The sequence below is a fragment of the Meriones unguiculatus genome, chromosome 1, assembly GCF_030254825.1.
Source record: "Meriones unguiculatus strain TT.TT164.6M chromosome 1, Bangor_MerUng_6.1, whole genome shotgun sequence".
NCBI classification, from domain to species: domain Eukaryota; kingdom Metazoa; phylum Chordata; class Mammalia; order Rodentia; family Muridae; genus Meriones; species Meriones unguiculatus.
In genome coordinates, this window is record NC_083349.1 from 7,832,465 (window position 1) to 7,976,643 (window position 144,179).

At 47.1% G+C, this 144,179-nt stretch overlaps 2 protein-coding genes across 14 annotated transcripts; both read right to left on the reverse strand.

Annotated features, from left to right (window-relative positions):
• Positions 1–12,374: 12,374 nt before the first annotated feature.
• Positions 12,375–112,057, reverse strand: Fgfr2 (fibroblast growth factor receptor 2). 13 transcript variants are annotated; one of them, XM_021647862.2, is made up of 17 exons: positions 111,760–112,057; positions 92,294–92,560; positions 91,090–91,167; positions 78,535–78,704; positions 68,628–68,751; positions 50,738–50,928; positions 48,165–48,309; positions 45,994–46,190; positions 35,706–35,857; positions 32,532–32,653; positions 30,330–30,440; positions 28,225–28,415; positions 22,463–22,585; positions 21,313–21,383; positions 19,534–19,671; positions 17,596–17,701; positions 12,375–14,001 (listed from the first exon to the last, which is right to left on the reverse strand). In XM_021647862.2, the coding sequence occupies exons 1-17, from the start codon at positions 111,923–111,925 to the stop codon at positions 13,837–13,839; spliced, it is 2,517 nt and encodes an 838-aa protein (XP_021503537.1). In that variant the 5' UTR covers positions 111,926–112,057; the 3' UTR covers positions 12,375–13,836. The 13 variants fall into 13 exon arrangements, with proteins under 13 accessions (XP_021503537.1, XP_060236934.1, XP_021503535.1 ...); XM_060380951.1 differs by having other exon boundaries at positions 35,706–35,856; positions 45,987–46,190; XM_021647860.2 differs by lacking the exon at positions 48,165–48,309 and adding an exon at positions 49,483–49,630.
• Positions 111,930–116,632, reverse strand: LOC132650843 (POLG alternative reading frame-like). The gene is made up of 2 exons (XM_060376156.1): positions 115,903–116,632; positions 111,930–112,065 (listed from the first exon to the last, which is right to left on the reverse strand). Exons 1-2 carry the CDS (start codon positions 116,630–116,632, stop codon positions 112,016–112,018), a joined length of 780 nt encoding a protein of 259 aa, XP_060232139.1. The 3' UTR covers positions 111,930–112,015.
• Positions 116,633–144,179: the final 27,547 nt, after the last annotated feature.

The window sequence follows — 144,179 nt, forward strand, 5'->3', positions numbered from 1 at the left end:
GGCTAGTTACATTCTCTATGGGCCACCACTCCACACTCAGTGCTTCCTAGTTCTTTAAATCAGAAAGAGGATGGAGGACAAAGAGTCAGTTTTCAAAACTTTCCCCAGATAACTCCATGAAGCCCCAAGCCCCATTTTCTGATCATTCCATCTAGATCATTATAAATATATCCCTAGGCTCCATCAGAGAACAAATAAAACAAAGCCACAAATGCAACCCCCCCCCCATGGAGGACTGAAGCATGCACAGGTACTCTCCTCAGCTACCATTAATTAGCACACTTCAGAAACATTAGCTACTTTAGGATTCTGCCAAATCCCAAGGTCTTCTTCAGCTCAAACAGGAGTCCTCCTTTATGTAACCCTGTCCTCACAAGGAACAAAAGAGAAAATACCAATCCTAGCCATGAAATAAATATGGGGGATGGTGGCTTTAAAATTAGAGGTTGGAAGAAAGGCGTACTGTGAAATCCCAAACCCCAGGCCTGCTCTAGCGAGCCGCAAACCACATGGATTTGAACTTCAAGAGGAGATGATGTTTTGAAGGGCCTGGAAATAAAGAGTCCCAGATTCTGCTGGGGAAGGATGAATTCTCATCCAAAACGCATCTTTATGGCTGGGCTTTGGGGCCGGAAAGTGTTCCTCATGGAAACGTTGAGCAGTCTCTCCACATCCTACAGCAGCTCGGTCTCGGCTCTGAGAAAAAAAAATCAGACTTTCCCCTGCAACTAGGTCATCTGGATGGGCAGCAAGAGATTCCCTGGGAGTTTGTGTTTTCCAGGACTTTAAAGAAAGAATTCCAGCATGGACAGGAAGGTCTTTTTAAAAATGTATTTATTCTTTCACAATTTCACACATGTGAGATGCACTTTGCTCATACCTCCCTCCCTGCCAACCTCTCCACTTTACTTCCCCTCCCACACGGTCCTTTCTTCTCACAAGCCCCTCTCACTTTCATGTCTTCTGTTTTGCAGCCCACTGCAGTGAAGTAGGTAGGGCTGCTTGCTTGCCACCATGGGGTATTTACTTCAGTAAGGGTGGTTTACCAATGGCTATACTGCTGAAGAATATGACCCCCTCCTCTATCAATCATTAACTACCACTATAGCTCCTTGAGGATAAGCAGAGCCAGAAGCGCTTCTCCCTAATCCATGATGAGACATTGATAGACCCAGCCTTGGGCAGATAGCCACTGCTCCTGTGAACTCATGTGTGCCTTGCCCATGGACTGAGATTTCTCACTGACTTTTCTTCTACCTGAGGCACAGTGAACCACTTGTGAAAACAAAGAGGCGACCAGACAAAAATCCCTTGTTATCCAGAGGCATCATTTGCAAGGCCTGTATCGTCAAAGACCATGGACCCCTAAGCTCCACTCGGGAGTCAAAAGCTCAAGTGTCCACAAAAACCAAAAGACACTTCCAGGATTGACGCTGGATGGCTAGGTGGGCATTGGCCAGATGAGATTTTGTGCCCAGTCTGAAAGGAGCATCCTCTTACACACACCCAAGGGTCGTGGCTGTAAAGAAAAGCGAGCCCATGGCGCCAACATCGACATTTCTAAAAGACTCATTGAAATATGCACAATCTCTTGAAACCCTCTAAATTTTAACATCGAGAACAAGTTCCAAAATATCTTAGACACAACACGGGCCAAGCAAAGCACAGCACACTGGCGCCCTTCAAGATCTGGGCTCTGTTGCCTCCCAACGTTATCAGGACAGAATTTCAACACGTCAGTAGATGGCAAGTGAGTGCTTGCCGCATGCAGAATTAGGGTGCTGCCCGTGCTCAGCCCGAGTCCCTTCCGCAGCTCTTCCACCTACCAACACCTGTGTGGCTCAGACTCAGTTCCCCCCTCTGTGAGGAGAGGGGGTAAGGGCAAGGTGATCATGAATGACTGTCTACAGCCAGGATTCTATACCCACGGTCAGGAGAACCATTCACTGCGTAAGGTATTGAGAAGCCCTTTAGCTCATGGTGGTTCAAGAGTTAGGGTAGGCGGAGCCCTCGCTACAATGAGTACCACATTCTGGGTCTCAGGTGATGGCTCGTGAGGACTCTCCCTAAACTCGGGTTGAAAGTGCACCGAGAAGATGAAACCACGCCGTGTGAGATAGAGTGGCCTTGCCATGCTTGTGTAGGTATCAGACCTCCGCTGTAGCTCTCATCCTTATCTTTACAAGAGGCTTGGAAGGCAGGGACCTTATCAACAGCTTTGTCTCTGTTTGGAAGATGAGGAACTGGACGATCAGAAGGGGTACGACAGGCAGGCCAGAACCAGAGAAACAAGGAAAACAGGGAGAAATGCAAGCCACTTATTTACAACTGAATCATATCTGGCTATTTTCCCCTCCTACCTTTAGTTCTGTGCTCCAGACTTCCACCTAAAGATTGTCTTAGGTTGCTAAGAGGAAAGTGGAGAGGAAGACGTTAATCGGGGAATAAATAGAGGAGATAGTAGCTTCAAAAGGTCACTAGCAAAAGGCTAGAAGTAGATAGTGATAAACTGAGTCCGGTCTTTTAAAGAAAAGCCACACTTTCTAGGCAATAAGCTCCCAGCTTTTTTTTTTTTTTTTTTTTTTTTTTTGGAAGAATGGGGCCTACTGTCGAGAATCAATCATTTTCAGACCATCTATAACATTCATTCACTCACTCATTCATTCTGCATTCCAGTTAGTATAACAGACTCCACCTCATCCTGGACTCCGTTTTTGTTTGTTTGTTTAAGTTCTCACACCTCACTCCTCTTCTACAACACAGTTTAAACACAAATGAGTCATGTCTAAAAGGAATGAGGCGCTCTCTCTCTCTCTGATATTGTCATTCACACAACTGAAGGTTTCTCTCTCTCTCTTTCTCTCTCTGTGGGGGGGTAGGTGTGGGTATGTGTCTCTGTCTTTCTCTCTCTTTTTTTTTATTCCTCACTCTCTATATTCTTCCCTCCTTGCCTTTATGGCTAAGCACCAAAGAAAGACAATGTGATATGGTTATCTGTAAGCTGAAAAGAGAGCCCTTACCAGACCTCAGCAGACTCCTCCCTGAAACGGACTTCTAACCTACAGAACTGTGAGGAAATAAGGTTCTGTTACTTAAGCTTCCCAGTCTGAATTATTTTTATCTTGGCAGCCAGAGCTAGAATTACAAGAACAAACCTAGAAGATGAGGGAGAAAGAACAGGCTTTGCAAGGGTCAGGACGACCCAGGGGGTTCACTGCCTAACATCCTACTCCTCCTGTGGTCTCCTCCACCCTCAAAACCCACAAGAGATCCTATTCTCATTGTTTTCAAAATGCCTTCCATGGAAACAGACTCTGGCTACACATATACCAAGAATATACCAAGACCCTTGGCTCTGCCAAGTAGCAAAGCACTTTCCTGACAGGGCTACATTAAACACACACACCTAAGTTTCCCCTCACCTCTGACTCTGAGGTCACTTTAGTTTTGCAAGCCTCGTGTTATCTGTTTTCCACTGGGGATCAGCCTGGTCCGCCAGATGCTTCCACAAGGCAGTATAAGGGATGTAGTCAGTGTGGGAAGAATGCCTCATCTTCCTTCTTATCTGCAAGAATAAAGAAAGGGGTGGTCAGAACTTAGATATGGCCGACCACTTGGGAGAAGGACAGAGATCCAAAGTATTCAGGCTTCAGGCTAAGTTAGACTCCAACATGTGGAAGGCTTAGAGCGGGTAGTCAAGGGAGCCATCCCACCCCTGTCATTCAACCCCAACCTAAACTATGTGGATATATATATATATATATATATATATATGTATGTATGTATGTATAAACAGTGTGCTCTGCGTACAAAAGTGCTCTGAGTCAAAACCCCAAAACCCCAACTCCCCAAACCCCTTTTCACATAGACTTCAGTTAACTTATCCCTAGAGAAATTCTAGAGGGGCTAAAGAGATAGCTCAGTGGTTAAGAGCTACTCTTCCAGAGGATCCGGGTTCAATTCCCAGTACCCACATGGCAGCTCACAATTATCTGTAACTCCAGTTCCAGGGGATATGATACTCTCATACCAATGCACATAAAATAAAAATTAAATACATTTTAAAAAAAGGAAATTCTAGAATCATCCACGCCTCCTCCCCTTATCCTGTACCCCACCATCCTCTCTCCCTAGGTGCTCTGCCCTCAAAGACGATCTGAACTCTCCTGTTAAGATGCTCCTGGGTCATATAAAGGATCTTAAGGAACCAGCTGGACCTACGTGGTATGGCCACCATAAGAAGCCTGAATGTTCTTATTGTTCGGAGAAGCTGTTGAAGCCTGGTCTACACGAGTGTGTGTGCACACAGACAACCCTAACCGCCCCTTCTCAGGTGCTTCTCAGGGTCTCTCCCAGTCCACAGGTGCCCTGTAAATCAGGAAAGCCAACAATGCATGCCTTCACTGTGCTCTCTGCATCTTCACCTTCTCCCTCGAGCCCACCCAGTCTTTGAAAAGGGTCTAAGTTTCCTCCCCATGGGTCTGCACGGGGCTCAGCTTCCCCCGAGCAGCCGCGTACCCAGCTTCTTTTATGAGGGGTCACCCCTTCATCCCCTATCTCCTGCACTCAACTGAATTTACCCACTGTCAGGTCAGTAAAATAAGAGCTAAGGGCTTGATCGGCTTTCAGCCTCATTTGGAAAACAAGGGCTTGCTGAAACAGGATCTGGGCCTTTCGGTTATCAGTCTCCGTCACCTGTACACATTTACAGCATACGGAGGTTTTTCTGGGGATCTGTTTACATGGGGGAGTTGTGTGTGGATTTACGGGGCAAGCGGCTCTTGGGTCATTTCAAGTCTTCTGCCACTAGAGCTCGGCGGGTACTTTTAACTGGAGTTGTTGAGAAGGAAGAAAAATAATAAAGAAGAAAAGAAAGCCACTCCTGTCACGTGTCCAGGTGCACTGCAGTGAATCCAGTATAGGCCTATCCTGTGGGAGTTTTGCATTCTGAAGGCAAGGCAATGGAAGGCCTCTTAGCCATAGAAATCTGAATGCACACAGCAGCACCACAGTGATGGAATCCCCAACTGGGCCAGCAAGTCCGTGAGTCGGCTGAGCCTCTGTCCCTACTATTCCTGACCCATCAAGGACGATGGTGTTACAAGACAGGCTGTTCCCTCAATAGTGAGGCCTGGTTTCCTTCTTCCCAAACAGGCATCCTTCCCAGCTGAATGCCAGCCTCTCGCCCTCTCCCCTTCTAGTAGAACAGGGCTACTTAGCCTTTGGTTTGTGGATCTCTGGGGCAACCCTATTTGGAAGTACAAAGGCATGTTGCTACGTGGCACTCCAGGGGTGGAATGGTGTCAGGAGAGCTGGGTTAGACATATACATGGTCCATCTGCTCTCTCCAAAGCACCTTAAAAACATTTGCCTAAAAAAACACAGAAGGTGTGTTTGTCGGTGTTCGCCACACCCCTCAGCTCTCTCTTTTTAGACTTATTTTTATGTGTATGTGTGTGGCCTGCATATATATATATATATGTATATATATATATATATATGTATGTATACCATATGTACACTGGTCCCTATAGAGACCAGAAGAGGGTGTAGCATCCCCTGGAACTGGAGTTACAGATGGTTGCCAGCCAGCTGACGAGAGTGCTAGGAGCCAAAGCCGGGTTCTCGGCAAAAGCAGGAAGCGCTCTGAACCACCGAGCCATCTCTTCTGCCCCACCAGCTCTCTCTCTTTCAGTCAGATGGAATTCTTGAAGCATCATCCAGTTTCAACACGTTGGTACCGGTAAAGTCCTTGCCTACAAGCCACGTTCAAGAGCCCAGCATCACACTGACCCATCCTCTCTACAGCAGGGGCCTTAGAGGGGTGTTTTTTCACAAACAGCAATGGATGGGTGTTAAGCATTCTCATTTTCATCTCTGCTCAACCACTCCACACTCATTATCCACCAAAGCTGCCTTAGACACGGAAAACTTTAGTTATAAACAACGAAACCGGTGTTTTATATAATTTGTATGTATCACGAAATACATACTTTTCATCCATTTAAAAAGTGTTTCTTAGCTTTCAGGGAACACAAAAGCAGGCAGGAGGTCCAACTGGGTCCAAGGACCTTGTTTTCTCATGGTCTGATCCAAGCATGACCAAGTAAGCGCTTCTACCTCTCTCCCAGCCCTGTGATTTGCTGTCTTCTCGGCAGTGTTTTGGATTTACCTTTCCCTGGCTGCTCATGGGTTACAACAGAGACACTTGAGATGTCTTCTGCATTTTGGTTTGGCCTAAACCAAGAGGCCACCAGCTTCTGAGGAGAAGAGACCATGCCAGGAAAGAGGCTTCCGATCACCTTTTCTGCAGTGGTAAAGTGTGCAAAGAAACACCCAACCTCTCCCATCAGAAGAAGAAAGCACCACAGGAAGGGGCCACCCTGAGTCTGCGCAAGCCTCCATCTCAAATGTGTGCAAGCCTCTATCCCAGCTGCCTCTTTCCACTGAAAACTCAGCAGGAGGGGCGGGCATGCAGGGACAGTGCTTGTCTATTATGCAGGGACCTTGTTTTATGTAGCCCCCAGTACCGCATAACCCCATAAACCAGGCATAGAGGTATACACCTGAAACGCAAGCACTCAGGAGATAGAAGCAGGAAGATCAGAAGTTTAAAGTTACTCTTGGCTGTATAGGGGGTCAGGGCCGGCCTGGGCTATATGAGACCCTATATTTAAAAAGAGAAACAAAACAAAAGAATAACAAACAAACAAAGACCCAAGATACTCTACTGTTGACCAGGACCCAGGAGACGTTCCTGTAGAGAGGACAGCTTATGCTGGCTCTCCAAGCCCTGCCTAACACATGGGAGTCTATCCACACAGTTGTCAGTGTCTTACTTGAAGAGCGCCAGGCTGCTTGATTCTTTAATGCAGAATTCCCCTTGGCTATAGGTACCCATTTTGGTTTGCTCATCACACCACCATACCTGGATCTATAGTCTTGCCCTGGAGATGCTTCCCAGAACTACTGTTCCCATCTGGTCTGGCTTTTGGAGCATGGTATAAAATCCGTTAATCACGTTGGTCCCTTCCAGTCTCAAAATGGTAAGAGTTCTTTAAAAACTTGATGGAGTGCCCATTGCTTGGCTATGTCGTAGAGTTAGTGTTTGTTCAAAAAGGTGAACATAGCACATTGAGTGTTGTACAAATATCATGATTATTTGAGATTTTGATCATTATTTTCAATAATTTAAAACATGGTAAATATTTTTGTTTCTTTAAAGAGAAGAGCTAGCTCACAAGGTAGCTCACTGTGTAAAGCCCCCTGAGAGCTGAGTGTGACCCATGTAATCTATGTAAAGGTGGAAAGATAGAACTGTCTCTACAAAGTTGTCCCTCAACCTCCATAAGCATGTCATGACATGTGATGCCCATACACACAAGACACATAATAAACTGAATACATTTCTAAAATGAGTTATTCTAGGTAACCCTGGAGACACCCTAAGACCAAGTTCTCCACACAGAAGAGATTTATTTGCCTCAGAGGGACAGAGAGCAGGAATAAGGGACAAAGACACAAGATAGAAGGAGAGGAGAAGGGACCAAAGGAGAGGAAGAAAGTGGGCAAGAGAGAGAGATAAGAGGTATTTGTCTGCTGGGGTGGGGAGGGATGACAAAGGACTGTCTCTCCACAGAGAGGAGGCAGATGTGGCCTGTAGGCAAATGGCAGTTTATAAAGGCAAAAGAGGAAACCCCATGTTAGGATGAGGTGTTTCATTTTAATTGGACACGTTAATTAGGTGAGCCAAAGGAGGCTTTTGATTGCTGGACTTCAGTACTTGATAGTTGGACCTTGGTGGTCAGCCTCAGGAGAAATGACCAAATAAGGGAACTGACCTTGGTGGCTAGTTTTAGGAATGTAATCTAATGGTTTTTAGTAAGGCAGAATGAATCAGGAAAGAGGGCAAGGCCTGCCATATACATAAACACACACATATACATATGCTTATTTTATCTGTATATTTATCTCAACACATGCAGAGAAGGAGAGAGAGTGCTAATATTTGAGTGTCATGTAACAGGAACAGTTTGTTTCATCCCAGATAAAATTTCATTTAACCCAAATTTGATTGGACGTGGAGACCATTTATTAAACCATTTAGATATCAAAGAAAACATTTTTTTATTTGGCTTGGTGTTTTTATATTGTGTGTGTGTGTGTGTGTGTGTGTGTGTATGCATGTGCATACATGTGCCACACATCTGGAAGTCAAGGACAGCTTGAAGGAGTCAGCTCTCTCCTTTCACTGTGTGGGTGCTGGGGAATGAACTCAGGTTGCCAGACTGGGTGGCAAGCATCTTTACCCACTAAGGCATCATGCCAACCTTGGGTTTGTTTTTTGAGATAGGGTCTGTCTATGTGGGGTAGACTGACTTCAAACTTGAGATAGTCCTACCTCTTGAATGCTGGGATCGCTGCAGTACACCACCATTCTAAGCTTCTCCTTCATTCTTGGTGTAGCAACTGATGTTCTATACATCATGCTATAGACTTTGACTTGCAACAGATACAGGAAAAATTCACTTAAGTACCTTCAACAAAGGAATTACAAGAGGATCAAGAGCCTGAAAAGACTTGAAGGATGCAGAGTTCTTTGTGAAAAAGCAAAGTCACTTGTATGTATGTGTGTGTGTGTGTGTGTGTGTGTGTGTGTGTATATGACTACATTTTATCTGTGAACTAGTCCATGGCCTGAGGCTCCATTTTTGGGAATGATTGACACTGACTGTCTACATGTCCACTCTCTGTATTGTGACTCCCATGACTCCTAAGTCAGAACTACAAAGCAATCTTGAAGTGCCCATTCAAAACTTCCCCTAAAGCCCCAGGAAAATGGGAGCCAAAGGTACCCTTTTCAGAATGTCATGTATGTGGAAGGCTTCTCCTGTCCTTGCCCAGAACAGACTGCCTTGAAGGCTTCCTAGGATGAAATGTGAGAGAAGATAAACTCTGCTTTCATCTCTTAGAAACATCAACATAATAAATAACATCAAAATGCAGGCTGGAGGACTGTGTGTGCATGCATAAGTCACGGCACTTTTATCAGTCCCCACAGGCTGCTCAAGGTTGCCAGGCTGTGTTTGGAAGAACACTGGGGATCCGAGGTAGCGATCAGCCAGAAAATCTCTACCCATCATCCAGTTCAGGCTTCTTCCTTCATCTCTCAGACAAGAGGGGAAGGATGTAATTACTTGTCATCGCAGAGCTGTGCAACTTTTCCTAGGAAGACATAGCCAATGTCACCTTACCCGAGAGACAACACCAACAACAGACCAATGTAACTTTTCTACCCAAGTCTGGCTTGGTTAACCACAGTCTACTGGGCTTACTTTTATGAGCATGGGTGAAGGGTTACTTACAGGAATTTGGGTGACAGCCCCCCCCACGTCCCCGAAACAGCTCCATCACCGAAGTCAACCAGCATAATAACAACTTTGCCATATCTGCAGAGTATCCCCTTTGGTTAACCTTCTACATTCTCCAGGTGCAGCTGGGAGAGAAGTACAGGGAGGAGGGAGGATCCCGAAACTTAGGAGTGTCTCTGGGGCTGAGGGGTAAGCCACAGAGTGGCCTGATTAAGGTGGTAAGTAAGGGATGCTACATTCAGAAAACACTCAGCCTTCCCATTCCACGAGAAGCCACAAGAACCTCCCAGTTACTGAAGCTGCTTTGTAAGTGTCCAAGGCAGGCCAAATCATTTGGAAGGCAGTACCTTTTTCTGAAAAGCCCAGTAAGTATATGCCTTTGACCCATGATCGGAGTATCTAGCTTCTCTGCAATGAATTCCATAAAGCAAACATTTCATACCTCTGAGAATGTGATAATAAAACATATAGACAATAGCAAGTGTTAGCAAGGATGTGGAAAAACTGGGACATTGTTAGGGGGAACATAAAACAGAGCAGCTGCTTAGGAAATGTTCATGGAGTTATCCTGTGACCCTGCAATTTTACCCCTAGAGAAATAAACCCCCCCCCCAAAAAAAACCTATAGATGGATGATTAAAAAAAGCAGTGCTATTCATAAGGTCCATCAGTAGATGAACAAATAATGTAATATATCACACAACAGAATGTACTTTGGAAATAAAGATGGCACACTGATACATGCTGCGGTATGCATGAACCTTACACTAAAGGAATGAAAACAGACACAGAAGGTCACCTACCGTAGGACCCAATGTGTGTGTGTGAATCGTCTCATCAGAGAACAAAGGGGAACTGCTAGGAAGAGATCTGGAAAGTAGCCGCTAAGGGGTACTGGGTTTCTTTTTGGAAACTTGGAATTAAATTTGAAGACATTCAGGTATTATGGCAATGATGGTTGTATGGCATTATGAGTATACTTTACAAAAGCCACTAGTATGCCTAAAGAATACCCAGAAAGAGAGGGACCTTCTGCCAGAGCTCAGCCTCTACAGGTAACCCTCATGGTAAGACCTATGACGAATGTCCAGGTAGAACCTGGGACTTGCCCAGCACATCCAAGTGTATGAAGCATGCCAGTCAATCGCATCCCAGCTTGCCTGCGAGGTGTTTCTATGGCACCAGGCAGGGCCACAGTCTTCGTTGTTTAGGCTAGTTCCCATTGAGGTGACTCTAGGAAACCTGCGGTTTAGTTTCAAGTTTCTATCCGTACTAGCTAAGCCCCTGGAATGTTCTAGAAATATTCACTAGCCAGGACAAGCTGGCAGCCCAGACTGTCGTTCTCAGAATGGTGCTGAGTCCTTGATCCAAAGCGGCACACATCTGTATGATACTCTACTATGAACTCCTTTTCATTTCCTGAGTGTGAGGTTCAGGAGCATTCCCCAACATCAGATGGAGAGAAGTTCCCAGGGGAAGAAGAGGCCAATGGATGAAGAGACTCCTTGTGCCCAAGAAACCCACAGAAATCTCCCGATGGGGCTGTCTTTGAAGCCCAACTCTCTATCCTTCCCATCACCATCACAGGCCACAATTATCACAGGACTTTGAGGTAGACTTCTGAACATGTCCCTCTAATCTGGAAATAACAGGGTCCAGGACACACCCAAAATACCTGCCATCTTTTGGTTCTTGGAGATAAACCGATTTCCTGATTAACTGCCAACCATCTACTTCCCAAAGTTTTCCTGCAGTCTGGGGGAGTGGCCCTCAACTCCAGGATTCTCATCAAGCTCTAAGTGTATTTCTTTAGGTCAGATTATAAAAAGAGGAAGAAGAAATCTCCTATCTTTTTCATGAATTCCCTGTTTTCTTTCCCTCCATGAAAAATCTCTCAAAATAATTCTAAAACTAAAATGGCCAATAACTTCTTTAGGATTCCTGCTGACCCAGCAGCTCCGTAAACAGATGAGCATTTCCTCCACTGCAATCTATGCGGTTGAAGCCACAGTGTCCTATGAGATGTGCAAGCCTGATTTGCAGAAAAGAATGATTATTAGATGCTGGGCCTGGGTTTAAACACACCTATAACCGCAGCAGGCCCAGTCTGCCCCATCCCAAGGGATGGGCAGTAGATGAAAACAGTCAGCCAGCAGCATAACTAGCCTGTACCCAGGTGACTGTTTTCACACCCTTTCTTAATGCTCTGCTGGAGATGGAACCCAGTGCCTAACGCCTGTAAAGCAAACACCCTACCACTGAGCTACAGCCCAGCCCACATACTTTATTTATTTTTTTAACTCACATTCTTTTGGTGGGGTCATTACCTTGCTCTGCTAATAAGAAACAGAAACATACACCACCAGGACCAGATGCCAACCTCCTGGTGCCTAGTGAAACCCTTGCTTCAACCACGACCAAAGCCCAACAGGGACAGTGGGACAGCACTGTTTAGCGACCATCAGCTCTGCACAACTGCAGCTCCCTGTCTCAGTAAAGCTGCTCCTCCGAAGCCAATATAATGGCACCTCACAGGTCCTAGAGCCACAAATGTGGGCAAACAAAGCACTCAAGAATTTTAGCAGCAGAAAGCGAACTCTCTCTCTCTCCCCCACATATCGCAAGGGGGCCAGCCTGGAAGGAGGCAGGTCCCAGGAATCAGATAATCTGAGAATCTTGTCATTGACACCTCCCCATCTGTATGTCACCTTTAAGGCTTCCTCCATGCTGCTCCTCTGGAAAATATGAAGGACCCAAGAAGGAAGGACATCTCCCTCTGTTAAGATGTTGGACAGTAACCTAGCCAGGGTTGAACCAACTTTTGATTCCCCAACTTCTGATTCCCCACTGGTCAACCTGTCCCGGCTACTACTGTTCCCAGGCAACGCCTCTGGCGAGTCACCCCGATGCGTGTGGCCTTTCAGCTTTGCCTTTTGTGCATCCACACCACCAAGTACTGCACACACCTCCAAGCGCAGGAAACCATCGGGTGAGACACGAGTATTAAAAAAATAAGCTGCATGACATTTATTTTGTCTTGTTAACATTAATATCTGTAGAAACATTTTTTATTGTCAGTATAAAAATTAACACGTTTTATTAAATACTTTCTCCAATTTCAAAACACATAAAATCAGTGTAATCTGCAATCATGTCACATGGCGGTAGTGAAGTGAGTGGCTGTATCCAAAGCAGAACACAGTACTTGAATACAGAAATCAACAGTAAGCGTTATCTTGTCGGATGCAGCTGTTAGGCCAGATCTTTTGGCGAGGTCTTGTCAGAAGCCAGAACTAAACCCTTAAGGAGATGGAAGGAGCACTCAACCTCTCAACAGCCTAGTGCTACGAGAGGGCGGAGATTGCCCAAAGGGTTTTGATGATGCTGAAGAACCTGAAGCTGTTACTAAAACTCATGGAGGCAAATGTGATGGACGTGTTGCCTGGGCAGAAGGCCAGCTGCCAGACTGCACCCACCCTGCTATCATTGCAATGGAAGTCTGTCCCCAGAGGAGTGGATTAAGGCATCTCGGGATGAGGACGCTGGTACCATTCATCTTGGGAAGTCTGGTTAAATGTTATACTCAGGTGACAGAGCTTAACAGGTTTCTTGTAAGGTGGGTGTGAGGCGTCTAAACATAATCATCGGACAGCAGAGTTGAAACACAAATAAATCAAGACATCATTTCCCCCCAAAATTAGTCATATATTTCTCTTCTCAAAGGATCCAACAACCAGTTAAGTCCAAGCAATAGATTAACTAGTCCTCTGTGCTGCCTGCATAGGAACGCCACTTAAATTACAAAAAAAAAAAAACTATAGATGATTAATTGTTTCGTATATTACCAATTCGTTAATAAATTAATGTGACACCATTTTCCCTGAAAGCAAAAATATCTTCCCACCTCTGCTCGGTGAAAATTAAGAAATTCTAAGAACAGCATTTAGCAAATATCTATTTAAAAAAAGAGAGACCAATTTTCTAGGTGCATCAGGACATCCATTTAAAATCAATACAAAAAATAATTCCTTGTAAATATATAATATATATATTTATACATAATTTGAATATATTTACATACATCCAGCACCTATATACTGCATTTGTGCTCTGTAAGTGTGTGCTGACATATATTTTCTCCAATTATTACAAAATTAACAAGGAAGGCAGAACACGTGTCTGCCTTGAGTCCGACTGGGGCATGGCCAGTACACAGTGGGTCAGAGAGGGTGGCGTGGTAGCTTGCGGCTGTCCACTTCTCAGGAAACATTCTTCCTTTCCTGGGATGGTGCTTTGCCAACCGTATAAATCTTTACACATGTGTCAAATAGGCTTGCCATTATTTACTCCTCTGATCCGTATATACAAGTGGAGGCGTATCATGCACTCTGGAGGCACAGCCTCTCTGCTCAGTGTAAGTAGGTTCCTGGCGCTGTCCCGTTTGGGGACAGGAAGACACGTTCGCTCATGTTGTGACACTGCCGTTTATGTGTGGATACTGAGGCAGGCAGGGTTCATAAGGCATGGGGTCTGGAGAAAACACAGAATCGTCCCCTGAAGAACAAGAGCTCCTTGTGTCAGGGTAACTAGGAGAATACTGTTCGAGAGGCTGGGTGAGATCCAAGTATTCCTGCAAGAAGGGAAGAGAGACGTTTTATTTCATCTTGGGTCAGGATAACAAGGTGAATACGGTTCGAGAGGCTGAGTGAGGTCCAAGTATTCCTGCAAGAAGGGAAGAGAAGAATCTCATTTTAAACAGAAGCTCCGGAGACATCTCTACATCAGCTTTGGGAAGGGATGGGGAGCCCCCTGGAAGGTTTGCAGAGGCCCAGCTCACCCCGTTGCACCAAGACCTCCCTGAGACCCCAACTCCATTCACTCCAGGCTGCCCTGAACTTTTCTCTCACAACATAGCATCAATAAATCACCGGCAAGAACACAGTGAGCTGCCGGTACTAGGCAGTCGGCCCTGCCTGCTCTGCCCACAGGACCTCGGTGACCTACTGTAGCCCCTCCTCACTAGAGCTCGCGGTTGGTGTTTAAGGCCCAGTGAAGTAAAAAGACAACAAGACCCCTTTAACTAGCCAGGCCCATGAATATGTATTTCCTGAATCACATTCTGCAAGCTGTCCTTTCTTAGGACTATTTAAGCAGAAGGCTTCTTCATTTGTTGTGTAATTTAACAGATGTAATTCATTACTCTCAGAAGCTCTCAGAGTTAACAACGTAAGCAGGTTAAGAAAAGGCTTGGATACCCTCATGGATGTGAAATCCGTAATGGGCTGTTAAAGGAAAGTCTAGGGAAAGGGAGGTTTCAGACTTGAAAATGTGGAGTTCATAAAGTTTCTCCGCTCCCCAAAGCATCCACGGCGGCTCCTGAGGTCCCTTTGACTCATGCTCCTCCTCCGGCCCAGGGCAGGGTGAGAGCCCATGTATGTTTCTGTTTGGCCTGGGAACTAAGGCTGCTCTTTAACATTTGAACATGGGTAGTGGAAAAATCAAATTAAGAGTCCTCTCTTGTGGCAGCCAATGGCATGAGATGATATAAATTCATATGAAATTATATAAATTTCTCAATTTCAGAGTCCATAAAGTTTTAGTGGAACACAGACACTCATTTATTTACATAGAGATGTGGCTGCTTTCATGCTAGAATGGCGGTTTCGACAGAGACCATATGGCCCGAGGCTGAAAATGTTTACTCTCTGGCCCCTACAGAAAGTTCTGGCTGACCCTGGTCTGAAATGGAAAAAGATTTTTGTCTGTGTTTCTCAGTCTTTCTATATGTGTCTCTCTCTTTCTATGTGTGTCTCTTCCTTCCCTCCCTTCTTCCCTCCTTCCCTTCCTTCCTTCCTTCCTTCCTTCCTTCCTTCCTTCCCTCCCTCCCTCTTTCCCTTTCCTTCCTTCCTGTCAGGGTCTCAAGTATTCTAGGCTGGCCACCAATGCTGAGGATGACCTTGAACTTCTAATCTTCCTGCATCTACCTCCCTGAGTACTGGGATGACAGGTGCGCACAACAATGCTCAGTTTATGTAGTGCTGGGGTCTCAAACCCAGGGCTGTGTGAGCACGAGGCAGGCACTCTCATCAACTGAGTTACACCCCCAGCCCTGAAAAGCTTTCTAAACAGGGGCCTTTCTTGTCTCACTCTAACGGTACTGGCACAAGTGGGGTGGCTTTGCTTACATACCCAGAAACCAGCCACTCCTCTGTGACCTGTGGTTTGGCTGGGAGGGGGCAAAAAGCGCAGACCACAGCACAAACAGCCTCAGCGTTATCAGCAGAGAGCCCATGGAATGTTGGCGACCGTACGGTTTAAAAGACAAAAACCACTATAATTCATCACCAGGGCTGGCAAGAGAAAGAGTCGCCATCCAAGAAGGGGGATGTGTCGGCTCCAACAACATCAGCATTAACCACACAACCAGAAACAAACACGCCCACCACATCAAAAGAGGACTTTTTGCTTACAATGATAAAAATGAAATTTTGTCCTAAATGGAACCATTTTTCTTGAGCATGTGGTAATGATTTTAAGAAGGAAAGAAACTTCGATTTTTATATCCGTTAGACAAGATGGCATTCTGCTTTCTTATTTTAGGATATGCATATAAAGTTCAGTAGGAATGGGTCCCCTTTTAAGCATAAATATATCAATACGTAACATTGAGTATGGACCTGGGATCATTAAATGAAAACCTTCGTGCCCTTCCCAGTTTCTAAATGAAGCTGTAACTTTCAGATCTGATAGGAGGGGGGAGGAGAGAATGTCATTGGATTCCAAGCCTAGGGTTAAAGGGACTTAGGCTAGAAACAACAATTTTGGCAGGAGAAGAAAGTTGGCGTTTTTCCCCCCCTCCTCTCTTGAACTATTCCTTTCCTTTCAACTTCTGAAGGTCAGCTGTGTTCATTTAAATGCAAGCTCTCCCTTTATTCTGCACAAGCCACAGCCAAGAGCAGAAGATAAAGCTGCCATATTGAGCTTATACCTCTACATTCGACTGTTTTTCTTTTCAATCACTCTACTACTTTTTTTTTTTTTTTAATCAGAAATTGACTGTATTCTTTTTTCCTTTTAAGTATTTGGGAGATTTTTAAAACTTTTTGGTTGTGAAAAGGACCGCATCAACCTTTTCTCTGTGAGGGGGTGCTATCTGGCACACTCAGAGAGTATCTCAAAATCCCTGTACAATTTCTGTCATGGGCTTCCTTGGACTGTGTGGGTCTGCCAGCTTTCCTGCTCATAGAAGATTCCTTCTAAAATGCTAAAGGTCATTCAAGTTATGTCAGAGCCAGAAACGGCGCTGTATTTAGGAGCGTATTCAAAGAGTAACCGGAAATGATATCTTTGGTTGGCCTAAACTGTAGAGAGAATAAAGTATTTTACGTGTGCATTCGCATGTGTGCGGGTGTGCATGCATGCATGCAGAGGCAGTGTTTTATGAGGCAGGGGCTCTCACTGAGACTGGAAACTTGCCCGCTAGGTTAGGTTAGCTACCCTAAGTTCCTCGACCACCAGCCTCTGTCTCTGGGACTGCGAGAGAACAGCATCACACGGGGCTTTTGCTCAAACCCACACTTGGGTGGCAAGCACACTACTGACGACTGGGCACCCACCCCTGAGATAAATATTTTAACTATAGGCACCAACTGTCGTTTAAAAATCCTGTCACTCGTAATGGAACTGTGTAAGTCATACATGATATGTGCGACACACATGTCACAGAGAAAGATTCAAGCCACATGCCTTTCCAGACAGGCTCACACAGGGCAAGCGACATGAGGAAATGACACGTCACTGCCTTCCTTTAAGTTGGTCAGCCCCTGAGCCTGGGCAGCGCTCACACTGACCACCAGGACATAGAATCCGGGGCTCGTGTAACATGCCAGCGTCTTCTTCCCACACGCACCAAAATGCTACCACAAAACATTTCCACCTCTTCTTTCTACACATTCCTCCGGGGCCACAGCACCACCAATAGCCATGAGGGCAGCTCAGGAGGGCCTCAGCCTCCTGCCTTAGGAGTCAGAATTCTCAAAATTCAGTTGGGGGGGGGGGCAGGGAAGGCCACCCGACTGGAAAGGAACCCACGGTTTAACTCTGCCTGACCCTTGCACAAAAATGTTAAGCAGCACCACTGACTCCAACAGTGGAGCTTGCATTTAACGAACAGGGGACTCCTGAGCCAAGCAGGGTCGCCAGGCTTCTGGGAGGAAGCTTTTACCTCATTGGTAGTGAGAGTTAGAATCCGATCCAAGTCTTCGACCAACTGCTTGAACGTGGGTCTCTGCGAGGGTACGGCATGCCAACAGTCTCTCATCATCATATACCTGGGAAAAAGGATATCTCTGGTGAATTGACTTCATGAAGCGCTTTATGCACAGATGTGGTTGGTTTGGACAGGTAGCATGGGGACACTCCCTAAGTAGTGAAATACAACTACACAAACACTAACGAACATTACAGAAACGTCTCTGCAACCCAGAACGGCTTAGGAGGATGACTCTCTACCCAGAAAGGTACATGTATGTGTTTCCCTACTGTTCCTGTGACAGTGTGACCCACCACAACATTGCCACAGTTTCCAGCCATCTCTAGAGAACGAAAGGAAGGAGACACATTTACAGCCTGCCTCTCCGTTCCCTCCCTAATCATTCCTGCCTGAACTAAACTTTGAGCTTTGTTTTTAGAAGCCTGATGACAAACGTCCCTCAGTTTAGAGAAAGAAAATATTCAGAAACCACAACTTGAAGGTTTATGCAAGCTAATCTACCACTACAGAGCTCTGCATTAACTTCCTGATTAACTCGTGGGTAGTCCGAGCTTCCCGCCTTATCTTGATTATGAGTTTCGACAGACCCTCTGTTAGAAAAAGCAACAGGAACATGAGGCACACAATAAATTCCTTTATATAATACGCTATAAAAAGTGGCCATTCATCAGCCCTCCACTGTACACCAGAAAGTGCTCATGGGATTACTGCTCTAAAATCCCCATGAAGAAGCACACAATGGAAGGCAGTCTCCGGGACAATCACCTTCTTAGTTTGCCCCAGAGGAGAGCCAGCACCTCGCTGCACAAGGCACGCGTCATTAATACAACACAATTTCACTTACAATGTGAGAAAGGCATCCCTAGAAACCAGCTCACACTTTCATACTCAGAAATGGTACCCTAGTGATGGCACCAAGACAAACTTTGAGTTCCCTGCTTTAAAAACACACTAGCCCGTTCAGTCTGAGAAAGCACGGTTGATGTAATGACAGTTTTCTTTTCCTCTCTATTTGTGTGTGTGTATGTGTGTGTGCTCACGGGCATGCACACACACAGGCATGTGTACAGACTTGGAAGCTAGAGGTCAACCCTCAGAAACCATCCACCTTATTCTGAGATGGGGTCCCTCACTGAGACCTGACATTTTAGGCTGGTTTAGGCTAGGCTGGTTGGCCAGCAAGCTGCAAGGATGGCCCTGTCTCCACCTCTGCAGCCCGTGGGATTACAAGTGCACACATCTCTGAACCCGGCTTTTTAGCTGGGTGTTAGGAATGAACTCTGGTCCTCGTGCTTGCATGGTAAGCACTTTAACCACCTCCCTATCCCCATCACATCTGAAAAAAATCAGCTCATTATCATTTTATTTTATGGAGAAGAAGGGCCACATTCTGTGGCTCAGGCTGGCTTCAACCTGGTGGGAACCACCCTGCTCCAGCCTCGACAGTGCTGGGATTACAAGGTGTGGGTCACCCTGCCTCGTTGTCATGACAATTATCAATGACTAAAAGTGCTTTGGAAAGAGCCCATTTCTGCTTCCGCATCGCTGGTGCTGTGAACCACCTTGTTCGTTCTACCAGGGCATCCCTGCGGCATTCTGGCTTGGTACCTGCCCTATGAGTGTTCCCGTCACCATGAGGCTCCCTCTTCCCGTGGACTGCCCAGAGTTGAGCCCCACTCCATACACTTTGGCAGGATGTACATTCTTTTGGACAAGTCACAGTTGTCTGTGTAACTATCTCCATGCTGGGACTGAACCCAGGGACAGCTTCAACGATTCTTCTTAGAGAATGTTTAGAAAACAGGGCCCTGAGGGGCCCGGGACATGTCTGAAGACAGGACAGATGTGGTGAACCCTCTGTGCTGTCAGCAGGGTGGCCACAGCCCTTACAGCTCATTAGTGCAGTTGGCAGGCTTGTCCATCCTGTGTCCCTCCTTGAGCAGCTTAAAAAGTTCCTCCACGGGAATCCCTGGGTAGGGGGATCCCCCTAAAGTGAAGATCTCCCACATTAACACCCCGAAGGACCAGCTGCAGAGAAAAGAGAAAACACGGCATTAGCACTGCGCCCAGAGCGCAGAAACCTAAACATGTCAGTTAAAAAAATAAACACCCACTCACTTCTTACATCCATAGATAAATGAGCCCTCCCGCAATCCATCCGACCTGCCCTTCCCTGACCCCCAAGGAGCCTCCCTAAATGAGGATGACATTCGGATGGTCTGACGGAATTTTCCATCACTAGACAAAGAGCCATACCATCACTACTTAAGTTCTTTGTCTTTTATGTGGTGATAGTAACGTGGGGGCAGCTGTGGGAGGGGGGGGCTAGACGCCCGACTTCAGGCTTCTTCTGTCTAAATCACCTCCCTCTGCGGCTGACCCAAGAACCTGGATTTACAGATGACAGAATAAGATCCAAAGGCCAACTCTGTGAGAGGAGGCCTGCCCTGGTGGAGCAGCCGCAGGGCAAAGATTCTGTGACTTAGTGTGATGTGAAGGGAGCCAGCCCAGGGCTGGAATGAGCACGGAAGAATTTCATGCCCCAAGAGAAGAGGCTCATACAGCAGAAAGTGAGAAGACCTCACAGGTGCCGTCCATACTTGATTATCTCATAGGCTTGCGTCCTATGAGATAATCAAGCAGAGATGCGCAGCATGCTTGTGTCCTGCAGTGCCAGAAACTCATGCGTACTGACTCTGGGAGCACTGTCTCTGGCGTTCTACCAAGCAGGGGCCACACTATAGGCAAAACCAGTAGAGAGCCTCAGTGCACTCACACACAAATCTGTGACTCCTTTCCTTCTAGGAAGACTGACGGGAGCAAGCACACTGGTGCACAAACACCCACAACAAAAACCTTAAAAAAAACAAAACAAAACCAAACAAACAAAAAAAACCCCAGCCCATCCCAATGAAAAACAATACAACTTTGTCCTGTGGAACAATTATAGACCCACAGAAACTGGCAAAAAACAGCATCTTTTACCCAGTTTCTCCCAGGAACATCTTTCAGTTAAATTTCCTAATCTACAATATCAGTTGGAACCTGGCTCTAATAGCGGTTTACATGAATCACCAGAGGAATTCATGTAATTTCTACTGTATTTCTACAATATGATCAGAAGCTAAGACGAGACTTAAAATAACCACAGCAGGCAAATATGGCAGTCACCTGAACTGACCGCACCTCCTCTAGCCTCAGCTTCTAAGGACAAGCCTGGGCCAAAGAAAAATTACACACACCTAAATAGGAAGGGCTTCAGGGTATTTCCTGTTTTCTGATTTTTATAAGGACGGGCTCACACTACATATCTCTGGCTGGCCTTGGACTTGCTACCTATAGTCTAGGTTGGTCTTGAACTTGTGATCCTCCTGGGTGCTAGAGCATACGCATGTACTTCCAGGACCACCCACTTTACAAATAAGTCAGAGTGTGGTGACTGAGCATCCGCCATTTACGATGGGAGGAGGGTACTTCCACTGTGGCAGCAGGAGGCTGGCATCTCCACCTCTCAAAGGCAGGCAGACCAGTAACCAAACACTAGGTCCTAATCTACCATATACCCGTGTCATCTGAGATCCCTGACTCCCATGCCTTCTAGGAGCAGGCGGGGCCTGTAGCAGTTCTGAAACTCAACCCATGTAGGAACCAAGGACAGGAGCTACTTACACATCACTTTGATGAGTGTAAACTCTATCAAAAAGGGCTTCAGGAGCCATCCACTTGACTGGGAGTCGCCCCTGAAAGGAAACGTAAAAACCTGTAGGTCTTACAAGAACACTGCCATGGGCTCAAGAAGGCCATGCCCTGTATAATAGTACTGTCACATTTTTGTAGCCCACATAGGCCCACAACTTTCACTTAGCCCAAGGCAGGACCGAACTCTTAGCAGTTTTCCAGCCTCAGCTTTTGAGCTCCTACACCTGGCTTCCTTATCTTGTCAAAATTTAAAATAAAGGTCTCGGGCACCACACAGATTGGTTAGGCCTGTAGGAACTTCATGCAATGTGTGGAGAGAGACTGAGTCCTGGGAGTCTGTGCTTGTGCTGGCAGGTAGAGGAAATGACTGTGGTGACATGCATAAGGCCCCTTGCTTGCTTGTCTATAAAAAATACTAGGGCTCCCAATCAAGTGCCGGGACTTCCTGGCTGGTTCCAAGAACCAAGTCTGCAGAGTAGATTTAGGTTCCTGTTTCTTCCTCATTTCACTACTCCAGCCTGTCTTGAATTTGGACTCCAAACCTGAGCACTCAGCCAGCACCCAGTGGTAGGCAGCCCAGGCTCCCTCCTACACCACTGCCAGATATCTATCTTACCCTCTGAGTGAAAGAGATGGCTTTTATCAGTTTACCACTAGGGCAGAAATAAGCTCCAACTAACTGCATATACTGGCAAAGATCCACAGATTTAGTTCTTCGAATAAAGTATCAAAGTGTTATTTCTTTATAGCCTCATCATCATCTATGTCCCTAGCACGCAGGTACAGCCCGATGAGCCTCTGGGCAAAAATGAACCCAGCCAATTTCCAAGTTCTAGTCCTTGCTACAAACGCTGAGCCATCTAGCCACCCTCCCACCCCCCCAGTTATGAATGTTTTTAAGTGAGCCATACAAAGCCCTGGAGGCCATTGATGGGTGTTCTGCATAAAAGAGTGATCCATATCCACCACACCTACCTCAGATACAGTCTGAATCTGCTAACCGAGAATTAACCAAACCTATCAGAAGGTAATGTGGAGAGGAGACAGTCCCTGGTTCTCCCACTGATAAGCCTGCGTCATTCTGTAAGCTCTCCCACCCAGTGTTACACCACACACTCACGTTTGTGGTCTTTTTGTAATAGTCTATGTTGTTGATGTCCCTGGCCAGGCCAAAGTCTGCTATCTTCATCACGTTGTTTTCTGTTACCAACACATTTCTGGCTGCCAGATCTCGATGGATACACTGCAATCGAGGAAGAAGGGAGAGATATAATCCCAGTGTGTTTTGAGATCAAAAGAAAAATAGACTCTAAAAAATAAAAGCAAGACAGAAAATACACCCCAAGTCAAAAACTGGGCATAGCATACTGCAAGAGCCGTGCTGGGCTGTAAACTCGGCAAGCTTACGACAAAAGCCCCAAACATGACATAATAATCATTCATTCTAATTTAAATAAACAAACAAAGGCTCTAGTCATCTTAGCAAGTAAAGTTGATTGTATAACCCCATTCTCTTTTATCTGCATGTCTCCTGCAGCTCCACACAAACCGGACACTAAATACCGTTCTAAAATCTTTGAGCTCAACTCGTGCTCTCTCCCTTCCATTAAGCACGACTTTGAGATGACTAAGTTAAATTCCAACTGTCTTCTTCATCTCATGGTCACTTCTCTAACAGTGTGACCTCATGTCCTACAAATACTCGGCAAGGTGTAGCCCTGTCATTTCTGTCTTTCCTTTCCCTGCCTCGCCTCTAGGCTGTATGAGGACCTTCCTCACCATCAGACCCAACTGACCGCTTCTACATTTCCACTTTCTGCAGCGATGGACACTGTCGATGCCTGTTTCTAGAACTGGTCCCTTCACTGAAGCCTCCCTCAATCTTTTCTCTTGCTTCACTCTCTTGCAGTCTCTTGGGCTGACGCTCTTCTTCCCATGTCCCTAAAAAGCAAAGAAGCTGCTACAAGTGGTTTGTGTGTTTCTTTTATCCTATAGCATCAATTCTTAGATGCAGACAGCAGTTGCAAACCCCTACCTCCATCCTGACCTCTGCTGAGACTCAATGACTCATGATCAAGTCACGCTGGGACATTTCCGCAGGCAGCGATGCCCCCTTGACATCTCAAAGTCAACGTTTCTACTTCTTTGACTCCTATCCTGTTTGGTCTTTAGTGAGAAAGGTTTATATTCTACACTCATGTCCTGACCATTCCAGCTTAAGGTGGCTCCAGTGTCTATCCTCTGCTGCTCATCCCTTAGGCCAGGCTGTGGTCTCTGTCCTTCCCCTGCCTCTGTGGACTGCTACACTGACTGTCCAGAGGCTTTCTCGATTCCCCTTTTACACTTTATACATTGTGCTTCAGACACAGCCCAGCATGTCTTCTCCTGGCACACTGCCCAGCCTGTGTTCATCTAGCCACATTCTCAGTGCGGTGTATTACAACACCCAGCCAGAGCAGGGGCTACACTGTGTCTGCACACACCTCAGGACCTGGTCCGGCTGTGCTTGCTATGAGACATCTGATGAGAGGCTGCACTGTCCCAACAGTAACCGTGGTCTCAAGAAGGTCCAGCCATTATTGTGTACAAAGCTATGCTTTCCTTAGCTATCGAGTTTCAGGTGATTTCATTAGGTACACAGTAAATAGAAACTCATCAGCCATCTCTATTTTTGGAAGAGCATCACCCTCAAATGCCTTTATATAGGTTACGAACCAAGGTTAACCATCCCGTGAAGCAGAGCGACTTCATCGACTGGACGAGTGTCCTGGAAATGACCTGTTATAAGCACTCCATGAAATGACCAAATAAAAATGGAACAGTACTAACTGCTTCTGAAACATGAATGAGGAATTATTTTCACTCTGCCCTCACCCACGCCGAGGCATCCCCTGTGCTCACTTGCATGTGTGGGTGGGCCAGAATCAGAGATGAAGAAGCAGGCAAGCCACCCAAGTCTGCGTGTTCCCAGCCAGACGAGGAGTGGGAAATGTGAGCTCCCGGGGCTGCCTGCCGCTCAGCCTGTGTTGGAGTGCGTGGCCGGTTTGGAGGGCTCTTCCAAGCCCCGGGCCAACTTCTCCTGGTGGTGTGCTCCCACTGACACGTGCTCTCTGTGTTTGGCAAGCTGAGTGGTCAGAAGAATCTAGCTTCCCCTGCAGGGGCCTCCGACCACACATTGAGCCTCAACTGGAGCAGAAGACTACCGTAGGCCACTGCTACCATCCTGCTCACCCTGTCTTCCAGGGGGCTGGGAAACACCAAGAGCTGGACAGAAGACTTAGAACCAGACTGTATCTGACCAACGCGGGCTCCTGAAAGGTAGCCGGCAATCAGTAACCAGGGTTGAGCTTCAGCAGTGGCTTGCTGGTTGCCACCTTCCCTCAGCTGGCTCTCAGATATGTTCATTGCGAGCACTGCATCGCCTGTAGACATGACTCCCTGCCCCACTTCCCGGCTCCCAGTTCTTCCTCACGTCGGGAAGCTACGCCACCGTTCAGTTTCTCAAGTCAGTCATCAGTCGCTCTTTGACTTTGTAAACTCTGCTTCCCCTCACCTAATCAACCCACCACCATGACAGCTGAACACGCCCAAATTCCAACTACTAGCTCCTTTCAGTGTCTTGGGACCTGATGAAGTTTGACTCAAAGAGGAACTCAGTGTTCCCAACGCAACACACGAGGGCAAACCGTAAAGCACACACCTGACTCTAATACTGATCTTTGACAGCTTTGCACAGCCCCTAGGGCCCAGGGTACCTGCCTCGCACTGGAAGGCCCTGAAGGAGTAGAGTTTTATCACAGTGTTTCTGATTGTTTACATACTTTTTTATTATTATTATTCCACATCTACTGGTATTTTTCTTCCACTGTTACCACTCATTCCTGTTTTAGGAAAGCAAAGATGGCATATGTTCGGGCCACCCCACTGGACAGTCCGGCCCAGAGAACAGGCGCCTGGTAAACCTCTAGGACTGAAGAAAATGAGGAGGCAGTTCTCCTGCCACTTTTGCATCAGCACAAGCCCCAGTGCATACATTCCTCCTGTCTCCTACCCAGGAGGAATCCCAGCAGCAACCAAGCCCAGAGAAGGGTAACAGGCTGCCTCTGGCTGACTCCTGGCCCAGGTTACCACGTGAAATAGTTCAAGCATTTCAAGAGGAAGTAGTGCCATGGCTAGCCACATCTGCCAGATGTGATTATGACGCCCATTCACTTAGCCTAAGTCCAGCATACACACAGCAAGACCAAGTACGCATATGCACACATACATGCATGTACAAATATAAATATATATACACACATACACATGTGCACATGTATGTATACATGTGCACATACAAACAAAATGCACACATGTACATAACGCCCATGTGCGCAGACAGACACAACCTGTTTGTTTTTAGTGTCGACCACTTTAGAAGTGAGCTCTTTTACCTCACATCTTATTTCCTCAACATTTCATAATCCAAAAATCCAAAACATTTGCAGTGTTGAGGGGATGCCATGAGTGGAAAATTCCAGACCATAAAACTTTCTTTTATGCACAAATCATTAAAAATCCTATGTAAAGGTACCTTCCGGCTATGTGAATACAGTTCACAGAAAACAACTGCTTTTAACAGAATTGGGTGCTTCACTTAGATCACGTCTTGTTACACACAGGCAAATATTACAAAAATCTAACCTTTTTTTCCCCCCAGTCAGGGTTTCTCTGTGTAGCCTTGGCTGTCCTGGAATCACTTTGTAGACCAGGCTGGCCTCGAACTCACAGAGATCTGCATGCCTCACACCATGCCTAGCACCCTAAAACTCATTTTTTTTAAAAAAAAAAATATATTTTATTTAACTTTATTTTCTATGCATTAATGTGAAGGTGTCAGATCTCTTGGAATGGGCATTACAGACAGATGTGAGCTGCCATGTGGGTGTTGGGAATTGAACCCCGGTCCTTTGGAAGAGCAGACAGTGCTCTTAACCGCTGAGCCATCTCTCCAGCCCCCACCCTAAAACTCTTAACTCTGGTGTTTTTAGGAATTTGGGGTAAAAGATTTCCCAACTATGCATCCCAATCTTAACACAACACAATCATCGCCGTCCAAATTCCCATCTTAACACAATGTCATGATTACTCTGTCCCAATCCATAGTGTGACCATAGTAATATCATTTAAGATACAGTCCATGTTCAAGTATTAGCTGTTTACGGTAAAAGCTGACCATCACCTCCCACTCCAGAGAACCCGTCTAGGATTGACACGCTTCTGCGTCTGGTAGTTTTGTCTCTTTAGCCTCCTTAATCAGTGTGTTATCTGGCGCTGCCTCTCTGTCTGTGTCTCTCTCTATACCTATCTTTCATGTTCTGCAAGCTGGCTGCAAACTTGATACTTAGCTGAGGATGACCGTGAATTTCCATCTTCCTATCTTCACCTCCTTCAGGTGTGTACTACCACACTGGGCGATGGGACCCAGGGCTATATGCATGACAGGCAATAGCATTCTACTGACAGCCCTAGCTCTCCTGAGCACTTCTTAACTGACATGATACAGATATTTAAGGTGATATCTTGTCAAATGTCCCCCGTTCTAGTTTATCCTTTTCTTGTCTTTCTTTCTTTCTTTTTTTTGTTTTCATTTTCAAGACAGGCTTTCTCTGTGTAGCCTGGCTGGCCTCGCTCTTTGGACCAGCTGGCCTTGAACTCAGAGATTTGCCTTCCTCTGCTTCCCAAGTGCTGAGATTAAAGGTGTGTGCCACCACCACCACTGCCCAGCCAATGTCTGTCTATTTCTTGATGCCAAAGATTTTCTCAGGGCCAATCCCCTCCCAACCATGTATATATACACTGTACATGTATAAAATCAGAACTCAAAACTGCTCAAATTTGGCTTCTTAAAACCTCCACATCAGGAGGTTTTATAGTGGCAAAAAAAAAAAAAAAAAAAAAAAAAAAAAAAGCTTTATCAGCTGTAAACTCTCAAGAAAATTGAAAGAAAAAAAAAAGAAGCAATGCAAAACTCAGAGCACATGATAGCTCTAAGCCGCATTCCCAGGTGATAAAAAGCAGGGCTGAGAAAGGGCCAGAGGGCCTGCCACCTGTACCATCTGACACAGGTCACCTCGTTCACTCTTGACACTAGCAAAGCCCCCGGGGGAATCTAGATTCATGGCCCTTCCAGCAGCCCAGGCTCCCAGGTGACAGAGATACATCTCTCTGGGGACCCTCTGTCTTTGGCAACCTGTCAAGGACAGAATTGCAGCAAGCTCCACTCCAGGTCAGAGCTGACCCCATCTCTCCCTCTACGTGTGGGATTGAGGAAGGGTATCTTAGGTCCCCTGAAAACGCCGTGAAAGCTCTGGGCACCTGCCTAAGCATCTAGAATAACTGGAATGCTTCGAGTTCCATTGTAAGTGGCTTGCTTGGAATGCCAACCATTCACCTCAGGGGACCTGGCCAACTTCTGACCACAGAGTCACGGAAGGAGACAAAATAAACAGATATCCCAGACTCCCGATGTCAAAAATACTCCTGTGCTCAGTCTCCATTCTCAGATCATTTAATTCCACACCAAGCTCATCACTCTAAATTTAACACCCAAGTCTGTGCCCCAAGCTCACTGGAATGAAGCTGGGTCACCCCCAGGAGCATCCCACCTGCCCTGCCTCAGAACAGGGTCCACATTTCCCGCAGCTAAGCTTTCGAGGCTGCTCTGTCTGGCCTTTCAAGAGTCCATTAAACTGGAATATAAATAAGACCACAAATATTTTCCAGGTTGTACAAGACATGCAAGGACTTGATCAAGCAAACGAGCACATCTGAACTGCCCAGCTTCTTCAGAGACACTTAACTGGCTTTTGCAGCCAACCAAACAGAATGGGAAGGACTCACCTTTTGGGAAGCCAAGTACTCCATGCCTCTAGCCAGCTGATAGGTGCAGGACACCAAGTCCTTGAAGGTCATCTGCTCCTCAGGGACTCGGTTAATGTCGTAGGAATACTCCATGCCAGGCGGCCTCCGGGCTCGGAGGTATTCCCGGAGGTTGCCCTTCGATGCATACTCGACTATGACGTAGAGAGGCCCTGTGACAGGAGGAGAAGCTCCCTAAGGCAGCGAAGGCGGGACGACCCTGGGGCGGCCCAGCACAGGTTTTAGTCATTACAAGCCTGGGTGGGTTTGTGGTGCTGAGGATTAAACCCAGAACTTTGGACATGTACTCTATCGCTCGGTGACAGCCCAACCTTTTTTTTTTTTTTTAATTAGTTTTATCATGCAGAAAGGCCTGGATAAAAAGAGAACGCCTCCATTTCTAATCTTTCCAAAATGATGATCCACATGGTAACTTCCAAAGGTTTCAAGAAATAAAAGACAGAGTTGTAACAACTTTCCTTTTGGTGCCCTTCTTTCCCCACAGCAGTGGTTCTCAGCCTTCCTGCTGCTGTGACCCTTTAATACAGCTCCTCATATGGCGACCCCAACCACAAAACGATTTCACTGCTGCTCCACAGCTGTAATTTTGCCACTGTTATGAATCATAATGTAAATATCTGTGTTTAACGATGGTCTTAAGCAAACCCCTTTGGGAGTCGCGCAACTCACAGGTTGCGAAACGCTACCCTGTCTTCCTGGAAAAGCAACATCCATCAGAAGCCTAGCTTCCTTGAGCTACTCCATGTTTGTGGGGGTTGGGGGGCATATGTGTATGTGGGGGTACTCATACACGTGTGTGGGCATGTGCATACACAAATATTGTGAGAATAAGTAAATATTAAATTCGTAGGATGACAATAAAAGATGAGAATTGAGATAGCTTCAAATAGCCAGGATACGGTACGGATTCAAGGGCCGGAAAGAATGGTCCCCAGGCCACATCCTGGCAAATATCCTTTGGGGTCATCATATTTTATTGTCACTCAGCCAAGCCATGCCCATTCATTTCTGTATCGTATAGGCTGTTTTGCTGTTGTTTTTCCAATACAATGGCAGTGATGAGTATTTGTGGCACAAACCACAGGTCCACAAAAGCCTAAAATATCTACAGTTGCCCTTTGGAGAAGGAGGTTCCAGTCCCTGCACACCTAACAGTGAAGCTGCATGCACAGGCATTTTTCAAGTCTACTAATCACTGTCAAGTTGATTTCTAAAGTACCAGTAGGCACTCCTGGAGCAGCCAGGGAATCATTCCCCTGGGGGAGACTGCTCTTTCCTTCCTCTCTCCTCTCCGGGAAGCTATTCTTAAGAGCTCAGCCATCTGCTGCCTAGAGCAAGACAGGATTCCTCAGTCCCCATTTTGAGAGAAGAACTTCTCAACCATAGCATGCTGGTCTCTCTCTCTCTCTTTAAGAAATCTCTTAGCCCCTCACACAACAAAAACATCAGAAGAAATCCCTTTCCAAAGCAGCCTCTACTTCAAACTCTCCATGGCCCCCAGCGACAGCCATGGACCTGCTGTTCACCCATAGCTGGTAACATCTTCCTCGGGGTAGAGTAAAAATGACTTTAAAACTGCGTGTCTATGTGTGTGGATATGTTTGTATTTGTGTATGTGTGCTGGTGTGTGGCGCCCAGAAGACAGCCTTGTTTTTAAGACAGGTTCTCTCACTGACCAGGAACTCACTGCAAAGGTTAAGCTAGTGAGTGGGCCAGTGAGTCCCAGGAGCTACCTTTCTTCCTCTCCCCTGTGCTAGGATCACAAGAGCCTCATTTTAAATATGGATTCTAGAGGTCAAACTTGCAAAGCCACCCCTCTATTGACTGAGCTCTCTCCCTAGCTTCTACTTTTGTATGGTTTTGAGACAGTCTTACTATTACCCTAGGCCGGTGTCAAACTCCTCTCTCAGCCTCTTAAGGGATGGGATAGGTGTGTACTACATGCCTGATGGGAAAATATGGCCTGAGGGGAAAGATGCTCTAAAAGCAGAAACCCAACAGCCCAGCTGTTTCTAGATGAAGCCTGATGGCCAGCACTGGACAGAACACACCCTCCTCCTACTCACCATCCTGGGTGCAGGCCCCCAGCAGGTTGATGATGTTCTTATGTTTACCAATCATCTTCATCATCTCCATCTCTGACACCAGATCGGAAAGGTCTTTCTCTGTGGCATCATCTGTGAACATGGATTAGGTGAGTTATAAATAGTCTGTTCCCCCCCCCCCAACTCCCAGGCTGTCACTCTTGGCCATCAAACTCTTAGAATACCGTAAGTTGAATTTTAGAACCAGACACATGTTCCCATCTAATCAGCAAACAGGTAAAAGCTGAGGCAGGGAAGTGCCGTGCTCAGTATCAAAGAGGTCACTGGGGGCCATGTAGTCAATAGTTGAGACCAAATCTTGGCCCCCAACACCAAGGCCAAGTCTTTCAAAGAGAAGCTCTTGAGTGTGAACTAACCCCACCCTCTGATGTCTATAAGGTACCTTCTAGAGAACATACCCAGTTTCCTAATGCCCCCACATAACTTGGAGAATGATGGGGAGGAAACCACAGGAGAAACTTTGGAAGCCACTAGAAGATTTGTTTTTACAGAGCAAAAATTCCAAACATAGCCTTTAGCTCCTTCAAAGTTAGACCCTGGAAGTAGCCCCTAAGTGCATCTGTAAATGTGCATGCATTCAGAGACAGTCTGAGTGCGCAAAGAGCTCTCTCAGAGGCTCCAATTATCACCCTACAAGAGAAGTACAAGTCATGTCACACATGCCTGGCACATGCATGGCAGAAGCCCAATACACATGGGATCACAGGGAGCTCTTTAAGACCATTTCCAGTGTGTCCTCCTTTAGGTTAATTCTTCTGCTGTCACATTCATTCTTGTAGTGTTAGGATGAAAACCCAATGCCATGTGAAGGCCACTCAAGCATTCTGCCACTGAGCTAATTCACTACAGGAAAAAAAAAATCTGGCTTTAAAAATGAAATGGGGGCATGGACATCTAAAAATCTATCCTGATCTACACGGAGAAGAAGAGAGGGAGGTGGAAAAAAGAGGACTGTGGACGCATGGCTCAGCATGCTGCCTTCCCTAGACCTCGGCTATACTCTGGCGGTCACAGAGGATGTTGAAAAGGCTTTGGATGTCCTCTGACCACGATGAAAAGGACAGCAACCAGTCTTGCTTAAAGAGGAAGGCCAACCCCTAAATTTTCCTTTTTGCAACAGCCTCAGGGATCTCAAAACCAGAAGTCATATAGAAAGACACCTGATCCTTCCCACCCCATTGCTCCCAGTAGGTGCCAGGGGTACCTGGATACTTGCTATCTCCTCCCTGGTATCAAACTCCAAAGGAAGGACCATCCCAGGTTTCCCTGGGAGTCTCAGGTCAACAACTAAAAGGACAAAATGAATGACATTCCGGCCCTTTTCTGTTCACAGCAAGGAGGATCAGGAAGGCATCCCACCCAAAGAAAGAAAAGGCGCAGCTCCTTAGCATGTGCAACGTCCCACACCCAGGACAGACCTCTCTGCCTGCAAGCCAGAAAAACACTGAGCATAGAAGCTTCCTTTCGAGATTCCCACAACAGGATTTACAATGCGACCTTTCTCTTTAACTCTTCATATAAAACAATACTACGTAAGAGTAAGTGAATAGTCAGAAGGAATCTAAGCTCCTTGGACTTGGGCATCAAGCTGGGTTGGAGGGGCTGTGTACAAACATTCGGGGCCCCACCAAAAAACAAACAGACAGAAACCCCATCTACATCCTGGGGTTAGTGTTTACATGTCCCTGAGACTCTGTACCAGTCCCTCTTTTGTTTGTTCCTTTTTGACTAAGTGACTCTTTAAACCCACATTTTGACAGAATGTGGCCTTCTCCTTCCAGGGCCTCCTTCCTCCCACTCCAGCACCTACCTCTTCTTATTTGCATGCTTGGGTCCCAAATTTACCATATCAATTCCCACCTAAACGCTAAACTTTCTAAGGCCATGAATGCGCAGGAAAGGAGAACCAGGACTTCTTTTGCTAAGTCAGAGAGCAGTGCGGCCCAGCAAGCTTCTACATGCTCATAAACTGGCTTTTCTTTTTAAGTACACATAGCTCAAGGTAAATCCTCCTTCTCAGATGCTCATTTATCCTGAAAACCCCTCAACCTCCAGGTCAAGTATGTGCTCTCTGACCCCACGTCATCGCACAGTTCACATATCACAAAAGGAACACTCCTGATAAGACCTCTACCTCCCCTCCCCGCCCATCCGTCCACTCACCTTTCAGCATCTTCACTGCCACGGTGACCGCCTCCTTGGGTTTGTCTTTATCGATTCCCACTGCTTCAGCCATGACTACTTGCCCGAAGCAACCTTCCCCCAGGGGCTTGCCCAGCGTCAGCCTAAATGTGCAAATAGGGGATTAGCACACAGAGTCTGGCTAAGGGGCACAGGGAGGGAAATTCCAGAACTAAACATAAAAATCTTCCAGAGGCGTGCATATGGAACCAATGAGACTTCGATGCACACTCGGGGTATTTTCTTAGTGACTTTTTTTCCAGAACGTCAATTACTGTTGGAACAGCTATTAAATTTCACATTTGTGCTCTCGATTTATTTTCTTTTTCTTTATGGAAGGTGTCCTTGCTAGCGAGGTGGTCAGGCTTCCGGCATGCCAACCGTGAGGAGCTTTTGGTCTTGAGCCAATTAAATATTTGTAATTTAAAATGTCGAAGAGAAAAAAAAAAAGAACATGAAAGGCTGTTCTTATTTTCTGTCCCTGCAAAGTGGCAGCTTTCAGATCACTATTACTCAATACCAGTAGATTTTACAGTCACACTGTTAGCCAGGTTACAAGGTAGGACTCTAGCACATTTCAAAGCATCTGTAGTTTCTCACTGAAAGAAACAGGCAGATTTTTTTTTAATGTAAGTTTAGAAATCCTTATCACTACCCAAAATAAACAAGAGAGAAAACAGTACAAATTACATTTTTAAGCATAAAAGTTTTATGCGTGTCAGACACATAGCCTGACATTGTTTTAGATGTTCTGGAAGCCAAAAGAATAGGGATGTCTTTGGAATACTTATGACTGTGTGTTTTATTTTTATCTACGTATTTTTTAGATTTATTTTGAACCAGGTGTATGTGCGCTTCTGGGGAAGGGGCATGTTCACATGAATGCAGGTGCCCATGAGCTCAGATATATCCAGACCTGGAGTTACGGGAGGTTGGGAGTCCCCCCCACCATGGGTGCTGGGAACCGAACTCTGGTCCTTTACAGGAGCAGTTCCTGCTCTTAACACAGAGCTATCTCTCCAGCCTGAGTGTGCTTTCTTTCTTTAAAAAGCACAAGTATTGAGATGTCCTCAGTACACAGCGTTTACAGAAAGTACACGATGTTTTTAAAAATTCGCAAAAGAAAGGAAATCGCGGGCAGCACACGCTATGCTGAGGGCATCTCCGTTTCAGTCAAGAGCTAAAATCAAACTGAACATCTTGGCAGAAAATAAACATTTGCATTGGAATATGGCTAATTTATGTCCTGTTGCCCTGCTACTACAAGCATAACAAGCCTCTCTTTGTCTAACTTCTGCCTCCAATCTAATAAACCGCTTCTAAATAGCCTTCATTCATTGGAAATCTGCTCCACCTACATTTGTGCTACACTCCACTTGGAAATGCATGGTGCTCAGATTTTCCACACTTGGGTACCCCCGGGTGGGAGCCGCTGGGCAACACAGACTCACACTGTTGACTGTGGTGTCACAGGTGGCCAAAAGTACAGACGCAACCTGAAAGCTGCAAGTTTTTAACATATGAGCACAACTCCCCAATTCAGTCTTGTATATACAGAGGAATGTGCACACGAACCCAGCTATTTATATAATTACACACAGCTAGGAGGCTGGCAAGGGTCAAGAGAAACATCCCTTCCTTTCTCAAAATTCTATAGGTAAAGAAACCATTCTTACTTGGAAGGGGGCAGGGAGGAGATGAGGGGGGGAGGGGGGGATTGGGAGGGAAAGAGAGACGGGGCTACGGCTGGGATACAAGTGAATGACCTGTGATTAAAATTTTAAAAATTTAATAAAAAAAGAAACTGTTCTTTGTGTTTTCTCTGGTACCTCACCAGAAAAATGTCCGATGAACATTCCCTGAATGAAAGAAGGAGTGAATGGGTGCTCTTTTCACTGTAATGCACAAATATATTATTTCCACGGACATAAACTGGAGGCTATGTATGCAGACAGTTACTTGGCCCTGGAATCAGTATATTTATAGCATGTGCAAAGATCTCTAAACTGGGTACCAAAGTGCCTGGAGTTGTGCGGACACAAATATCAAAGGGAGGCCCAAGCTTTTGTCCCGTTTCAATTAGAGCTGGCTATATCTCATCTTGGGAAAACTTATCTTTATGATTCTGAATCTATGTGTACATTCACACATGAACACGCACCATGTCCTGTGGTAAACACATCACTAACATAATCTTGGGAAGACACTGAAAAAAATCAAGAGAGGTGAGCTCGTTTTTAAGCAAGCTGAGCGCTGATTCCTGTGTATTTTATACAGAGAGAGCCAATATTCCCATTTTCTGTTACTCTCAAGTTGTTTAGACTCTAATCCTATAAGGAGAAAGCTGCCAGCCTTCCAGGAACTTCACATCCCAGAGCTAAGGTTGGTCTTCTAACTAGAGGGCAGAGGCTGACAGCCCAGAATCTGTGCTGCCAACTCTGTTACACACACCATCTTGTGGAAGTTTGCAGTTCAAAGGTCCTTGATTACTAAGACACAAGTGAAAATCAGAGACTCCCACAACCAAGAATTGTGCTCAGCCTCAGGAGGTGCAGACGACAACCTCATTTCATAAAAGGGAAGAAATTCCGAGAACTGAGTGAATCTCTCAGGTCTGCCCAGCAAACGGCTGGCAGAACTGGGATTCAAATCCAGCCTAGGCATAGGCCAAATTACTCGGAGCTATTCAGACTGGGATGAAAAACAAAGCAGTTCCCAGCAAGGTCCTGTCCAAGCCTGTGTGGCAACCTTGTGCCTCAAGATCTCTCTATCAACCTGTAAGCCAAGAGACCAAAGAAATCAGGTGTCGGATACAGATTTGAAACCCTGCAGCCCAGTATCATACAAATAACCGTTAGAAACAAAGCAAAATTAAAACTGAAAAAATAACAAAAACAAATTAGCCCTGCTTTAAAGGCTGTATAACTCCACTTTTACTCCATCTGGCTGGGTTTGAACTGTCTGGAAACTTAAACAATGATAGCCAAATACCATCTTTACAGCTCTGCTTTGAAGGAGCTATTTTAAAAAAACACTCCTGTTGACAATGTCAGAGTAAAATCTTCGCAGCTAAAGGCCATGAAAAGAAAATGTCAATCCAATATTCCCATTTCTATGTAAGTGTTCACTGGGACCATGCACAGAAACAGGACTCACTTATCTCTGGGGAACTCCCACTTCGGATCCTCTGGCAACTCGTACTCAGAGACCCCTGCCAGCATTGGGGTGTCTGCTGTTGAGGACAGACGTGTCGTTATCCTCACCAGTGGGGTGTTGGAGTTCATGGAGGAGCTGGACTCGGCCGAAACCTGGATACAAAATGCAAAGAAGCAGATGTAATCCTGGCTCTACTTGAGAAAGGGCGGCAATGCTCTGTGACCCAGCCAGAACGTAGGTTCTTACAAAGAATGAAAAAGGAACCAGGTAAAAGCTAAAATAAAATAAAAAAGACCGAAATGAAAGGTCCCAAGATCAGGTTTCCAAATAAAAATGTTTACAGATATTTAATCATGGTATTTATTCTTTTCATCTTCAATTTAAAAAAAAAATTAGGGATTTTTTTTTGTTTGTTTGCTTAATGTACATTGGTACTTTGCCTGTATGTATGTCTGTGTGAGGGTGTCAGATCTCCTGGAACTGGAGTTACTATGGACAGTTGTGAGCTGCCATGTGGGTGCTGGGAACTGAACCGGGGTCCTGTAGAAGAGTGCTCTTAACTGTTGAGCCATCTCTCCAGCTCCCTGACCTAATTTTCTAAGACAGCCATAGAATATGCAGACAGACCCCACTGGCTTCCTTACAGTCCTTTTGCCTTCCCTTGCTCTAGATAACCAGGATCCTCTTGGTTATGCCCAGCCCACGGATGAATGTTGTGCTCCTGAGACTGCCTAGTGTAAAGGCTGGGCTCAGTTACGGAGTGCTGGCCAAGCATGTGCTGGAGCCCGGATACAATTTCCAGAACCATAAAGTAAAAACAAGCCCAAAATCAAAGCAGCAGGTAGAGATTCACAAACATTTAGCAGGCAAAGCTCTTCTACACTGCCTTTGCCTTCGAAATGTAAGGAGGGGGGGCATCTCAAGGAAAGAGCTGTTGGGTAGGTATGTGTGGTGGTTTGAAGAGGAATGGTCCTCATAGACTCCTGTTTGAATGTTTCGCTCATAGGGAGTGATGCTATTAGGAGGTGTGGCCTTGTTGGAGGAAGTGTGTGTCACTGTGGAGGTGGGCTTTGAGGTCTCCTATGTTCAAGCTACGCCCAGGGTGGACCCTTTTGCTGCCTGTGGATCAAGATGTAGAACTCTTAGCTCCCTCTCCAGCACCTTGTCTGCCTGCACGCTGCCATGCTTCCCACCATGATGATAATGGACTAAACCTCTGAACTGTAATCCAGCCCCAGTGAAATGATTTTCCTTATAAGAGTTGCTTTGGTCATGGTGTCTCTCCACTGCAATAAAGCCCCAATTAAGACACACGGGAAGGGCATTCTGGTAACTCAAAGGTCTTTCAATCAAGGAAACCCAAGTCCTGGGCATCGGGAGGGCATCCTCCATGTCTCCCCAGTCCTTCTGAAACTTGATGATGCCCAGACCATTTAGTGAAGATGAGCTGCTCTTGTCACTTTAGCTTCAGAAAGCAGGGCAGCGATCACATGAGACCAAGGGCTGAGGGAAAGACTCCACTCAGTGCCACACAAGAGGGATCCTCTCTCACCTGGCAGCACAGAGGGCTTCACCAAGTCATTTTCTCATTTACCTTGATCTGTATCAGCCTCAGTCAGACCCATGTTTATTTCTTAAACACAGTCTCTTCTTGGCTGATTCTGAGAAAGAAAATTCACGCAGAGCCCACATGAAGTCTGGGCCTGGGTATGACTACACAATCTTGGTCTGATTGTGGGCTGCTGGATACTGCTTTTACTCTAGACCACAATTGAGGCTTTGGTCCAAGACACACGGAGTGTGAGGTTAGACTGGAACCACCCAGGAGGCACACCGAGGCACCCTGGCTTCTGTCTCCTGCATGGGTGACAATCCCCAGCTGAGCATACAAACACCTTCTCGATTGAGCTGGCAAAGACGACTCCAAAGGAGCTTTCACAGGTGGATCCTAGACTATCATCAGAACAACCCAAGGACCTGTCTGGGCCTGTCCCATTGGCAAGCTCTTCTGCTCTTTGTAAGCCCAACTACCCTTAATAGAAATGAGAAAAGGTATTTGCAGTATTAAAATCAGTGATTTTTCAAGGCTATCCTTTTCTACAAAGTGAGTTCAATTCCAGAGACCCTATCTTAAAAAACTAAAAAATAAAAAATAAAAACCACACAAAGAAATATGAAAATCAAGAAGTAAATTCTGATATGAAATCTTATTATCATTTAAAATTCACACAAGGACATTTCTGAACCTTCTGAGCTATCTTTTGGGAAGGAGAAAAGTGATTTCTTTTGAATGAAAAGAAAAAAAAATCTGTGTGTGTGTGTTTGTATACATACCAGTGTAGAGGTCAGAGGATAATTTCTGAGAGTCAGTTCTCTCTTTCTACCATGTTGGTCCTAGGTATTGAACTCAGATCATCAGGCTTAGCAGCAAGTGCCTTTGCCCATTGAGCCACCTCACTAATCCCGGGAGAAGCTATATTTAAATTTTACTGTGTAGACAGGGCATTTACTTATTGTGGCACAACAAAAACTGATTTTTTTTTTTAAAGAAGGAACCAAAGGACTGATAATTTTGTAATAGAGAACCACCCACCCAAGGGTCCCAGTCTCAAAGGCAAATGCAGAGCAGGGAAAAAAAAAAAAAAAAGCGAGCAGGGAAAGATGAGGTAGGAAACATGTGAGTTCCTCTAGAATCCATTGCCCTTGCTCCCCACTAAGGCCACCAAGTGGGAGCCCCGCCCAGAGCATAACATAGGAATAACTCTCAAGCCCCTCCCACAGTCCAGCCTGGCTGTGCTGAGCTGGCCTCACATGGGAGTTTCCTGACAACAGCAAGATGTCCACTCTCCACTGGCCACAAAAATATCATGAGCTTCATTCACAGAGAAGAGACTCAGAAGTTTCTGGAGTGGGGTTGGCCCACAGTGGAACCACCTACCTGACTCAGTCTGAATCAGGGTCATAAGTTAGCTTACAAAAGGTGTGTATTTTTTTAAATTTTTTAATTTTTCTAATTTTTAAAGACCTTTCTGGAAGTCCTTCCACACAAACAGTTAAGCAATTCTCGCCAGAGAATCACAAGCAAGAAGTTATACCAAACTAGTAGAAGTCAGTCCAGTAATGAGACAACAGAGGCCCCAGAGAGCAAAAAGGCAGCAGAGACTGTGTGCAGCCAGGACACTCTTTACTGGGCCATCAGCTTGGCACTGCATCACTGGACCCTAAAGATCCAGAACTACACTGTCAGGACCCACAGTGAGAAGGAGTCACTAATTGGGAAGTCTCAGGAGATGACGGTATGGAATGATGTTAATGCCCAGAAGCTAGTGGCTTGCACCTGGAAATCAGTACTCAGCCCTCGGAGGCTTACAGGATGGGGTTCCACCACAGGCATTTCTGGCAGGATATCTAAGGATTTAGTAGTGGTCACCTTTGGGGAGAGAGATCAAGAATGGGGAGCAAGGTAGGAAACAGGTCTTATTCCAGAACTTTCTACACCATTCAAATTTTATTACCCTAGTCTGAGGTTTCTTTTTTGTTTTAGAAGAAGTTCTTCAACCAAAATATCATTTGTAACAAAACAAACAAGAACTAAGAAAGGAAGGCATAGGCTTGAAATACAGACTTCAGTCGGAAAATTGCAAGACCCTTGTTTTACGTTCAGTAATGTTCCCACATCTTTCAATGTGTTCACCCAGTAAGCGTCCAGAGCCAAGCTGCCCTGAGGCTGGTGTGATAAATCCTGGTCGATGGCACGGTGTTCTCAAGTTCAGGTTCCTGGGTCTAGGGCCCAGTTATCATCCACGCTACCTGTGAGTCTTGGGAGGTCTCAGGCCCAGCTCACAGAGTTAGCAGGAGGATAGAATGAAAGACTACAAGTTAAGTGCTTGCTGCTGAGCCGGGACAGCCCGTAGCTCATCGGAACGCTTTGCCGTGTGGGTTTGTTCTGATGTTAGATGGAATATTCCTTAACTGCATGTCTGATCTGCAAGATGGGACCCTCAGCTGACAGCCAGGATGCACTAGGGTGCCAGTAAACAAGAATTATTATTATTATTATTATTATTATTATTTTTTAATGTAGGCATGGAGGAAAAGAAGGAAAGCTATAGGGTAGCAAAGCCCTGCTGGTGAATATGACTTCAGGGCTACCTCAAATCAGACTAGATTTACCATCTAGTCTGACATTGATTGCTCTGTAGAGAAGCTCTGAGCCAAAGGAAAGGCATGCCACAGCCCCATGGCACAAGTTTACCATACACATACACACCCTCCAACAGAGCATCTCCTCAAGGTTTTAATGTGGACATTTCAAATTGGAAAACAGAAAGAAAGAAAAAAAACCCTAAAATAATACTGAAGGAAAAAACCTTAACAGTCTTTGCTATAGCCATTACTATCAAAATATAAAACTGTCTACTTGTAGGAATTTTGTTCAACATAAAGTGCAGACTCAGATTCAATGTACAAATCTGGAAAACACCTTTGTAAAAAAACACAGAGAGAGAGAGGGTATGAAAATACCCAAAGTATCGGAACATACAGCATCTGCTCTCCCTGTCTACAAAGGTATATCTTAATTTTACCTCCGTGAATTTTACTATACTTTTAAAATCCCCTCTGGGACTGTAACGTATGGCTGGCTTTCTCTTCACTCCCCTTTCCTCAGAAAATCAACCTGTCTGAAGGGCTTGGCAAAATCCCCGGCAGGGGTTCCCCAAGGAACCCTATGTTTCAGGGGCAGCTTCTCTCTGAATGGTGGCCCCACCACCCACCTTGGGAGTCAGTCATTCATTTCCTCAGAACCACCATATTACTGATTTTATTTCTTTTCTTTCTTTTGTAATTCTAACTTCCCTCCTCAGGTATTCTTCAGGATCTTCATCTAGAGTTTCCCTTCCAACACTCTTAAAAATATTCCACTGTTAGAAGTCGCTTACAAACAATAAATGCTAGCACTCTAGCAAACTGTTTCCCCACCCACCCAAATCTTGGCAGGCGGTGTTTTGAAAAGCCACGCACTCTTCAGTCTCCAATTCGGCTGCCTTACATGCTGGGGTCTCCTTACCACGTGCCATAAATCAGGCTTTTAACTAAATGTGCTTTTCATATATTTCCACAGTACATATGGGAGATTAAGGGAGGAAGTGGCTTTTCTCCCCTTTTCCTTTTAAAGGGCCACCAAGAAATAGCGGTATCTCTTTATTCTGGGTTAAGCTGAACATCCAGAGGGGACCTCACAGATGACAGAGCAGGCAGAAGCGAAGATGCTGGTGGGGAAGGATGAGTCATGTTTGTCTTTATTCCTGAGGACCGACACATACCCTTGGACCACAGCAGACTTGAGACACCCTCTGACTTCAGGCGGCAGATGGAGCCTTCCACATCAGAACAGAAGCCCAAGGTGTGCATCCTTCTGTCTTCAGGCTAGCCCCACACACCTCTTAAAAAGTTTCTACCCCAGCCCCATGCTTGAATGGTCTGTCACAACAAATAAGAGCACCTAGCCCCGGTGCTCTGATTCTACTTAGAGCTCATGAGCAAAAGTCTAGTATGGATCTCAATCAAAGAATCATGTCTTTCAGAGGCTGAGAGAGAAGACAGGCTGAGCTGGGGAACAAGGGTGGCAGGAGAGCCCGAGGAAAGCACAGACTCCACGTGGGTCGTCCACAACTATCCAGTTGCCCAAATGTTTTCTAGAGCCGGTATGCCATAGCAGGGATCAACTACACCAGGCAGGAGATCCCAGGTCACGGTGTTGAGCTGCTAGGCAGTAATCAAGTCAGAACGTAACTTCCACCGAGTTTCATGTACTCCAAGACCATGAATACCTTGCCCTGAAAATGGCTCTGGAATGAAGTGTTCCTCCATCCCACCCCAATAGCCATGTGCCTCAGAGGCAATGTGGACTTGTTCTCTGGTTTCCTTTCAGCTATCTACGTCAGTGGCTGAGACCGGGAACTAGCTCACTGCAGTCCCTGGTGAGCCTGGGAGATGGGTAAGCTATGGATTCCCCTGGACAAAGCCATCCCATGGACAGGTGAAGCCTCATGTGTGCTTCTGGCTCCAGAGGACGAGCTGACATACCCTGTGAGACCTTCTCAAGAAACACAGCACCACCCAGAGCAAAGCCTCCTCCATCCCTCTCCACACCCACGCTCCACCTCCCCCCAACAAGGGACTCGTGGAAATCACAGGAGGCAAATCCCTCCCCTTGCACTCAGGAGAACACAGAGAGCATGTCTCAGTGACCACTGATGGTCTACATCAGCTCACAAGGTGTCCTTCTCTGGGTTGGCTACTGCCATTTAACACACTAGGTAGCAAGAAGGAGAGGCAGGTGAGCAGGTGCCTACACAGTGTCCAGGCCTGGCCTTGCACATGAGGGATGAACCCTCATTAATAGGGAGATCCCGCCTGCCCCACCATAAAGTTGCTTCTCTTTCCCCAGGCATCAAAGTACATAAAGAGTCTGCCAAATTAGTGTTTACTAGAAAAGAGCTATAAAGAATTTATTTGATACTGGAAGAAAAAAAAAAACCCTATCCTTTTGCCTCAGAAAAATTACATAAAGTGAAATATTTGATTTAAACAAGCTTAGGGCAAGGAAGTAAACATCAAAGAAGAGAAAGAAGAGTGGAGAAGGAGATGGTCCGTAGGTAAATAGCCTGCCTTCCTTGACCTGAAAAGCAACCTTCAGAACCTACATTAAAAAAAAAAAAAAAGCCAGGCACAGCAGCTGACACTTGGAATCCCAAAACAGAGAAGGGAGGGAACCAGGTGGGGCCCTGGGGCTCCCAGGCGAGACAGCCTAGCTTATTTGGCTAGTTCCAGGCCGGTGAGTGAAAAACTTTACACTAAAAAAACCCAAAAGGAATAGGGAGTGGGCCACACTGAGGAAGGACGCCTGAGGTTATCATTTGGCCTCAGCACACATCTGCACACACATACATCTGCACACACGTACATCTGCACACACGTACATCTGTGCACACCTGCACAGCTGCATGTACACAGGTGTGCGTGTGTGCTGGGAAAAACAACATGAATTTCAAAACAAAACCAAACAGCTTCTCTTGTCCTAAAACAAAAGCCAAGGACGAAGCGAGTGCAGAGAGACTGTGAGCCTCCATGTTGTGAGAAGGGCAAGAATCAGGGCCGAGAGGATCAAATGTGGACTCCAGCTGCATCATAGACATAGGTAGCAGCTCGGGCCAGCACGAAATGAAGCCTGGCCTCTGAACCCCTGAGAGCACCCGTCCTCCAGACATCTGATTACAGGCCCCTCTGTCGCCAGGTAAAGGCATGCTTGGCATCCCTGTGGTATTCACTCTGTCATTAACCTATCTGCAGGCCTTTGTGGGACTTTTCCCTCCAGCCACAGCCCAATACCCTCTTTATCCACACACGATGATAAGCATCTCTCCTCCTCCCTGTGCTTTGGGAAGTCCTTTGGGAAGAGGCAGCACCACACTCCCCCTGCCTCCTAGGAAATGCTGGGGTACATCAGCACCCCTTCAACCCATTTATCTCCCAGAGACGTGTTCATCTGGAGGGCCTGGTACTCACACACTTCTCTTATACAACATGACCCTACGGAAACATTTCAAAAGGACCTTCGTTAACCTTGCAGCCAATGGCAAATGGGCAGGGTTCCTCTGGCATGAAACTGGCTTAATAATTTCCTTAGGTAGCAATGGGGATTAGACATGTTGGCAAATACTCTACCATTGAGCCACACCCCCTTCCCCCAGCCAAAGAATCCTGGTTTAGGCCTGCGCACTAAAATAAGCACCTGGTTTTATACTGCACATGTAATAAATGGCAATGAATAAAAGAAAAAAGGGAGGGAAGTGAGCAGAAACCCAAATTTTCCCTTTGCTTACAACAGGGAATATGAGAAAAATGGATAGCTTAGATGGAGACAGACAATGAAGAAAGTCAATTGGTTGAAAAGAAAGGAAAACGTGTCAAGGGGGAATTCAAGGGCATCGTCTTCTTCACAAGAAGCAAAAAGAACACTGCAGTAGATGTGAGATGTTTTCTCTTTAAAAGATGATGGAGCCAACAAGATAGATCACCAGGTAAGTGCTCAAGATTGAGCCAACCTCTTTGACTCCTGAGAGCCACATGGTGGATGAGGGCCCTGGCTCCCATGTAAGTTGTCCCCTGGCAACTGTAGACATGCTTTGTCATGTGCATGCCCATATGCAAACACACACACACACACATACACACGTGAACTACATAAACATACAAATGTAAGAAGAGTTTTCTTTAAAAGTGGAGAGATGGCTCAGTGATTCAGAGCACTTGCTGCTCTTGCAAAGGACCCAAGTTCTAGTGCCAGCACCCACATCAGACAGCTTACAACTACCTGTAACTCCAGCCCTGAGGGATCCAATGCCTTCTTCTAGCTTTCCAAGTGCTCCCACACACATGTGTAAACATACATACACACACAAAAAAAATATAAAGATAATTTTTTTAAATGATGAAATAATTATGGGTCGGTACCCTAGCCACATCAAGTTTCAGATTTCACTTGTTTCCCCTGTTATAAAAACAAACAGTAGAGATGGAACATCGCTCCCTTTACTTAAACCCCCTATGCCAGAGTTCCAATGTGAGAGGTGGATGTTAAGAATGGCCCAGAGGCAAGACATGAGGAGAGGCTGTGAGGGAGTGGCTACTCTTGGACTCTCCCAGCAACTCACCAGGCAACTAACTGCTTTCAGCCCTTGTTTGTCTGCCCCCACAAATGACAGTGGTGTCACTCCAAGTAGTAGCAGCATTCTCAAGGACCAAAAGAACTCCACTGGGCCTCTTTGATCCCCACATTCAACAGCTGGTTGTCAGTGGCATCTTACATGCAGCCCAGATTCTATTCTGAGCCTCTGAAAGAGACGCCTGTTGGGAACGAGGCTCCAGGGAAGTTGACAAGGACCTGCTCAGCCTGTAGTGTGAAGCCTAGGTTGAGAACAGCCAGGCCTATGTCCAAGTCACTAGCCAGTGGTTTCCAGTCCCTCTTAGAACCTTCTCCACAGAAAGGGCCTTGCTACCTAAAGGCCTAGAAAAGTCAGGGTTAGGTCGAACCTAGAGATTCTTAAAGTGCCACACAGTGAAGAAGTGTTTAAAACACAGACTTCCAAATCCATTCAAGCTCTACTGAAAAAGAATCTCTGACACCAATGCCTGTGCAACTTTACCAGCCAGCTCCGGGTTCTGTCTAAGACGTACAGTGTAATACAGCCACTGCCGGTCATTTCCTTTGCTAATTAAAATATAATGACTATCTTATCAGAGTCAAGTTCCAAATCCTTTCAAAAAGATTTGCACCCACACAGCACTGGCCTTTAGTCCCCATGAACAAGCAGAAGAGACTCAAGCATTTCCTTTCTTATCCACCTTGAAGGGCTTTGCTTTATGGTCCTACCTAGCCTCACCTCCCCCAAAGGAAGCCATCAAAGACCAAGCTCAAGGTAAAAGGCAAATTTATTCCTGTTCCATATACCAATCACTTTATCTGGGGGCTGAAGGACTGGCTCAGAAGTTAATGTGTGTGCTTGCTGCTCTTCTATTGAACCAGAGTTCGATTCCCACCACCCACACCAGGAAGTGCACAACTGCCTTAATTCCAGCCCTAGAGGAGGTATGTGACAGTCTCTTCTGGCTTTCACAGACACCTGCACACATGTACTTATGACACACACACACACACACACACACACACACACACATCCAATCGTCCTATCACTGAATCCCTAGCCATACCTATAACCTATAGGCAATAAATATAAGCAAAACCCAGTCTACAAGAAGTCACAGACCATTTCCACACAAGCGGTAGCTCAGCTGTACCTCCAGACTGTATGTTTCTGATCTCTACTTAAAACAATAAATCAAAACAACCTGGAGTCTCTGTCCTACTAGGAGCAAAAGGCTCCACCCGAACATCTTGTCTCATAAAGAAACAACAGACCCCAGACAAAAGAAAACAACAACAACAACAACAAAACGCCTCTTCTCCCAACAAAGCCCCGTCCTTGAATCTTACCACAGACCCAGAGGGCACTGCCTTCAATCCCACCCACCCCAGAGCAGCCCTGTGACTTGGTGCTCTAAGTCCCAAATGCTGCCTGAACCTCCACACAGTGGCAGATCAGAACTACCTACGGTGCTGAAGTTCACAGAACTCAGAGAGGGAATCAGAGCAGAGGAAAAGGTTTGCTGGCTGGGTGATGGAGGGGAGTAAATTTCTTCAAACTCTTTATCTACTTTCTGTTACCTGTCTCCGCAGGGGGATGCGCTTGGTCAGCTTGTGCACAGCTGGCTGGCTGCTGAAGTCCGGCTTCTTGGTTGTAGTCTTCATTCGACAAAAGATGACTGTCACCACCATGCAGGCGATTAAGAAGACCCCTATGCAGTAAATAGCTATCTCCAGGTAATCTGGGGAAGCTGTGATCTCCTTCTCTCTCACAGGCGCTAGATCGTAGATCACAGGAGAGGAACAAATAAGCAGGCCATCGAGTTAGGAAACCAGAGGAATGCATCAGAGCACACCTCAAGGCATCACTCCAAAGACAACACAGGCTCTCCCAGCCATAAGACAACTCAGAAAGACACCCAGATGCAGAGCAGCTACGTGCCTTATGCCCGGGTGTCTCCAAATGCTAACAACAGCCAAGGGCTCCTCGGTTTATCACCACAGCCCAGGCAGCCACCTTCTCCAGCCTCAGTGGGCATCAGCCACCAGTGAGCAGCTGATACCACATTGTAAGAGGAGATCACGAGGCTACATTCTGCCAGGCCCCTGGCCAGAGCATGACACTGTTTTTCATGATGGCTACTTAACATAAACCAAGCTGAGAATTGTTTAAATAAATAAATAAATAAATAAATACAGGAGCAATTCTAAGGAGCTGGGGACAATGCTTTGCTGTTACTAGCAGAGGCGCCTCCAGGGGAAGGCGGGGCCCAAGAGGACCACAGCTCCACTCAGTTCACACCCATCTAGGAGGCTAGCCCAAAAAGTTCTGGCAAGTTTCTTCATGCAGTCCAGAATATTATTCAGTTAAACAAACAGATGCATCAACCATGAGATAGTCATATATATATATATATAAAATATGTGATATATATAATATTTAATAACCACTAAAATGTGCATCTATCCAGTTATATTAACTTGTTACTGAATCTTTAAAAAAATAAATAACGGTACTGCACATGAGTAGAAATGTGATTAACTTATCACGCTTTTCTGTGAGCGATATTGGTCCCTCCTTAGTCTGCAAACGAGCAGTCTACAAGCAGTGTATTTCCAAATATGATTATTCTCAAGCTGCATCTCCTTAAGGGGTCATGCTGTCAGGCAAATTGCTCAAGAAGTGCCAGTTAAGCACTTACATAGTGCAGCATTACAAGTACAAGCAAGCTCAACAGGAGAGGCACCCCTGTTTCAGCAATACTCACAGGGCACATTCATAACCAAAGGGAAAGATGGATGCAATGGTTATTATTTTAAAGCTTACACATTTTAATCGGAAAAACAAATATTTGCAGAGATAGTCAAAACTCTTGGCAGCATAGCACAAAACAGGACATGATCAATTTATTTTTACAAGCTATGAAACAAGCGTGCGGTAGGCATGGTACTCTAGAAACAAGGCATTAATAACTGGAGTAGAAGAGCGTCATGAGCTGCAATCCACAGTCTGTGCAGTTCCCCCAAAGGAAGTGCGAGGCAAGGCATGAGAGAGGGCAGCAATTATCAAGGAAGTTGGACTAGAACAGAGGCATTGGTTAAAGACTTAGACAGCAATGGGCTTCATTGATGTTTATCTCTCTGTAAGGCGGAAATAACATCAAGCCCCCACACATGCTCTGCAGTCAAAGCAAACTGAAAGCCCACTCTATTGAGGCATGCAGCAAGCCACCCGATTCCCAAGGTAACACACTGCTTCTGTGCGCCTACATTCAGAGGTGCCTCCAGGCACCCCCCTATGAAATCTGGCTGTACTCATAAGAGATGTGAGCAAGATGGACTGACAGGCATCAAACCACATACCGGATTTTAGCAAAGTAGAATTTACAATGGGAAAAAAAAATTACTTTGTGAAATTCAAAGTAATTTTGACTTCCTTTGGGGAAGAGGATGGATGAGTTCACTGAGTCGTCAGCTCAATGATTTCCTAAAATTGCATGATCCCTTTGGGTTTTAAAGGTGAAATTTTATTCAACCATAAATTCTCATATGGGATCTTCTTGTACACGAATTTCTAAGGCAGTTTCTTATTCCTGGGGTGCAGGGGGACAGCGGTCATTTTGAACATTTTTTTGGCATCTTAATTCAATGGATAAATTAAGGGGCTATTTCTAAGAACAGAAGCTGTGTTAATTTTATAGCAATCAACCGAGGAAAGAGAACAACCCAGAAAGAGAAAGAGCAGTATGTACCTGGCAGAACTGTCAACCATGCAGAGTGAAAGGATATCCCGATAGAATTACCCGCCAAGCACGTATATTCCCCAGCATCCTCAAAAGTTACATTCCGAATATAGAGAACCTCAATCTCTTTGTCCGTGGTGTTAACACCGGCAGCCTAGAAAACAAAGGAAGCAAGAAAAAGGCTAGACATAGGAATGATTGTGGAGGGGGCCTTGGAACCAAGAGGCCTCGTCCCAGTGGCTCCAGGGGGTGCCGGCCATCAGGAGATTCCAACTGCAGCCCATCCACAAAGCCCACAACCGAGAGACACTGAGAGACAGCGGCCAGCTCACCTCTGCAGGCCCGTCACCACACCGGCGTCACCACCTAGACATGCATGCAACTGAACACATGGAAAAATCGGCCCACAGAGTCCATTCTCCCTGATTTTGTTTTCATTTGGATTCGGGGGTAGGGTTCCAAAAAGTTTGATGCCCAGAGGCCTAACTAGCTTCTGGTCCTGTGGGATGCAGACTCCCATTGTCTGAAAAGGGGAGGTTCTATCTTCTGTGTGGTACGACAAATCACAGCAGGTGAGCCATGAGGTGGATGCCTCACACATCCCTCAGGCTCCGTGGGAACCAGGGTGCGAGGTTATCTTGGTTACCAGATTCTGGTTAATTTCCCTCAGGCCAAAATCACCTCGCCTTATCATTGAAAGAACATGGCAGAAAGCATGATCCTGGTAACAGAAAAACTGGATTTCCTTGTTTTCGTTTCCTTTTTTTTAAACATGAATGTCTGAATGTGACTAATGATAAGTGAAAACTCAACCTTCTGCTTGCGATCTCGTCCAGTGATGCATTTACCAGAAGATAACCGGCCTCCACTTTCAGATAGGATCAGGTATGGAACCAAAACAAACAAACAAACATTTCTCTACAGAAACCAGCTTGAAAAGTAGTGTGAGTTCTGCTTAATAACCAGATCCCGCAGACTCAACATGTTCTCAGACACAGTGATCATGGAAAGTATGCAGCCCAAACAAGACAGACCAGAAAGGAGGGCCTGAAAATGGGGCGGGGGGAGAGGATAATCTTCAAGCACTTTGAACGTTGTGGGCATTTTTCCATGGCCGCTGGCACGATGCCAGCTGCACCACCAAAGAAAGATCATTATAAATATACCAAGGCCACGAGAGTAACTCTAGAAGCTGCCTTCTGCCTCCCAAAGCACCGAGTCTTTTCAACTTCTATATCCAGTTTTCTTTAAAAAAAAAAAAATTAAAAAGAAAAAGAAAAAAAAATAATAAAAAATAAATAAACCACAAACACAAAAACGTTGTTACCTTGCTGTTTGGGCAGGACAGTGAGCCAGGCAGACTGGTTGGCCTGCCCTATATAATTGGAGACCTTACAAATATACTCCCCAGCATCCATCTCCGTCACATTGAACAGAGCCAGCACTTCTGCATTGGAGCTATTTATCCCCGAGTGCTAGAACAAACATAGGAAGACAATATAACGGCCAACCAGGAAGGACTCGGTGCTGCCTATGGACCCACCACCAACACATCACAAGAAAACAATCTCCAGTCATTACATCTGAAGGGCTGTGGGTGGGGAGAAGAACAAAATCAGTCAAGTGGTGGAGAACAGCAGCGATCTGCTAGGGCAGGGTGGAGGAAGGCGGACGGTTGGTGGCATGGGTGGCGGCTCTCCCGGCTGGTCGCAGTTCTCCAGTACTTGGTGTCCTGGGGATTGCTGGCTAGAGAAAAGACTCCACAGGTTGAGACTTATCATTAGCCGCCTGTCGCTTCTAGAGACGCACAGGAAGACTGACTGCGCTCTATAAGCACACTCCCTGCGGGCAGGGGAGACAGGCACACGGTGGCTGAGAACTGACATACAGACCTCGCTCACCACACTCAAGAGGAAGCTTGAAGCCACACAAATGGAAACTTGGAAAAAAAAAAAGTATTTCTTTTAATGAGAAACACGAAGGGAAGAAAATCCTCCTCGTTCATTATTTCCCGGGTGCAGAAACACATTCCCCCAAGTTTACTCTCTAAACCACACTAAAAGAATACAAAAAAATCATAAAAGGTGAGAATTAAAAAAAAAAGAAGTTAAGTAGTTTGTAAAAGATGGCTACTAAAATTTGATTCAAATGTTATATCAACATCGGCATTAAATATCAGAAAACATAAGACAACATCAGAAAATCATTAGCATGGTGTTTAGAGCTTTTCTGTTATTTCCCTCTACTCCATCTCATTACTCTCTACACTTCCTTTTAAGTGGTACCCAACCTTAGCTTTAAAGACGTGTCGTGCAGCTAACTGATGCTAGCATCTTCTGTAACACCTCAGAGCTAGTAAACAGGGTAGTTCTCTGACTTCAAGTGTAGTAGCATTTCCCCTACTCCACAGCCCCTTTCAGAAACATTATTAGCAGGCCTATGAGCTACTAATTTCCTAACATACTCTATTAGCTAGTCCATAAAGAGAACCATCTCTGAAATCCAACAGGAAATCAAAGAACCTGGCCAAATCTCCAAGGGAGCCCTCACTGTGGGCCCCTAGGGATCCAGAAAGTTCTCACCTTCAGAACCTTGAGGTAGGGCAGCCCGTCAGGCCCGTATTTACTGCCGTTCTTTTCAACGTGCTTGATCCATTGGATATGGGGCTGGGCATCGCTGTAAACTTTGCAGACGAACTCCACGTCCCCTCCGACCACCGTGGAGGCATTTGCAGGCAGTCCAGCTTGGAGGATGGGCCGGTGTGGTGATCGCTCTGATGGAGAGAGGCGTTGGGAGGGGGAGAGAGAGCAATAAATAAGTTGCGTCGTCCAGAAGGCTGTCGGAGGAACTCAAGCCAAAAAGGCCTCCCGTCTGCTGGCTGACTCCTTTGGAATAACATGGGGGCCCCATGCACAACACAAACGACTTCAAAGCAGATCTCTGAAGCACAACCCTTGTAAAGGATAACTTACTTAGAGAATCAGAAAAGAACGCATTACTACTGAGAGTTATAGACTACCCAATGAACAAGGGGAAATTCTTTATTGCAGCAATCCAAGAGACAGATGGTGCTGGTAGAAGGCCACTTACTCACTTATTTGGCTTGTGATAATGCACAGATTCGCTTTAAACACAAGCAAGAGAGCATGGGCCAGTGACACGGCCCCCTCTAAGGTCACCTTGAATATCAAGAGAAGTTCATCTATGCATGCTCTTTCCTAGCCAGTTGCCAAGATTCTCTGGGAAGTCTTGTATCCCCTGCATTAAAAGCAAATTGGAAGCTAAAGCCCCAAGAAAGGATGAAACCAAACTAACCGGATCCCTCTTTTTATCATGACACAGACTCCATTCAGTGGTCCTTTCTCTTATTCATTCATTTGACAAGTGCCTAGCGTCACTGTGTGCTAGGCACCAGATGTCTAGAAGCAGATATTCCTTGGCTTATTCAGATGTGGCACTAAAGAAATGAAGAGACAGATGCCTGTTTTCAGGTGAATTTTGACAGTCTCAGAGGAGGCCCCATGAGAGGGCTGCTTGGTCATTTCTTTCTAGCCTCACTGAGAACATTCTCAACAAAGGACATTCCTCCTTGTCTTATACCAGAACCTCTCCAGGCGAGAGGTGTTCTTGGTAGAAATCCATAGAGGGACCAGGTTATGGTATGCTTGCAACTACACATGAGGTCTCTAAAGAACTAGGTAATAGCCAATTAAAGGTGGACTCAGGACTTTCTCCATATAAATGGCTGACAAGCAACTGAGAAGATGCTTAACATCAGTCATCATTAGAAAAATGCAAACCAAAATATCATTAAAAAGATATTAAGACAAGTACTACTGAGGGCCTAGAGAGAGAACCCCCTACTCCACTTCTGGTGGAAATACAATTGGTAGGGTAAGTACAGGAAGCCTAGAGTTAAAAACAAAGCAATTCATCTGATCCAGCAACCCTCACTTCAGGGAAGATCTGAGCTACATCCGTCACAGAGCTCTTCACAAAACCAAGATTTTCACTTAAACAACCCTTTCAATGCCCATCAGTAGAAGAATGGATAAAATAAAAACTCTGGTCTCTATATAAAATGGAAAAACTAACTAGCTTTAAAAAGAAGAACAGCCTGTAATTTGATGCCAACTGACAAGGGAAGTGGATCCAGAGAACATTATGGTAAGCACAATATATTGGTCACAGGACAAATCCTGTGTGACCTCACTTAGAGAAGGGATCTAAAACTCTCAAATTCATATATCAAAAGAATAGAATGATGGTAGGCAGGAATAAAGCAGAGGAGAAGCAGAGTGGCCAGTCACAGAATAGAAACTTTCAGTCATGGAAGATGAATACATTCTAGAGATCTGGTCTACCTATGATTGAAGCTAAGGTTCTCTACACTTAAAGCTACATTAGGAATATATCACACGTTGCTGCTTTTACAACAGTGAAATGAACGAGTAAACCAATGAATGGATGATTAAAAACAAGAAAGGATTAACTAACAGTTTGGGCTGCTTGTTTAATCTCAAATACAAATGACACTGTAATTACAAGTGTACAGGAACCTTCCTCACAGCTGTTCTGTTGTCAATAGTCACAAGCATCTTGGTTATGAGCCCATTCACAAATACATGCTTATAGCACCTTCGTTCTCCAACTGTGAGTTCCACTGTTACAGCTCAACAAATGCAGTTCAGACAGAGCGGGGGTACGATGGCACACATCTTTCATCTCAGCACGCAGGAGGCAGAGTCAAGTGAATCTCTATGAGTTCAAGTCCAGCCTGCTCTACATAGTGAATTCCAGCCAAGGGTACATAGTGAGATCTTGTCTCATAACAAAACCAAAAAGTAGTTAAGGGAAATAAGAACCCCTGCGCACCAGCACCACCACCACCAAAGCAGCCTGACATAGCAAGGACGGCCCCATGTTTGAGATGCCTGTGCACGGGGTTGGAAGCAGCAAAATAAGAATGATAGATCTCTAAGCCTTACTGTATTGGAGCCTTTCTGATTAAAATATCATCCTGTGGAATTTGCTGAGCCAGAGCCAGACCATACACAATTTGATTCTGCTCCATAAGCCCGTTACTGGCCCTTAAGAAACTTTTTAAAAAGAGAGAAAAGGGCTGAGCTTCATTCTGGAATCTTCCATCACTTCATAGACACCTACATTTCCATACAATAAAGATAAAAATTTCAGAGCCCCACAAAAAGTCATCCATCTGTTCCTTTATCCCCGGTGTAGGTTGGACAAAGAACAGATAAGTTGGACTGTTCATTTTGTGATTGGAAAAAAAAAAACTCTCAAAGCTTCATTTCTTCATACATCACGGGAAACCTACTCTATGGGATGACGTGCTGCTTCGGGGATGGGTCAGAGGGACTTGGATGCCACAAGGAATGACCAAGATTTGCTTTAATCCCAGCTGGACCCATTAATATGGGAAGGATAAAGTTAAGTCCCTGTTTCCATGTCTCCTCTGTCTTTACCAAGCCTGCATACCGAGATCTACCAGCAGAACAGAAGCTGTCTTCTGGGCTGGTTGCGGGCAGCCAAACTCAAAATACGGTTATTTCTACCTGTCAAATATCAAGAAGGTCAATTCCTTCCCAAAAAAGGAGAAGAGGGCTCTGTCAATCAAGTACTTTCTGCATAAGCCTGAGTTCAGTCTCCAGACCACACGTTTAGAAAAGCAAGATGTGACAGCACATGTCTAAAAGCTAAAGTGGAGAAGAGGAGAGAGGAAGGTCCTTGGAACTCCCTGGCAAGACTAGACAAATTCGTGAGTTACAGGTTCAACAGGAGTCCCTGTTTAAATAAATAAACAGATAGATAGATAAATAAATAAATAAATAAATAAATAAATAAATGCTGGAGGCTGACTAAGGAATATCAACTCTAGGCTCCACAAATGAATATACACATGCACCTACACACACAAATAAAGCAAGTGTGTGTGTGTGTGTGTGTGTGTGTGTGTGTGCGTGAATACAGATGCCTCGGAGGCTAGAGGAGGACACTGGGCCCCTTGAAGCTGCAGTTCTAGGAACTGACCTTATCTTAGCCACCAAGCTTCCTCTCCAAGGAATTCTGGGTATCAGTTTATTCCTTGCCTCGGTTTTCCAATTTTGCACTCACAAACATGCTTTTGTGCGTGCGTGCGTGCGTGCATGTGTGTGTATGTGTGCGCGCGCACATGCATGAGCAGCGTAACTGCTGACGGTCTTTACTTAGAAACAAAAGTACTACAAGTCTCTAAGGTTTTGAGCCAGATCTACTGAATTTCACTGCAAGCCTTTTTCCTTGGCCATACTTGTTTCTAATAAACTGCCACACATGCAAACACTAACACGTAATACCAAACAACAGTGCCTGTGAACAAGGAGTGCTTTCAGAACACGTCTCCTCCCGCGCCAGCCTTGGGCAGGGAATTGGTCGCTGGGGTAACACTGGCAGGGCCTGGCCCAGAGCTCGCAGTCTTGTTTTACTTGTGGTCAAAGGGCTGCAGAGCCCCGGTTATTAAGTTATTCCGAGCTATCTGGACTATTTTCACCCAAAGGGAAAAAGGAGACATTTGCAATGGTTCAGTGTTATTGCATTTGCAAATTACAGCATACTGAATATTACAGCTCACAGTCTTGAATTCATCTCTTCAGATTTTCTCACCTTATACCAAATAACCTCCTAAGCAACCCCTCTCCCCTCTCGGCTCTTTCTCACTTTGGGCAGAAAAACTGCAAGTACGGTTGCTGTGTAATAGAAACCTTACACCGTCTTCCAAAACTTCTTACAGCTGCGCTCAGTATAAAATGAAACCTCAGAGAATGTTATTTAAAATGTTTTTAAAAAGTCAGTAGGCCTCATGTTTCATTTCTCCACATCAGGCTTTGATTTCCTTTGCAACCTTAGTCTCTGCCCTTAAACAAGTCAAGAATGAGGCCTGAAACGTCTTGGAAGAGGTCCCAGGATGCCAACATTGGCCAAGTACCACACTCCTCTTCTTGTCCTCCTCAACTATCAATCTTCAACTGGTAGCAATAGACCCTGAACAACAGTTATTGGCCTGCTGGGGGTGAGGTGCACACCTGTGATCCCAGCACTCAGAAGCCGGAGACAGGACGAACACAGGTTCAAGGCCAACATGAGCTACATGGTGAGACCAGAAAGAAATGAAAGAGAGAGAGAAAGAAAAAAAGAGATGAAGAGCAGCCACCAGTTACTGAAAGTGTGTGGGAAACTTCTGAAAAGCTGGGGCGCACGCAAGTCAGATGACTGATGGGGAAGCCCAGCATAGCAGGTGTCCCATAGGGCATAGGAGAAGAGGATGAGGTCCCCCAGAATGACTGCTCTCCATAAAGCTCCCCTGAACCTCATCTAGCCCCAGGCAAATCGAAGTCCACAGGTTTGCAACTTTACAGAGCACAATGAAATAAAAGGATTAGTCCTGTGAATTATTTCTGGATGAGAGACTGAAGCCCGGAGCTGGCTCAGCTCTTCTACGTGACAACAAAAATCACATCTCCTCCAGCAGGCAGGATTTACAGTGAGAGGCAAAGCTTCTCTTACAGCAGTTCAGCTCTCAGCTATTAAGAAAACACATTTTTCTTTTTCCAGGGGAGTGAAATAAAGACTCGGAAGGCAGCTAGGCCGATGGACAGCTGACCCCTATTTCCCGACTGCAATTTTAAAATAGTTACAATTTGGACTTACAGGTTGCAGTTCCATGGACCCAAAGGGGAGGTAGGAGGGTGGGCTTTCAAATAGCCTTTTGAGGCCCTTGTGTGAATTTCACATTAAGATACAATGGAAAAGCAGTCCAAAGGGTGGGGCTGTGGCTGGTGGGACAGTTGGCTGAAGCTCTGGAATGAGGTTCCTCTGAATAAATGCTTAGTAAATACAGGCTGAAGCAAAAAAAAAAAAAAAAAGCCTTCTCTCCTGTCTGCCTGGTCCCCTTGCTTCAAGTGTCCACTTCACTACAGCAGAAAGCCCAGTTCCTGAGAGACTAAATAGACACATTAACTCTCTCAAGTCTTGTTCTGTAGATGGGAGCCAAAACCCAGCCAAAGGGGATAGAGGGACAACAGCCTCCTTCATTCCAAAGTAATTATAGAGCTGGGGGGAAGGGGAAATACCTGAGTGACCAAGAATAAATCTTTGTTAATTGACCATTGGAACTTTATAACATGTCAGGACTCCTCTGGACATAATAATGTGTTTGCTTATAAGTTCTGCTACAACCTACAACTTCTGCTGTCTACAGATTCGGTAAACAGGTATCTGAGGGATCACAAGGACCGAGCTCTTAAATCACATCTATAAATTAATCAAGCCCAGGGCCCCTGGTTTCCCAGCATGCCTCAGTCTCCTGAGTTCTATCCCTCAAAAGTTAAAGGGCACTTATCACCACCCCTACCATTGCCCCTCCCCCCCCAAAAAAAGTTGAAAGCTGCTTTCTCTGGCAGCAAGACTGGAAGGCAGACTGGAAGCAGTCAGTGGTACCCCTGAACAACCCATTCATTTAAGGAGTATGGATAACCTTGCCTGCTCTATCTTTAAATCGAAATCAACATTTAATTGGCCCTTCTTCCAAAATGGCAGTTTCTTAGCAACTGCAAAGGGCTGAATAGAGAAGGAAAATTCTGCAGTTTAGAAGACAAGAGAAAACAAGAGAGAACTCTCTCTTTCTAAAGCCAGCCTGGCTTTTCTCTCAACAATAGGCGGTGGCTGATTCTGCTGCCTGAGAATGCACTACACCAGTGGGTGAAGCATGGCTATTAAGAGAGGCGGCCATCAAAGCCACTGATGTTCAGGGCCCAATAACTTGCTAAAGGCCTCATGCTCATTACAATTAGCAGAATGAGTTCATTGCCCTGTCAGGCCTCTGCTGACATACTCACACCAGCCAGGCTCAATCCAGTTGGATGCTGAGTTTTGTTTTGTTTTCCCTAACCTTTTTTCAGCCTCCAGATCTCAGCACAAAGGATGGTCAGAACTAAAAATGACCAGCAGAGAAAGGCAGTGCTGAGCTGAGGTCATTAGTGCCCGGTCGGTCTGTTTTCCCTCCCTCCCACCTCTTCCCTCTCCCTCCCCACAACTCTCTCTTTTCCCTTTTCCTCCACTCCCCGATTCTCATACCCTCACTCCCCACCCTCATTAGCTCTAGCTGTCCTGTAACTCACTATGTAGATAATGCTAGCCTTGAACTCAGAGATCTGTCTGTCTCCACCTCCTGAATTATTTATTAACACAGGGTCTTGCTCTGTAGCCCCAACTGGGCTTGAACTCATGATCCTCCTCCCTTGGGTTATCAGCACGCACCACTAGGCCCAGGGCTCTTTATTACTTTTTTCCTCTCTTTTTTTCTGTGTGCACACATATCCATGTGTGCAGGTGCAAGCCTCCACGTGCAGACCAGGTCAATCCTGGGTGTCTCCCCTGGCAGCTCTCCCCCTTAGTTTTATTCTATGTATTGCTGTGTGTATGATGTATGTGGCGAGTGCACGCTAGTCACAGCACTGTGTGGAGTGGGTTCTCTCCTTCCCCATTATGTGGGTTCCAAGGATCAAGCTCCGGTCATCAGCATTGTATGGCAAGGACTATAACCACTGAACCATCTTGCCAGCTCCTCCCCTTCAGTTTGGAGAGAGGCTCTCGCTGACACCGAGAACTCAATAACTGGCTTGGGTAGGTGGTCAGCAAACCCAAGAGGTCCTCCCATCTCGGCCTCCCCAGCTTTTGTGCATCGGTGCTGGGGATTTGAACTTATGTCCTCATGTTCACCCAATAAGCACTATCTCCCCAACCTTTTCCTGCTCCAGTATTACTCTGCTTTGTTTTGTTTTGTTTTGTTTTGTTTTGTTTTGTTTTTCTAGATAGTTTTTTCTGGGTAGCCCTGGCTGTACTGGAACTAGCTTTGTAGACCAGGCTAGCCTGGAACTTGGAGATCCTCCTGCTTCTGCCTGGGATTAAAACTGTGTGCCACCACCACCTGGCTCCTGTAATTTCTTTTTTAAAAATATTCATTTTTGTTATTTTTAATTATGAGTGTATGTTAGGAAGGTATGAAGTTTGTGCACTTAAAAACTCAGAGGCATTTGATTTTCTGGAGCTGGAGTACGGGGTTTGGGGGTGGGGAGGATTGTGAACCACCTGATATGTGTGCTAGGAACCAAACTGGTGCCCTCTGCAAGTGCAGCATTTAAGAGGGTCACTCTTAACCACTGACCCTCTCTCCAGCCCTACAGAGCAGAACTTGCACTGTAGGGGTGCCTGGCTTGCTGTCTTTCCCCGCTTCTGATCTTCACTGCTGTTCCAGCAGGTAGCCTCCCCTCCTGCTGGAACATCTGCCTATGCAAAGTCCAGCAGAATCAGGCTGAGGCTCTGATTGCTTCCCACCAACCCCACCCCACACCTTTGCAGAGAAGGCAGCATCTGAGGAACAAGGTTGTTTAGGAAGAGCTACCGTGTCTCCCCTCTGGTGCAGAAGTCACAACATGACTTAGGAAGGGTGCACCATGCACAATGGTAGAAGCAAAACAGCACTAATTCCTTTGTGCTTGATCACTGATGTGGACAGGCAGAGTGAAGGGCTGGCTGGGCTCAGGCCTGGGAAGACCCAAGCAAGTAGAAGCAAAGTACTTTCCCTGATGAATGTCACCGACGATGACTCTCCTGGAAAGCACCTTCTACCTCCTCGGTTGTCAATGTAGATCTTCTCAGGCAAATTCCAGGAGCTGAGCTTGCTGTCATTTATACCCCACATGTTTAACAAGACACCCTTGAGCTCTGTGGCTTCAGGGGGAACCACAGCACTGACACCTCTTATGCCATGTTTTGATTTCAAAGTACCTTGCTTCTCTTTAAAGGGGACTTGGCTCTGAGAGAATAAACAAATTCAGGAGACCAACAAGGGTGATGTTTTAAGTGTATTAAATATCACTAAACCATACCTTCAAAAAAAAAAAACCACAAAACAAAACAGTTTAAAATGGTCGGTTTTATGCTACACATGTAGCCCAGGCTGGCTTCAAACTGGCTATGTTGCTGATGAATGACCTTAAATTTCTGATCCTTCTGCCTCCACCTGGGATTATAGGCTAACACCACCACACCTAGTTTCTGTGGTACTGAGGATGAATCCTGGGGCTTCCTGCATGCTAGGCAAGCACTCTACAACTGAGCTACACCCTGGCCCAACCACAGCTTTTGTTTTGTTTTGTTTTGTTTTTGTTTTGTTTTTAAGGAGACATAGCAAATGTGACAAAATCATTGAATCAATGAGGTTTATTCCTAGGCCCGTGGCCAATCCACATTCCTAGTTAGTGAAGTCTATTACCTTGCTCAGTTTACTAAACGACAGTTGGTCCATCAACACCAGGTCTACAAAAGGCCTTTGGTGTGGATGCTGATGTCAGCTTAGACGTCAGATGTCCACAGGCTCTCTCCTGAGGAGCAGAGGTAAACACAGCTGAGAGCCATCCCACTGGGCAGAACACCTTAAAGCCCTGCACCCCACTAGCCTAGGGGGAGCAGCACAATTCAGGAATGTGTGATTTTAGCTGGTGTGTGCAGTCCTGGGCTGCCCTCACAGGAAAAGCGTGCTGGACAAGGTTTTGTTCATTTGAAATTGCTCAGGCATTAAGTACAGCCTCGTCAGAAAAGTTGAACTCCGAATTAAGCCATATCTTCTCTCACATGATTTGCAAAAAAACAAAGTGGGAATTGCTGGAAAAAAAAACCCCAAAGTCAAAACGCTATGCCTTGGGTTTCAAATGCTATGCAAATATCTATCTGAAAGGATCAAGTTAGTCTATTTTTAGAAATATGTCCTAGAAAAGTATTCACACAGGTGCCTGATAAACAGATATGTACAAAGATTATGGTTCTGTTTCAATGAAAAAGGGGGGTATGCACAACCTAAATATGATTACATACTCTATCAGCAGCATACGGGCCACAGGAAAGAACAGACGTATGTGTAGACACTAGGACAAGTTGGCTCCCATCATCAACTTCCACCATTTAAAAAGCCTTTCTTAGAGGGAGCCCAAAAAACTCCATGCTAATCCCTTGTTTTGCTCCTGGGGTGGATCAAGCAGAAGGAAAAGCTCTCAGGCCATCTGAGCAAACAAGAAATGCCTCCCTCAGGTACAGACAACATGAGAAGCTGAACCATCAACTGTTTGTTTTCTTGGAGCCAAACACAGAACCACTGAAGATTACTTGTAGCTCAAGATGCACTCAAGTAGCAAAAAGGTTCAAAATCATCACCAAGACACCTCCACCCCACCCCAACACTGCACTGTCAAGACAGAGGACTCAATGTTTGAAGCTCTCCCTCCAGGCCAAGACAGGGACTTCCTCACTGCTTCATCCCTCTTCACAGGACACTATCCTTCCCATCCCCATGACAACACCAGTGTCCCTGGCCCATCTCCTTCCAGAGCCTCCCACCCTGGACTTGCTATGTAAAATCCATAAGCAGTAAAGAAAGGAAAAACAAAAACAAACCCCAAACCCAAAAAACTATACCCTCCCATATTAAATCTACAAGCAGCACATCCTGGCCACATTCTCCCTTCTCCTTCTCTGTGGACATAAAAACCAAGATGCTGAACACAATAACCACAATGACAATAGCAGGTGTTCTAAGGTAAAGGCCGTCCTCGTCTAGCAAACCTAGATGAATCACCCAAGAGGAAGAACATGGCCTCACGGCCATACCCATTCCTAATAGGAGTTGCCATAAGACTCAACAGCAGGAGCCTTTCATTTCAGATGCTGGTTAGGCTGTATGGACACATGGATTTTAAGACTCCACAGATTTTTCTCTTTCAGATTTTGAAATATGTTAAGATGGCCCATACTCCAAATATCAATTTCTCATGAACTAGCTAGTTTCTCTGTGACAGGGTAAATGTGTCTAAAATGCTTGGTCCAGAAGTGCTTCAGATCAGAGCATTTCTCAGATATCAGGATATGTGTGCATCTGCTTTCTTGCTTGAACATCCATAATCCTAAAATCTTGAAATCCAAAATTCTCCAAAATCTGAAACTTGTAGCATGATAGTCCTTGACTGACAATACAATCAGTGAGAGAATTAAGAAGCCTGGAGGCTGGATTTGCAGAGTGGGGGTGTTCAACCGGAGAAGCCCCTTCCCGCACAGTTGCTGCCATCCTCAAGCCGAGCTTGCTCCCCGGCTGTGGTTAAATGGCTTTCTATCTGCCTGCCCCCACCTGTGCTTCCTTTCCACGAGCCTGGGAAGAAACCATCTTCCCACAGAACTGTAGGACATTAACCTGACTGTAGCACTTCTACATCCTCCGAGCTCCTATCAGACTCCATGCCAAAGATCAGACAGCCAACCAAATATTAGCCCTCTTTGTCAGTCACCTTTACCAGGCCTCTTGCCAGAACCGAGGAGAATCAATAACCTTCCCTTCCCCATATGTAGGTCAAAGGGCTTCTGAAGATCTGCAGGAACAGAGCAAAAATAGACTATTAACCAAGTACTGATAGGTCCCTACCAGGTCGAAGCCTACCAGCCACCATCTGCTCTTAGAGCCCGCAAAGTATAACTTCTTCCGGGAAAGCACTCATTTGCCAGGCAGTGCCTTTGAAGCAGCTGACTGCTGACCAGTCTTTGCCCCTGGAAGCCCTGTGGTAAAGCAGGAATGTAGAGTCGCTCTGGAGCAATGAAATCTCATTAAAGGGCTTTGACCCCAGGGAGTTTTGAAATCCCCATCCTGAAGAAAGTATTAATCCTCACCAGTCCTGTGATGGGGAATAGACTGAGTATGTGTCTTGGCCTGGAGACAGGTGAAGAAGTACAGAATTGCCTAATGAGAGTGATGAACGGTCGTCCGGTGCCATGATTTAAGGGTGCTCTCATAGCAATTCCTTCTCTGGTGGGTGCTACAAAGAAAGCAGGTCATTGCCCATAGTGGTTTGAATCAGAAAAGGCCCCCATAGGCTCAGTTTTGCATGCTTGATTCCCACATGGTAGCACTGTTTTGAGGGTTGTAGGCCTTTAGGGGGTGAGGCCTGGCTGCCAAAAGTAAGTCCCTAAAGTGGGCCTTTGAAAGGTAGAGCTGGCCCTGCCTGCTCTGCTTTCTCATCCACTCCACCTCATGCTCACACTTCAAACACAACCCTTTCCTCCACAGTGATGGAAATGCCTCTGAATCTGTGAGGCAGAATAACCCTTTCTTCCCCAAAGTGGTATAAGGTATATGATGACAGCAACACAGACGAGCAAAAATACCCACACTGCACAGTTAAGGACTCCACACACAGAGATACTAGGTCTTCCAGAGACCACAGAGGCAGGATTTGAATGCCTATCCCTGTGCATAATCCCACCTGACTCCCCAAAGGCACAGTTTTTTGGCAAGGCCTAACTGCTGGCAGCCACAGTTTAAATGGCTGTGGGGGCCACAGATCAACAGGGACATGTTTCCTGCCAGCAGCGACTCTGGGGTTACGCTTTTGTGTTCATCTGTAAAGGCTCTCACTGTGACCTTTCACCTGCATGCATCCTTAACCCTCAGCCTCAGTGGAGGGCTTTCTACCTCCCTCCAGCTAGGCTTCCTAAGTCCAGAGCTGGCAGAGTCAGCTCCAGCAGAAAACAGGTGTCAAGCTACAGCAAGAAATGGGACAGTGTCAGCTGGCAGCAAGATTGTAAGTACAGACAAATCTAGGTGAGACCTGGAGGATACGAAATCACTGTAGGGCCCCTCAGGGTCCCAGTGCTGAAACCTGGCTGGTGCTAGAGGAACGTAAGCCTTATAAACAAGAACCAAAGAAAAATCGGCATTCGGTGCCTTAAAACCTCCAGATCTTGGTTTGGAGTCATTTAAATTTGCTAGCCAAGACCTCTCCTGCCACATCAAGCTCCAAGAAGCCACAGTCCAATGGAAACCAAGACTCACAAAAAGTCTTTCTCAGCAGAAATCAAGGAGATCCTACTAGTGGCAGTTTCTATATTGAGCTCAATGGTTAACTGATTCACTATTAAACATACTACCACCATTTCTTGATTTTCATTTTTGAGACAGGATCTCATATAGTCCAGGCCAACCTTAAACTCACTCAGTAGTCAAACATGACCAGGGACTTCTAATCCTTTTCCCAGTTACTAAGATTACAGGCATGCCATAGTATATGCCTGGTTATACACAGTGCTGAGGATCAGACTTCATCATATATGCTAGGCAAGCTCTGTACCAACCAGCCCCAGCCCCAACCATCATCAATGGCTCTCTACCAACCAGCCCCAGCCCCAACCCTCATCAATAACTTGAACACTATTCCAGAACCACAAGCAGGTACCAAACTGGATGGACAATCAGGCTCCTCCAATCCCTTCCTCAATGCTCTGAGATCACACTGAAGCCTTTGTCACCCCAGCCTCCAAGTAGCAAGCTGACACTTCGTGCAATTTCTCCCTCTCCCACTGGAGACTGCCAGAGGCCCCAAGCCAGGGGTCGGCCACACAGCGGGGCTTAACAGGCTGTACCTGGAAAAAGCAAGACCATTCATTTCTCTTGAATACACACCTGAGGTACTCAGCACATGCTGCCGGGCTGTGCCCCATCATGTCTAGAGCTGAGCTGTGGAGGATTTGTGTCAAGGGCCAGCCGACAGTGTCATTCTGGCCTGCCAGTGACAAGTTAGGACCGGCAGTAAAGGCTGAGCCAATTGCACCCAGCCAGAAGTGAAGGATTGCATATGACAGCCCCAACCACCCGACACCTGGGGAGGGAGATGAGATTCCAGAGAATTAAACTAATGAGGGATCAAATGTATTATTCCTACCTCCACTGCACTGCCCCCTCCCATCAAACATCAAGAGAAAAAGGTCATCAACAAGTATCCAATAGTCTCTGGGATCACAGATCTATAATGGTTAGTAAGAAAAAAGTCCATAATTCAAAACAGAGGGGCTACATGAGTGAGAAAGGGCTCTAACCCCCACTTCTTCATATGTGTGCACGTATGTATGCTTGCACATGTGTGGGTCCAAGCATGTATGTACCTGTGGAGATCTGAGGTTCATTCATAGCAGGAATTTCCTCGGTCACTCTGCTACTTTATTCTTTGTGGCAGTGTCTCTCCAACTTAGAGCTCCCCAACACAGCTAACCTCACTAGCTAGCTTCCAGGTGAGGACTCTGTCTCTACCCTCCAAGAACAGACTTGCCATGCTCACCCTGCACTTACCTGGGCTCTAAGAACCCAAACGCTAGTCCTCAAGTCCATTTACTTGACAAGTGCTCTACTCACTGAGCCATCTCCCCCATGTCTGAAACCAATCTTCTGAATTAGTGCCAAGGGGACCAGGTCCGAGATGCCTACTCTAATGTCTTCTCCAAGTCCTTATACAACTCATTGACCCCTGCTGGGCCCAGATTTCTTCAGTCGTGAGATGGAGTGAGGGATGAAGGACAAGTAAGGACGCTCTATGCTCCTCTGTAAGCCCAGCAACCAAACCAGTCTAAGGTAGCCTGGATGACATCATCACCCAAAGGTGCAAAGTCAACAGGAAAGAGAACTTCACCCACTGGTGCCCAGATGGCACTCAGTTTACCTAGTTAAAACTTGTGAGGCTCAGAAGATGGCTGAGTTAGTAAGCCACCTGCTTTCCAAGTATGGGCACCTGAGTCTGATCCCCAAAACCCATGTAAAAAAGCAAAATGATGTGTGTAATTGTGGTGCTGGGTAGGCACAGGCGTGGTGAGCAGCCAGCCTGACTAATTGGTGAGCTGAGCGTCGCAGTAACAGAAGAAAAAGAACAAGAGGAGGAGGACAAAGACAAGAAGGAAAAGGAGGAGGGGGAAGGAGAGCAAATGGCACCTAAGGACCAGCATAGAAGTTGTCCACACCCCTAGACAAATGGAGTTCAGTAGCTCTTCTGGTGCCCAGATGTTTCTGCCACTGGGCTGGCTGCTCTTATCACTACAGCAAGTCGTACTAGTTGCTAGGACCTCAGCTCTTGGGGCAGACCCAAGAGACAGTGAAAAGAGTTAATGACTTCTAGGCACCACTTGGTGGCCTCAGGGCATCCACCAGATCAAGGACTTCAGCATCCCTCACCGAGGAATCATGGCGAGGACTCACCACCTCCTGCAGCCATTTACTTGGCAGGCTGTTTTATTATTGCCACAATCACTGAGACATGGAGCTTCATGCTAATTTTCCTTTGCCGTAAATGGCTGAAAAGTAATGGTGTCAATTTTAATGAGGATCAAATGAGGCTCCTAAAAAGACCTTGTAAATGAAGAGTGATCCCCTCACACACAACAATGACCGGCTGTTTTATTCCAATACACAAGAGTATCACTTAAATTACATGGCTCTTACACGGCTTTTACACGGACGTGCAGGGGTGGAGCCTTGCAGGTTTTTGATGTTTCCTACCAACGCCTGAACCACAGATGGAGCTAGCACAGTGACAGTCCAGCCGGAGCCAAACCTCCTGTTCACTGCTCTAGTTTTCTGTGAAATACAGAGGCAACTGAGACCCCGTTACCACACAGCAAAGTACTGCACTGGGACTCCAGGGCCACCAGGAGTTTGCTGCCTAAGCCTGAATCTTTTCTGTCTCCACTTGCCAAGATGTTCAGAATGACTGCCAACCCTGTAAGTTTCTATGAGGCACTTCAGCTGACTCAATTTCATTTTATTAGTACCTCTCCAAAGCAACTGCTGGGGTTTTCGGCAAAAAGAGAGAGCATTTCACACCTCCATCTTTACTGAAAATGTCTTATATTCCACTGACTTTTGGCTTCTATTTATAAAGAAGGTTCAAGGCTTAGAAAAAAAAAAATCACTGGAGTTGTGCTTTAATGGATATTCCCAACCAGCATTGTGTCATTATTGGCCCGGGTTGAGCTGGGCGATCTCCCAAGCTTGTGACATAATCAGGCCTCTCTCTGCATTACTCCATACACTCCATGCTCCCTCCACATCACACCACTGAATCATATGCTCTTTTCAGCGAGACTGATTGCCAGGGGATTAACATTAGACAGCCCAATTCCATTATTCAGCAGCCCCATTCAAATCCCGGCCCTAACCTCTAAGAGAGATTTCAGAGCTTTCACAGGGATGAGCTGCCAGAGAGCTCAAAGGGGAGGTGGAATGGGGGGGGGGGGGCTTTTGAATGTTTAACACAACAACTCAAGCTAAAACCTGATGTAAGCAAGACCCTGGGGCAACAGTGGCCCTGCCTTGACTCCTCAATTCTTGGAATGGCCCCAATCATGAATAATTTGTAGACCTGTGCTAGGCTACAATCCCAAAGGACTCCTACAGAACAATTTTTTTTCTCCATAATAAATTACTTAATTTTAAATTTAAGTATTCAGAACTTTTAGCCCCAAATCTAACGTTCTTTTCTTAATGCAAACAGTCCGTGTCAGAGTTTGCCCACGCAGCCTGAAGTAAATCCCAAGTCATGTGCTCTTTGATGAATGGATTCAGAGCCATTTGTGACAAAAGAAATCCTCTCACACGTCACTCCTCTGTTGGTGTGTGTTTACTAAAATATCTGAGCCTAGCATGACACAAATGTCTCTATAAGAAACAGGGCCAAAGGCAGGACTGGTGATACAGGTCTCAAGATGAGCTACTCCTCAGGATGCTGAGGCAGAAGATGGAAAGGTTAACCTGACTGTTCAACAGAGCAAGTTCAAGGCCAGGCTGGGCAACTTAACAAGATCTTGCCTCAATGTATAATATGCCCATATTTTTTTAATGTCTGGAAGATAGCTCAGTGATAGAGCACTTGCCTAATTTCAGTCCTCAGTATTTGGGGATGGGGAAGTAGAGGACACAGCCAGATTGGGGGTGGGGGAGGAGAAGGCACCTATAATCTCCATACTAGGAAGTGGGCGACAGGAGGATAGGAAGTGCTCAAGGTCATCTTCAACTACACAGCAAGTTCAGGCCTAGCCTGGACCACATGAGACTCCATCTCAAAAAACATAAAAGTAAATAGAAATTAAAAAAATAATAATAATAAAAGAAAGCTCTGACACTCTTTTATGAATAGTTATCCTATAAATATCACACAATGGCCTATCAAATTTCGCATTAAGGCTTCTGAACAACTCAAATACTCTTGACACAGAAATACCCATAAGTAAGACGATATCCAGGAACGTGCATAAGAAACGACATGGGAGGGTCTGTGTTTACAGAGAACAGCAAACAGACACACTTGTGGAGTCACTGAGGGTGGTGAGAAACCAAAATGGATCCCTATGTGCTCTGAGTTGAGTCCTTGGTCAGCATTTTGCACATGGAAGAGTGACCCAAAGAAATGAGCGAGGACAGGAAAGAAGCCAAGTGTCACCTGCCTGACAAGTCAGAGCACAGAAAGCTTCTGCGGGAAGAGACCTGAACCCACCATCCCTGCAACACAGGAGTCCTAGCTGCACACTCACGTGAGAAACTGTGCGGCAGACACTATCAACTTGACAAGCCTCTGGACAAATCTGTGCAGGAGTTTCCAGATTAATAAAGGTACCCTAGAAGTGGGTACCCCGTTACATGTGCTGCACAAAAAGAGGAAGGGAAGCTGAGCGCTAGTGCTCACTAATGAGACACCAATCAAATCTCTTCATTAGTCACAGCATAGACTCATAGTAACCTGTAAAACTTGGGAAGAAAGATCCCTTCTTGGAACTTCACTGTGTAACCTTAACCTGGGAAACAAAAATGGCCTACTTATGTGTGTGCTGTGATAAAACCAAACACAGGTGGTTCCCTTCGCTCAGAGAAACATCTTCCAGGAATAGGCATTAAACTACCTAATGACCATCTCTGACTTTGACATTTTTTATTTCCAGACAGACATTATAGATCATTATATTAAGTTTTTCTTTACTCTTCAGCCCATGTGATAAGTTGCCCTTCTTCAAGCAATGATGCCTCTCTTTTAAAAACAAAAATCTCCAGGGCTGGAAAGCTGGCTCAGCAGTTAGGAGCACATACTGCTCTTCTAGAGGACCTGAGTTCCTTTCCCAGCATCCACACTGGTGGTACACAACTCTCTCTAACTTTAGCTCCAGGAAATCCAACGCCCTCTTCTGGCCACCACAGGCACCTGCACTCACTTGAACATATCCACACAGAGATACATGCTTATATACACAATTAAGTTTCCCTGTGCACACTAAGATTATTCACAGTAATCATAGCTTCCAGAATATGATGTTTTATACCACAGCCAACTGATAAAAGATAATGCTTAGGAACCAAGAAGGGTCCCCCTCCCCCAAGCCCATAAAACCTGGCTACCCAGGAAACAGAACACGGTCATGACAGGTGGAACCTTCTCAGATGACATCTTATGGATACAAAAAAGGAGACAAGCCAATCCTCCCAAAGTGTGAGGAGAAAATGCCCTCATTGTCACGGCTTTAAATGAGTCAAGCCACGTGTACTACTGCCAAAAAGGGCAAACTCACCAACAACATCAAGGTGGTACGTATGGTTGATGGACCCATGCTCATTCTCCACCAGGCAGGTGTAATTGCCCTTGTCTGAAGGGACCACACTTTCCATGATAAGGCTCCAGTGCTGGTTTCGTACCTGAAAAAGTCAAAGGGAAGTTGGTTATCTGCAACAGCCTAAGCACCAGATACACGTAGCGTGCTTCCTTAACTTAAAATGAGGTTGGCTGAGGCTGAGAGCTTAGCTCAGTGAACAGAGCAGGGCCTGGGTTCAATGCCCAGGAAGTCGGCAGAAGCAGACAATACAGAAGAATTGTATGTTGCTTTACAATTAATATTCTGAATGGCGATGAATGAAAAGAAAGGTTTCCTTAGAATAGCCTAATAGCTGGTATTGGCATACTATGAATATTCATGGGTATCCAGGAGTGTGTATAGGCATGTCCCTGTCTTGGATTTGAGGTCCCATTAGGGGCCCAATCACTGAAGCACACAATGTCACACCTCACTGGCAGGTAAACTACTAAGGCTACCCTCCCACTGGGAGCCTGCAGTCTCCCAGAGCACCAAGGAACCACCCAAAGCCAGCACCAGGTGATCGCTGGCTGTAGGCCACACCTTCTGCCTTATCGAATTTAATTCCCCCCACCCATACCCCAAAGCCCTTGGGTCAGATCTATTATTGCTCCTGGAGCCTCTTGCTTCATTTTCTGGAAAATCTTCTTTTTCCAGATATGTGGAAGTCTCAACAAGTTACAACTAGGACCATGGGTGCCCCTCCCCTTCCCTGCTGGGGAATAAACACATATTCCTGACAGTCCCAGAATTCCAGACATGGGAGCAAGGACTCCAAGTTACATATCTGTTTGTTTGCAGATGTCTTGAGACTCTCCAGAGATAAGAAGCACACGTAAAACTAAGCTATTATAACTCCCACCCACAGCCTGTCAGCTCACAGGAGGTTCTAACAATCTTGTCTTGTGAGAACCTAAACCAAAGAGTGGGGAAAGCCACTTCATAGCCACGACCTTCTAAAAACAGAGGGCGGGGCTGTGGTCCCATGATGCACCTGTGAACAGGGGTAAGAACACGTCCTGACTGTAACTGCAGAGTAGGGGCTCAAAGCCAATATTATTGTTCTCCACTAGGGTGCCACATGGTGATTGTAGGGTGAGAGCTGGATTCCTCTTAGCAGCGGAAGCAAGCAGATTAGAAATTAGGCAGACAGTTACCTTGCTTAGACGCCACTGACCCCAACCCTTACACAATCGTGGCGTTGCTTCAGATTCCAGCACAGGAAGATGGTAAAAGAAAACTGACTCACAAGTGAGCTAGGTGGGGAGAGGGAATGAATGTGAGGGCTTCAGACTGAAAACCTACACTGAAAGCCTACGCTTAGTCAAAAGACCTACTACATTGGTCTCCTTGCGGGAGCTTCAGGACAGTCTGAGAGGAAGCCAGATGGCCCCTTAGCAGGTAAAAGCTCCCTACCCTGTGCAGTCTGGGTGTCCTGATGGGAGAGCCCCTGCCAAATTCCACAGTCTTAAGGCGGCCTATCAAATTCCAGTCCCAGGGTGCTACCTGGATCTGTCACTCCAAGAGATGCGGTAGACAGACGGGGATATGAGGAGCCCCTGTGCATCCCAGATTCTCAGAAATATCACAACTGGTTCTCTCCTTGCCAGTCACATGGAGGGTAGTTTAGGGATCCAGCCACAGCCTCCAGCGTCACCACGCTTCCTAAGCCAGCCCTGAGCCCTGCTGTAAATACTCAGTTCTTTGAGCCCCCGTTCAAATGTCATGCCTGTAAGCCTTTAATCACAACAGCGCCTCACACTGGACCCCATCCAAACTGTCAATGTCTTTCTTGTGCCTGGATTCAGACTCTGGCACATGGCGTATTCCAAATGGACTTGCCCATGAACTACTTGGGGAGGTGATGTTGGCTGTCCAAGATATCAGAGCTTGGCTTGGGGTAGCACAGTCTGGTAGCTGCCTTTTTTAATACCTCCCCCCCCCCAACACACACACACACTTGAAGAGCACATGGTTGGCTAAGTGTTTCCTTGGGTCTATGGCATTCTAAGAAAGAGCCCTGGATATTAACTTCTTGCAGACCCACTACAAAGATCAGTAAATTAATGGTAATAAAATGCTTTTATTTATATAATAAAATAAAATAATATTTTATTTTATTTATGCTTTTGCCATAACAAACACATTTACCAAAGAGGCTATTTCCATTCTTCTAGAACCCTGTTACTCAGTATTTTCGCCCTTCTAGAACCTTTTACCCAATCAACACCCCCTACACACCGTGCTGTTCATATTTTCTCTCTGACACTACTGCTCCCAATTGAATTTCTTGACACACCACCAGACCCAAAATTTAAAGCTGTGGCACTTTCCAAATGGATCCTCTAACAAACTGCCAACAGTGGGACTTGGGCAGCTCTGTGGAAGGAGAGCCTACTGCTCGTCAGTGGCTGCTGAGCAGCAAGCCAAGCAAGCACAACAGCAACTGTAAGAAATGGCAGCCATCGGCACTGAGTTTGGAAATCGGCGTTTGCACACCAAGCTTCCGCATGATCCGAAGCAGAATCCCTTGCAGCAAGCACACGAAGCGCACAGTGGCCTTCATTGTCCCCCAAGCGAATCAGATCTGCAGGGCCACAGTTGTCTTGTCCTTTGAATCAAATGCATAAACATTGTTTTTGCTTCCACTGAACAGGAAATATAAATACCAACACCCCCCCAAAAAAATTTCTGAGAAGCTGCTCAACCTCATTAGCAAAGGGGAATGCAAATTAAAACAATAACGAGACGCTTGTTCATCAGCTGATTAACAAAAATTAGCAAGATCAGCATCCCTTCAGAATGTGATGAGTGCATACAGGGCAATACAGACAGAAATGGCGAGTAACAACATAGAGCCAGAGAAACTAGCCCGAGGAGTAAGTTGGTGGCACCCATTTAAGCTGATGACACTTTCAGTTTTTGCTGCTGTTTCACCTTTTTAACGCTACTTGTGTGTATCTTGTCCACAGAAAGTAACCAGCCTTGCTAACCAGCAAGCTCAAGGTTCAGTGAGGGAGCTTATGTCACAAAATAAGAGAGTGACTGAGAAACACACTTGACGTAAAACCCCCAGCCTCCAAACTCGTGTGTGCACACATGAACACATAGACACACAAACTGAAAGAGAATGGCTCTCCAGCCGTCTGCTGGGTCCTAGGCCTCACTCAGGGAGTATGTTGCTCATCTACATCTCTCTGGCTGACCAAGAATAAAAGGCCAGGGACAGGAGGGCTCCTGCACCAAGCAACATTCCCGTAACTCCTTATTTTCATTCCTGCCCACAGCCAAATTTGTGTGGAATTCATCGTTATTTTCCAGCTGCCAAGTAACAGAATTGGCGAGCAGAGCTCCAAAACTATGTTCACCAAGGTCTTTCTTGAAATAACATTTTGGTGCTGAAACAAAGCAGACTGAAGCTAAGCCCTTGAGCTCTTTAACTTGGAGCACAAAAAGCAGATTCCACCAATGTTCCACGCCCCACCCATACGAAGACAGAAGGTAGCCCCGGCAGGTTTTTGTTTCTTGGGTTTGTTTTTTTTTTTTTTTTTTTTTTTTGGTGTTTTTGTTTTCTGACTCCTACTACCCCAAACCTCTGTGAAAGCCTGTGCCTGTGAAAGCCTCGGCTATGCTCAGGTAACAACAGGGAATGAAGATTTAACTATCACCAGAAAGTCAAAGGTCAAAGGCCTAAACTGTCACCTGGATGTCTGGCTTCCTCATTGCAAAACAACAAAATATTCCAAGATTTCCTAATACCTAGGTGTTCGCAACAAGCAGAATAAACATCCAGAAGCTGGCCTCTTAGCCAGCTCGAAGGAGGTGTCTGTGTGACAGCAGCTGCCCTTGTGACTTCCCGAAAACAGCAATCCCCGTAGCCCGAGCTTCAGAAAGGTGGTCTATAAACACATTCATTGCTGCTGAGATGTATGGCCTCTCACTATTCCATCCCCAAGCCCCTTTTCTAGAAGGCTCCTAGGAAGGCCAAACCACCCCTTCTGAACGCACTTGCACACAAGGCTCACACTTGTGTGGTGGGGCTGGCACTTGGGGCTGCTTGTCATCACCCAGATGTGAAGGCAAACACTTGTTAATGCTTAAACCTGCATCAACAGAGCTGTTTGCTTTGCAGGAGGGTGTCCACAGAACTGCACCATCAGACCCTCTGCCGCAGCGGTTCTCAACTGTGTGTTGTGACCTCTTTGGGCAGGGTAGGCGAGTCACACAACCCTTTCACAGGGGTCACCTAAGACCATTTGCCTATCAGATACCTACATTATGATTCCTAGCGATAGTGAGATTACAAATATGAAGAAGCACTGACAATAATCTCATGGTTGGGGTCACTACAACATGAGGAACTGCATTTAAAGACTGCAGCATTAGGAAGGTTGAGAACCACTGCTCCACCACCCCAGGTGGAAATGGAATCTCTCCATGCTGTCAGGCAAACAACCTCTGAATCTCTGCAGAGGAGGTGACATCTTACTCAGCAAAATGCAAGGGCGTCTTCTCAACAGCCTGTTGCCTGAAGGTGCTAACAAAGTGGGCGGCAGTGGGGCATCCAACACCTTTTGAACTCAGCTCTTTAACAGTGTAGACCTTCAAAAACCTAAACCAAGAACTGCCATATGATCCAAGATTTCCACCAATTATATACCCTAGAGAACGGAAAGCAAGGACTCAGACAGGTGCACATAAATTATAACAAAAGGTGAAGGTATATCCCTTGGATGGGATATTAATCAATCATAAGGATAAATTAAGTTTTTATTCATACTATAACATAGATGAATCCTGAATACACTATATTATGGAAAATAAGCTGGACATAAAAGGCAAATAGCCTATGATTACATTCACATGAAGTGCTAAGAATTGACAAATCTATAGACAATTAAAAAAATAAAAAGACCTGAAGATCTCAAGTGCTGGGGGAGAGTTATTTCTTAATGAGTGCAGAGATTTTATTTGGAGTAACAAAAAGTTTTAGAGGTAATAAAATGGTTAAACGATATGGCATTACAGGTATTCTAGGGAAGTTTTCAGTGTTTATTTTTTAAGTCTCATAATGCAGAGATGTGACAGAAGTTGGAAGAACAAGAGAGAGAGAGAGAGAGAGACACTTATGACAAGACTGAGATGCAGAATGCCAAATATTTCTACCTGTCTTTTATACTGAAATGAGTCTGGGTCCCCCCCTTTTTTAATTTAATTATTTTTATTTTTATTCATGTGCATTATGTGGCAAAGATATGTGCATGGAAGTGCAGGTGCCCTCGAGGCCAGAGGCACACTAGATCTCTGGTGCCAAGAACTGAACCCGAATCCTCTGGGTCAGCAGTACACGCTCTTAGCCACTGAGCCATCCCTCCAGCCCAAGTTGTGGTCCCATTTCTTAAATCTCCGATTTCAAGAGGTTTTGTGTTTCCCCTTTTCCACTTCAATGGCCCTATGCACAAGTCATTTCAAAGCATGCTGGGGTGTGGTGGCCAAGGGCCACAAGGCCATAAACAAGTGAGAAGAGCTTGAGGGACTGGCCTGACCATCAAAGCCTGTGTGGGCTCCAGAATGACAGGTTAATGAAGAAAAAAGAAAAAGTCACACAAATAACCAATGTTCCTTTACGGAAACTTCCAGGTCTCTGGCTTTCTGGAAAAACATGCTGTGGAAAACTTGACGCCTCGCTTCATTAAGAGGCAAACAGGCAGGAACCAGCGGGGTGGGGATTGGGACTTGGAAGGCCCTTTCTGTGGGGTTTGAGTTAGGTCTCTTCAATTGGGTATCTCCTGTCTGGTGACACAGCTCAGTGGGTAAAGGCCATTGTCTCCAAGATTGATAGCTTGAGTGTGATTCCCAGGACCCATCTGACAGGAGAAGAAAACCAACTCCCTCCCACAGGTTGTCCTCTGCCCTCCACACGATACTACATTTTCTCTCTCTCTCTCTCTCTCTCTCTCTCTCTCTCTCAAATAAGTAAGCTTTTTGTTTGTTTCTAACGTAAGTCTCTCCTTTCCAGTGCTGAGATATGTAAAACTACAGGCCGTATGACACAGCATTTCAGGTCAAATGCTTGTAGACGCATTTCTTTAGGAGTTCACATAGCAATGAAGATGATAGCAAAAGTAGAGTCCAACCTGGGGACCGAGAGACCCAATGCTGTGCCTTGAAGGCCCAGGTGAAGCCTAGAGGTTTCAGGCTGGCAGCGACAGCAGGAAGGGAGACCTAGCCCCAGAAGAGGGTGTTAGTGGAGAGACCTCCCACGCTTTACAACCAGGAACCCTGGGCAGGCTTAATGCATCTTCAGGAAGAATTAGGCTTTCGGGAACATGTCCGCCACGCTGAAGGCTATGACTTCTCTAATTCCCAGAAGCCCCTGGGGCTCTGCAGAATTTCTAAATTCCCAGTGTCACCGAAATGAATGTTCTGCAGGTGTCGAGTTTTATTGCCCTGTTGTGAAAATCTCTATTGCACAATCATTGAACAGGTCACCTCAGGGGCGACCAGGTCACATGCATATACCTTCTGTGTGCATCCGGGGAAGATTAGGAGAGCAACAAGGCAAGGACCACACATTCCAAAGGCCACTTGCCCTTCATCCTTTTTGCCCTCTCTCCTTTATTCTTTGGAGGGCCGGCATGCGTAAGTACGTGTTTGTGTGTGCGTGTGTGGAGGCCAGGTGGTAGGAGGCCTCTCTACCTTATTTTTGAAACAGGATTTCTCACCAAACCCGGATTTCACTGACTTGGTAAGATAAGCTGGCCAGAGAACTCCAACCCTGGGGTCACAGCCACACACTGGAATAACTGGCTTTTTTTTTTTTTTGTGGGTTCTAGTATCGAACTCAGGTCCTCACGTTTGCACAGCAAGCCCTTTACCAACTGAGCCATCTCCCTAGCCCTTACCTTAAAGAAAAAAAAAAAAAGCATAAAATGTCCTTTAGATTTAGATATTTGCCCCTATACATTCAAATTCCTTTCTCTTTCCCTCCACAAACCACTTAAACACTAATTAAGAAAAATGCCCACGGCCGGATGGATGGGTTGGTGAGATGGCTCCATGGCTAAGAACATTTGCCTTTCTCGAAGAAGACCCAGCACCTTCTCACAATTGCCGTTCCAGTTCCAGGGCTCTAATGCCTTCTTCTGGCCTCCAAAGGCACTGGGCACACGTGTGTGTACAAATATACATACAGGTGATCCTCATACACGTAAAACAAACATAGACGAATCTTAAAAACCAAAACGGTCTGGGGCATGTGTCATAGGCTACAGCCATTCTTCGGGGTCCTCCTGGGTGCTCTTAATTAGCATAATGCTGTCATGGGTAATTAAAGCTACCTGCACCTGTTAAAAATCAAGGGCATTCCCTCATTAAGCCCCCGTGACTAACAGCTCCCTAATCGTAATCACTCATTCACATTTGCAAAATGTTCCTTATCCATAATAATGATGTACGGCCCATTTATTTTAAGACCAGGAATCTCTGGGGACTAACAGACTCGCCTTGTACCTGCACAGAAGTTGTCTTCCTGAACAGAATTAGTTAACCACCACAGTTCCGACCACAATTCTCACAGTAAAACTGTGCTTAAAGAAATCATTGAAATTGCATCGATTCTATGAGTCTCCCCCAAGCCGGGGTGGTAAGCCAAACCAGAGACCAAAGTTCAGGCAGTGTGACCCTCCCTTCCTAAGCAGCAACACCTAACGAAATCTTTGTCTATATATTCATCTATCTTACGGTCACCCTTCCAATGCCGTTGTCTAAAGACTGAACTAATAAGAGGGTGAATAGGCTCTTGACTCCTGCTCCTAACGACCTGTAGAAGTCACAGCTGAAGACTGAAGAGACCCCATGTCTGAGGTCCAGCAGACCTTCTATGGTCCTACACAAACTTCCCCAACCCAGAGAAAGACTTACAGACTTTCCCCATCCTCTGGGTTTGGGCCTCTCTACACATTGATTTTTAAACCTAGGGGCAAAAATTATTATAGAGGCAAATAAACCTTTCAGGGTGAAAGCCTGTTCAGCTGGTGTGGGGTACAGGGCTGGGTACCACAGTGCCAGGTTAAACACGGGAGGGGGAGGGGGAGAGACACACGCCAATGCTGCCTCCAGAACACCTTTCCCACCTGGCTCTTAAGAACCTTCTATTTTCCCATGCTGGAAGTTTCTAAGATGGGTCTCAGTGATTCTCACACTCCCAGCATTCATGCTCTTGGCTCATCTCCTCCCTGGGGACCTGTTTGGTAAAAGGGAAGAGCAACCCTGCTTGCAGGATGAGGTGACGGAGGGCCGTGACATACTTGTTCTTCCACTTTAGCTCCTTTGTCTGCCTGCCCTGAAGATGACTGCTGCTATGTCATACCTGTTCTGTTTTGGCCCGTGTGGCAAGGAGCAAGAAAATGGATCCTAATGACAAACAAACAGTTTCTTGCCCAGAGAATCCTCTGAGGGAGAACCCAGCCTTAACTAAAACCGTGGCACAGTTCTGGGAGAGGCCTCGAATAAAGGCCCCACTAGGCTATGCTTGGATTTGCACTAAAACTGTAAGGTATTGACTGTAAAGCTACAACCTGAAGCAACTTGTTACACGGCAACTGATAACTGATAAACCCTTACCGCTTCCAAATGCACAGGATATTTTCATAACAAGGTTTCCTTAAATCCTCTTCACATGTAAAATTCTATCCATGCTAAATAATTTGAGAATGCCATCTCTTTCTTTCAAAAACAATCAAAAAAGCCCAACAACAACTTCCCAACTAATCCCCTCTTTAGAAAGGGGAACCTTTCTCTTCCCCTCTTTTTGTTTGTTTGTTTGTTCGTTTTTTGGTGGTTGTTGCTGTATTATATAGGCCTGGCTATCCTGGAGCTCACTGTGTAGACCAGGCTGGCTTTGAACTTAAAGAAATCTGCCTGCCTCTGCCTCCTGAGTGCCCAGATTAAAAGCATGTGCTACCACACCTGGTTTCCCTGGCTCTTCTCTCTACATATTCCCCCACTGTATGATACTACACTTCCTTACATGTCCACCGGACACAGCACATACTTGTGACTTCATCCTTATCTCTATCTAACTGCCAATTCTCAAGTTGGCCTCCCTGCCAAACCAGGGCTCTTTGACTTGAGGCCACATCCTGTCCTGCTTGTTCTAGCTTCCCCCGTGCCTAGACAATGTCCTATAAAAGAATATTGAATCAATGTTGCTGAATGGATGAACAAAACCATAGGAATATCCCCAGGGATATTCAATCAAAGACACTGAATGAATGAGCAAAACCATACTGAGCATCCCAAGGAGCCATCCCAGTGGTGTCTCAGAAATGCTGTCACTCAACTCCCTAAGAAAATGATGAGACTAAATTTTAGGCCACTCTCCTGGGCCCTTGAGCATCTTTGGGGATAGAGGATGGGAGGGGAGCACCACTTTTTGTCATTGTCCAGCATTAACAAATGCTAGTTCTCTTGTTAACAAATACTAGTCCTACTCCCTCCTCTAACCCAAGCTGTTCGCTCTCAACACAATCCCATCCCCAGTGGGCAGCGGCACCAGTTCAAGTTTTACAGACCATAAAGCATATAGAAAACAGACCCTCAACTTTCGACCCCCTGGCTATTAAACTCTCCTCATGTAAAGAAGAATGCAAATGGGGACTAACTTGAAAATTACAGGGGCGTCCAGGGTGATCCTTTAAACATATCAAATGGTGACGTGATCAATTACAATAATTATGTCTTTTTAAAAACACATATTCCTGCGGTCCTGCCAACTCCAGAGGACTTCATAAAAAAATAAAAATAAACATTTTGGAAACACAGGGCTTTGGAAGCTCAGTCCTACCTTATAGCCTCCAATGCGATGCTCCTGCTTAAACTCCTTCCCGTTTTTCAGCCACCTCATTGTGGGTGTTGGATTCCCCCCGGCTGGACAGCGGAACTTCACAGTGTTGGCGGCAGGGACAGCATGCAGCCGCTTCTCCATCTTTTCTGTGTTGGTCCAGTATGGTGCTCCTGAGTTGGAAGACAATCAGATAATGTAGATGAAGAAACATCCTCATCACCAACAAAGGTAGGAGCGCCTCACCATCCAGGAAAGGATCTGATTTTCTTCTGACTCTCTGAATAATATTTATGTTAGGAAAATATTTTCAGAAGTTTGGTCCAGCTGGCTTAACAGAAGGTCCCCAGAGGGGCCGCTTATTGGGTTATGACTATTAACAGGGGAAAAAAGTATTCGAAGTACCTTCTCTCTCACTCCTGTCTAGTGCCAAAAAATAATTCCATGTCAAATCATGCTTTAAAGTGCTACTTTATATTCACAGAAACAGCCCGTGTAATAACAAGCACTCAGTCCTCCAAAAATATATCACTTTAGATCACCACACCTATTAAATGGTCATATATACACACTGTAAAAATAAACTGTCCTCGGGGACCACATTAACTTACCCATCAGAAGTTTCTTTCTGTGTGGGCATGGGTAAAGGTGTGTTCATGTGTGTATATGTGCATGTACATGTGTGTGAGGCCAAGGGGTCAACCTCAGGTGCTGTTTCTCAGGTGCCAGAAAAAAAAAATCTTATTTTTTGAGATAGAGTCACTGGCCTAGAATGTACCAGATAAGTGAGACTAGCCTGCCATTGAGCTCCCAGGGATGCCTCTGCCTCTGTTTCCCCAGACATGTGCCATCATGCCTTTTTCTAAGGTGGGTTCTGGGGATCAAACTCAGGTCTTCATAATTACAGAGCAAGTACTTTACCCACTGAGCTAACGCTATAGCCAGACCGGAACAGTCTTGTAAATGGCAGTTGACTGTGTAAGTTATCAGGTTAGCCTGATAAAATGATCTAAGGAGCCAGCATTAATTTCCTAGCACCTTATACGAGAAATCAAAATACTGTTTTGCTAAGTATATATTATTTTGTTCAATTAAAAAAGAACTTTTTTTTTTCTTTCTAGTAGTGGCTATGAACACTATAATCCTAACATTGTACCTAAGCGTAATAGGAGACAACGAGTCATGCCCCCTAAATGGCCCTCGGGGTCAAGTGACTTTTTTTTAAGCTCAGAGAAGGGTCTTTTATGTCCAAGTAACAAGTAAAGTGCATTTTACAGACAGGTGAGGCTTCATCAATCCAGAATGCGGCTATAAATTCCTCATGCCTGTACTAATGGCTCAGGGCTGTTAGTGACCCAACATTTATCTGCCAACCATTGTTCCGAGAGCCCGTACAAGCTCAGCACGGGACTCCTCACAACAACTCAACAGAGAAGGAGCTGTTATGCCCCTGCTGCAGGTCAAGGAAACTGAGGTAAAGCATTACCTGCCAGCACCAAAAGACATTTAACCAAGACCAATCTGAGTCCCAGTCCTTAGCCCCGTCTCCTTGCTAACACAGATGAGCTTCACCAAGCAGCCGCGCCTTCAATCCTGCCTTGTAGGATCTGAGATAGTCGGGGTGGACACTTCAGCCTGTATTGGATTGTCCGGGACCTCCACTGAAATACTGGGCAACAGCTATGCTTTCTGCATGGTGAGGGGTCAGCAGGAGCAGCACTCACACTCCACAAACCAGAAGCAAAATGGTCCCAGGCAGGGAACATATTTGGCAGTCTCCCCTCTAGCATATGTCGGGGTGGGGGTAGGGTTGGGACGTCCAACCTGAACAGCCAGCTCTCCGGTTACAGTCACTTTCTGGAACAACTGCACCTGCCTCTGGCTACCTCACCCTTGCTCTTGACACCTGCTACAAGAGGCAGAACTGAGATTTCTTCTCAAGGGCACACTGGATCCTCTTCCTGCCAAAGCTTTCGCAAGTGTCAAGGTGGGGGAATTTAGGTAGCAACCTCATGACACCAAGACCATGCAAACCCACAGCTGCTCACCCATTTGGAGCAGAGAGAGAGCAGGGAGGGGAAAGGAGGGGAGGGGAAGGCCCAAGCAAAAAGAAAAGAGGCTGTACCATTTCTTATCAATCCAGTTGCGACTGTGATACGCATCTCGAGGCCCATGTAGTTCTGGGTATTGAATGCTTGTAAACACATCTATTCTTCTGAGAGTTCCCCAGGGGACTACTGGACTCCCACTTATCACAAGACCCCAAGGACCTGGCATACCCTGAAACAATTTCAGTCATCTTTCATTTTTAAAAGCTTCTACTTAGAAAAATCTATCCAAGGCCACTGAAAGCAGCCATTGAGATCCCGCTTTGTCCCTACACAAAGACTTTAACAAATCTGACCTAAATGGAGAGCATACCTCATGCTGTCAGGTGTCTGGACTCATGTCATTTGTTGAAGTAAACACAATGGCCTATTCACATGAATTAGCTAAATATTAATGCAGCCACTCTTTCAGATAGCATCAATTACTGCTGGGCTGAGCTCTGGAATGCCTTTTTTTTTTTTTTTTTTTGTTACAATAAAAGAAATCAACAAATAGGTGCTTACAAACTGTTAGGCATGATTTTCACGTTCTCTAAGATCAAAAAGTAGGGACTTGCCTCAGGAACTAGGAATGTTCTTTTCCACTCTAAGCCAGCATTGAGGCTGCACCACCCCAGGGGACTGTCCCCCCAGCCACATACAATGTTCTGCCCTGACTTGTGTCCGCAGCACACAGGTAACCCGTGCCTTTGTCCTGGTAGCCAAGGGAATGACTTGGGGAATAGGATAAAAGAATGCTGCTGGGATTTCTAGCAGGTCCCTGCTTCCCTGGAATGAAACTGTATCTAGAAAATCTGCTCACACATAACAGACCCTGGCCACACACCACAGCGTGGGCATTGCGTCTCACCGTGGTCACGGAAACCCAAGGTGGGTGGGGGTGCTATGAAATCCAATCACCGCAAGGCTGTGGCTGGAATGGAATTTCACAACAGTCCTCCAGGAGCTGAAAGGTCACTGAGTTAAGTTGTTCAAGATACCTGTGTGCCAGGGAAGGGCCATCCCAATGCTCTGCCAGGCTCCTGGTTTTCTGGCCAGAGCCACTCTGCAGAGCTACATTGGGGCAACAGCCTTTGCGACTGAGCCTCCTTTTAAGCTATAGAGTGTGAATATTAAAAAACAAAAACAAAAAAAAAAAAAAACCTAACACGATGCTTGAAGAAGAGATAGAACTATTTTACTATTTATAACAGTAACACAATATTTTTTATTTTATGGCTATCCCTGATACGAACTTTAAAAATCTACATAATCTAGAAAAATAACACTCCTATCCCACCATCCTACTGTCCATTGAGACAGTCTTGTTACTCAGCCCAGGCTGGCATCAACCTCAAGATCCTGCCTCATATCCTCCCTAGTACTAGAATGGCAGGTCCAACACTCTGGACTCTCTGTAGACCCTTCTCCTTAACAGTTCTTGCCATTGGCACAAAGCCACCACATACAAATGTCCAGACACCAAAGAACTAGAATATACAACCAGAGAAACAAAAGCCAGGCATCTTGGGGAAGCCAAGGCAGCCTCTTCCCTACCAAAGCCTGGGAGCATTGCAACAATTGGATGCAGAGCAGGAACTGCTGCAATGGAGTAAAAGCCTACAGTGGCAGAGATCATCCTAGGGCCTCACAGACAGCCACACATAGGTTATTCAACAACCTTACTGGAAATGAATCTGCAAGCCAAGACCACATGAAGTTGCCCGAAATCAGGAACGTAAGCAGCTCCTCTCTATGCATCCTGTCACACCCGTGGCATCACCTCAGGGATATGCAGAACACACTCACAGTCACTTGACTGTGAGAGTGGACTGTGGGGTAGACCTCCAAAGGCATCGAAAGTGAGGCGCATCAAGTCACTCACGAAGTGACTCAGTGGACTTCCCTTTGGCTCTGACATCCATCTATCTCCTCAGAGTGTACCAGGCAAAAGGAAAAAGTCCCGTTAGTCACAAAATACTAACAAGAAGAAGCAAATCAAAAGAACAGCAAGATGCATCATAACAAGTAAATAAAAACTTGTCACAAAGATGCGGCTGACCTACCGGCACCTATCACCTCTCTTCAATCAGGTCAAGTAGCTTTTCACTCTGTTAAGATGCAAGTGTCCCTAGAAGTGACCCTAACTCCACTGAAAGACCCTCAAAATACCCCACGGCCTTAACCACTCTGTCCCTCCATGGGAGTCCACACTTCTCCTCTAGAAGGGTTGCTTCTTTGTCACCAAGGCCAGCTTCCACCCTGGGTGCCTGTCCATCCGTGAAACCATGCCTGCTGATGGCTGCCAGCTAGCAGGCATAGAATGAAGTAGGTCACAGTTTGAATTTCAGACAGCCTCTAAGGCAAGGAGAGAAGATGGATGACCAGGAAGAGCTTCCCTATATAACAAGGACACTCTTCTGATAAGGTTCTAATATTCTTTCCAGGCATCTGTGTGCTACAACAGGTATTGATTTTTGTCAACAAATGGTAGGACTACAGCGCTTTTTGAACCTGGCATTTAAACTTACTGATAAAACATAAGCTGCTGGGCCTGTCCCCATAAAAACTCTTACACAGCCAAGTATTGACATCTAAGGTTTACGGGCTGCTCTCCGTCCAGAACCAAACGCAAGCACAGCCCAGTATTTTAGAGGAAAAACAGAGAATCATATTACAATGTTCCTCCATCTGGCTTGATGGCTGACAGGATCAATGTCACCCAGAAAGGTTAAGTGATTTGATCAAGGTCACAAAGCCAGAGGCCGGGCCAAGGCTAGCCCGGACTTTCCAGCTCCCTTAGCAATGCTCTTCAACCACAGCAGGCTGCCCTGTGAACTCTCCCACAGTAATTAAGTCAAAAGTTCAAGATTTATGTGAGCCTGGGACCCTGACGACTGCCAACTGTATTTTTATTGATGGAGAAATTTTAAAATGCACAGGCTGCTTCAGCTATTAGGTCAAGTCTCCCCAGCTCCCTAAAGCCTCGCTAAGGCCCCCGCCTTAAGTCTATAATTAGGGCTTTTAAAAATATCACTAATCAGGACATCTGAAGGCTGTGCCCCCTGGTGTGTTTGGTTTTGTTTGGTTTTGTTTTTAATGTCGCCATCCTTGCAATAGACTGTCAAATTCATCTGCTTTGGTTTGATGTGAACGGAGACAAACCAAGTCTAGCAGGGTTGGAGATGAACTCGGGCGTGTAACTGAGAAAGGAGTACTGTCTTAGTCAGGCTTCTATTGCTGTGAGGAGACACCATGACCAAAACAACCTTTATAAAAGAAAGTATTTAATTGAGGGCTTGCTCACGGTTTCAGAGGTCAGTCCATTGTCATCATGGTGGGAAGAAGCATGGTAGCACGCAGGCTTTTGAAGCCTCAAAGCCCACCCCCTTAATCTATCTCTTCCAACAAGGCCACACCTCCTAATCCTTCTCAAATAGCGCTACTCCCAGGTGACTGAGTGTTCAAATATATATCAGCCTTTGGGGGCTGTTCTTATTCAAACTACCACAGGTACAATCTGGCTTCTAGAAATCTCTATCAAACAGCCCACTGACAAGTGAGGTGTCTAATTAGAAATATATGGTGGTGGGGAGCGGGCCGTAGGGAGGGCTCTAGGATCTGCTGCAAGACAAGGCACCCCAGCCAGCAGCAGCTCATGGCTAGGGGGAGGCTGAGAAGGAAGAGCTCTTGGAAGATTACCATCAACACCTTCCAAGGTTAATGCACGTGAAGCACCCTACTGATGAGGTTTCCATTAGGAGGAGTTTCCAGAAGGTTCGACAGCCTACACACTTTGTCTTTTTCGTTCTTTTCTATTCCTACACTCACCAACTTGGATATCATCTCAACCAATTTTTTTTTTTAAATCATCAGAACCATGGCGATTCAGGGCTATTAGCAGCAACAGGGTAACCAATTAAAGAATCTGGGATCTCAGACCACATACTTTTGTTTTCCCTCCTTTCTCCTAGCCCTTCCCCAAGGAAAAAGAAGAAAATAAGACTGCCTTTCTGGTACAGAATACATGGTATTTGCAGGTCTCAACAGAGATGAAACCAAAATGGAAAAACCCCTTGTCACTAGAAAGGACCACTCCAAAAACAAGAATCTTGATGCTGTTGTCCCGCTGTGGAGCCTCTCCAGTCAAGCAACGGAGCCAGACTTTTAGTCAAACATGATTTACCCAAGAACTGACTCTCAGAATCTTCAGAAACCATCACTTTAAACATGAGCTTGAGGAAATAACTTCCAGATGATCTATGGAGACAAATTCCCTGGAAAGGTGAGATCTAGCTAAGTTACCTTTTTCCATGCTGATGCACAATCGTAGAACCTTTCATGGCCCTCAACCTGGTTACATTTCAAAAAGCAGCATCTGAATTGGTAATATTTGATCCAGAGAAGACAAGTTGAGCCTACGCTTAGGATGACATCACAAGATTGCTGTGCTCAGGGCAATGAGCTAGTTCTGGCAAGGTGTGAGGTCATCAGCTAGTGAGCTGCTAAAATACGACCTGGTGATGCCCTTCACGCCTGCAAGAGAAGGACTCGGCTTAAAAGGGAATGGGAGCTCTATTCACCCATTCAGCCAATGCAGGAATGTGTGTGTGTGTGTGTGTGTGTGTGTGTGTGTGTGTGATGGGATGTGAAAGAGATGCTAAATTTTAAAGAGGCCTTACGCTCACTAGGTTTGAGAAATCCTGGGAAAGAACATTAAACCTATGTTTTACTAGAGGACTCCTCAGAGCAAGAATGGTGCTGTTGGACTCTGTCTCTAAGCAAGGGTCACAATATAACGTTTCCTAAACTTGCTGCAAGATTCAAGTCACCCGTCAACAGAGTCATTCTGAACGAGGGTCCCTGGGAACACTTTGAGAAACAGTGGCTTGGTTTCCTCATCTATGGAACAGACCCGAACACTGCTCTGTTTCAGATAAGACCCACAAAGGATGTGTGGGAAGCCTCTTAGGCCAAAAAACATCCATTCTACACCAGGCTGGTTCTTGCTCTCAAGAAGCCAATGGATTCCTGAAAAAGACAGGCCCACAATGCTGGCTTCCATGACAGACAGTGTCACAAAGTAGAACAGGTGAGTTCCCGGAGTTTCCACAAACAAGAAAACCTTCCACAGAAGAAGCCATCCCCGACAGAGATCAGCAAGAGGATTTAAAAGTTAGGAGCAACCCAAACACTCAAGAGTATTCACCTAAAAATCAAACAGCACCTCCTTACCAATGACACCAACTTTTCTTAACCAAAATTGCCATGTTCTGCCCCATTTCATATGTTTTTCTTTTTTGCTGCATTGGTGAAGATCGATCTTGTGGCTTCATTCTTTTTCTTGTCTTTTCTTCTTTTCATTTGTCAAAACAGGATTTCTCTGCGTAGCCCTGGCTGTCCTGGAACTCACTCTACAGACCACACAGTACTCGAACTCACAGAGATCCACCTGCCTTCTGCCTCCCAAGTGCTGGTATTAAAGGTGTGTGCCATTACCAACTTGCTTCATTCTTTTTCTTAAAGATGTATTTCTCTCTCTCTCTCTCTCTCTCTCTCTCTCTCTCTCTCTCTCTCTCTGTGTGTGTGTGTGTGTACATGCATGCAGACTGTGTGAGTTTTAAGTCACAAGCTAGAGTCATCTGAGAGGAGGGAACCTCAATTAAGAAAATGCTTCCATAAGATCCTCACGGTGGGCAAGGCTATAAGATATTTTCTTAATCAGTGATTGATGGAGGAGAGTCCAGCACACTGTGGCCCTGTTTCTGTAAGAGCAGGCTGAGCAAGCCATGGGAAGCAAGCCAGTGAGCAGCACCCCTCCACAGCTTCTGCATCAGCTCCTGCCTCCAGGTTCCTGCCTTCACTTCTTTTGGCGATGAACTGTTCTATGGAACTGTGAGCCAAATAAACCCTTTCCTCCTCAAATTGCTTCTAGTCATGGTATTTTATCACAGCAACAGGGACCCTAAAGCATTGACTGCAGGAATCTGATCTCTCTTTCCACCAGGTGGGTTCCAGGCCCTCAGGCGTGGCAGCAAGCACCTTCCTGCCCACTGCAGCATCGCTCAGTCCTTTTCCTAATTATGGTCTGCTGGGTTTGTGCTCACATTTGGCTACCCTGCTTTCCACACTCTACATAGGGCTGAAGACCGCCACTGGAAGGGAAAGCTTGCTTTCCTGCCTTGAGCCAACAAAACCAGACAAATGACCATCTAGCAATCTGGTGGAAGGAACCCCCTGTACAGCATTTTTCAAGCTGGAAGATACAAACTTAAAACATGAAGTGTCCCAAAGAGGAGCAGGAGAAATAGTGCTCACAAAACCCAACACCACGACACTCAGCCCAGTCAAGGAAGCACAAGTGGCTAGCTTTACTCAAGGAGAATATTCAAATACACCCGAGTGGCATCTCCCGGACAGCAGAGGCACCAGGGGAATCCGTGTGGATGCAAGGATGTTTCCAGGTGGCTGAGAATGCAAAGAATTCAGAACCTCTGCATCTTCTCTAGTAATCAGGTCAGGTATTTGACACTTGAGGTGGCCGGGGGGGGGGGGGGGAGGGAGAATGGTTTGAACGGTAACATCCCCTGTCCCACCCTGCCAAGTATCCCAGTCCCGGCATTCCCCGTCCACACACACAAAGGCCACAGCTGCTTAATCTCAGCTGCCCCGGGCTGCACCTGTGAATCAGACCATCCTAATCACACTAACAGATGGCAGAGGCCAAGTAGCCAGCTAAGAACTGCTATCACTTTAAATAGCATCTAATGTTTCACAGGCCCCTCCCTGCAGCAGTATCTCCCTGGTACAGCTAACACCAGCCCTTAATCACCACACAGCACCCATCTCGGGGACAGAGCTGGTGTCATTGGAGAGCTAATTACCAAAAGCCTCAGTCGCTCTCGAAGTGAGAGTGTGGTAACCTGCCTATTGGATGCCATGCCAGCGCTCTGCTGTTGGCTCTCCTGTGTAGATGCTAACAAGAGCCCCAGGAGTCCCCATCAGGCAGACTCTGAACCACCACAAGATTCCCTCACTCCGCCTTGGTTGTTACGTCATGACTACTGGTGATGTCGTCGGGCAGCATACTCGACCCAGCACAGAACAGTCCCCAGGTGTGCCAGCAATACCAAGTGGGCGGAACCTGATGCCTCAGTCTCGGAGGCACCCACCTGTGGTGTCACTTGAGGGCTGTAAAAAACTATGCAATCATATCCGCCCACTCCCGTGGGGACCTGAAATGCCCACAGGGACCAGGCTTCAACTGGCAGGACATTCCCCTTTGCTCCTTGAGACAGTCTTCTGGTCACTATAACAAGACTTGCTGTTTTCTGCATTAAGGGTGACTAGAGGAGGTGCTGAGCCAGCAGCCGGCGTCCCCGTGCCCTCCGGAGCCAGTTCAGGAAGGTCCTGCCTCCTGCTTCAGGCAGAGCCACAGAACACCAACTGTGGACAACACGTTCTGCCGAGTCCTCGTGTGGTCAGAGGACAGCAAGAACAGTGACAAGTCTTTTCAAGGTTGTCACAACTCATAATAGCACACATTTTCCCTTGCCTTCTCCCTAAGCTAGCAGATCTCACACCTTAAAGTGACATGAAACACACACACACACTCAGCACATCTCTAACTAGCTAGGTCTGAGGACAAGCTTAAGGAGTGTGCCTCTCTAGGGAGATCCCAGGAAATGCTGGCACTGCTGGTCCAGACACACATTGAAAACCACTTTCCTAAGCGTTCACTCTCCCTAAAGTAAAAACCATATTCACCAAATTACTTCTCTTTATGCCCAAACTGTCGAGGGACTTAAGGACAAAGTCACACATTCAATGGAGTGACAACATTTATCCCGAAACCTAACAAACAGCATTCCCTCTCTTAGCTAACCCAGGCTAAGCAATGGTGTTTTCAGTAAATGCTATAGTCGAACCGAACATTCAGAGGCAACAGAAAATAAATCTAGACTCAGGCCTTGCAAATAGACCAATACTGGAATATAAATGTAAAGCTATAAAACCCACAAGAAGTGAGAGGACTGCCCTCAAGTTTGCTCCTGACTTCTTAGAGACAACACCAATGGCATGAAAGGATCCACGAGAAAGCTGGTGAGCAAGACTTCCTGGGAACTTAAAACACATGCTCTACGAGGCACCAAAACAAAGGTATTCACACACCAGGAGATTCTGAAAAAAGAGGAGTAGAGGACTGCTATCCAAAATATACCAAGAACTGTTGAAACCCAACAATAAAAGAAACAACCCAATTAAAAAATAAGCCAAAGCCTTTGACAGACACTCACCAAAGAGCAAGCACACGGATATGGTAATCAGGCAAATAAAAAAGATGCTTCCCACCCTTGGTCAGAAGGAAAATGCATTTCAGAAAGGCAGAGATCTACGGCAGCAGCATCAACAAACCCTGGCAAGGATGCCGAGCGAGGTGAGTTCTCCTCCATGGATGGTGGCAGCGCAAAATGTTGTGGCTGCCTGGGAGAGTGGTTTGGCAAGCTTCCAGTGAATCTGAACTTACCACAGCATCTAACTGTCATGTTCCAAGGAGAAAAAGAGAAAACGTGTATCTAAACAAACCCACACCTTTATGGCGTCTCTGCTCATGACTGCAAACCCAGGCAACAACTAAGATAGCTTTCGATGGGAGAGGCACAAGACCCTCTACATACAAAGGTGTTGTTCAGTACTAAGAAAAAATTTGCTAAAGTCTATGGAAGATTTAGGAGAAAAAAATATAATGCATATAAGTAGAGGGAAGACGCCAATCTGAAGAGCCTACATGGTATATGAATCTAACATCTGATGTTTCTGAACAGGCAAAGCTATGGAAAGATTGGTGGTAGCTAAGGGCTGGGCAGGGGGCGTGTGAATAAGTGATGTTCAACAACGTTTAGGATAATAAAATTTGTGCGCTACCCTAAGGAGAGAGATGTGTCAAGTTACTCATTTACATAAGTCCCGGGGCCTGCTGGGAACCTCAGTGACCACAGATCCTGGGCTCTACGTGGGCTTGACTGTTAATAATGGGAGGTGCTATTCTCCCATTGGGCAGGAAGAAAGTACATGGTATTTCATTCAAGACGTATTTTATTTAAGAGTAAGATCTCTTAATTTTCTCGTGAGCTGCTCTAATCTGTTCTACCTGGTTTCTTTCTGATCCCCCTGCCTCCGCCTCTAGCGTGCTGAGACTGCAGGCATGTGCTACCAGACACTCAGTTGATGCAGCGACGGGGGTTGAAAACAGGTCCGCTCTCTGCATGCTAGGCTTATAAGCACTTTACCCATCAAGGTGCAGCACCATAGGCTCATTTTAATAACTCATTGCAATCATTTATGATTCATTTAAATTTACTTGTGACCCCCCCCAATAAATCCTTTCACTATAACACTGAATAAATATACCAGGTTAAAACAACAACCACAACCAAACAAGAAAACCCAGTTACCAATACAATTCTCTCTGGAACAGGCCAGCCCTGCCTGGAGACTATAACTGATTCTGTGTTTCGCTTCCTAGTGGAGTGAAAGCTCCCAAGCACTCATTCTTTGAAGCGCTTACTCTCCTTTAATCCTCCTAACTTCCCAGAAGACGCAGCTGCCGAATTCCCATCTGAGGCACAGGCAGCAACTGAGAAGTAGCAAACCAAGACTGGGACTTCGGCTGCCCAGCTCCAGAGCGAGTGCCCGGCGTCCACCGCCTTACAACATAGCAGCATTCACCCCCTTTCTTACCACCGTCCTCCGAGTGAGATGTACTTTCTTCCCCTCAGCAAGAGGCATGATTGCAAAGGCTAAGGCCTCTCAGTCTCCGTATTCTAGACCAGACAATTCTTTGTTAAGCTGCACGCACTATATAAGGAGCCTCTCTGGCCTCCCAACCACAAGCCACCAACCACTACCTGGCCCCATGGAAGACTTCCCAAAGTAGATCAGTCAGGCAGGACGGCTCACACCTGTGGGCCCAGTACTCAAGAGGCTCATGGAAGGATCACATGAGCCCAGGGTTCAAGTGCAGCCTGGGCAACAAAGTTGAGACCTGGTGTCCATAAGAGAATAAATCAACAGTAGCAATGAAATACTCTGGGGTGGGGGTGGGGGAGGCAATCACCCCTAAGTCAGGAAAGGCACGATGAGGGTTATGAAGAAAACCATGATGGTCACAGTTCTACTAGTGGTCTATCTATGAACACCGAGAGACCGAAGAAGGAAGTAAAACCACAGACAACAGTGTTTGTTTGGAAGAGAGAGCTGCTGACACAAGAAGAAAGGACAAGTGGCGAGAGGGTGGACAGCAAACACAGTTTATTCTCAAGTCAGGAAAACAGGGACAGAAGACACAGTGGGGAACAGCGAGGGCCGAGGGGCACAGCACGGCAGGACGGAGCAGCCGACAGAAGACAGGTGACAGGCAGGGCTCCCCTTGTCACTCCTCTCTCGGGGACCTCCAGAGGCAGTTACTTACTCTGGTTGTTCCTGTTCTCACTGACAAAGTCTTCGGAGCTATCTGTGTCGTCCTCGTCATCTCCAGATGAGATGGCATCTGCATTCAAAAGAACATAGCCATGGATGCGATTGCAAAGGCAAAGGTCACCCTCTTCTGTGGCTGCGCCCTTCTCAAAGCAAGACCAACCACCCAGGAGCCCAGCAGAGACATCAGAGGCCACACAGAGTCCAGATCGTCTTAGAGCCTTAAAGCGTCTCTCTGTGATGAGTTGGTCTCTGATTCTCAGGGGTTTCTGCTTTCTCGCTTCTAAACCCACTCCATAATTGAGATGGATTTTTAAGTTTCAAACGGTATTTAAGTCCCTGATAATTTTTTAATGACTTTTTTGTTTCTTATGTGTATGGGTGTTTTGCTTGCATGTATGTCTGAGCAAGGGTATGGGATCCCTTGAAACTGTAGTTACAGACAGTTGTGAGCGGCCATGTGGGTGCTGGGAATTTAACCCGGTGCTCCCAACCACTGGGCCAGCTCTCCACCCCACCTCAACAAAATTTGACTCTATCATAGCCAAACATTGGTTTTGTTTTCCCCTTTCAGTATTTTGGGCTCCCTTCAAATAGAAATGACCCCCAACAAACTCAGTTCTCTGGGTGGACCTTCTGATTATTAACTAACTTTCTGAAGACATAACTCTCAACTTGGCCGCAAAGGAGGCCTGCTGCTCCCCATCCCCTTCAGTATATGGAAGGAGAAAAACTCAGAGTTTAATAAAGGAACTAAAATCTAGATCCCCACATTTCAATTCTATCCTGTAAGTGGCAAAGTGCTGTGGAGTGTGGCAGAAAAGATGATGGTGTCCTGCTGCTTGTGAAATCTCTGTCAGTTGAGAAATTTGTGGTACACCAGGTCCCAGTGAGGAATTTCAGAAATAGATTGGCCAAGCACAGTAGCCTACACCTGTGGTCTCAGCTCTTGGGAAGATGATTGGAGGCTAACGTGAATCTAGGAGTTCAAGTCCAGCCTGGGCCACAGAAGGAGACCTTGTCTCAAATATATATAAAAAATTAGTTTATAAATAAAAAAATAGTTGATACTGTATGTGTGTGCCTGGCAGCCAATGAGTACAGTTTGCTGTGATTTCACTTGGTCAAAAATAGTGATGCTTTTCAATCAGAAAACAGCTGCAGAAGAGACAGAGCGTCACACTCGCAAGCCAACTCACCTGTGACATTCACCATGAAGTACCAAGATTCACTGTCTACCGTCCTAGCTGCAGTACACGCATAGAGGCCGGAGTCTCTAGGTGTGGCACCTTTTATCTGCAAGTACTCCCCAATAAGCACTGTCCTATTGTTGGGCCCCAAGTGCACCCCATCCTTAGTCCAACTGATCACGGCGGCATCTTTCAACATGCAGTGCAACTCTATCGACTCCCCGGGGGCGACCACGTAAGCTTCTGGTTGGGAGATTTGGTATTTGGTTGGTGGCTCTGCAGAACAGATGGGAGAGAGAAGACAGAGGCAGATGGGAAGGAGGGAGAGGAAAGAAGGTCCAACAAAGGTCAGTGGAGGCGCCAGTCCTTTCCCAGGAGGCTGTGCTTGATTTACACATGGCCCCAGGCGGTGTCCATCTCTCCCCCGCACCCCAGAAGCCAGGAAGCAGCCCCCACTCAGACTTGACTGACAGCACTGGGAACAATGGCCACAGAAGCACCCAGCAGAAGCTGTCCTGTGTTGGTTCGTTTCCACATATTGTAAATAGGGCTTGAAAAACCAACCGAACCCTAAAGTGGGAGGAAAATCCATGAGAAAATTTTAAAGTTGATTGCCAAGCTGGCCGTTCAGCATGACTGTGTATGTGATACGTGCACACACACACATACACACTCTCACAGTGACTTAACTACTTATTCATGTTTCACTTGGCCTGTTATCACAAAACCAAGCTTTTCAGCAGGAAACATCTCAAATTTAAGAGGCAAATAGATTCATCTACACAACTCTTTGCCATTCAAGAGGTGGGAGCTGTTGGCTTGCTCACTTTTATGAGCTCTCCAGGTCAAATCAGTACTGAGCTGGTTCGGTACTGGGTAAGCTGGGACATGCTGTCTGTCCCAAAAGGATAGATGCCTGGGGGCTTTTAACTTTGAGAGAAAAGAAAAGTAAGGGTCCCTGGCAATTAATGGGCCTATGCTGGAATACATCAGCATCCTGGATTAGGACTCCACCTACAGAGCTGACCCCTCATGCCACTGGAGAAGCCAGACCCATCCTGCCCACCAACCCACCCACTGCCCCAGGCTTCCCATCTCCTTCAACACCCTTCTCTTCCTTATTAACACAGTGTCCTCCTTCTCACTCCTGCTTAGCCCAGTCCTCCTCAGATGCCCAGCTCAGTCATGGTCCTTCATGATCCAGTACCCGACATCAGTCAGCTAGCTGGAAATAAAAGGGGTCTATCCCACTCTAACGTCCATCTGCCCCCCACCCCAAACTCCTGGAATAGACACATCGCCTGTGGATGTCCTGACTCCCTGGGGAAACCTTCAAGTTGCAGAAAGAAAGCTCAGTTCTCATAGGTACTTGCAGCCCACTCCCATCTCCACCCTGGGCCCACCTGGGCCATACACGGAGAAGGCAGACATATTGAACCCCTCCACAGTCCTCTAAGAGACTGGGCATGATGAGACCCAGCAGGATCCCAAAAGAAGTGAGAGGAAGCCACTGGCCTTCTGTGGGGCCAGGGTGGCCACGAGGGCCCATGAAGTAAGCTTTCATCCCTGCAGTGAGAGCTGTGAATGGTACCCTGAGTCCCAAGCCTGGAAAACACAATGCTTCTTTCCCCACACTGGGACAGCTCCAGATCTGGGCACCAGCAGAGGCATCACAAGGCAGTTATTCTGCCCAGAGCCCGCTCAAGAGAACAAATCTCCCACATGACCAAAATACAGTCAATTCATGTTTCAAGTCCCGCTATTAAATAAACATCTGGTCCTAGAAATACCAGCACAGAAGCAGCAGCCAACACAAGGGGCCTAAGGCTTTTCACAGGGGACCAAAAGGGGCACAGACATTAAATAGTACATGAACACAAAGAGGGAAAGCCACATAAGGGAGAAAATAGGAGTTGATGAAACATGGAAAAACAGCCCTCCCCCCATACACATACAAAAAAAGGTCAGAAAGCAAGCCCCAACTGACAACCAGGTGAGGTTTCAAAGGCTTGTTTTTCTCACTCACCGACTGTTTATTGAACATCTACCATAGGCCAAGCTTTGTTCTGTATGCTCAAGAAGCAACGGAAGACTAGGGAGAGTCCCCTACCCTAATGGACTTTCCATTGTGGTGGAGCAAATGAAAGTAAATAGAAAATTCACAGAAAATATAAAGTATGTGAGGTAGCCTTAAGGATGAGGCAGCTAGGTAGCAGTCTATAAAGAAATGGTGGGCAGAGGAGCCGTGGGCAGCAGGAGCCAGCAAAGCATGGCCTGAGGGCCAAGTCAGCGCTTGCTTTCGTAAACAAAGACTTCTTGGAACAGGGCCATACTCCTTCGGGTATGTATTGTCTGGGGCTGCTTTTGTGTTACAAGGACAGACGGGAGTCATTGCAAAAGGAATCTCATGGCCCACAAGCCCCAAACACTGAGAGTGTTGCCCTCACAGAAGGTGGTGCAGCTTCTGTTTTAGGAGGTGACGGGAGGGGTCTCCTCCAAGAAGCAACGCACAGAGCCAAGTTTGAAAGATGTCGAGAATTTGGATGGCAAGTTCTCAGATCAGGTCTCCCAGGCCTGTGTAAACACAGGCAGCTGACCTGGGTGGATAAGAGAAGAAGGAAGGGCAGGGTCTGGCAAGATGGCTCAGCGGATGAAGGCATGCTTGCCTAAAGCCAAGTTTGGTCCCCAAAACCCATAAAAAGGTGGAAGGAGAGGAGAGAAACTGACTCCACAAAACTGTGCTCTGACCTCCACATACACAGCGTCATGGCACATGCGCCCACATTTACCCATACATCATACACACACACAATAACAATGACAACAATAAATAACAAGTAAAATAAAGGGTTTATATATATTTTAAGGACAAGGAAGAAAAACATGGAGAGGAAGGGGGATTCAGTTTGACCCCAAGTCTCACACCCTCTGCCACTCTGGTCTTAGGATCTTTGAATCAAAGATTCATACAATGTTAGAAAATGAAAGGGCAAAATAAGGGCTACCCCATCCACTGAGAAGCCCTTCGAAGCTCCACGTGATAGCAACAGAGGACCAAGACTCATTGAAATCAGGCTGCATGCTGGACCATGCTGGACCAATTCCACTGCACTGCACAAGCATTTCTAGTTCTGAAGGATGAACAGGCAGATGAGGTAGAATAGGACACTGGATGTTTGATACAGGTGCACTGCCCTGGACACGGGGATGCCCGTGATAATTTTCTTTCTGCCCTGCACAGCCTCCCAGCCACCGGATCCCCAGCCCCCGAGATCCAGGAATGCTCAGGCAGTACAGGTAAGGCCACCAGGAGCCACCCACTGTGTCCTTCTTCCAGCCAGTCACCCCACTGTGGTTCTAAAGCTCCGGCTGCAGCTCAGAAACAACCAGGTTTCTATCTCAAGGCTCCCGTCTCAATGAATGGTGAGGGCAGCGTGGCATGCTCAAAGCGGGATCTGATCTCTAGTAAAACCAAGTGGAAAGTCTCTCATTTCCCAGAAAGATGGCTGGCTTGTGAGACAGTAGAGCACCATCTGGAAACACGTCAGAAAGATAAGATTCCATGAAGTCATGCCATCTTAACATCCAGGCCTCCTCCAATAACGCAGGAAACAACTCCTCCTGCTCCCGCCCCCCACCTCCAATAGCCTTTTCATAAGAAGCCTCAAGTAGGGGACAGCAGCAACAGTAGTAAGCAATGCTACCTCCTCCTTAGGTATCCTAGGGAGGAGGGAGATCTGGTGAATACAAGCAAAAGAAAGGGAGGGAAAAAAGGAGGTGGAAGGTCAAACAGCACAGAGTGAAGGAAGAAACAACAGAGAAGAATATTGAGGGATGGGCAGGACCATAGTAAGGGGGGATAAAAAGCCAAACCAATGGCATCCCAGGCCACCCAGTGTGCCCACTGATCCAGTGGGGCACACATGAGATACATCATGAACCAGGGTACTTAAAACATGGACCCAAAAGGCATGCTAGGGAAAAGCCATCCTGTTCCCATCCAGCCGTTAAGGCCTGCTTGAGAGCTGAAGGATTTTCTTCTGTGCCTAACTCCTTCAGGGGACTTCAGAGCTGGCTCCTCACAATCACTGCTTGCTCCTAGAGTCCTCTGCATCATAACCACCTCATCATGCTCTAAAGGGGACAAGACACCAAGGACACTGTGCTTACCACAGCCCACCTGTTTCTCCCACTCAGGTGGCCTTCCGACACAGGTGAGCCCTTGCCTGACTCCACCGAGCTGCTCTGTGTAACACATGACAACTGACATGGGGCAAGGAACTCCCTGGGAAATCCAAACAGTCCCTTTTATAGCAATACCAACATTTCCTGGATCCAACATTTCTGATGCCATGGTTCATCCACTTCCAAGTTTCCTCCTCTAGGCTCTCCCCAAAACAATGGGGAGAACGTTCCAGAAGCCGTGTTTCTCTGCACCAAATGCTCTTTCAGAGATTTCCACAGACAGAGAGTATGTTCACATACGTTTTTCATAATTAAGTGGAAACTTGGAATGAAGTGTGGGACCCGGGCCATGCATTGTCACTGTTACCCAAACTCTCTGAACAAACAAGGTAACATGTTTACTTTCTGGGCGGGCTCCACTCAGCTGTTTCTACCTGCTACAAACACAGCATGGCTGGAGGCTCTCCCGTGTGGAGGCTTAGCTGTGTTCCTACCCACAAACTACAAACCCTTGAGACATGCCAGCAGCTTCCTGTGTGCTGGACATATTTTCAGTGAGCCGACTACTCTGATATCCAGAAAACAAATCAACAAACAAACGAACTAAGAGGGTCCTTGACAGCATCAAAAGTCAATAACGAAAATGTCGACAGTGTCGGAGTCTGGTGGTGCTCGGTGGGCATTTAGGAGGGCGGGTTAGGAGGGGCACAAGTTTGAAACCTAAATCAGCTTCAGAGTTTAAGGCCTACCTACGCTACTGAGCGCAGTCAAAGCCAGCCCCGGGGTGTGTAGTGAGATTCTGTCTTAAAAAAAAAAAAAAAAGAAAAGAAAAGAAAAAGTACGTATGTGGCTTTCACCCTGCCATGAGCCTCCTTTCTTCCCAAGACACCCCTCAAGTCATTATCCCTATCAGAGGTAATAGGAATTTAGGAATGAGGGGCTTCTGACCCAGGTGAACAGGAAACTGAGGCAAACTCTGACACTCTCCTCCCAACCCCCACGTCCTTCTGCAGATCCAGGTAGGTCACAGCTTCTGGGTGAGACCTCATGTGGATGTCACCTGTGTTTACCTTTCCACAAGGGCGGGGGAGGGGTACACAACACCTTCCTGTGTACGAATCCACCCTAGGAAACGATCCTGCAAGAGGTAGATGAGGCTGAGACTAAGAGCAGTGAACACATGGAATTCTTCCTGAGCACCATCAGGATGGCCATCTTGAGGCTCCCGAACAATGACAACGTCTGGAAGTGGGAAGCTGCTTCAGGTAACGCTTCATGCTGCCAAGCCGGCGATAGCAGCACTTCAGACTGTCACTCTTTATAATGTTTGCCTATAAACTTTTCCCGTGTGGTTTCTGAAATGGCGCCCGAGAGCAAACAGAGAACAGATGGGAGCCCAAGTCCTGCCCTGGCCAATCATCTCCTGTGAAACGCATGGCAGATTCCCACCACTCAGGGAGAAGCAGCCACTTCTGCCAACCACCTCTGGGGCAACTAACCACACCACATTTCACACCAAGCCTCTCCTAGGGTGTCCCCAGGACGACTTCCCTTCTAGTGTCTAAAGTGTCTAAAGATACAGTGGGGTACCCCAAACACCTCCACTTAGGGGGTCTCCCCACAAAGGTATCAGATCCCAAAATGCATTTCACTAGAAAAGGAGAGAGAGGGAAATCAGAATAGATTCACCCAGAAGAAGGAAATCAAGGAGGAAAGGAAGGGGTGGGGAGAGAAGAGGAGAGAGGAGGCAGGGGAGAAAACCAAAGAGAAAAGGGGAGAAGAGGAGGAAGGTGAAGGAGAAGCAGCAGTCCCAGCAGGCCCATCTTGTCAAGGGACTGGGCTGACCAGCTAAACCGTCTCCACCTTCCAGCACACCTCGAGACCAGCAGGATGGCACCAGGAACACCGGGGCAAGGACAATAACAAGGCCTGATGCTCTCTCAGACAGTGCCATCCAGTACAAGTCAAATAAACACCGCAGCCAGGGGACTGCCAAAAGTCTTGATAGGGAATGGAAATCAAGCCACGAAGTGTCACTGCAAAGTCACAGGACACCTGGTTCATGACAGGTGAGTGGCAGTGGGTTGGCCCACTCGGCCTTCCAAGTCATAAAGATGCCCTACAGTGACCACTCCGCAGTCCTGTTGAGCTATGTCCAATGGCCACAGAACAGCACACAGAACTTGAAACGCTCTCTATAACGGCAAATCCAGGACGTCCACAAAGCAGGGCAGATGACACCTCAAACGCCCGCCTAGGCTTTTAGAAACCCGTCACACCTGGAAAGACTGGCACATTTTTGGCATGGAATGGTTGACACGGAGCTCGCACCAGTGCTCAGCAGAAAGAGATGAAGGGCAATGGGATCCTTTGGTGGAGTCAGGGAGAACCACCTCTGGTGGCTTGTCCTCAGAGACGAAGATGGCATCCCAGGGCTGGCTGCTACAGCCTCTCTTCTTTCAAAGCTTCCCCTTTACAAGAACCAAATTGCACACCCTGATAGCAAACTCGAGCCTTATAAGGCCTTGGTACAACTCATCCTTAAAGAGAAGAGGAAGTCAGCACCCACACAGGACAAAGATGGAAGTTCTCAGCCGCAAGAGAAATCGCTTCATAAAATATGGGGGGTGGGAGGAAGATGTTTAGGAGAGGAGATAGGTGAGCAGGCTCCCAAGGCTTTCTGTTTACGACCAAAGCTGGAGCATCTATTCTGACATGTACCAGGACTGCAAACTCCTTGTGTCATGTTAGCATCACTCCCACTAAGAGCTATCTCAGCCTCAGTAGCCTGACAGCCCCCAAAACTCTGGGCTGGCTCAAGACATCCCATCAGGGAAGACCAGTAGGTAGTAAATGTTTCCAATATGAGAACCATTACACATTACGTATTTAGGCACAGCCCTCATGGTTTAGGCTTGGCTTTGAGAAACTGAGCGAGCAGCCTTCCACATTTGAAAGAAATTATGCTGAGCCCAGGAGAGAATAAAAATGCAAACAGGGCAAAAGAGCCTAAGAATGCCCTCACTCGAGAATGAGTTACTGCACCACCCAAAACCTAGACTCGAAGTGGCAGCTTCACTCCTCAGCCATCTGCGTCCCCTCTCCCACCCAGTCCTGACATGTGATGATAGTGTCCAAGTGACAGGGATGATTTCGCTCCTGGTCTCAACACATGCACTCAATTCATACACTCCTAAGACTGAAAATTCCCACTGGCCCACGGAGACATGCATAGAGATCAAATCAGTGCACACACATCCCCTGGCTACTGATGGCTTTGCTTGAGCAAGAGCTGCAAAATGGAGCCTTTTGTTCTGAAAGTGTCTCCCAGAGAACTCAGCCATTCGATTCCACAGCACCCAGGAAGTAGAAACTGGCATTACAAGTTATGTCAAAGCACCCAGTACTCGTGGCTCAGAGGTACAAAGAGGAGTCTGTATCCACCATCCGGCCAGCAAGGCCCAGGCCTCCTGTGTCCTGAAGGTGCCCTTGCAGAGGAAACACAGGCTTCCTAAGGTCCGCAGGACTCCTTGGGACAAGCTGCTCCCGAAACCTTGCCATCTAGGGCTGGATCCACAGACAGACAAACGCCACTGGGAAAACTGCTGAATCTCAGCTGCGGGGTCAGGTTTGTGACGTAGACCATAAGGATGTCTAAAGAGGTGAAGGCCCGAATGGAAAGTATCCAACCTATAGATGCAGTCTTAAGATCTACTTTAGTAGCTCTCTAGAAAATTAATTAACATCATTAGCCTGATCCCATATTTCCTCCCTTCCTCCCTCCTTGCATTCACATGGTAATGTCCCCTTGTCCCCACTACTCCACTTGAGAGGTTCCTACGCAACTTTTAAAATCTAACCCATACGTCTGCTCCATATGATTTCCTGATTCCTATTATGACGTAGCCATCAACCCACCCCCATGATGTCACAGCCTTTCTTTTATCCATGAAGTATGTACAACAGGCAGACATATTCACCACTCACCCAACAGTCCCATGGAGAGATTCGGAGAAGGTAGGAGGAGGGGAAATGAACGCACTAATCTCAGCTTATCATGAGTAAAAACCACCTTCCAGGGTCAGCCTCGGGCATGGGCCGGGTTCTCACAGGCTCCCATGAGGATGGTGCTGCCAGTTCAGAAACCCTTCATCCCAAGACCAGAGCTTAAGACCAACGGCTGTCAGGGAAAAACACAGTCATACAGCTTCCTCCGTCCCTAAGATACCAGCAAGGCCACCTGCCGACAAAAGGTAGCACAGAGAGAGAGCCCAAGGCTTTCTGGGAAGTCCCTCACAGAAGAAGCGTTCTGTGCACAGTAGGGCAAGGTTCTACCTGCAGCCCCGCACCAGCCAGGGGCCACCTGGGGCTTGGGTTTATGGGTCACAACCTGATTCTAACAGGTCAGCAGATGGGTCAGCAGAGGATTTATACAGCCCCGTGAGAATGTCCACTCGCATTCCTCTGACTCCAAACCAGGGTTTTCTTTCAAATGAACAAATCTGTCACATCTTATATATGCTGCTTCCCTAAGTGGGGATTCCTGCAAGGTTCCCAAGTGGAACTAAACATCTGAAGGTCTTGGAAGGCTCCTCCTCATCCTGGCCATGCCTAGTACCTGCTTTAAAATAAGACAAAACAAAACCAAAAAACCTACAGTTCATTGTACCTCCTTCAGGGACTGGGGTGACAGATAGCTCAGTCCATAAAGTGCTTAACTTGCAAGCATGATTTTGATTCCTCAGAACCCACATTTTTTTTTTCCAAAAAAGCCAGGTATGGTGACAGGCAGAGAGAAATACATCCCTAGGGCCTGCTAATCAGCCAGCTTAACCTATATGTTAAGTTCCAGGTCAGTAAGGGACCTTGTCACTAAAACCAAGGGTAGACACACCTGAAGAAAACAACTGAGGTCATCCTCTCTGACTTTCACACAAATGCAGACACACATGTGTGTGCACACACATGTACACACACACATATGTACACACTCACACATATATGCACAGCCCACACCACACCTGCTATTCATCCATTAAATGAATACACACACCTCATCACACCCCCTAGGAAGTCCTTACAGTCAAGAATCCCATCAGGACTCAGCTGGCAGTGGGCTGAATTATCCTAACTGCCCAGATGCTGGGAATAAGGGCTCTAACACGAAACTACAGGTGACAGGCCCAAGAATCTCAGCGCCTAAAGCAGCTACAGCTTGAGGGCCTGCTTGCAATGAACTAGGGTAATTGGCAGGTGTTCCTGAGGCCGGACTACATTCCAGAGGCAAGTTTGTGCGGACTACATGTTGCCTGTGGCTCTTTAGAAGCTGCATCTGGAGCAAGCCTGCCTCTCTGACACTGAGATAAATATTCAATAAATGGCACACCCTCAAGTGGAGATATTTGCCTCTAATTCCCTTAAGGGGCAGATCGATGCCCAAATCCTATGTGGCATTTTTCCTAGTTCAGAGCAGGCCGTCCCTCCCTTCACTTGATAAGCACTTTCTGAATAAAAGAATAGTTTTAAAGTGGCCTGGCTACAAAAGGCAAGGTTAAGAGTCAGCCCCAGAGGGCCAGGCAGCCTCCTGCTTCTCTGACTCCAGACCTTTGGGGGGGATATTGTTCAGCAAGTTTATTTAAAGGGCCTGGCCTTTCTTTTCTCAGCAGGACCCCAGTTACAACACCATTCAGAGGCTGCAGATGTGTCCCCAGGACTGGTCCCCTCGGCAGCATCCCAGCCAATTGCAAATGAAGGGCCAGCAGCTGGAGGCCGAGAAACAGATGGCCTTCCCCCTTGGAATGAGTTTGATCCTGTTGCTGGGGCTCAGCTAGCTCAGGCCTGCATGGGAGCTGGAGGGGACTCTGATAGAGGAGCAGGTCAGCAAGCAGCTGGACAGCAGTGACCTCATAGAAAGTTGCTTTCAGGAGAGTGCAGGGATCATGCTGGAGCTGGGGGAGACACCATTCCATCTGGGTTAACACCGCAGGACCTAAAAAGGCCAGAGCCATAAGGATCACTTTTCTGCAGTGTTTTCCAGGGAAGGACTGAAACCCACATTTGCTTGAAAGTTTCAAATTAAGATGGCACCACCATGGTTAACCTTTCTCTCCTTCCCTACAGACCTCAGATTTGCCTGGAGGGAAAGGCTTTCAGAAAGCAAACAAATCTGAAGAGTGGCTACCTTCAGACTTCACCACTGAGTCTAGGAAGATCCGGGCGAGGCGCCCAAACATTGCGGCATTCCCAGGACAAGGTGTGTCACTGTGCCAGGCAAGGAAGAAGCCGTCACCACTCTGCCCAGGACCAGCAGGGCTTTTCTGACCTCTCAGCCCCTACCATTTCCTTGCCTCCCAGGAGGATTGGGCAAGAAAGCAATCAGAGAGATGAAATGCCAGGAAAGAGACATCAAGGAACAGAGCAAAACAACCAGCTACGGCGTGGTGCAGCCTCCTCCTCGGATTGGCCACCCTTTCAAGGGTGAACACCTTTCCACAACAAACATGAGATGGGAACTGGGGTATAGTGGTGCCTGCCTGTAATCCCAGCACTCAGGAGGTAGAGACAAGAGAATCAGAAGTTCAAGACCCTAGCTCAACCAATCAACCAGTAAGTTAGGAAACTAACTCAATGGTACTTAAATACGCTGAGCCTGGGAAAGCGCACCTATCTCATCTTCTCTCTACCAGCTTGGGAAGTGGTCATTATACCCAAGGGTTATACAGTTCTGAGGGAAAGCTGCCATGGCTCCTTACTGTCAACAGTGCCTCGCCTCAGGCCTGTAACCTCTGAGTCCCAGTCACTGCACAAGTGATCTCTACAAAGATCTGTACCCTGTCCAGTCCCACTTACCTCCACAGCTAGCTGGGACCAGAGTTCAATTTTTTTTTTTTTTAAGCCACCAAAATGAACATTGCTTGCTTTAAAAACAGGCTTCGTTTCCTGGCTTCTTTTGCCCCCAGGGACACCCTTCTTGGCCAGAGCTGGAGGAGAAGTGGGTGTCTTGGCTTCCAACCTTTAGTTCTTGGAATTTTTTTTCTTTTTTTTTTCCCCTGGGGGAGAGGGGAGAAGACAGAAGGTGGATAGAAGATAGGGGATTCCCTAATCTCTGGAGAGTAGTGACACAGCACGGGAGAAAGGGCCCCACACCTGTCATTTCCATAACCACAGGCTGAGGGAGTTCCAGATCATCTTGTGCAGCTGGCCTTTGACTTCCCACCAGTGGCAAGGCAGAAATGCTGGGGGGGAAAGTTTGAAACGGCTGTGGAAACAGCAACGCAATCAAGGTAGGGATTGGCAGGACCTGGGGCAGACCACGGAAGTACAGGGAGCAAGAAAGGTCTAGCATGGCTTAGGAGCAAATGGCAAGAGCAAGATGGGCCTTCCTGACCTGAACTCCTGCTCAGTGACTCAGCGGAAGTCATCATCCAGGGCTCTGTGTGGTCTCCCACTGGCAGCAGAGGGTGCAGACTTCTTACCAATTCCCTACATATCACCAGAAGCCATTGCAGGAGAACCACAGAGTGGAACTGTCAAAAACCTTTTATTGCCTGAAACTCTTTTTCGAATGACTTAAGGAAGGGGTATGGGTAAGTGAGGAAGAAACAGAATCAACCAGCCTGTCCTCTGAAGTTTCACGTTCAAAGTAGGGGTGAGGAAAAAAACAAGAGGGGTGCCCAACCTTCCACCAAACATCCTCTTGCTGAAGAAGGAGGAAGCAGCTGTGAAAGCCATCTTCTACCAATAAATTCACCTAAGGCTGGGTGTGTGCTCACTGCAAAGCTGTCCAGAAATCACAGCATCTCTAAAACTTGCAAAGATTGTATTCCTGGGGTCTGCCCGCTTATTGGAAAGGGGCAATTTGTCAATGTAGCCAGCACACATGAGACACCACAGGCACTTAATAAATGCCTGGCTGCTCCCATCATCACCACCTTCACCTTCACTATCACAAGCAATGGAGTGAAGAGCATGACCTCATCTGTCCTCATGGGTAACCATCTTTATCCCAAGAACTGAGTTGAAGGACATGCTCTCACCCTGAACCCAGGCTGTCACAAACCCCTCCTAGAGGAACCATGAAAATTAATACTCAATTCTGTCACCACTTTGGATTCCATCACAATTTCTTGAGCTCCCTTCCATGTGGATGACTGGATGCCCAGCACCTAGCTACCCTGGCAGGCTAATGGAGGAAGGCATTACAGAAGGTGGCAAAGGCAACCATCATCCACTAGGAGGGGTAGGTTTCTCACTGGCATAGACAGAGTAGAGCACCCTACAGTACACCCAACACACCCAACCCCTCCACCACCCTTCGGTTGCCTACACTAATCCTTTGGAAAGCGCAAACAGAAGACTCTCCTCACAAAATATACCATGTCCATGACATATTCTCACTATGCGCCATGTAGCTACAATTGACTTTCTTAAAAAAGAAAGAAATGTCAACCTTGAACACTCAGACTACAAGCAATAGAAGTCACATGTCTAAACCCCAGGAGGCTTGCAAAAGCCCAAGAGGGCAAAAAGAGTTGGATAAAGGAAGGCCTAACGTTCTTTCCTATTTCATTGTCTGTAAATTTGCCATTTATCATTACAGATTACAAGGCAGGCATCATACCAGTCTTTGAAATATGTGTTTTATTTACTTTGACAAGGGTGTGGGATAGGAAGAAATCAGCATTTACAGAGCACCTGCGCTGAGCCAGGACCTACAGTCCAGTTTGTATTCAATCTGCACAATTTAGATATTATCTTGGTGTTTCAGAGGGGTTATCTCACTTGGCTGAGGTCAAGTAGATAGTAGAGACATTCAAACTCAGCTCCCAAGGGCAATTTCCTCAGAGAATGTACCTCCAGAGAGCACATCACACACTATTCAAAACAACTTTCCTAGTTTCTATTTAAAATTTTAAGAGTCAAATGTTGGATCAGGACTCCTTAGTCTTTCAAGACCTGAGTGGTTTTAAATCCGAAACATTTATCCATATAGGCTATATATTCAGCAGTCTACCTGCTACAACCAGCTAAGCAACAGCCTTAGTGGAAATTCAAATGGTTGGGGTGGAACAGGAAAGAGGCGCCTTGAAGCAAGCCACATGACTCTAGGGCTAGCCAACTGTCAGCTCCCAATTTGAACTTGAAGGGTGTCCAAAGAGAATAAACTTTACAAAGATCTCCAGTCACAAAGATCTCTCATTTCGAAGGGTAACAAACACACCAAGCTGGCCATTTTCAGCGTCTGGGTACCTTTAAAACACTTGGTCACATATGGAAAAAAAGAAGAGAAAAGAAAAATGGTATTTGTAAACCGTCAGGTATAACAACACTCTACTGTGTAATAAAAGACAAGTTCCGGGGTTAGGAAACAATCATGGGATTTATATGAGTTTATTTAGTTAGCACTCAGGATTGAGATATCTCAGGAAAGGTGCTACATAAATAACACAAATAAACATGCCAGCCTGGTTCTCACTCCTGGATCTATCAGCATTCTCCTTAGGAGCTATTTTTAACATCCTCATAAAATATGCTCACCATAATCTAAAATTCTCTGTCCAGAAATGCCTTGGGATTCATGATTCTTTAGTTGAGCAAAAAGTTAAAGGCAAGGGGATATGAGGGTTTAGCCCCCTGAGTTGGCCCAGTCAAAAGCAATCAGTGGATTTTCTTTTATTATAATGAAATAAATAAATAAATATCCACAAAAGGCATCATTACCTATGGTGGCCTCAGGCAAAAAAAAAAAAAAAAAAAAAAAAAAAAAAGCAGTGCATTCCACATTGAATCATAGGGCTGGAGAGATGGCTCAGTGGTGAAGACCACTGGGTTCTATTTCAGGACCCACATGGCAGCTCAAAACCACGTTAACTCTAGTTCCAGGGGACTGGAAGCCCTCTTCTGGCCTCTTCAGGCACCAGACACATGCATGATGTCATATACATATATGCAGGCAAACTGCTTGTACACATAAAAATAAATAAAGCAACCATAAAAAAAAATCATAGTCCAAGCTTTCCAAAATTACTGAAAATCAAGACATGTGCTCTTCAAGGATGATAGACAGGTGTGGAAACGCAGGCCAGAGGATTGAAAGTTCTAGGCCAACCTGGGCTACAAGGGCAAATCCCAAACCAGTCTGGGTTATATAGTGAGACCCTATCTCAAAAAACAAACCGCCGGCACAAAAGAACGGTCATGGCTTGTCCTGATGGTTACATATACTTTTGCAAAATGACAACTTCAAGCTTTTACTGTGTGTGCAAATTGAGTTTTTGTTTGTTTGTTTGTTTGTTTCTCTGTGTAGTCCTGGCTGTCCTGGAATGCACTCTGTAGACCAGGCTGGCCTTGAACTCTGCTTTCCGAGTGCTGGGATTACAGGTGTGTACCACCACCACCGAATATTAAGAAGAGACTACTACAAAACACATGGGTCTACGATCTTGGATTTTTCTATCATTCTCCGAAAAGCAACAACGATGGTAAGGGCAAGGGAAACGCATGTGTAAAAAAGGGCACGTGAAGGCAGCAGTAGGTCAGAGGCAGCGGATCCCCCTGGAGCTGGAGATAAAGACAATTATGAGCAGTTCCCTGTGGGTGTTAGGGACCCAACACCGGTCCTCTGCAAAAGCAGGAAGTGCTGTTAATCACAGAGTCATTGCTCCAGCCCCTACAGAGACATTTCTGTACAGGAAACCCATAATTATCTGTAAAATAGCCTGCAGCACCCCCTCCCCCAAAATAATTCCTGAGCTGCCGAACAAGACAAGACACCCAGCTGGATCAATCCCAGGGACTCAATCAGAAATGGAAAAGCAAGACAGACCCTGACAAAAGGAGCTTGGTTGTCTTTTAATGACCACCCTAACTGTAAGTAGCTGAAGAGTCTGAAGTACGAGGGCTGCTTCACCCACAGGGCTACTGCGCGCACAGCATGGCGACACCCACAGGGCTACTGCATGCACAGCATGGCGACACCCACAGGGCTACTGCACGCACTCCACAGAGAATGTGAGCATTAAACATCCCCTTCCTGTTTAAACACTACCCCGTTATTTCAGAACCATGTAATTATTCATTAAATCTGATATTGGAAACGTCTCATATTGGTTATTTGAGTTCGCACCTTCAACAGAAAAAAAAAAAAACTTTGAAATAAAAGAGATGGCTCAGTGGTTATGAGAACAAACTGCTCTCGCAGAGGACCCACATTCAGTTCCAGATCCAGCTCCTGGGTATCCAAAACCTCTGGCACCCGTGGGCACCTGCACTCATGCACACGCACCCACACGGATGTGCACATACACACCTAACCTAAAATAATTAAAAATAACAACGAAAGGTCTTTGAGTGCTGGCTGGGAAGGGGAGGCAATTTTTTTAAAGTGTCTTTTTTAAAGTCTTTTAACTAAAAATAAATAGGCAACACAGAAAGACAGACAGACAGTCTCTCTCTCTCTCTCTCTCTCTCTCTCTCTCTCTCTCTCTCTCTCTCTCTCTCTCTCTCTCTCTCTCCCCAGATCCCAGATCAGCAGAAGCCAGCAAGAGAGTTCCATAAATGCCAATTTTCTGGGCAGGCCAGATTTTTGCTCTTGAAGGAATATTAAACACAGTTCCTTGTCCATGAATTGTGAAATACAGTACACACTAATGAAGAATGTGTACTCCTTTGTGTGTTTAACAGCATGTGCCTACTTTTGGTTTAATTGACCAAGAATAAGCCCTTGTTCTTCAGCTAACTATCAAGTTACAGTCAACTGCTAAATATTCACACTCATACTGAGGAACACAAACGCAGCTAATAGGAAACACAAGACTGATTTTAAATCATCCACTTGTGCCACGCAGATCTTTCCTTTTCTCCTTTTAACTGGCAATTCAGTGGTGAGGGCTGAGACCACACCGTGTAGGATACTCCGGCGAGGGACTTGAACTACCCTGAAAATCTCTGACGTCAGCAGGTCTCCAGGTCTCCATGCAGGCTGCATCTCCACTGGTGAACTTTATAAGGGCTCGCCTCGATACAGAGCAGCATCACCCCAGAAGACCGCCCAAAAAACTTTTTTGTGTTGGCGGGGGAGTGTTAAGGCATGAAAATTACTCTCCCCACCCCCACCCCCCTCCCAGGCTGTCCCTTTGCAGAGGGTGGGAAAGTAATTAAGGGTTTGGGGTTGGAAAGGCCCTTTTATTTTAGCTCCTACTGGGCTGGGGTAAACAGATTCCCTTAATGTCAACAAGGGCTTAATTAACCAGAGCAGGTGACAATGTCAGGGGGAATCTGAAAGTAAGAGCTCAGAGCGGCAGTAATCAAGCTTGACGACACTGGGAACGTTCAGAATATGAATCAACAGAACTGTACTTAGACTCAGGACCGCCCCTCCCCAAATCCACAGCTGTTGACACTGTGGTCCTTTGTCGCACGGAACGACCGGTTGGATACACTCATTCCTGTTCTGAAACACTGAGTAAAATCATGTAGAGATTATTTTCTTCTTAGGTCAACTGACTTGACCCAACCTTGCTCCCGCCACTTGAGAAAATGTCCAGAGACACACAGGCAGCATAGGATGGGGGATAATATGATTACATTACGTGATTGGATATCCTACACAGAACTACATGACTGAACATAACATTTCCCTAAAGGGCCAAAAGGGCTCTTCAGTACGGAGGCACCGGCTCTTTCTAGGAACGTCTTGATTATCTACTTATCCTGCCCAATAGACATTATCTGAACTGCGCTTCTAAATTAGCAAACCAATGTCTTCCATAGTAAAGCATCAGATGATGGAAGGTGAATTTAGTGTTGGCTAAAGTTCAGGTTGCGCTCAATATGGCGGCTGGAAGGCGCGCATGCGCACACATTCCAGAAGGGTAAGGAGACACCACAGCCTCGTTAAGGAGCCTCCTGGCTAGCTTGGTTTCCTTCTGGTTACCTAGAAACCAACAGCAGTGTTGGTCTAACAGACAAGGAGAGTGAGCATGGAACCTGCAGAGAGGGAGCACAGCTGTCTCCTCCACATAAAAAGCAACTTTCACCTCAAGTGTATCTTGTTGCTTGCTTGTTTTGAGAAATGGCACCACCTTGCCTCAGCTTGCTGAGGATAGGGATGGTCATGGCCACCATCGATGCCAGGAGCTGCTGTATTTCTGTTATTTCTATGCAAGTCACTGGTGAAAAACCAAAAAGCTTCTTCAGGTGGTATTCAGAAGGCATATGGGAACCTTCCTGTACAATTATTGATAAAGAGCTTCCCCCATATTCATCATATTGAACTCTCAGTAGTTGAAGGGGAAACTGAGGCCCTGAGATTTCTCTGCTTTTTCCAGGCCTGTTCTGGTGAAGCTCCACATCTTAAGACATTTCTTTTTTTTTCTTTCTTTCTTTTTTTCTTTTCTTTTTCATAGCAGCTCCCTGCTCTGGATGCGATTTGAACCTCATGCAAACTCTGAACCAAGCAAAGCGTACCCAGGGGCATTGGCAAAGTATGACCCACAATTTCTGGGACTTCGTGGCTTTCCTCTCTAGCCTTACATGCACCTACACATCCCCAGGGGGTGGGATCTGCTTTCAACAATGCTCACATTGTTGGATATCGGTGCTTACACAAAGAGCCATTTGGGGGACTCCATCCCACTGTCCTTCCTTCCTACCCCCCCCCCGACCTGTCTTCTCCCTGCACGTACAAACATCTTATAACCTTCCTTAGGTAATTAGATGCAGCCCAGGAAACCCTCCAGGACCATTTTATACTCTGCACTGAAATCAACTCACAGCAATACTGCCCCGAGAGTCCAAATGAAAAATGACAATTCTTTCCTAACCGGGACTGTTACTGAAGCCCACACTGTAGGAAATCCCAGCTCAGCTTCCTTAGTTTGTGCTGAGCCACATACTCCAGGGAAAACCAGCAATTAGGGGAACATCCATTTTAATTATTAGCAAAATTAAAGAAGTACAGACCAGACTTTCAGAAACCCAATCCTTTCCCCTCACATTAAGCCCTTTGAAAAACACGTCACTGTTGCAAATTACTCTCTCCCTGATGTCAAAGGAGAAGTCACAAAGAGGTGCTTCCAAAAGTGGCTGTGAGCTGTCTGTGGAACAAGCCTCATACACAAATTCCTACCATATTTCCTTTCCAAAGACACCTGGTAATTTATAACATTTCCAGGCATCTACGTGGCCCAGCGCCCCCCAGCCTCATGCACACATGGCCAGTGTCAGTGCCTGGGCAGATCTTTCTGGGCACCCATCTCTCAAGCCCTCCTCCCAGATGGGCACCTAGCCCTCCTTGGGGGTTCAGCTCCCCTGCCCCATTCCCCTCTGGATGAACACACTGTCTTCGGGACCCTGATTCAGGGTGCATAACCACAGCAATCCAGCTGACCTGCCAGCACTCGGGACCATGACGGACTCCAAAGCCCAGCCGGCACCAGGTGGGCCCTCAGCAAACACGTTCATTAAGTGGCGATGAGTGCTGGGATCTGCAGTGTCATGCTCGGATTACCACTCAAAAAATAACTCGCCTACCAATATTCCCTCCTGATGACAGATTTCCATGCTGCACCGAGCAGAGAGGCTTGGCTATCAACCACGTCTCGAAAGGGCCCGGGAGAAGGATCAGATCTTTGCCCGGCTCAGAATTTCGGCCATGTCCTCCTCACGCTAGCTTTTCACATTTGCAGTCAAGTGTCCAAAGCCAAACACTAGTGAAATCTGGCATTTCCTCCGATGGGAGAGACTCCTGGGTATATTCATTCGAATCTTCCCAACATAAAACCTAGCATCTGCAATGCTAGGCTTAGCACGAAGAGCTTACAGCAGTTTAAGAACCGTCCAGCATGGCAGGGCTCTTGGTACTCAACTTCAGAGCCTTCTTTTAACAACGCAAAGAAGACATCAGCTTTCAGGGGCTGCCTACTTCCTTCAGCCAAAAGAACAGCAACTCAGGGCTCTCCCTCCATCCAGAAAGCAACTCCAGAAGGCCACAGACAACAGTCATGTTGTCAAGGGACATCTCCTCCAGAGTGCTGCCAGGCACTGGCTGGGAAAGGAACTGCTGCTGCCTCCCTCACCCAGCACAGAGAACAGAGCAAACCAAACCACTCCACTCATGCCTAGAAGCCAAGACCCCCCCCCCCGCCTCCAGGCTCTGCTGTGTAAGATATGGAAAGAGGTCGCCCTCCTAAGACAACCGGCTGAAACAGGCCTTTCCTTCAATGACCACTTCTCCCAGACATCTTCCCCACAACAACCGGGCACCCTAAAAATGACATGCAACAACTTACCTTCTGGTTCTAAAGTGGTATCCTCAACTAAACTGAAGGAGGGCCGGGCCAGGGACAAGGTTGCCATGGTGACCAAGACCAGGCAGATGAAGCGCCCCCAGCTGACCATGGTCACGGTGCCAATCCCTGGTCCTCTTCCATATCTCCATGTGGACGGTAATCCCATCTGCACACTTCCTCTAGGACCATGGGCTACCTGCAATGCCTTCAGCCCACAGGGGGCTCAGAAGCCAGGGCACTGTGGCGGTGGCTGAGCTCAGGCCGCTGTTGCTGTCGCTGTCGCTGCTGCTGCTGCTGCTGCTGCCGCTGAAAGAGATTCAGCCGGTTAGTGCAGTCTTTCCCCTGTGCCAACTCGCTTAAACCCAGATGGGATGAAACAGTTTCTCAGCCTCTCAATACGTGCGCAAACACATTCTTTTTCATTATCGGAAAAGCCTTCCATCCTCACCCCGGCGTCCCAGGTGTGTTTCCAGGCTAGTCCACTAGCTGGAGTGGGCTAATCTTCTAAAAAGCTTACTTTTAAGAGACACATAGCTAAACCATTGCTGTGGGGCCCAGCCACCCAGCTACGCCGAGTGTCCTTCTATCCACTATCAAAGCTACCAGGTTGCCGGAGAACTCGACCTTCCTTCCTTTCAAGGGCAACTGCAAAATAACGAGCTTAGAACGCTGGGCTTGGCACAAGCAGCCTCATCAGCTTCTCTCATCCCAGCGGGCCTTTATGAGGCTGCCTGGAGGAAGGAAGGGTCTGCCCCAAGCTCGAGCTGGAGCTGAGCGGCCGGTCCCTTCAGTGTGGTTCTCGGGAAGAAAGGAGAGCAGCAGAATGAAAGAATCCCAGGAAGGCTACAAAGAATTCCCACCAGTTGACACTTGTCAGGATTCATTTTCAACTGCAGGCGTGGATTTGAATCTTTCGCCAAGCAGCCACTTAGAAAGAGCGAGCCTGATCCAGCCAGGGGGTTCAAAGCCTGAATTCCCTTCCACTGACTACAAGACAGTGTCGAGGCGTACTCACTAAACGCCTTCGACCTGTGTCAAGGGGGTTAAGATACAGAACAGATACAAACCTTGATGAATAATGCAAGAGTCTCTGAGTAATGGTGTGGCACGTGCAAAGTTGTCCTGGTGTGTGACTGGCCTGGGAACTTTCAAGACGCTAACCTACTGGCTAAACTTCCAAAGTCTCAGTCACAAGAGGCACTCGACCCACTGGATCCGGAGCAGAAAGAATTTCCCAAGGAAGCTGACCACAGTACAAATAACTTTAAGTTTGCTCAGTGCCCTCGGTGACTAAGCCTCGAGTCAGAATGCACGAGCTTTAGAGAGCCTGCTTAAAACAAAGGTCAGGAAGGTTGGACAAAACCTTGGGCACTGGATTCTGTGACGAGCCTGGGGATGGGTGAGAGGTTTAATAAAAATTAAAAAAAAAAAGAAAAAGGAAAAGGGGGGAGAGGGAGTCTAATGCTTTCAATTACGGACAGAGGATTTCGACATGGCCAGAAGCTCCCTGAAGTCCTCCCTAGCCTAAAATCTGTTCCTCTTACCCTTCACTTGAGAATTAGGGAGCGTAGGCAAAGAGCGAGCATCCCCAAGAGGGAAATGAGAAGCTGTTGTTTGCGTTTGTTTTTTAAAATGGTATAGCTAACAACAAAAGCCAGGGGTGTGTGTGTGTGTGTGTGTGTGTGTGTGTGTGTGTGTGCGCGCGCGCGCGCGCGCGCGCGCCCAGCACGTGTTTAAGCGCCCAGCGTTTTGAGATGGCTTGAAAGATTTTTCTCCCCAACCCTTCTTTCTTCTTAAAGCCAAGAGTCCCAAAAGGTAATTAATTCCCTGTCTATTTCTACATACCTGCTAGAGGAGAGAGGAGAGCACACACACATTCTCACCGATTTACTAAGAACTTTGAGGAGGCTGGGAAATAACCCGCCTCTCTAGCAACCTCACAAACAATTTCAGATCCGAGTAGTCCTGCAGCAGGCTGCTCAGGAACCACCTTCCTCACCAGTCCCTACCCAGGAGTGCCTCAGCTCCTGCTGGAGGAGGAAGAGGGCCAGTGCCCCGGGCTGACCCAACTTGAACGTTGGTTCTCCCCAGGCCCAGGCCCAAAGGAAACCCTCCTCAAAGGTCTGTAAGGAGAGGTTTGGAAGTGAGGGTAGCAGGTCTGCGCAGCTCCTCCCCGGTGCGGACGAAAGTGCCGCGCGACCTCCTAGGCAGGATAATTAGGTCCCAAGGCTCCGTGTTGGGAACACAGGCCCAGCATGCTGCTGGCGGCCACAATCCCAGCTTCCTGCCTTCAATACCGTAATCCTTCCTGGAGGCTGAGCCCGAGTGAAAGCCCCAGCCTGTTTATTTTCCCCCCTGAAAGGGAACTCTCTTCTCAGCCTACGAGGGAGGAGTCCTCACCCTCGCTCTGACGGATGGCTCCTCACCATCACTCGCCCCTTGGGGTCACCTCCGCCCAAGTCTGCCTCCGAAGGCAGGCGAAGTGACGGTCGGAAAGAGTGGGGCTGGTGAGCTTGCGCAGTGCTTTACAGTTTACACACTCTCTGCTGCCCTGCAAGAAGGCAGACAACTGAGGGCTAGCTCTTGGGGGGGGGGGGGGGGAGGAGGACGAGGCGGGGTTGTTGCTACCTTAAAGGGTCACTCAGTCCCAGCGTGCCTCAGCGGGCTGAGCAATTGGCACCTCGTTGGCCAAGTGGATTTCTCATGGCAGAACCTCCCATTACCAGACTAATACTAAACGTAGACCCCTATCCTGGCTTTCAAGGCCCCCTTAACTGCCCGAGTGACTGAACGGGGAAGGGAGCTGTCACCGGCCCCCGGGGATGTGTGTGTGTGAAGGGGGCTGTTCCTAAAGACGAAATCCCAAAAATTCAAGCTGCCGGTTCGTAAGACCCGAATCCCAGCCCTAATGTTTCAGCGGGTACCTCGAGCAGCTTGGGGTGCACATCACCACCAACACCCTACTTCACTGTAGCGTTTCTTTCATTTGTCAGCCTGGAGTATCCTGTTTTGTCCCTCTTCTTGGGGCGCTAAAGAGCTCCGAGAAATCTGCATTTTAATTGACATTCCAACGAGAGGGAAAGGGGCGCCTGATTGCTTTTCTATTCAAACTAAACAGGCTTTTCAGATGAAAATGAGTCGAGGCTGGTGGAAGATTTACAGGGATTTGGGACGCGGGGGACAATGGAGTTTTAAATGTTGATAGCGTTTCACACCAAACACATAATGGGTGCCCTGGGTTTGAAGGCAAGTCTGCCTTTAAGGGTAGGTTTTATTGAACCGGGGTGGGGGGGACGGGGGGGGTGAGGAAGGAAGGTCTTGGGAAGTTTGCAGGGGCACGGAGAAGGCTCCGCGCCTGGGACCAGTCTCCCGCGCTTGCCCCCTGGTCGCGAGGATGGAAGCCAGCGCCACGCAGGGCCCTCGGCCGATTCCCCCGCGCTGCAAGAATGAGCGCGCAAGTTAGAACTCGCCTGCGCTTTCGACATCTCGGCGCGGCTGCGCTAGGAGCAGCGAGGAGAACTAGGAAAAGTCGGTCCAGCTCGCCCCCTAGCCCCAGGCGCGCTGCGATCCCTTCTGCGCCAACCGCCGCGGCAGGCGAGGGACCGCCAGCGCCGGAATCCGGGCCCCGAGCCACTGCCTCCCCAAAGGTGTCACCCGGGCATCTCCATCCCTTTAGGGATGTTGCCAGACACACTAAAGCAGTTTCTCCCCGGAAAGAACCTCTCCCACGGGCCTGTGTGGCACCAGGCTGAAGCTTCCAGAATCCAAGGACCAGGGCACCCCGAAGATGCCCTTACCGAGCCCCCGCCTGTGGGCTGTGCCACTGGCAGGCAGCCCCATGGCGCGCCGGCTCTGAGCTCAAAGGAACGCGCCCAGTCGGCCGGACTGTGCCCGCCGGAGTCTGACAGGGAAGGGACGCGGGCGGCAGAGGCAGATGTCAGCATCTGGATGGAGGTGCTGAAAGAACTCCCCCAAAGCTATCCACCCCCTCACCACCAACACAACCAGAGACTGACAGGGCGCGCCCCCAAATCGTCCACCCCCCGCGCGCCCTCCTCCCGGGGATCCTGTGCCCCGCATCCTCCCACGGCGCCCACTCTCCCGGCTGGCGAGGCTCCCAGAGGCGTTCGGCAAGACGATTACCTTGAATGGCAGCGCTCCTCTGTGCCCGCTCGGTGCTGCGCCGGAGTCCGGAGTAGGTCGCGATGGAGCAGGCGATGAGCTCGGAGGAAAACTCAAAAAGAGAGAGAGAGAGAGAGAACGATTCCCCTGGGTCGCGGCCGGCGCCAAGGTTCCGAGGCTTCACGCGCACCCCGGATGGCAGCACAGCCCGAACATGACGCCGGGGCTGCCCTCGGACCCGGGCGGCCGCCGAAGAAAGGACCGGGGCTCGGCGTTGCCTCCTGCAAACTTTGCTGGCGAGCCGCGAACGCTCGCAGCGCGCAGGGACGCCGAGGCCCGGGGGCTCACGCCCGGCCCCCGCCAGCCCGGGGAGCAGCCGCCGCGCGGGGCCAGGGACGCGCAGGCAGCCCCCGCGCCGGAGCTCCGGCGGCCTCGCGCTCGATCGCCCGTGCGCCCGCTCCGCGCCCGCCGCCGCCGCCGCCGCCGCTCGCCTCTCCCGGCGCTCTCCCCGCGCCGCCCGCGCCGCCGCCGCAGCCTGCTCGGGCGGGTCACGCCCCCCGCTGAAACCCGAGCCGTTTCCTGGACGGCGGCGCCCGCTCCGCCAATCAGCGCCTCGCGCTGGGGCAGTCCCGAGCCTCGCCGGGCTCCTGACGCCCAGCAGCCGCCAGGAGACTCCCGCCGGGGAGGCGAGGGGCCCCGCCGCGTTGCCCGCAGGGGTGCGAAGATGACCTCTCCGAATCCCGCTAATCATCGGCCCTGTGTGCCGCTGCCCCCCTTCCCTAACCCGCTTCGGTGTAGGATGGATGCGCTCCCTTGTTTTCCGTCAAGTTAGGGAACAGATGACGGAGTGCTGTGCAGTTTCAGACACCTTAGACTGCTTCTGCAGGGTCCTGCAGCCGAACATTGTGTGCCCCTGAAGCTTTGAGGGCAGAAGCAACTAATGTTCGTGGGGGCGACTAATGTCGCGTTATCTTGTTCTTCTGAACAAAAGGAGGGAGGGCGCGCGTGTGTTCGGGAAGCCCTAACGAGTGAGTGGACGTGCTTAATCAGTACATCTGCCTGCAGAGTGACATATCCAGACTGTGAGAAGAAAACTGAGGATCGGAGCAGTTACCACAACTGGCTGCTGGTTGAGCCCTTTTAATGTGGTTGTCTTTGCAAAAAAAAAAAAAAAGCCAACACGAACAACAGAAAATAACTTTTTAAAATAGCATCACTATAGATTAGCATAAAGAAATTCAGCGGGGGTTGGGGTGGGGACTGGAGAAATGAGTTCAGAGTGTTTCCCCCGCTCTTCCAGAGGGGCCAGAGGCCAAGTCTTAACATAATGTCTGGCACTCACAACGGCTTGTAACCCCAAGGCGTCCAAAGCCTCTGGCCTCCTTAGGCAGCTGCATTCATGAGTTTATACCCACACGAAGATACAGACACATAATTTAAAAATAAATCTTTAAACGGAAAGAAAGAGAGATAGATGACTCCTTGGTTAAGCGCTCTGCTGGAGACGGGTTCAATTCCCAGCATCCACAGGCTGCCTCACAACCCTCTCCAACTCGCGTTCCAGGGGGCCCGGAGCCCTCTTTCGGCCTCCGGGAGTACTGCATGCAAGCTATGCAGACAGGTTTGCAGGCAAACATTCACACCCATCAAATAAAAGGAAAACAAGACAGAAAGGGAAACGCTGCGGAAGAGTCTAGAAGAGAAATTGGAGGAGGAGTGCAGTGCTGCGTCGCTTGCCTAGCATGTATGAGGCCCTGTGTTTGATCTCCAGCCCAAAAGGAAAAAGAGAAAAGAAAGGAGCTTACACACTCACCCCTATCAAAGAAGAGTCATTTGATCCTGAGCAAATTGGATTCCTCTCTCTGAATCCTCTATTCCTCAGCTGCGAAGCGGGCTTCTTTAACTTAATGTCAGGCCAGGTTATAAATGATTGGCATCTCCCATTTGTCTCTTCCACTACACTATCTTGGGATCGTTCATCTTTCACTGTGTGTTCTCTCACTCATTCAACCCTTGAGCAACTGTGATTAAATCCAAGACCACATAAATTGCAATCCCAGCACTCAGAAGTGTGAGACAGGAGGATTGCCTTGAGTTCAGGGCCAGCTTGGTCTACAGAGTAAGTCTGAAGCCAGGTCTGGCTTACTTAACTACATTTTGTCTAAATAAATTAATAACTTAAAATCTTACTTATTGAGCCAAACATAGTGTCATGCTGTATTCCCAAACTCACCAGATGAAGAGAAGTTCAGGAGTTTGAAACCAGTCTCCAGTACATGTTGAGTAGCCTGAGCTACTTGAGACCCTGACTCAAAAAGTCGCTAAGTTCAGAAAAGCCTTAGACTCCCCCTGGTGCCTGAAGACAAACAGAGCCAAACAGTAAAGCCGCCCCCGCCCGGGAAACAGGTTTGGGAAGGGAGTGGCACCAGAGTCCCTAATACTTAGACTTGACACCATTTACATACAGGAATTCCTCAGGCCCCACATGATTGCAAGAGCACTTTTATTCACAGCATAGCCTGGGAAACTTTCCTACAAATCACTTAAAAGCTAGCAGTAGCAAATCATTCTCAAAGCCTCAGGCAAAAAGCTATGAAATTATAATTTGGAAATTCAACAAAAAAAAAAAAAAAAAAAAAAAAAAAAAAACCCAGCCTGATTCCTAAACAAAATGATCTGTTCATATGTTTAGTGGAAAGGGGTGTTTGGGGGATGAGTTCTCTGGCCTGGATCAGAACACCTCCGCCAGGTGACACTAAGCCACTCGCCTGGGGTGCCTGCATGTGCTCATTCCGAGACCTGGGTCCTGCTCCAGGCTGGCACTACTATCTTTATGTCCTCCACTGATGGGAAACTCCGTGTCTCAGGACAGAGCCCTTTCCCATACTGCAGTGGGTCCACTAGCCATTGAAAACGAGGTTAACACATTCTCACATAAATTAATGGCCCAGGAAGCCGCTGTCCCTGTCCCCCCATTCATCCATAGCTTTATGGATGCTGAATGGGAGGGAAGCCTTCCGCTGAAAACAAAAACACCTTCTTTAACGTCAGAGGCAGTGTGCAGAATTTCTTCTTTACGGAGATGAAAAGGTGGCCATCCATCCAAAGGCTCTGATTACCAAAGAGCACTCTTTTTATTTATTTTTTTAAGTGAGCACAGCCCACAAATTCACCACAGAAAATTCTTAAGTTTAAAAAAAAATTTTTTTAAAGTATGCTTGGAATTTTTAGAAAAAAAAAAATCAGTTTTGCATCATATTTAGACTTCAAGTGACCTCAATGGTCCAGGAAAGCTTTCGCCCCAGCCAGGCTTCTGAATGAGAAAATAATCTCTTTGCAGGTTTTTTTTCTCCCTCTCCCTTCTTCAAGTGGCTGGAACCCCTTTTGTCAATGGCCTCCCGTGAATGCTGTTACTAATAAGCCTATTAATGAGTTTCCACGGCCGAGTCTGAATAGGTAAATAGGGCCCAATCTGTTGAGGTTTTGGGGGTGAGGGCAGAAAAGCCAGCAAGAACTGAAGGTGACAGTTTGAACTGAAGGCGGCTAGGCGGCAGGTTTCAGCTGAAAGAAACCCCAGACAAGGCCACATTCTCCACCCCCAACCCCCTACGGGGGCCTCCTTTCTTCCCAATTTTCCCCTTTTATAAAATGTCTTGAGTAGTCACCCTTTTCTTTTTCCCCAGAAGGCCTCACGACACACCCCTCCCCCACTGCTCCAGTAATGACGCATCAGTGAGTGAAAGAAAAATGAGGACACCAGAACTCCGCTATCCTATACATTTCAAGAGACAAGTTGTGTGATTAGCCCATTGCTGTGAGAAAAGGAATGTGGGGGACACTCGGCCTCTCTCTGTTGAGATTCAGATGTTTGCTTTTGATAATTTGTCTTTTAATGGGTTGTGTGAAACTTCATCCTATGGAAAAGTTGGGTGAACAAAGGCTCTGTGACACTGAGGGGTTCTTCAGCCCTGCCAGTGTGGGCACGCCTACATGCAAAATGATGGGCTTTAGTCTTTAAGTGACATCTCTATAAGGTCCAAAGCATGGTTAGAGTTCAAGCTCATGGTCCAAAAAACCACAGCCAGGCAACTTACTCTAGGGTGAGGAAAGAGCCCAGCTTATCTGCTCAGACTATCAGTGTGTTTACTAAGCAATACACATTGTGTGTGTGTGTGTGTGTGTGTGTGTGTGTGTGTGTGTGTGTTCCATATTGACACTGAATATCATCCAGGATTCTAAACTAGATGGACCTGCTTCCCTGGGATATAGTGTCCTTCTGGAAGCCAGACACGGAGATGCACACTTGTGATCCTAGCACTCAGGAGGTAGAGATAGAGAACCAGCAGTTCAAAGACAGCCTCAGAGAGTGAGCCTGGGGCCATCCTGGGCTCCAGAAGACTGGCTTAAGAAGAATAATGTTAGGTCTTAGAACTGTGTGAACTGGAGGCAGTTACTTCATTTTCCTGAGTCATCTGTTTTCTCAGTAGCAAAGGAGGGGAACTGGTGCCTCTTATGTCACAGCCGTCGTATCGATCCCAAAGAGCATGAATGGATGAGGATGGGACAGACACTGGCCTGCCCCCAGGGGTTTCCAGCAACTTTGGCACGTAGGAGAGGCCATGTGTGTTCTGTGATAATCACCAGCCTCCCCACAGGTTACTACTCCCACCTCTCGGGTCCATCACGGGCTTGAGCTTGGAACCTGCTGGGCTGCCCTATCATTACTGGGCTATTACTAATAATTAGTAAGAACTTCCATTAATATGTTCTGAAGCCATCACTGCTGACACGTCCTCCCACCCCAGCAGATCTGCCCAATGGGAACTACCCGAGAGGTTGGCTTTAGTGTGGTGGTGTCCTTGGTTGACAGAACATGGTCGCAAGGAGGGGAGTAGGACACCTCAGTGCTGGTCAGGACCCACTGCTCCTACGCAGGAGTTCCTGCAGGATGTGGAAAGAACTGTGCAGGCTGGGTGGAAGGCACACTACCGGATATATTTAGCCCTGACGACCACCCTGCAAGGAAAGACAGCGTAAGCACACAGATCCAGCAAATCTGACAGCATGCACCTCTTCCCTCTGGAGCCCACACAACAGTGTTGCACTTTCTCCCTCCTTCACTGGATACTTGAGAAATTTCATAATTTAACGAAGTAGAGGAAACTCCATGCCTGAATGGTGTAGGCTCTCACCTCAACACTGCCCCCTTCTGCCCTGCACCCCATGGACAGGGGTGAGGCCCTGCCAGCTGCTACCCTGACTATGAGAAGGGAACCAGTTGGCTAGCTGGTTCATCAAGGCAGCCGCATGCTTGGCTAGGACATATTAAGTCTCTTGGTGGTTGACAAGGGACAGTAGAAACAGCACTAGGTCCAAGCACCCGGCTGTGGTTCCATCTTACATATGCACCCTTAGCATATTTGGCTTGAGTCTACCTGCACCGTCAAATGGGCTAACTGTGGTTCTTACAGCAACCTGCTCATCACTGTTTGCATAATTAAGGTGTACACACACACACACACACACACATCTAGCCTAAAGGATAAGCTCTCTAATGATCTCCGGTGAGTCTCTGAACAACCTGGCCTATACCTTGAGGCCCAAAGAAGCCGAGAGGTTGTCATTTACCTGTCACTGAAGGACATGCTGTATTCAGGATCACGGTGTCTATGCGGAAGGACCGACAGCTGCCTGTAGGCACTGCTGTTGACCCCTGTCTACTCATGATGATCCTCTTCTGGGGAAAAATTAATTAATTAATTAATTAATTAAAATAAAAAACCACACACACTCAATCCTAGCCCGTTGCTATTCAAGAGCAATGTATGCCATGTCATTCATTCCTCTGCTCCTGTGGCCTGGATAGGAGTATCCAGGCCAGTAGGACTTTGCAGTAGGACTTAGGACAGTGGCTCTCAGCCTTCCTGATGCTGTGACCATTTAACACAGTTCCTCATGTTATGGTGACCCCCAACCATAAAACTATTTGGTTGCTACTCCATAACTGTGATTGTTCTCCCGTTATGAATCATAATGTAAATGTCTGTATTTTCCGATGGCCTTAAGCAACCCTGAGAAAGGGGTATTCTAACCCTCCCCCAAAAGGAGTTGAGACACACAGGTTGAGAACCGCTCACCTAAGGAACTGGGGAGATTTCGGTCAGCAAACACAATGTTTACTGTTGACCTCCTGAAAATGTTCACAGATTCACCTTCCTGTCATGAGCCCCCCTTGAGTCAGCCCATTGCTCTCCGAGGAATTTTCTGTGGCCCTCCAGCTCCTTACTCTAAGGTTCCCTGTTCCCTCAAATCCTCAGAAATCCACAGCTTAGGGTAACCAGTGAGAAGGGCTTCTGAACCAAGATGGCCGTGGTCCGGTGGCAAGCCCAGCAGGGACAGTCTTGGGGAAAGGAGCTGGGCAGGCAGTGCTAAACTATCACACCCGGAAAGGCCTGGCCTCTGCCTCTCTGGGTTCACCAGCCTGGCCTGGCCTGGCCTGGCATGCTAGAGCAGTTTGGTGATCTGTGCTTTTAGCTGCAAAAAGATTCTTGCTGATTGATGGTGACTGAAACATAGGCTCTTCGGATCTCTTCATGAGGTGCCTGGGAAGCATATTTCAGTGAGGTCTTACACACAGTGAGGTCTACCTGAAAGTTAGGGAGGAAAAAAAAAAAAAGGCCATTTTAGGGCAAGACTGAGTTAACCGTGTGTCATTCCCCTCATTTGCAGTGACCCAGTTTCCGTGGTGCTTGCTTCCCTTTCTGCCGATTTCTGCGTTTTTATTTTTCTGTTTCTCGAGGGTGTGTGTCTATTTTGTCCAACTGTGCGAAGACGTTGCCTTCATAAACCAAAAGGAAGAGAAGTGCTGCTGCCAGGAGCCTGCTAAACTCAGGGAAGGAGGCAGGGACTACAGAGCAGGATGCGCATAAAACCACAAACCCAGTAACCCTTTTAGGGTCCCAGAGCTCTTGTATTTTGTCCCCAGGCTGGAGAGAAAGGACGGCAAGGAGGGAGGAGACTTCGTCAGCAGATTTCTAAGAACAGTGCTGAGCAAAAGTTAACCCCTTCTCTGAGCTGACTCTCTGGGACCCCGGAAGCAGGTGGCCCCAGGTGAAGGAGACCTAGGACCTCAGGCCCCAACCTGGTTGCTCTTTGTTCCTCAGTCTCTCCACAGGGAGGTAGACGAGCAACAGACCCTGGCGCCCCCGTGTGGCCGTGCGCGTCCCTGCAAGCGGGAAGACAGCACACTGGCTCTGGTTGGCCTGGCAGGGTGCAAGAGAAAGGGCTTCCAGGGTGGCACGAGCATGGTCACGCCGGCGCCCTTCCCGGCTTCCAGTGGTTCCTGATGTGTAGCTGATGCAGTGATTGGTGGAAGGCGTGTCTGCAGCAAGAATCCAGCTGCTTGCCCAATCCCAGCTAAGATGGATGTCTGGGGAGGGCATCGGGCTACATCAGTAGTCAGGCCTCTTCTCTTTCCAGAAGGTGGCTTAACCCCCAGGAGGCTGTTCCACATTTCTCTCTAGTGACCCCAACTCTCCACCCAGATGGACAAGGTTCAGAGCAACCTCGGCAGCGTTGCCTTAAGCTGGAGTCTGCCTTCTGCCCCTAGCATATCTGGCTGGAGACCGCCTGCACTGTAGGCCCCCAGCTCCCTTCTACCAACGCCAGTCAATGCCCTACCCTGGGCACTCTTGTGAAAAACTATCACACAGCCATCCTTCCTGCCTACGAACTGTATTGCCAGCCTCCTCGCTACGGTAAAATACCTGACAAAAACAACTGATGTTAAGAAGCATTTCTTTTGGCTTCGACATGTCTAGAATATCATGGTTGCAGGGGCTTGAGGGCTTGAGGCAGTTGGTCATTTTGCTCCAGTAGGGAAGAAGAAAGCTCAATATCTCTCCTTTTTTATTTTTTTATTTTTTTCTCCAGTTCAGGAACCCTGCCCATGGAATGGAGACAGTCACATTTAGAGTGTGTCTTCCTTCCTCAGTTAATCTAATCTATGAACAGACACTTGTTTCCATGGTGATTCTAAACCCCATCAAATCAGCAGTCATGACTGCCCATTCCAGATCTGTTTAGAATCCTAGCCCATTCTGCCTTCCCTCCACCAGTCACATGCCCAGAATCGGGGACAGTTATCTTCCAAGGGGTTCAAGGGGTCATCTTGACTTTCAGTGGGTCCCATTGGCAGGATCATGACTCAGTGCTCTTAGCATGGGTAGGGGCCTTCTGGAAGACAGTCATTGGGTGCTTACTATGTCCTAACAACTGTGATCATGGTCTTTCGGGGGTTATCTGCTTTCAAACACAAGAACCCTATGAGGTGGCACTAGGTGACCCTGGTAACAAGCCGAGCTATGGCATTGGGAGCTCAGCCAAGAACACTGTCGTGGGGAAGGAGCCAGCTGACAGTGGCTTTGTGGTTACATCTTTGGCTGGTTAGTGGCTATAAACCTGTGGAATCCAGTTGTAACGTATATTGTGTCTGACCCTTCTTCCCACAGACCCATGTGTAAAACGAGGTAAAAGCAGCTCTGCAGACCTCCAGGTTATGTGTCCGTAGATTCAAGCTTTTGTTTGTTTTGGTTTTGAGACAGTTTTTTTCTGCCTAGCCCTTGCTGTCTTGGAACTTGCTCTGTAGACCAGGCTGGCCTTGAACTCAAAGACCCACCTACTTCTGCCTCCCAAGTGCTAGGATTAAAGTGTGTACCACCAGGCTGGAGAGATGCCTCAGAGGCTAAGAGCACTGGCTGTCCTTCTAGGAGTCCTGAGTTCAATTCCCAGCAACCACATGGTGGCTTACAACCATCTATAATAGGATCTGATGCCTTTTTTTATACATGCAGATAGAGCATTCATACACACATAATACATAAATAAATAAATCTTTTTTAAAAATCAGAAAGATTCTAAATAAATTATCTGATAGACCATAGCTCTTTTTTTTCTGTTTTTTTGAGACAGGGTTTCTCTATGTAGCCTTGGCTGTACTGGACCAGGTTATGCAGACCAGGCTGGCTTTGAACTCACAGCGATCCGTCTGCCTCTGCCTCCTTGAGTGCTAGGATCAAAGGCATGTGCAACCACGCCCAGCTTAGACCATAAGTTAATAAAAAAAAAAAAAAAAAAAAAAAAAGGAAAGCAAACCCCAGCTTGGTAGACAACAAGATATAATAAAGATCCTGGAAGAAATTAATGAATGGAAACTGAAGGACAATACATTCAAACACTCGAGCAGAGCTGGTTCTTTTTTAAAAAATGGGGGCAGGAGGAGGCGTACCACCATCACCCAGCTTTATGGCCATAGATCCAACCAACTGAGAGAGAGATTTGGGGGAAATTATACTTGCATTTGATAGTTTGTGTGTCTGTCATTTTCTCCGAGCCATGCAGCGCAGCAACTCTTCTTAGGTGTCATACGTAATTTAGAGGCTATTTACAGTTTATAGGAAGACGCACAGTTTACATGCAAACACGATACCATTACATGTAAAATCCTGGGGGAGGCACAGATTTGAGCATCTGTAGGTGGCCATGGAGCCACCTGACACCTACTTGACAGTCTATGGTGACTGAAAGCACTAGCGAAGGGCTTTGTTCCTTGGGAACAACTGATCCATGCTTTTTGCATGTTTCCATACCAGAGCCTCTAGCTAGTGCCCTATTCTAACCCTGGCCTCACTTCCTGTTGCTTCTCTTTGCTGAGTGACATTAGGCAAATGATGTGGCCCTCCCGAGACTCTGCATCTTTGTTTATGACCTATAACTCTCACATATAACTGACTGACTATCAGTAGGCAATGTTTTGCACTGATATGGCAGAGCCTTTCCTCTGTTTCGTCTAAGGGACCCTCCATATGGCTCAGAAATCCACTCTGTCATTAGCATCTCTGACAGCTGGAAGAGCCATCTCTATCATTTATATTCCCACTTGTTCCTTTCTGCATACAGGGGAAAGGATCCATGTATTTTCTTTATAAAAATCCTCAGTGTGCTGAAAAGGGGATTAGAAACCATCATTAGCCTCATTTCCTCTAAATGAGAACTCTGAGGGTCCTGCTTGCCAAATTAGATTTAAAAAAAATACAAGATGCCTTATTAGAGCTGAATTTTGAGTAAACAGCAACCATTTTTTTTCCTGTATGTCCCCAGCATCATAACATACCGCATGAGCTATACATACATCAGAGCATGATGCATCATTTATTTGAAATTCCTTTTAGCTGAGTATCAGGCATTAAATAACGGCCTCCCTGCCAACTCCCAACTCCACTACCCATTGCCTGTGTCGGCTAGGAGCCAGCCTCGTGGTATCCTGTCTTGCTTTTCTGTGGCTGTGGTAAAACCCTGACCAAAAGCAGCATCACCTTATATGTTATACATAGTTCATCACAGAGGGACATTCAGGCAGGAACCTGAAGGCAGGAACTAAAGCAGGGACCATGAAGGAATGCTGCTGACTGGCTTGTTCCCACGCTCACCTTTCCAAGGATGGTGCTTCCCATAGTGGACTGGGCGCTCCTGCATCAGCTGGCCATCAAGACATGCCCACAGGCTGATCTGACGTAGGCAGTTCTCCAGTTGAGGTTCCATCTTCCCGTGCCACTCTAGGCTGTGGCAAGCGGACAATAAAAGCAACCGGCACACATGGGTCGAGTAGCTGGAGCAAGTCCAAGGGAGACAGGCAACTAAAAGCCTTCCGTTCTGCCTTTAAACAAGAAGAGCCTTGCGAAATGGGAGGATGGCCGGAAGAAAACTCTATAAGGTCTTACTTACTTGGGCTCAGTTTCCTGGGCCACTGTGGCAACCCGGGCTTGCTTCACAGTGATTGATAGAGCTGGTCATACGTTTGGTGGTAGTTGCAATCATGTCTTTCAGCCTGAGCCGCCTGTTGAACAGACTACCACCCTGAGGTTGAACCTGAACCACTGGAAATCTCGCGATATTTGCTTGTCAACATCATGTGCAGAATGTCCACCGGTTCTTCCACCATGATGGTCGTTAGGAAACCCCAACCTTAGGGCACCAGTTTCTCCAGGAATCACAGAGCAGTGACTCTCAAGAGGAAGCCTGGCCACTCACCATTCCTCAGCATGCAAGGGCCATATGTCCCAAGAATGATATACCATTGGTTCCCTAGGTTTTCCTCTAGGTTAGCTGGGGACTTAAGAGAAATGGGTACCGGCCTGTTATGGCACTCCTCTCAGCCTCTTCGGCTGTTGCACCGCATCTTGACAATGCTATAGGGATCTCAGGTACAAATAGCCTTTATCCTATTTGGCTCTGGTCCTCTGAGCATGGTTTCTGTTGGAACATTGACACTGTTGTCAGTGGCCTTTGGTGACCCTACCAGTGTCGGCCACAGATCCCCCTACCTTATCCTTACCTCTCTGCCACTCAATGCCCAGACTCGCTCGCTCTATCTGCTCTCAGTTTCCCTGGTGCTCACCTCTGCCACACATTCCTTAGCTCTAGACAGCTAACTCTGCCTAGGTCCTTGGTTTCAGTTTGCCTTGGGTTCCACAGCAGCTGGGTCACATAGCCTCCCTCTGTTGTGTGTTGGTTGCTATATCTGTTCTTTAAATGGCTCACAGCTCCCTATTCTCTGTAACCAGCTACCATGAGCTTACAGACTAAAACCACATAAGGGTACTCTCACAGGCTCACGAACCAGAAGTCTGGGTGGGCTCTACCCCTCACAGATGCTCTGGGCAAGAATCTACCTCTGTGCTCACACAGGGTATCAGCCAGATTCTGCTCTGGCATCCTGCATCTCAGACCAGATACTTCATGCCTTCATCAGGAAGCCTATCTCAGCTCCGCCCTCCATTTTCAAGTCAGCACAACATATAAGTGCCTCTCAGTGCTAGGTAGAGCCGCGTCTCATCTGCTGTGGCATATCTCTGCTCCAGCTGAGAAAAGTTGCCCCTTTTGAAGAGTTCGCCTGCTTGGAGATGCCCCATCCAAATAACCTCACAGGTTTTTGTTTTACTTTGCTTTATTTCCCGGGACAGTTTCTCTGCGCAGCCCTGGCTTTCCTGAAACTCACTCGGTAGACCAGGCTGCCCTCAGACTCAGAGACCTGCCTTCCTCTGCCTCCCAAGTGCTGGGATTAAAGGCGTGCCACCACTGCCCTGGAAATAACCGTAGAGTTTACGGGTACCCTTCCGTACGTCAAGTCATTTTGACTAGATTTGAGGTATTAAGACAGGAACCTCCTAAGGAGGCCAAACAGAGAATAATACTCCTTGCTGCATGGAGAACAAAAAGAGATATTCTCCTCCCGGGGCTGCTGGAACATGGGTAACTGTCTTCCAGGTTCTGGAGGCTGGAAGTCCCTCAGGAAGATGTCTGTGGGGCTGCGCTCACTCAGATAGCCACGGGAGACTCCTTCCTATCATTTTTGCTCCTAGAGGCCACCTGCCACCCAGGCATTCTTAGCGTTCCTTGGCTTGTGCCTCGGCCCTTCCGTTGCTACGTCTAGTGCCATTCCACCTGGTATTCCTCCCCGCGTGACTTTGGCTTATTTGTCTCTCCTCAGGAGGACATATTGTCATATTGAGTGAGCCAGTCTTAAGGAGCTTACCTTAGCTTGATGACATCTGTGAGACCCCACTGTCAAATAGGAATGCAATCCTAGGTGCCCTGAACAAAGATGGTGCTGCAAAAGCTTCCAGCACAGGGCTGACCTCTAGATGGCTTAATGAACAGTAGCAGTCAGCCATGTCCAGGGTGGGTCCCATCTAGGTCACTGTGGGCACCGACCAAAATGGCAAGTGAGAGTATGTCCAGAGCCATGCCTGCCCTTGGCCTTCCAGCCAATCTTATCCCTGACCATCTTGAGATCAGCGTCTCCACTGCACTCTACTGGACCCAGCTCCTGAGAGTGACCTTTCCCCTCTCCTGGGCCATTCAGGTCCATATCGTGGGCACTCTTCAGATCTCACTTTTCTGAGAAGCTGCTGACCTCTCACCCTCTCCCCAACCCCAGGGTGCTGCGCCCTCTGGCAGGCAAAGCCAGGTAAAGGAACTGATATCCTCATGATTCTCTGCCACACAGCTGGCAGAGAAAGAACCAGGCTGTTAGGAAAGTTGGAGTGAAGACGTCACTCAGCAGGGGATAAAGACACAGGACACTTCTGCTCTGGGGGCTGCAGAGTTCAGATGAGTGATTTTCAGGCAAGAAATTACCAGCCTGCTTATCCCAGTCCCAAAGTGATCTGTCTTACAAGTATGACTTTCTCTTCACAGAAAGAAAAACAACATTCAAATCCTTTAGCCAAGGATTAACTTTCCTTTTTTTTTTTTTTTTTTTTTTTTTTTTTTTTTTTTTTTTTTTTCCGGACAGGTTCACATAGTCCAAGCTAGCCTCAAGCTCACTATGTAGGCAGAGGATGACCAGGAACTCCTGACCCTTCTGCAATCACCTCCCAAGTCCAGAGTTACAAAGCGTATGCCACCATACCTGATTTATGCCATGCTGGGGCTGGAAGCCAGAACTTCGCCCATGATAGCCAAACACCCTACCAAATGAGCTACATCCAATACCCTTTCCCCTTTCCCTTTTATTGTGATTACTCCCAGTACCCACTCCTGACCCACTGTGGACCAGTAAAGATTCAGACAAGGTGCTGGGTACTGACTGATCCCTCAGGCTTGCTCATTTACTGACCTAATGTTGGCCTGCCTTAGGCGGTCAAGGGGGGAGAGTTGATACAAGCCTTCAGTTGTCCAGGGATCTCATACTGTGTTTCCAAGACACAATTAATAAGTCAGAACACGTGCAGACACCGAGCGGTCCCCAGCCACAGTATTGTTTTGTGGAGAGCGAAGAATGACTTCCCAACACTTCAGCGTCCTGACCTTCCTCATTTCCGGAAGTGCCCTTAAGCTCACTTCCCCAGGCCCACGTGGGAACAGAGCTGGAGGAAGATGAGGGACAGCTGTGGCTGCTGGGGAAGCAGAAGAGACGGGCAGGGCCTCTCAAGCCTTTGGAAGGGGAGGGCTCCCTGGGGCTAGTCTCACCATCTTTGCATCAAGAGAGTCTAACACGGTCAAGGGGGGAATAACCATAATCTGATTTATGAGAAAAAAAAATCAATAAAACTATTTCAGGCTGCCAAAGAAGATTCTAGAACACCTCTGCTCACCCCCACCCCCATGAAACCCTGACACACACTGCAAGTGAAGTTTAATCTTAAAACCACGCTGCCCTCCTCCTGCAGCCCACCCGAGCGAGGCTTGGATGAGGGCAGAGTGTTCAAGAGAAATGGATGTCCACTCGGCCGCAGTGGGTCAGAGCTGAGAGCCACGGCCACATGGGAGGCGAGGCCGCTTGCAGCTGTTTATGTGATGTGTATCTGATGGATAAATAAACCTCATTTTCCAGGGCTGCCAATCTCTAAACACGCAGAAGTATACATTCACTCCGAAACTTTAAAAAAATAAACAACCACGGTATGTTTGACTGGATCTTCTTAGCACCCCAGCTACTCGCCTTTCAGCTCCTTAATAAACTCGGTTTATGGAGCCCTCCTACAGGCCTGCATGGAGCAGTTCCGCCCTGAGGAAATGTTCCCTGTTTGGCTGGAGGGAGGAGGGAGAAGAGAAAACTCAAGGGGAAAATCTTTTTGTTGCAGCCTCTGCTCCTTCTGGGCAGGTGATACTCACGTGGTCTGAGAGGTGGCCCAGGACCTGCTGCTGCCAACCTTAGCTCAGCTGAAGTGGCAAGGCCAGTCAAGCCAGGCTCCTGGGTGGCGAGCGGATACTGCCTCCCAGGCACCATGAATAGGCACCTGCCATTCACATTCTTTTGTCCCCTGTGGGACATACAGACCAGGGCAGGAGGAAAATGGGGGATTTGTTTCCAGGCTTCCCCTTGCTGGAATCAGGTGGTAGGAAGCCTTTCCCCTTCCTCGCTTGACCCAAGCTACCATGATGGAGTGGGGAGTACTCCACTCGCCCAGGGCTCTCCCACTAAGAGCCCACATGGTAGAAGATCCTGGTTTTGGTGCCCATTGGCCACATTGTGGTAGTCCCTGGGACCCAGAATTCGATATCAGGAGATGGAGGCCCGGACAAGTCTTAGGAGTTGGGCCAAGGCCTTAGATGACAGAAGAAAGAGGCTCAGAGCCTGGGTGTTATTATTTCTCCACAGAGAAGCTCTCTAAATGCCTCAGTTTTTCTTCCTGAGAAAGATTAGAAGAAAACTGTGGGTATTTTCAGCTAAACAAACCAAGACTGAACTTCAGAAGGCATATGCTACTGATAGGCTCGAGGTGAGAGTGAAAAGACTTGCAATCTATAGGAAGCTCTTCCCCTCAGGTGTTGGGAATTGAGCTAAGGCTCTTAGAGTGCCTGTGTGTGTGTGTGTGTGTACAGGCACTCTCAGGGGCCAGAACAGTGTATTAAATCTCTTGGATCTGGGGCTAGAGATGGTTGTGAGCCACTCAATGTAGCTGCCGGAAACTGAACTTGGGTCCTCTGGAAGACTCCTCACCAACGAGCCATCTCTCTATCGTAAACCAAGATTCTTTCACATGTTAGATAAAAACTCACCACTGAGCTACACACCCAGCCCTACAACCCAGACTGTAAAAATAATCTCAGAAATCTCCTAGGAAAAGGTTGATTCCCCAATTCTAGAATGAAGATGGGATGCCCATATGGTCCTGGGACAAGGAGGGTGGTCTGCCTGTGACATGAAGGGTGCATGGGGTTGTCTGCAAGGACTCCTTTGGCTCTGATGTTGGGGAAGTCATTAACCAGGTTCAGTGCGCATTGTAAACTTGCATCCTGGCCATCATAACACTGGAGATCCTGGTAGCAAACGCATTTCTGGGTTTCTCACCATGTTAGATGGTTCGAAATGCAACATCCACTTACTGTCACATAGCTGCTGTGGACTGGGCTCAGAAGGGTAGTTCTTCCGTTTTGTGGCTGTGGTCCCAAGAGCTGCTCTTACCCATGCTGGCTGGCAACAGAAGTTCCTCAATTTCCCTTCATGTGCCACTTCACAGGACTGGTTCCTCATAGTGTGGTGATGGGTTCCAAGCATCCTGAGCAAGTGAAAAGCTACCAATGTTCAGCCTGGGACATGACAGAGCACCATTTTTCATATTTCATGGAGCAAATCAGGTCAGAAGTTGGCTTCACTTCTGATGGGAGGCATGACAAGATACTGCAAGTCTCCACCCTACCACACATCGCTATAGGAGGGTGGAGAACACGCTTTTCTTGGAGTGCTTCTTTGAGACGCTGAGGACTCTTGCTTATGGGCTGAGTTCCAAGGGCAAGGGCAGAAGGACGGTCAGTCATAACCAGTGAGGAGATGCTCTATCTCCTCCCAGTATGGAGGCACAGAGTCCTGGAAACAGAAACATTTGCACCATCTTATCTGCATATGAGGTGGGTGGGGACTGCACCTCCTCATCTGCATATGAGGTGGGTGGGGACTGCATCATCTCATCTGCATATTAGATGGGCTGGGTACATGATGCTGAAGCTCCACTGACTACATCTAACCATCTTTTTCTTCTTTCCCGTTGAGTTTGCAAACAGGAAGTCTTTGTTGATCACAAACACCCACTTAAGGTCCATGGGTGACATCAGACTAGGAAACTCACTTCCCCTCTTTTAACAAACTCCAACCACACTTCCCAACACATGCTTTTCGCCAGTGGCAGAACTATGAACTGAATAGAGTGGTGATGAACCCTAGGGTGTCACTCACATGTGAGAAGTCACAGCTCCACAGGCACAGCACACACAGGACAGAGAGTCTCCCTCCCCCTTGCTCCTGTGTTTTAACATTTTCCCAACCCTGCCTGACACGCATACGTAGACCCCAGATGTTACATCCTCCACTGGGCCCTCAGGACCTCCTGCACATCCAGAACACAAGTTCTATTCATTCTTGGGCAGGTTGCGGAAGGGGTGTCAGAAATAACTCTAAATCACTTTAAATGCCTCTCCAGAGAGCAACACAGAAAGCACAGCAGATCTGCACAATCTCTCATCCCCAAGGCGATTCCAGAGCACAGGAAGGCTACGCGATCCCTTGCAGCTCCGTACCTGCACAGGGATGGCCACTGTCCCCAGACCTCTCTGTGCCCAGCTGCCCCAAATCAGCAGGTACGCTACCAGAAGTTGCCACGTATTTGTCATCTTTTAAAAATTACATTTATTCTCTCTTCCTCCCTCTCTCTCTCTCACTCTCCTTCCCCCACCTCCTTTCTATCTGTGTATGTGTGTTTTCACACATGTGGACATGTGTGTCCATGTACCACTGTGCATGTGTGGAAATCAAAGTGCAACTTGTGGGAGTTGATTCTTTCCTTCTACAGTGTGAGTACTGGAGTTGGAACTCCAGTTCACACACACACACACACACACACACACACATCAGGGAATAGGAAATAGAGAAATGACATAATTATATTATAATCTCAAAATTTAAAAGAAGTGATAAAGGTGACTCGCTAGCTGGCGAGATGACTCAGGTGGTGAAGATGCCTGCTGCCAAGTCTAACTATTTCAATTTCCAACACTCGAAGGTGGAAGGAGGGGAGCTGGGCTCTGACCTTCACGCCTGCACTGTGAGGCTCATGCTCTACCCCGCCCATTCACACACGAAATCAATTTGATACTTATTTTAATGAACAGCATTATCTGTTATATATATATATATACATTATATCAGTTCTGCCGTTACAAGCCAAAGTCTCTAGAGAAAGTCTAGCATACTTTGAACAAATGATTGACGGCCTGCACTGCCTGCCAGCCACGGCGTGTTGGTTGTCCTCTGCCCCACATTTGGGATGGAGAGAGAGTGACTAAATATCATACACAGATGTGTGTAAATGTCACACCGTTGAAGAGCTGTCAGTAAACAGACATGACCTCAATGGAAAGCAAGCCACCTCTCCTGGATAGAATCCTGGAGCCCCACAGTTAAGACAAACGCCAGTACTTCATTTCTTCCGGATTTCTGTTTGCTTGTTTGCTTGCTTGCTTGTCTCTTTAAGAAGTCAGTGGTGGCCTCCTGCCTCTGTTCTAGGCACTCTTTTCCTGTATCTCCTTTTGCATGATAAGAAGTTCAGAACGGGAGATGGCTCATTGGGCATTTGCTGCCCACATGTAGCAATATCTGTACCACCAGTGCGCCTACAGGAAGAGAAGAAGCGCAGACAGGAGAGTCCAGAGAGCTTGTGGCCAACTGTGCTGATCCACGCAGCAATGAACAAAGACAGAGCCCCTGTTTCAAACAAGGTGGAGGGCAAGGCCTGGCAACCGAGCTTGGCTTCTGACCTTCACCCCTAGCATATGTGTATCCCGACTTACACATGAACATACACAGACAAAACACTCTTTCAAATACTGACAGTGATAATAGGCTGCCTCAGGTGGGCTTGGTAAGGTTGCTGATCTCAAACTGCTACCTCTATCGCTGGAGGTCTGTCCTGCGAAGAGGCGAGAGTAGCCTTGGCCTCACTGTGATGGGCCATTGAGCCTGAACCTGTAGAAGCAGAGAAGACTCTGTGTGTGTGTGTGTGTGTGTGTGTGTGTGTGTGTGTGTGTGTGTGTGTTTTCATGGGTGTGTGCATGTGTATGTGTGTTCCAAAGACACACAACAAGGGTCCAAACAAGAGATACAGGTAAAGTAGTTCTCGGAGGTAACCCCAGAACGGCACCCAGAGCAAGAGCCTTCCCTCAGCTGGCCATGATGGTACCCTTTGATCTGGAACTCCAGGACACCAAACACATCATCCAAGTTGGTTTATTGCATGGGACCTCTGCTAAAACCAGTGATCAGTGTGATAACTGTAGCAACTGGGGTTTGGAGATTCCTTCCAACAGCTTCACGCCCTTCTGGGCACATTTCCATGACTAGCAACTGTGGGGAGTTAAGAATCAAGTTACTAAATAAAACATTAGCTTGTACCTAAGCAGTTTACATTTACGGGGAGACCGATCACAAATGAGTAGATAGAAAGACTATCAGACCCCAAAACAGTCTGAAGAGAAAGAATATTGATGGAGGTTGGGCTTGTCTTCTTATCCTTGGAGCTTAATGTTCTGCAGGTAGGCAGCCATGCCCCAAAGCAAGTGTCTAGCTGATGAGCAGTGCATGCCCTGGGTACTTGAGTGGAGAGCCACTAAGAGCTCAGGGACCACATGTACCATGGCCACAGAACTGAGTGTTCCTTGCTGAGCCTCAGTGCTTTCTTTCTCCATAGAAGGCAACTGAGGGAAGCTGAGGACAGAGCCTGTAGCACTTGAAGAATCCAGAGACTGCAGAACTTAGCCCAAGAGCGGACGGGTGGACCTAACCTGCACATCCTAACACACATGAGCCCTGCAGTAGAAGTCCAAGCTAACTACCCTGGAAGCCTGGGGCTGCTGGGAAGCTAGAGCAAATAAATCTGCTTCCAGCATCAAAACAGCTATCTTCCTGTGTGTGTGCATGTGTGTGTGCGTTCGGTGTGCGTGCGTGTGTGTGTGTGTGTGTGTGTGTGTGTGTGTGTGTGTGAATAGAACACAGAACAGTTCTATTCTCTATAGCAGTTGGCCTTGAGGTAAACTTGACCTGAGGCTACAAGACATAGTTCTATACATGGCCATGACTGCAACCACTCAGAGTAGGAAAACCAGTTTGGACCCATGTTTTCATGCCAAAGACCCTGAAAGCTGCCCCTAGCCCCACATCCCCAGAGTACTATAGGAAATGTATCACCTTGGGTCCCAATGATATTCAAGCCAAGTTCCACCCCTAATAAGTACTCACCATTCCAGCTCTGGCACCCCCATCTGTTCATAAGGCCAACATTACTTGCCTCCATCCTCTTGTAGTATCTGGGTACAGAGTGAAGGAGACATAGCTTTAGTTCAGGTCAGGAAGCCTGGAGAAGGACACCCATCCACAAGACAGACAAACCAAGACCCTTATCTGAGGTTTGAAGAAAGCTACCTGTGAGCTGTTGTGCCTGGAAGCTCTAGAGATTTGGCGCTAGATGAAAAAAACTTTATCAGGAAAAGTCGGAAGCTGTAGAAAAAGAAACATTTAGGAGAACCATTTACAAGTGATGTCTAGAGGGCTGGGGAGCTAGGTCAGTCAGTAAAATGCTTGCCTGGCAGACATGAGGCTCTTAGTTTGCTCCCTCAGAACTCAAATAAAAAAAATCTGGGTGTCAGGGCTGCAGAGATGGCTCAGTGGTTAAGAGCATATACTGCTCTTGCAGAGAACCTGGGTTTGGTACCCAGCACCCAAGTCACAATTTCCTAAAACTCTAGCTCCAGCAAGATCTAAAGCTCTGACCTACTAGGGCAGGCACCTGTAGCATATACCACATTCACACACACACACACACACACACACACACTATTTAGAAATAGTAAAAAAAAAAAAAAAAAAAAAGTATGTAGTGTCTTTTTGTGGACCCAGCTGGGCAGGTTAAAAGAGGCAAATCTCTTGGATTCTCTGGCCAGCCACTCTAACCAAACTGACCTGTTTCAGGTCAGTGAGAGATACTATCTCAAGAACAAATGAATGGTACATGAGGAATACCACTGAAGACTGACCTGTGACCTCCACATGCAAATACACAGCATAAACACACAAGCAGGTACACACATGCATACACACACACACACACAGTATTTAGAGCAGTGCATGGCATTCAAGAGATGCTTCTCAGATGCATGTGGGCAGCAGGACACCCACACTTCCTGCCTTTCTTTGATTGTCAAAGCCTTTATTTCTTTCCCTATCTCAGACCCCGATTCAAGCAAATCAGCCATGCCTGGAAAAGCAATACTGTCTCTTTAAGGGCTTCATAGATCTGCCCGGTTTTCTTTGGCATCAGGGTTGGGCATCTCTGGGAATCTGACCCACATCTGCCCAGGATAAGGAACAATTATCAAGCTGAAACATGCCCCTACCCAGCACACCTACTTAATTGGTGCTTTTCTTAAGCTAATGTTTCAGATGATGTGGGCCTCCCAGAGAGCCAAGCTGAAGGCAAAGCCCATTTGCTGAATGCCTGCCTCCATGCCTAGTGCCTCCTCTGTACACAGGCATTCAAGCCTGCCAGTGTGCACCCTGGCACCAGCCTGATGCTCTTAGCTTATTAGCAGTGACCAAGTTCATAGGCCAAGCTTTCTGAGCGTGTTTCTGGAAGCTTCTTCTGAGCCACAAGCACTAGAATACAACAGCAGTGGAAGTGGTGGCTAAGAGGGGGCGAGATGTTGGACTCACACAACCAGGACTGGGTCTCAGTGTCTCGGGCCACATGGCCTGAGGGTGTCTGGCCTAACATCTTCGCAGCTGAAATGATGACGTTATGTTCTCTTTATAGAGCACATTTAAGAAATGTCAGCTAGGAGCTTGGGAGATGGCTCAGTTGGGGACCTGAGTTTGAGTCCTCAGAACTTTTATAAAAAGCCAGGCATGATTGGGCATGCCTGTTACACCAGAGTGGGGGGCGGGGCAGAGACAGCCACATGCAAAGGGCTCACTGGTCCTTCAGCCTAGATATGTGGGTGAGTGTGCAGTTCAGCGAAAGACCTTGCCTCAAGGTGATAGATTCCTGAAGTCCTGCTCTCTGTGTATGCATGCGTGGGTCCACGTACCTGCACATTTGAGTGCATGCCACAGATACAAGTCATAAAGAAAGTAGCAGTAAAAGGTGACATTTATATATGCACGCTATTGTCCAATGGGGACATCTTTTTTGGTGAAAAATCACTGTGACTGTACAAGGAGAGCAGGTGTCGCCCAGGACTGTCTCGGCGAACTAGCTGCGTGGGTCACTCTTGCTATTCTGTCTTACTACAGGAGAGCCTTAGACACTACCAGCTCAACCCATTTATTGAGTACATGAAGCTAGTGAGACCACAGCAGGTTTCAAATGGCATGAAGCCGCACTGCCTGTTATTAGCAGAACACAGGTTACAGCTCACTCTGGTTTGACCCCAGAGTCCGGCTTACCCTATGGGTGTAAAGCTCCCAGCCGCTGCTGTCTTCCCAAACACATGGGAGAGAAGCTAGGAGGAGGCAGCTGCTAGCCCTCACTAAGGCTATGCAAGAAGGACCTTATTCACAAAGGAGGGAAGTGCGCTTCCAAGATGTTAGGGACCTAATCCAAGGCCACAGCACAAATGTAGTTGCTGGAACTGAAGAGGCTCAAAGAGTCCTTCAGGCCTGAGCTCTCCTGTATGACAGTGAGAAATACCCCATCTAGTTCATTACATTCAACCTCTGTGTGTGTGTGTGTGTGTGTGTGTACGTGTTTCAGATTTCCCTAGTCTATCTGAAGCAAGCTGGCATTCTTGCTTCCTTTCTTTCACAATGTCACTACTCCCTTTTCTAACTGCTTGTAGGTGCTGAGAGAGAGAGAATGTATGTCTGGCACTGTGGATGGTACACCATGGCTCGACAATAAACTTTTGCTGAATGGGGTTGCTCTAAAAGACCCACATTTCCCCCACAAGCCACAGAAACTCCCCATAGGAGCCCAGAACATGTTTGCTGAAGTGACTGCCTCACCCCGGTAAGCCTGCTACCCCTGAACTGAGCCTCCTCCCACCAGTTTGCTGTCCCCTCCAGGCTTCTGTCTGAAGCTGCCTTTCCATTTCCACCTCCAATCAGGAGGATGCCGATTTCCTGTGTGCTGGAGCCTGTTCCGTCTGGTTCCAGGAACCAGCGGGGTCCATTCCTTCTCTAGGAATGTTCAGGAAGTCGGATGGAGAGCTTCCAACTGGTCTTCGTGTAGAGGTTCGCACCAAGGCCCTCAGAAAATGCTACAGATTAGGGCTCCTTCTTGTCTTTCTTCAGAACCAAGTTGTTAAACATTCACTGTGGCCTCCAAACTTCCTTCCCCATGCCCTGCCGCACGTATGCATCCCAACGCTGTTCTCCTGCTCTCCCTGTCTCCTCTACCTCATGCCCTCTCAGCAGAGCCAGCTTCCCTGCCCCCAGCACACACACACACACGCACGCACGCACGCACGCACGCACGCACCCACACACACTTCTCGAATGTTCTGCATGGCCCGAGCAACTGCAGGCAATCAGTACACCCCATTGTAAGGTAAGGGTTACCCTACAACAGAACCTTAGTCAACCAAGTCTCTTTCCCCACAAATGAGTCAGTTCTGAACACGGCTTGTAAAAATGTGTTTACAGTGTCTCTCAGATCTCTGCCTCGCACATGCCTTTACTTGCTAAAAGAATTACCCGGTTCTCCTCCACTTCCCCCCACCCTCCCATGTCCCAAACAAAGTGTGATCCCCATATTTTTTTAATCTCCAGCATGCCCTGGGTCTTGTCAGGCACCCACATATGGACTGAGTTTCTTTCAGACAGGCTAAAGTTTCTCCTGTCTCCATTTAGTCTTTACAGATCTGACTAGGGCGAGAAGCATTGGCCTGGAAGAGAAGGCACAGCAGAGGAGCCCTGCCCCACCCCCACCCCTACCCCTTGAAAAACAAGTCCCCTTCATTTCGGGGCTGGGGTGGGGAAGCTGTTTTACAGAGTTAGGTTCCAACCAGACAGCAAGCAAGTGGGCAGCCACAGACGGCGGCAACGCAGAGGCCGGAATCCAAGCGGCACTGGGACTCCCTGCGAAGCCCACTTGCCCCGGAAGCCCACCTCCCCTCCTGCATTCACTGCCGCCAGTGTCTACGCCTCAGAGTTTCTTTGAGAGCAAATAACCAAAGGTTAGGGTGTCTACTGGCTCTCCCGGCCCACATTTAAAACAATGGCTTTAAAGCTCAAGAATCTTTAGCAGTTCTCTAGAGCGCTCCTGCCCTACCGCCCCCTCCGCCCCCTGCCTCTTCCCGCTGCCATTCGCCCCAGATTGGCTCCGCACGTGTGGTGTGTGTTTCCGCAAGAAGATGGGAGTCTCTGAGAGTCGTGGCATGATCATGCCTGATTAATTTAGCTGTAACTCAAATATTTTGGAAACAAAACAAAGAGACTGTGGGGGAAAAAACCTTACTGCAAATTAGTCAGTTGCTGAAGTGGAAGAGGTGGTTTTGAGACAATTTGGAGTAGGAGCAGTGAGTATCCTAAAGACGATCCTAAAGGCAACGCCTCACATTGCTAGAAGAGAGAAAGCAGGACCTTGGCGGTAACCCCGTTTCCTAAACTCACTTTGCAGGGGGCTGCTTGCTGCTCATGAGTAGCACAGTACGCCTAGGACTGGGATGGGCTGGGAGGTGGATCCACTAGGGAAGCGGGAAGCCAGATTTGGGCCATTTGAGTAGTATCAGCTAGGACAACTTCAAGCAAGTCTCCTGGTAGCTCCCCGCAGGAGGAGGAAATCCCCCTGCATACCTGGTCCCCACTGCTGGGCCCAGAGCTCACTCAATCGGACCGACAGGCTCTCCATCACCACTATGAGCCTAATGATTAGGGACTCACGGTGCCCACAGCCCACGCAGGCCACGAGCGTCACCACAGACCTGAACTACTGTCTGCTCCCTTCTGTAGGATGCAGGCAGCTTTCATCTGTTGAGCACCTGCTGTAGGCCAAGTGCCCAGCTTTGCAGCAAAATGGACACTTCCTCATATCAGTCACCTCATGTGAACGTTCAGCCAGGGTTTGGTATACTTGGGGTTGGTCACTGTCACAGCCATCCATCTCTAGAACTTTTTCAGCTTCCAAATGGAAAAACTCTATGTCTCCATTTGCACTCTGTAGTTCCGCTGGCCCAGGCATCTGTGTAGATTTGACTTCTCCAGGAATTTATCTAGGTAGGACTATTGTCAGTCATCCTTTAGGATCTGCCTCGATGAACTCAGCATACTGTGATTTTTCATGTCATTTTTATATGTCTTTAATTTTTTCATAATTTAAAAAAAAAACTCTCTTCGCCCTACAGGCTATATGAAAATTGGTAGGCAGGCCCCATTTGGCCCAAGGCTGTAGTTTGCCAACCTACCCTTGTTCTAAAGGTTTTCACAGGTCTGATCACCTGCCTTTTGGCAAGCACTTCAATCCAAGCACAGAGAGACCAAGAGAGCTATCGGCTGCAAAACAGCCACACTGTGGCCACAAGCAAACCAGAAACAGGACACAAATGTCCCCACATTTGCTCATGAACACGGCTCCATGCTGAGTGACACAGCTGGAAGTTGCCATTATCTCTGGCAGACACGCGGAAGGGGTCTCATCCCAGCTTTCAGCCTGCAGACGGGGGAAGGGTGCTGCCTGCAACACTGCTGAGTGACAGGAAAAATGTCAAGTATGCACTTGTCCTCTGACTGTCATTCAAGTCAAATGAGCCAGGCCCGGCAGTAAATAGCTTTGTAGACGTTATTTCTATGTACGGTGATTCTCCAGGTGCTTAAAAGGTGCATTTTAAAGAGCGCCAAACGCTGTTCTGCTTCACTGGGGTGGCCGAGGGTATCTTGAGTCTGCAGCCCCAGACTCTCAGCAAACACCCTGCATAGTCCGTCTTTTCTTTACCCTTTTCCTTCACTGCCAACTTGCAGAAAAATCCAAGTGTGCGTCAGGACTCTCAGAAAGCAGGATGGGACAGGGAATCCAGAGGGGCCTCACCCCAGCTAGCTCAGCAACTTGGACCCTGCCGGCGGCCAGCACTGGGTTTTAGTACAGCCAGGATCCTACCCCAGTAGATGGTATGCATGTCAAGGCCAGGCAGAGGTTTTTTTAACAGCTGTCTTTCAGAAGCAGGAAAGAGAGGGGCTGTGTGCCTTTTACTGGGTCCTCTGGGTGAACTCATTACTTCCTTTTCACAACCCATTCCCCCAGCATCCTGGAAGTTGCATTTCTACTCAGAGAGCCCTGGTTCCTTGGGGTCCCGTGTGGCCTCTGGTTTGGGAGAGAATCTTCTCTGCTGGACAATACACAGTGCACTCATAGTCTAGGATATGGCCCCATGCTTGGGGGAGCCTGATCTCTCCATGCAGGAGCCAATGCAAAGTGAAACAACGGCCAGGTTCTCATTACTAAGGGACAAAAAATAGTCTCTTCTAGGGAAGGGTTAAAGATGTCTGACAAGGTGAACCCTATCTTCACTGAGTCTGGTTCATTGTAATCTCCAGATTAGATAGATGGACTGCCTGTTAATAAAAATCAGCTCCATGGAAGCCGAGTGGTGGCGAATGCCTTTAATCCCAGCACTTGGGAGGCAGTGGCAGATGGATCTCTGTGAATTCAAGGCCAGCCTGGTCTATAGAGTGAGTTTCAGGACTATAGACAGGGCTATTACACAAAGCAACCCTGTCTCAAAAGACAGCCCCCCAACTCTCTAATTACCCCCCCCAAAAAAAACTCTATGGGAGTGAATAATAAAGACAGCAATGTTAATTACTACAAACAGTTGACTTGGGGGAAAACACAGCTCTGGTTGCTAATCCAGAGCACAGTTCTGAGAGGGCCTCTGCTGTGGAACTGGGACCCCTGGGTTGCAGTGGTGCTCTAGGGGGCCATAAAGGAAGAATGGACCTCAGAAGTCCGTAGTCTAGGAGAGAGATGGCATCTCGGATTAAGACCTGGAACCCAAGGCTAATTCAGTGAACCGATAAGAAAGGCGCTAGAGACATGAGGAGGGAGGTGCTGGGCAGCTGGGAGGGGTAAGCAAAAGGTAGAGAGAAGCCAGTGCTACCGGTGTCTTCGTGCCTCACCTTCAAGGCCCTGTTCTGGCAGGTGTCTGCACACTGGCACCCACTGGTTTCTGGATGCAGCTGTTTCTGCTGGTCAAGCTCCTTCACTCTTGCTGCCATTAGCTATCAAGGTCAGACACTTAGCCAGGCCTCTCAGCCAATGCTCAGGTCCTGCAGGTAAAGCATCTTTTCACACACACACAGTTTGCCTTTTTTTTTTCTTTTGTTGTTGGGAGGAAGAAAGGCCTCTGCCTAAAAGCAAGTTACAAGCCACAGTCTATCACAGAGGGAAGTTAGGGTGGGAACTTAGACCAGAAACCATGGAGGAACACTGTTTTCTGCTTCGTGCTTCACTTTCTTATACTGCCCAGGACCACCTTACTAGGGAATGGTGCCTCCCAGAGTAGGCTAGGCCCTCCTGCATCAGTTAACAATCAAGACAATATCTCACAGACATGCCCACAGGCCAACCCGATCTGACCATTCCCTCAATTTAGACCCCCTTCTGAGGTGACCCCAGACTGTGTCAAGTTGACAGCTGGAGTTAATTAGGACACAAATAAATAATTAAATGAAAAAAATCAAACTTCTGCATTATGTCATAGTCCAGCTAAATGTCAGACCAAGAAACGATTTATAAAATATACATAAACAGGTGAAGATAGATATTAAATGAAAAGATATTCTAAAACAATTTTAAAAAAAAAGCCCTGTTTTAAAACATGACAAGAAAACAGAGCAGCAATTGCTAAAATGGAAATAACTTCTCTGGGTATGTATAAGGAATAATCAATGCCCCTAATATCAAATGACTTCGTGGTGGAGCAACTTTCAGATGCCGTGTTCCACCTGTAAGAAAGCCTAACACCAGTGGCAAAGACAAACACACGCATGCGCTGTGGTGAGACTGAAGTTCGGGCAACTTTTCTGAGAAAGTTTTTAACAGATGTCAAACATGCTTTGGAAATGTGTTTGGTTTTTATCCCAGCGGGTTAATGCCCACAATTTGTTCTAGGGAAAGAAGAATGAACGTACACAAGAATTTGTTTTCCAAAGCTCACTGGCTTCCTTACGGATTATAATAGTGAAAGACAGGAAACCGGCAGAATAGCCAGCCATGAAGTCACTAAAAATAAAGAGCCAAATAATACAACAGGACACAAACATGACAGTTCTGAAAAAGCTTAATGACATGGAAAGATGTCCGCAGTAAATTAAGTGAGGAAATAGCATATTGCAAAATACTGCAATTTGGTGACTTTTTTGTAACAAGAAAAAAAAAAGTCCAACTGGTTTTGACATAGAAAGGCATCTGGAAATATGGACTCTAAGGTGTTAATGGAAGTTGTTTCTGAATAGGTGGAATTGTGTGCAAACACACATGCATGCATATGTACTCACATACACACACACAAACATGCCTTCTTATGTTTTCTTCTATTACCTGAAACAAGCAGGTGGGGTTTTGTTGTTGTTGTTGTTGTTTGGTTGGTTTGGTTTGGTTTGGTTTTGGCTTTGTTTTCCAAGAGAGGGTTTCTATGTGTAGCCTTGGCTGTCCTGGACTCACTTTGTAGACCAGGCTGGCCTTGAACTCACAAAGATCTGCCTACTTCTTCCTCCCTGAATGCTGGGATTACAGGCGTGCGCCACTATGAGCAGC

Excerpts from the sequence above, each read along its gene's own strand:
- Fgfr2 (XM_060380945.1), bottom strand. The coding sequence starts at position 111,925 with ATGGGATTACCGTCCACATGGAGATATGGAAGAGGACCAGGGATTGGC. Across the intron at positions 50,929-68,627 it reads GTACCACCTTGATGTTGTTG|AGCGATCACCACACCGGCCC; the intron begins GTGAGTTTGCCC and ends TCTCTCCATCAG. Across the intron at positions 46,191-49,482 it reads TGTCCTGCCCAAACAGCAAG|CGCCTGTGAGAGAGAAGGAG; the intron begins GTAACAACGTTT and ends TCTACGATCTAG.
- LOC132650843 (XM_060376156.1), bottom strand. The coding sequence starts at position 116,632 with ATGATTAGCGGGATTCGGAGAGGTCATCTTCGCACCCCTGCGGGCAAC. Across the intron at positions 112,066-115,902 it reads GAGGAGCGCTGCCATTCAAG|CGGCAGCAGCAGCAGCAGCA; the intron begins GTAATCGTCTTG and ends AATCTCTTTCAG.